The 113948-nt window shown below is 50.1% G+C and overlaps 3 protein-coding genes and 1 long non-coding RNA gene across 19 annotated transcripts in view; 2 read left to right on the top strand and 2 right to left on the bottom strand.

The window, feature by feature from the left end:
- The first annotated feature begins 11225 nt into the window (after positions 1-11225).
- On the top strand, positions 11226-80636 carry LOC123588318 (mediator of RNA polymerase II transcription subunit 15). 6 transcript variants are annotated; one of them, XM_045459133.1, is made up of 18 exons: positions 11226-11399; positions 34852-34939; positions 48561-48612; positions 50350-50379; positions 51878-52090; positions 60572-60819; positions 61929-62255; positions 63336-63461; positions 67539-67663; positions 75573-75725; positions 75823-75950; positions 76167-76301; positions 76394-76457; positions 77336-77402; positions 77925-78085; positions 78184-78350; positions 78814-78912; positions 79598-80636. In XM_045459133.1, exons 1-18 carry the CDS (start codon positions 11332-11334, stop codon positions 79732-79734), a joined length of 2388 nt encoding a protein of 795 aa, XP_045315089.1. In that variant the 5' UTR covers positions 11226-11331; the 3' UTR covers positions 79735-80636. The 6 variants fall into 6 exon arrangements, with proteins under 6 accessions (XP_045315089.1, XP_045315084.1, XP_045315086.1 ...); XM_045459128.1 differs by lacking the exon at positions 67539-67663 and having other exon boundaries at positions 75589-75725; XM_045459130.1 differs by lacking the exons at positions 63336-63461; positions 67539-67663 and having other exon boundaries at positions 11229-11399; positions 75589-75725.
- Positions 80637-81347: 711 nt separating this feature from the next.
- On the bottom strand, positions 81348-87199 carry LOC123588319 (coiled-coil domain-containing protein 74B-like). The gene is made up of 9 exons (XM_045459134.1): positions 86830-87199; positions 85584-85625; positions 84408-84466; position 84376; positions 83252-83414; positions 82245-82422; positions 82088-82170; positions 81935-82006; positions 81348-81781 (listed from the first exon to the last, which is right to left on the bottom strand). Exons 1-9 carry the CDS (start codon positions 87077-87079, stop codon positions 81643-81645), a joined length of 987 nt encoding a protein of 328 aa, XP_045315090.1. The 5' UTR covers positions 87080-87199; the 3' UTR covers positions 81348-81642.
- Positions 87200-87215: 16 nt separating this feature from the next.
- On the top strand, positions 87216-93886 carry LOC123588321. The gene is made up of 2 exons (XR_006707806.1): positions 87216-87323; positions 93535-93886. It is a non-coding gene; the product is annotated as an uncharacterized LOC123588321 (long non-coding RNA).
- A 9175-nt stretch (positions 93887-103061) lies between these two features.
- Positions 103062-113948, bottom strand: part of LOC123588452 (sphingomyelin phosphodiesterase 4) — a 22824-nt gene continuing 11937 nt past the window's right edge. For 6 of the 11 annotated variants that reach the window (XM_045459449.1, XM_045459446.1, XM_045459447.1 and 3 more), the window contains 10 exons: positions 111952-112038; positions 109239-109384; positions 108361-108451; positions 107619-107719; positions 106859-107022; positions 106157-106362; positions 105328-105561; positions 104974-105105; positions 104649-104777; positions 103062-104534 (listed from right to left, as the gene is read on the bottom strand). In XM_045459449.1, the coding sequence (XP_045315405.1) occupies positions 104205-104534; positions 104649-104777; positions 104974-105105; positions 105328-105561; positions 106157-106362; positions 106859-107022; positions 107619-107719; positions 108361-108451; positions 109239-109384; positions 111952-112038 (1620 nt within the window). In that variant the 3' untranslated portion in view covers positions 103062-104204. Of the gene's footprint in view, positions 104535-104648; positions 104884-104973; positions 105106-105327; positions 105562-106156; positions 106363-106858; positions 107023-107618; positions 107720-108360; positions 108452-109238; positions 109385-111951; positions 112039-113948 lie in introns of those variants that run through there. The other 5 variants (XM_045459448.1, XM_045459453.1, XM_045459454.1 and 2 more) reach the window with 2 other exon arrangements.

The raw sequence follows: 113948 nt of genomic DNA, 5'->3' as shown, positions 1-113948 counted from the left end.
AATAAATAGAGCAATGCTTTTTGGGGAGGGTCGCGCCCGTAAATCTATTTCCTCCTTTCTTCTCTTGTTTCATCTCTCCTTCGCTCTCACTTATTCATCCCTCACTCACTCATTCCTTCGATCCCTTCCCTCCTTTATTCCTTTTCTCCTCATTATCTCTCTCACTCATTCTCATTCATTCCATCTCTCACTCATTGCTTCCTTCCCTCCTGGTCCCTTTAGGCCACAGTGCCCCTGTTGATCGCCTGCCCTCTGCTGGATCTTGGAGAGAAAAGATGAACACGGTCAGAGTGAACAGGTATTTTCCTGTTTACTAAGATTCTGGAGTAAGTCCAATTCCCATTCCAAAGACCCCAGCAGTCTGCCAGGAGGCTCTTGGCGTTCATTTTTCCACACCTCACCTGCAAGAGGATCTTGTCCTCCGAGGCTCGTTTGTAATTGCCCTGTCCAGAGGTTCCAGCCAGCAGAGCCTCCTGATAGATAAAGTTGGGGTGTTCCACACCGCTGTTGATGAGAGGTGTTATGGAGGGTGGTGGAGCTGTGGTGGAAGGATGTGGCTAGGGATGGCTCCTGGTTAAAAAGAAAGGGGTAGAGGAATGTAGAAGAGGAAGAGAGGCACTGTCCTGGCTGAGCCCACACAGCTGCCCAAGAATCTAGACAAGGGTCAGGAGAGTAGGACCAGACTCCAGGACCAGAGGTTCCCAATAGGAGTGGACTTCTGGGAAGGCTTTCTGGAGGAGGTGACCCCCTAGCTACACAACAAATTAGAATTTGGGGGGAGTGGGAAAAGCATTCCAGAATGAGGAATGTCAGCAGAGGCACGAAGATGAGATCCAGAGGAATGAATGGTCCAGAGGCCACCAGGAGTTTCTGACCCTGAAGGTAAGACGAAAGCAGACACTACCTCTGGAGGTGCAGGTGGATGTGGCCGGGAGGGCAGCCTTCAGCTAAGGATGGCAGATGCCAAGGTGGGTTGCAGACTCTGGACTACAGGATGGGAGGAGGCCAAGTATAAGGGCAGCAGTGAAGCTATAGCCTCAGATGGGCAGGGAGTGCAGACAGGTTGGCGCTGGCTGGAAACCCGGGAAGGACACAAGTTCTCCACTGCACATGAATGATGTGGGAGGAAGAGTGAGCCCAAGAGATGGTGCAGAACAATGAGGCTACCCACATCACAAGGATATTGGAGCAAGAGCAGGTTTGGGGGAAGACTAGGCTCACTTTGGCCCCAGGCAGGGTAAGGAAACTACACATGTCCAGCTAAGGACCTTTCAGCCTAGAGGTAAAGTAATGGACATCATGCACTTTAGCCAGAGGTGATACACCGAACTAGTACATGTGTGATGAAAGGAGAGTGAGTTGAAGACAGAGCATGAGGCACATTGATGTTCCAGGGGACACCCAGAAAGCAGGAACCCATAGAGGAGACAGGGGAAGAGTAATCTCAAAGGTCCAGGTGTGAGGGTGGCCCCAGAGGGGACAGGAGGCAAAGCCCCTGGATCTGCTATGGGGAGGCCTTTGGTGTGTTTACAGGAGCCCTTCCCTTGGAGTGGCAGAAGCCAGCCTTCAGTGACTGAGGTGTGAAAGGAGGAGAGGACAGGGGACGGGGAAGACCGGAAGATGGCAGGGATGGGTCTGGCCTCCGACATGAGGACAGATGGGACTACAGCTTGAGAAGAGACTGAAGACAGCACCTTCAGGATGGAGGGAGGAGCTGGAGGGTAGAGAGAATGAGAATGAGTGAAGGGGAGCAGGCCAAGAGCAAAGTGGGATGCTGGCCAGGACTGAGAAGAGAGGACATTCCCAAGTCTTCTCAGAGCTAGAGCGACCATCATCTCAAAATGTACTCAGATCAGGGACTCCTGGATGGCTCAGTTGCTTAAGTGTCCAGCTCTTAATTTTGGCTCAGGTCATGATCTTGTGGTTCATGAGTTCAAGCCCCACATCGGGTACTCCACTGACAGTATGGAGCCTGCTTGGGATTCTTTCTCTCTCCCTCTCTCTGCCCCTTCCGCACTCTCTCTCTCTGTCAAAATAAATAAATAAAACTTAAAAGTTAAAAACAAAAAGATATTAGGAATTTCCAGTTAAGTGGAAATGGACATGAATGGAGAATACTCAAAAGAGGATAAACAAATCATTTAATGCCTGAGAGAATCATCAACATCAGTGAAAGAAAAAACAAAAACACAAATGATACAATAAATATATCAGTGAATGTTTTTTGCAACATATATAACAGACAAAAGATTATTATCCAGAATAAATAAGGAACTTCTAAAAATTGAGAATGAGAAAGTCAACCAGCCAGAAAAATAGTAAAAGATATTTACTAGAAACTCACAGAAAAAGAAGTCCCAGTGGCTGTAAACAAAGGAAGTCAAGTTCAATTTCATTAATAATCAGGAAGTGCAAACAATACACCACGTTTTCATACATTGTTAATGAAAAAATTAATCTGACAGTTGTTAAAACAGTAAGGAAGACTATTCAGGAAGGCTATTGTAATAGGGGTATGTCAATAGGGAAAGAGATCAGGCTCCACCCTGAATACAGCAAAGAGAGCTGGGGATTTATAGCCAAAGAGCAGACTGAGAGGATCAGTAGATGTAAGAGTACTAAAATCAGACATCAAGATAGGGAGATTCTTGCTAAACTGGCCCACCAGGGTTATCAGAGCTGGGGGATGAAGAACTTGACTAGATATCAAAGGTGGGGGATGCTCCCTAAACTGACTTAGTAGAATTCTTTGCTAAGGCTGAGCTAGGTAGGCCAAGGGGGCCAAGGCTGAGGCCTGGTTGAGAAGAGGGCTCAGAGAAGCCTGACTAAAGTTCGGTCAAGGAGAGTCTCTTTGTCAACATCAGCAAGGCAAATATAAAATAGGATGAGATCCAGTGTTGGTTGGTGTGGGTAAGAATACATACATTGCTGATAAGAACGTAAATCAGAATGACAAGTTTGGAGCACACGGTGTTTTTAAAATATATCTGCAAATTCTTTGACTCTCCTCCCTTCAAAAAGTAAAGCCTAATCTTCCTCTCCTTGAATATGGGCGGTACTTAGTGACTGCCTTCCAAGGAATGGAATGAGGCAGAAGAAAAAGCCTGTGGTTTTCAAGGCCAGGTCATATAAGGTTTTGCAGCTTCTGTCTTGTTGAGTCTGCAGCAAGTGAGCCACCATGTCCTGAAGTCACTCAAGCAGCCCTAAGAAGAGGCCTCCACAGAACGAACCCCTCTGTCAAAGCCAGCCACTAGCTTGCTGGCCATGAGTGAACTGTATTGGAGGTCGATCCTCCAGTCTCTCTGCCAGACTATAGTCTTCTGAAGTCCCGCATCTACCTGGAACTTCAAGGGAGACTGAGCCAGGACCTGGCTAACCTTCCCCAGAACTCCCGACCCCTAAAAACTGTGAAAAATAGGAGGGGGACCTGCGTGGCTCAGTCAGTTAAGCGTCTGACTTCGGCTCAGGTCATGATCTCACGGTTTGTGAGTTTGAGCCCTGTGTTGGGCTCTATACTGGGAGCTTAGAGCCTGGATCCTGCTTTGGATTCTGAAGCTCCCCCTCTCTCTGCCCCTCCCCCACTCACTTGCGCTCCATCTCTCTCTCTCAAAAATAAATAAATGTTAAAAAAAAAAAAAACTGTGAAGGGCGCCTAGGTGGCTCAATTAGTTGAGTGTCCAACTTCAGCTCAGGTCATGAACTCGTGGTTTGTGAGTTCGAGCCCCACATGGGGCTCTGTGCTGACAGCTCAGAGCCTGGAGCCTGCTTCGGATTCTGTGTCTCCCTCTTTCTCTGCCCCTCCCCTGCTCATGCTCTGTCTCTGTCTCTCAAAAATAAATAAATGTTAAATTTAAAAAAAAAAAACCTGTGAAAGATAGTAAATGTTTATCACTGCTGTCATAAGCTGCTTGGCTGTGGAGTAATTTTTTATGCAGTAGCATTAGATAACTAATACCCTAAAACAATTGGCAGCAGCTATTACCATTTAAATAAAATGTAAAGTGGCTCTCTGCAACCAATGATTCCACTTCTGGGTGACTGTATTGGAGAAATATCCCCAGAAGGATGTAAGACAGCATGGCAGAGGATGTTTTGAATTGTGAAAAGGCAGAATCAAAGTGAATGTCCATCAATAAACTATGGTGCATTGGCACTGTGGAATGACCTATAGCAGGCGATCTAGAGGTGGTGATGTAGCAATAACTTTCAGTAAGTGACAAGGACAAATTGTGAAAAGATTCATATCCTAACATTTGTGCAGAAAACAACAAGAGCTTTGAGGATTAAAGCCATCCTAAACTTTAGCTCCTTGTCTCCATCAAGATGACTTCTTATTGGGGCGCCTGGGTGGCGCAGTCGGTTAAGCGTCCGACTTCAGCCAGGTCACGATCTCGCGGCCCTTGAGTTCGAGCCCCGCGTCAGGCTCTGGGCTGATGGCTCAGAGCCTGGAGCCTGTTTCCGATTCTGTGTCTCCCTCTCTCTCTGCCCCTCCCCCGTTCATGCTCTGTCTCTCTCTGTCCCAAAAAATAAATAAACGTTGAAAAAAAAAAATTAAAAAAAAAAATAAATAAAAAAAAAAAAAAGATGACTTCTTATTATGCCACATTGGGTGAACAGGACTTCATTCAGAAGGATGAGGTTGCAAATAACTGTATTGTTTCTTTCAGGAACTTCCTGAGAATCTATTTATCTGAACAATAGGCTATTCAACTAGCCCTAGCCACCATCAGAAGGAATAGTCCCATGTCAGTACAGCAGATAGCTCAATGTGTAGCAGATAGCTCAAGACAGGGTGCCTTCAAGACTTTTTACTCCTCAGGGTTGTTTCCAAACCCTCCTCTAGCTGTGCCCATCACCCCCAAACTATTATATATCAGGAGTTCTGCCCAATTCTACTCTGGCTCCAACACTGAAAGACCTGCCCCCACCAAGCCTTATAAATTCAGTTGACCTTGAAACAACTTGGATTGGAACTGCACAGGTCCACTTACACATGGACTTTTTAGAGTAGAGTACTGTAAATGTACTTTCCTTTATGATTTTCTTTTTAATAAATAAATAAATAAATAAATAAATAAATAAATAAATAAATTATTTAAGTAGACTCCATGTCCAACGTGGGGCTTGAACTCACGACACATGCTCTACTAACTGAGGCAGCCAGGTGCCCCCTCTTACAATTTTCTTAATAATAGTTTCTTTTCTCTAGTCTACTTTGTTGTAAGAATACAGCATATAATAAGTATATAAAATAGGTGTTAACTGGCCATGTTATCAGTAAGAGTCCCAGTCAATAGTAGGCTATTAGTAGTTAAGTTTGGAGGACTTAGAAACGATTTGCAGATTTTCAGCTTCGCAGGAGTTGGCAACACTAACGGCTGAGTAGCTCAAGGCTCTGCTGTGTAAACATCCTGCCTTTGACCTCTTCCACCCACACAATTCCACTCTCTCACACACAAAATTAACAATAATTTCTTAATATCACCAAGTAGTCAAGGGATCACATTTCCCTATTATCCTATACACGTTCTTCTTTGTTGCTTTTTGAAGTTTATTTGAATCAAGATCCAAACGAGGATCTCATACTCATAGTTCATATAGTTGGGATACCTCGAAAGTCTCCTTTAATCTTTGAGTTCCCTTTCATGTTGTATTTTTCTTCTTGTTGAAGAAACCGGGTCCTTTGATCTGTAGTTTCACCCAGACTGAATTTTGTAGTCTACAATGTGACAACCGCTGGTGGGCATGCAAAGTGCTTTCTTCTTGGAAAAAAGTAGAAAATTGTAAAAATTATGTGATAGGCACTTAAGGAAAATTCATGCTTCAAGGGGTACTGTGCATTGTGTAGAATACACCCTTCTCATCTATTGGATTCTAGTCTTTCCTTACCCTAGCTGATTTACTACTCTGTCCAATGTAGATAATAGCAATGCAAAATAATTCTTGTCCGTAGACATGCAAATCATATCAGGTGGAGATTCAAATGGTTTCTCTCGCCCACTGCAGAAGAGGCCAGTTTTATCTCATTTACATATTCAGTGCAATATTCTCAAATACTAAAAAGCTGGTAATATATTACCAGCTTCCTCTTTCTTTCTTTCTTTCTTTCTTTCTTTCTTCCCTTCCTTCCTTCTTCCTTCCTTCCTTTCTTTCTTTCTTTCTTTCTTTCTTTCTTTCTTTCTTTCTTGTAGCCACCACACCCAACATGGGGCTTGAACTCAGGACCCTGATCAAAAGTTGTACGCTTGGGCAGCTTAGGTGGCTCAGTCTGTTGAGAGTCCGACTCCGGCTCAGGTCATGACCTCATGGCTTGTGGGTTTGAGCCCTGCATCGGGCTCTCTGCACTCATCCAAGAGTCTGCTTCAGATCCTCTGTCTCCCTCTCTCCCTCTCTCTCAAAAATGAATAAACATTAAAAAAAAACAAACAAGGGGCGCCTGGGTGGCGCAGTCGGTTAAGCGTCCGACTTCAGCCAGGTCACGATCTCGCGGTCTGTGAGTTCGAGCCCCGCGTCGGGCTCTGGGCTGATGGCTCAGAGCCTGGAGCCTGTTTCCGATTCTGTGTCTCCCTCTCTCTCTGCCCCTCCCCCGTTCATGCTCTGTCTCTCTCTGTCCCAAAAATAAATAAACGTTGAAAAAAAAAATTAAAAAAAAAAACAAAAAAAAACAAAAAAAAAGACTTGCATGCTCTACCAACTGAGCCCGCCAGGTGCCCCTAACAGCTTTCTCTTCAATAAGTTAATATCTGCTTGAAAATTATGATTTTACCTATTTTAAAAAATTATTCTATCATATGTTTAATGCATGAATTTAGAGCTTACAAATGTATGTCCCCAGGACCCAGGACTCAGGTCTGGGCTGCGGAAATTTTCTGAAACACTAACAGAGATCTGTGCACAAAGATGTTTGTCACACATTATCTGTAATAGGAAATGAAACATCCACAATCTAAAGGTCCAAGAACAGGGGAATGACTAAGATGACAGATTTCATAGTCAGTATATGATACTGTTACTAAAATTGTATTTTACACCGGTTACAGTTGATTGTTTATAGGTTTTCCCATGATGTAGTTTTATAATCTAAATTATAATTAGGGACGCCTGGGTGGGTCAGTTGGTTGACCCTGGGTGGGTCAGTTGGTTGGGTCCAGCTTTGGCTCAGGTCATGATCTCATGGTTCATGGGTTTGAGCCCCACGTCGGGCTCTGTGCTGGCAGAACAGAACCTGGAGCCTGCTTCAGATTCTGTATCTCCCTCTTTCTCTGCCCCTCCCCCACTTGCACTCTGTCTCTGTCTTTGTATCTCTCTCTCTCCCAAAAGTAAATAAACTTAAAAAAATCTTTTTAAAGAAAAAAACAATAAATAAATAATAATTAAAATTCCAATTGCTAAGTATTTGTTAATCCTTGGGAGATGCTTATTCTACAATGTTAGGTTTATAGCACAGGATCAAATGGCAGCTACACCATGATTTGTTGTATTTTTTAAACTAATAGAGGGAGAGAGAAAGAGAGAAAAGGAAAATTTATCAAAATATAAATAATGGCTGCCTTTGATAGATGGGATTTATGTTTGGTCCTTTCTAAAGTTTTCATGTATTGTTTGTAGAAGCAATAATCACCGCCACCGCCCCCCACCCCCATCCACACACAAAGAGGTGATTGGAGGCTCCAGGTTAACACAGTAGAGGGTGCTAGGGTGGAAAGAGGGGCAGCTGAGTACCTTCCATGGATTGAGCACCAAAACAAGGTGGGGAATCAGAGGGGTCCTCACATGAGGCTGAAGGGAGACAGAGACAAATGCTCAAAGATCATGTGCAAGGCTCCCTACAGGGAAGTTTCATCTGCCCCAGAAGCTTCCAGCTCCCAGTTCCTGCAGGGCCCAGGATCATATTCATAAAATGTGTGGCCAGTGACAGGATCCAGCAATGGCAAGGTAGCCTGCAGGAACCAGGAGGGCAGAGACTTTACCTTCAAGTGGTGTGGGATATTGGTCAAGCCTGGGAATGGCTTCAGCTTCCTCCATCATTTCCTTTTCAGGGTCTAAACTACCCACTTTCACACTGAAGTCCCCAGGGGGGTCTGCAGGTGCTGAGAGAGTACAGGTCCATTTCAGCATCCACCTTCCCATGGACTTCCTGTCTCCCTGAGGCTAGGAAGTCTATGGTTGTCTCTACCTCCTCTCCTTCCCTGGCCACCCATCCAGATTCTAACCAAAGACCACTGCCCTAGGAGTTACCACCTCTGGGCCGCAAAGGGACAAGTAGAAATAGAGCTCTGGAGCAAGCAGCAAAAGGGGTAGCACTTAATTTTATCCCAGTGACAAACTCTTGACAAGCTCCCAGTCTCTGTCTGTCTGTGAATCTCTGTGTCTATCAGCCTTCCCAAAACAGAGTGCAGAAGGGGGAGAAATGTCAATGCTCATTTTGGTTAAACATGATAGGAAGTTCACTCTCTACTTTCAGAACCCTAGAAAGTCTCAGTCTCATTTGCCCAAGGATTTGACAGTGAGGACTGGCTTTACCAATGAGGTTATGAGGCCAATGTTTTCCATAAATTGATGAATGGAATGTGCAGGTCCAAGGACATGAAGAACAAATGCAGGGGTGGTTGAGGCACCTGGGTGGCTCAGTCGGTTGAGTGTCCCACTCTTGATTTTGGCTCAGGTCATGATCTCACAGTTTGTGGGATTGAGCCCTACATTGGGCTCTGCACTGACAGTGTGGAGCCTACTTGGGATTCTCTTCCTCCCTCTCTCTCTCTCTCTCTGCCCCTCCCCTGCTCTCTCTCTCAAAATAAATAAATAAAATACAGAGGTGCTTGGGTGGTTCAGTTAGTTAAGTGTCCACCTCTTTTTTTTTTTTAATTTTTAATGTTTATTTTTGAGAGAGAGACAGACAGACAGAGTGTGAGCAGGGGAGGGGCAGAGAGAGACACACAAACACAGAATTCAAAGCAGGCTGCAGGCTGTGAACTGTCAGCATGCGGGGCTCGAACTTGTGAACTGTGAGATCATGACCTGAGCTGAAGTCGGATGCTTAACTGATTGAGCCACCCAGGTGCCCCAAGTCCAACTCTTGTTCTAAGCTTAGGTCTTGATCTTGGGGTCATGAGTTCAAGCCTTATGTTGGGTTCTGCACTGGGCATGAAACATACTTAAAAAAAAAAAAAAAAGGGGCGCCTGGGTGGCGCAGTTGGTTAAGCGTCCGACTTCAGCCAGGTCACGATCTCGCGGTCCGGGAGTTCGAGTCCCGCGTCAGGCTCTGGGCTGATGGCTCAGAGCCTGGAGCCTGTTTCCGATTCTGTGTCTCCCTCTCTCTCTGCCCCTACCCCATTCATGCTCTGTCTCTCTCTGTCCCCAAAATAAATAAACATTGAAAAAAATAATTAAAAAAAAAAAAAAAGAAAAAAATGCATTTGGAGCCCATATACAATATAGGATACACTGCAGTCATACCTTTCCAGTGATGCACAGAAAAGTATTTAAATGTCAACTTAAAAATATGCAAGAGTGGGGTACCTGGCTGGCTCAAACGGTAGAGCATGTGACTCTTGATTTCAGGGTCCTAAGTTTAAGCCCTATGCTGTGTGAAGCCTACTTAAAAAAATTAATATGTGTAAGAGAGTGGCGATGGTTGTCCAACCTCATGAATGTGTGAATAATACTGAAAAACACTGAATTATACACTTTAAAATGGTGAATTATATGGTATGTGAATTATGTCTCAATTTTTAAAAAGTGCTCATTTATTTTTGAGAGAGAGAGAGAGAGAGAGAGCACATGCGTGCACACAAGTGGGGGAGGGGCAGAGAGCGAGAGGGAGACAGAATCCTAAGCAGGCTCCAGGCTCTGAGCTGTCAGCACGGAGCCTCACGCGGGGCCTAAACCCACAAACTGTGAGATCATGACCTGTGCCAAAGTCGGATGCTTAACCAACTGAGCCACCCAGGTGTTTTTTAAAAATGTGCAAGAGGAAAACAAATGTGCAAGAGGGATATAGATAGGGTCATCAACTATGCCAGTTGGCCTAGATTCAGGGAGTTGCAGAGATGCAGGAATCTCAGAACTAAAGTCCACAGAGTCCTAGAGAAACCAGAACAAATTGATCATCCTAAATACAGAGTTTTAAAACTTATTTTCAGGAGAATGAGCAAAAAAAGCTTGAAGATGTGAAAAGCTTTCAAACCCTGTAGGCAAGAGGAGCCTTTCTGGGAAAACTGTCACGATTTCCTCTCTCAATTTCCACCCCACCCTAAGCTCCTGCCTGGGACACCCAGACAGGGGGTGTACCCAGCCTAGCCTGGGCCTGGCACTCAACAGGCAACAGTAGGTGCCAGCTCATACTCTCTGAGGCTCATGTTGGTGATTGTCCACTTGGCACTTGTGGACCATTTTGGCTCAGAATTTTTGCCACTTATCCTCCCTTCCCTTTGGCACTGACAAGGGCCACATATATCCTACCCAGCAGAACTTTTATCCTTCTAAAAGCATCCTCAGGCCCTCTCACTCCCTTGCATCCTACCTCCAGCTCACTTGCCTCCACCCAGCAAGTCTGTGTGGTATCTGGCCACCAGCGAGGATCTGGGCTGTGTTCTCCATGAACAGGACATGGCTCTTGGGCCAAGCAAGATTTCCCATGTCTAAAACTCAATAAACGTGATTTAGTTTAGGCTCCTTACATCCCCACCCCTTACAAAATACAGTGGGATATGAGATTCTGCAAGTCTAACAGAAGCAGTAACAAAAGTCTATCTGGTCACGCTTTGCATGTGGCGCTGCAAGGTAGTGGCAGGAAAGCAGAACCTGGACCATGTTGGCACAGTACTCGGCTCACAGTAGGTGCTGATAAATATTTGACAGATAAACAATCTTTTCATTTCATCTGTAGACTGCTAGCAGCTCTGCCCAAACGTGCGGATCTCATTGATTTGGTGAGACTAGCACGCAGTAGGGTCGCAAGAAATGCAGGTGGCCAGCGTGGGCCTGCTAAGGGCAGTATCAGGACTACTATGCAGCCATGTTTCCCGCACACCGGCTCTCGTCAGCCCAGAGCATGTGGGCTCAATGTCCCGCGCGACGGCCGCGCTGGGAGAGAGGCCAGCGATTTGGGGTACGCGGGAGGGGGCGGGCGCCGAGAAGTCACCCCGCTGGGCCTTGAAACTCCATTTCCCATAGGCCCTCGCGCGCGACTCCATTTCCCACAATCCCCGCTCGGCTTCCGGCGCGGCGGAGGCGCCTCCAACGGCTTCCGGGTTTAGGCCTGGCGCTGCGGTAGAGGCGGCGGCAGCGGCGGCAGAGCGGGACGCGGGCGGTGGGAGCGGAGGGACCGGCATGGACGTTTCGGGGCAAGAGACCGACTGGCGGAGCGCCGCCTTCCGGCAGAAGTTGGTCAGTCAAATGTGAGTAGGGGCCGGTCTAGAGGCCGAGATCCCCGGACCTTTCCCCCCTCAGCCCCCCTGCGCGCGGAGGGCGAGGCCAGGCCGGACCCGTGGGAGACCTAGGGCGGCCGGACCCGCGGGGGCTTGGGGGTGCCGGGAGGCCGAAGGCGCCAGGGACTCGCGTGAGTTACAGGGCGCGGCCGAGCCTTCGGCTGTCCCTTCCGTTCTTCGCTGATACGGACTGTTCGTTAGCTTTCCTGGGGCCGAACTCTGCAAACCAGCGAGCCCTGGGTTATGAGTCATCGTCCTGAGCTTTCTCATTCGTCATTTGTGTGCTTTGGTTGCAGACTTTCCCCTGCTTTGAATCACACTGAATTCGAAAAAGGAAAGGGGCAGCCCGTGGCGGCTTTAGCAGATCTGGATGTTTTGTGATTCCTCTTTAAAGAAAAGCGCATCAGAATGAGAGAAAGAAATTGGAGGAGGATGAGGTTCGGAGGCTAGGTGCTTGGGGCTGAGGGCGGTAGGGGATGGAGAATCTAGGGGTAACCTGCCTCCGCCGCCCCCCCCCCCCCAGTCCCGCCCCAGTGTGGATTTCTCGAGGGGTGGCAGGAAGAGGTTGTCAGGAAGCGACCTTTGGTTGGGAGGACGGAATGATGAGCTGGGGTTAGTGCCTTGTCCCCAGTTTCAGCTGCTGAACCGTTCCATGCTGCCAGTGCGCCCTAGGCTTCACCACCGACTACTTGTTTCGTTTAGCAGTCTTTTACTGAGCTTACTGGTGTGGTGATAGCCACAAATTTACCTGAGACAGCTTCTGCCCTCGGGGAACGCGCTACCACAAAGGAGTAGTTACAGTGCCTTCTTTCTTCTGGGAGGAATTGTCAGTTTGCTTGAGCAGACCAAGAGCAGTCTGTGGAGTAGGTAACGAATAAACTGAGCCCTAAAAAAACAAGTAGGAGTGTGAAAGGCCATCGTTCCAGGCTGAAGAGTGGAGAAGTGTGAATGCTCACTGCATGGAGGACATTGCTGTAGGCTGGTTTCTGGAGTTTGAGGAGTAAGGAGGTTCAGGAGATGGTAATGGAATGAGGGTGAGCAGGTGCTGACATGTTAGTGGTGGGAGTGCTGTGCTAAGGAGTTGAGCCTGTATTTGGCATGTGGCCTGCTTTGAGGTAGTGAAATGCCAAAGTTGGGAAGATTCCCTGAGTCCCTGGAGATGGATCAAGAACAGAGGAGAGAGAGAGAGAGAGGCCAATTAGGCCATTATGAGTTTTGAACTCTTGGGGTTTGGGGACCTTTCATTTTTCATCCCTATATTCTTACTGCTAGATCACTGCCTGTCACGTTGCTCCATAAAATGGTTGTGGAATGACCTAGTCGGCAGGAGATTATAAAGGTCTGCAGTAGACAGTGGTGGAAACTGAAAGAGGAAGACCATTCCAGAGATAGGGGAGAGCAAGCATAGACAGTTCTTGATGACTAACTGGAGGGGGTGGAATGCAGCAGTGTGGAAGGAAGGAAGTGGGATGGAATGCTGGGAAGCCTCTTAGTACAGTGGAAGGCATAGGGACTGTAGAGTTAGTGGCTCTGGGCACTGCCATGGAATAGTCTGGGGACAATTCTGCAGATATTGCAGAATCTGATAATATTGGGGTTTTCTGTTTTTTGGCTTTTGGGGTTTTTTGGATGCCCTGGAGTTGTCTATAGCTGAAATCTTGATGGATGGTCCACTTCAGAGCTCCTGCAAGAAGAGCCCCCAGGGCAGTGATTTCTCTTTGGGGAGACCAAAGAACCAGAAGGATGAGTTGTCATCAAAGGAAATTGGGGAGGGTGGGGGGAGAGTCAGATGTTAAGGAGGGCGACTGAAGAGTCTCTGGGTGTCAAGGACTGACTGTATACTTCATAATTCAACTTCCTTCTGCTTCTAGGGAAGTTGGATTCTTTCTTTTCTTTTCCTTTCCTCCCTTCCCTTCGCTTCCCTCGCTTCCCTTCGCTTCCCTCCGCTTTGCTCCCCTCCCTTCCCCTCCCCTCCCCTCCCCTCCCTTTCCTTTCCTTTCTGCCAGATAGCTGCTTGTGTGTTAGTTTTTCCCTAGTTGCCGTAACAAAATACCACAAATACAGTGGCTTAAAACAACACAAATTTATTACCTGGCAGTTTCTGTAGATCCGAGATCTAGGTGGACTCAGCTGAGTCTTCTGCTTAGGGTCTTACAGAGCTGAAATCAAGATGTTGGTTAGGTGTGCATTTTTTCCCCCAGAGGCTCTGCAGTAGAATTTGCTTTTCAGGCTCATTCAGGTTGTTGGTCAGATTCAGTCTATGTAGTTGTAGGACTGAGGTGTTCTTGTGCCTTACTATTTGTTAGCCAGTGGTCAGTCTTTGTTCCTGGAAGCAGCCTGTATTCAGTCTCACACTTTGTATTTTGGCCCCCTCCATTAGGTGTGGGTTCTTCTACTGCATCTTTCTGACTTCAGCCAAGAAAATTCTCTAGTAAAGACTCAGATTAGATTGGAGCCGCTCAGATAATCCAGGGTGATGTTCCTATTTTAAAGTGCATAACTTTAATTATCTTTGTAAATATAACGTAGCGTGTTCATGGATTCCCATGGACACCTTTGGGAGCCCTTCTGCTACCACTGCTGGGATGAGCAGTTTCAGAGGTTGTCTGCCTAACATGATGTGGTGTTCTGAGTTCGCAGATTTGTCTGTTTTATCTCTATGGTTCACTTTGAAAATCATGATTCTTGGTACCTTGATTTGTTGTGTTCATGGGTTTAATTCTGACTTCCTCTGGTGTTCATGCTGTTGGTTGAAGGTGGATATCTTGGGAAATGTTTTGAACCCGAGTAGTTTATAGATGAGTGAGGGAGTAAAGAAAGCATAGTGAAGAGCTGGGGAGTTTCAACAGAAGGAGAAGCATCTGATAGCTCGTTCACTCTCTCCATCTTGCTCTTGAGTATCTACCAAGAGAACAGTGTTTCAGATCACAGGCCCAATAATCTAGTCTCTTGTCCATCATGAGAAAAAGCAGTTTTGAGTTGGCGCTGGTTAGGAGAGCCCTTGCAGGGACTCTCTAGTATAGCCTCTTCTTAGCCCTCCACCGCCTCTACCTCATTTGGGCCCATTCTGGACTGCACCTCCCCTTGCTCTCTGCTGCCCTGCTGAAAACCTTCTGTGACTTCTCTTAGCATTAATAAGATTCCAGGTGGCCTGGCCTAGTCACCTCTTCTCAAACCCCCCAGCTTGCTCCATTCTCTCTGGTTTTTCAGCTTCTTGAACACTCTAAGTTTTTTTTTCTCTCTTTTTAAACAAGTTATTACCAAGTATTTAGGGTATTTGACAATGGGTAGACTCCCCCCCCCTCCCCCACTTATGACCAGTTTCTCTTCCTTTCCTTTAAATGTCTGCTTAAATAACAAATACTCCAGATCCTTCCCTGCCTACCTGGCCAAAGTGGGTCACCTCCTTCGATGTGTTGGATCTCAGCCCCTTGTAGTTTCTGGTGGGACCCCAGTCCTATGAAACATGGCACCTGGCAAATAAAACACTTGTTGAGATGTGCAAGAGTAAGTGTTTTCCTAGAGGCTGTGTGCACCGCTCTCTCTACAGTGGTCTTCTTTACCTGTGCCAGCGTGCATTGTGAAGCTCTGGAAACCCCATTTTCTCTACTTGTTAGCTCAAGTGACCATGTGCAGGATACTTAACCTTTCTGGATCATCATCTTTATCTATGAAATGACTGGAGTCCAGTCTGTCTTAACAGGGAAGGTGGAGGGAAAAGAAAAAGACCTCCACCTGAGCCCTAGCAGATGCCTCCTCCTTAGGCTCTTGCAGGAGTAGGAGCCCTGGAAGGTGAAGGTGAAACCCCCAAGGCTGGTTATGGGAGTTGATGACACTTAAAGGAGCTCGTGGGGAGGGTAGTTGTGATGTTGTTGGTGAGTTCAGATCATTTCTTCATTGAACATCTACTGTCCCCGCAGCACTCCAGGAGAAGCCCCCCTTAGAGTTCTCAAGCTGGCCTTTGTGGGCCTTGGGCCTTCCTGGGGGAATTGTTGGATTAGTGTTGACCATGGGTCTGGTCTGTAGGATCCCAGAGAACAAGCATGTATTTGTAGTTGCCAGCACTGTGCCTGGAATGGAGTAGGTAAGCAGTGAATGAATGAAAGGACTTCGTCAATCACTTCTTCCGGTTCTTCTAAATTTTTCTTCCATCTTATTCTTGAGACTTTTTATGCCTCCCACTTCTTAGTACAGCATGTTGCACATATAGACATGAAATAAATAAATGTCTCTTGGGTTGAACAGATTGCAGAGGGGAGGAGATACGGGTGGTGGGGGAAGGGCAGCGTGTATCAGGGCTCTCTACTCAAGTGCCAGGAGATTAGGGAGCATGAAGCAGACTCAGGGCAGACAAGTCAGCCTCTGAAAGAGATTTGAGCTCCAAGTTGGGACCTAGGAGATGGAGAGCTTTCTGCCTGTACCATAAGGAGAAAGTTGAGTGCCACTTAGCCAGAAACGTAATAAAACAAAGCAAAACAAAACATAAGGAACAAAGAACAAACAACTGAATAGCAACTTCCAAGGTCCTGGAGAGGCCTTAGGGAAGAAGGATGGGGAGTGCCCTGAAACTTGCATGTCTAGATTCTGCCTGTGGGTTATGTTTTATCCTCCAAGCAGAAGTGAGCGAGTCTTGGGTGAGCTTTTTCTGTGGCTTATCATGTTCAGGCATCCCAACAGCCTGGTACCCTCCTGGTGCGATTCTGGCCCTTGTTTTCCAGTGGGGAAGTTCCTGAGCTCCTCTGCTTTCTTGATAGCCTGGTCCGTATCTCAACAACTGGGCTGGTTTGCAGGCTTCTGTGTATAAGCCACCACTAAAATGTTCATTCCCTGAGGCCAGGGGCCCATCTGTCTGACCACCTTAAGCCTTGCTGCCCCTGACAGCAATCAGGAAGTGATCGTGGAGCCATTGACTTCAAGAGTCTTGACTCTTGGCCCTACTGCCTCTAGACCGGGAGTGACAGTAACCTGAAGGGATGTGAGCCCTCATCTGCTCAGGGGTCCAGGGCTTCCTCAGCAGCAGCAACACAGCAGCTGACATGAACCCCCGCTGCAGGAGGTGACCTATGTTAGCCCATTGACTTCATGCCTGCAGGGTCATTCGATGCACTTGTTACTCCTGTTTTTAAGGGGAAGAAACTGAGGTGTAGAGGAGAAGTCACTGCTGCTTATAGTTATGCTCTGCATATTACAAATGAATGTTTGCTGAACCATGGCAGGACAGGAGAGGCAAACTGCCTTATAATCTGAAAGAGGTCATGCCTTTTTTAGGGGTAGAGGGGAGATGGCAGCTCTGGAAATTAACCCAAGCCAAGTGCCAGTGGGCATCTGTTTTAGCAACTCCCTGTGAGTCAGTGCGACCCAAACAGTGGCAGAAGGGCCAGCCAGCAAGCCTCTGATGATCTTTGGCCTCCACACAGGCTGTAGCCAGCCTCCCAGCCTCACCAGCTCCCTTTTGTAAGAGATCCCACCCACCTGCCACACCTGCAGCCCTTAACATCCATTCCTGACCAGAAGTCTTCCAACTCTTACTACCATTTGTGACAAGGTAGGTGGTTAGCCCAGGCTCCATGTTTGGCATTCCCGGTGGTCACATGATCATCATACCACTGTCATGCAGGGCAGGGGAGTACCCTTTAAAGCATTCCTGGGGCGCCTGGGTGGCGCAGTCGGTTAAGTGTCCGACTTCAGCCAGGTCACGATCTCGCGGTCCGTGAGTTCGAGCCCCATGTCGGGCTCTGGGCTGATGGCTCAGAGCCTGGAGCCTGTTTCCGATTCTGTGTCTCCCTCTCTCTCTGCCCCTTCCCCGTTCATGCTCTGTCTCTCTCTGTCCCAAAAATAAAATTAAAAAAAAAAAAAAACGTTAAAGCATTCCTCAGGGCAATAATGTTGGTTCCATACTAGAGGGCACATTTTTAAAGGAATTCTAATGAATTTTTAAGAATTCAAAATGGAATGTTTAAATCCAGAAACCAAGTAGTATAAAGACCCCATGCCCACGTACCCACATTCAGCTTCAGGCTCAGTCGGTTGAATGTTGACTCTTGAATTTGGCTCAGATCATGATCCCAGGGTGATGGGATAGAGCCCCACATCGGGCTCTGCGCTGAGCATGGAGCCTGCTTAAGGTTCTCTGTCTCCTCCTCTACCCCCTCCCCGGCTTGTGTGCTCTCTCTCTCAAAAATAAATTAAAAAACAAAACCAAACCCTGAGATCAAGAGTCACATGCTCTGCCCATTGAGCCAGCCAGGTGCCCCAAGTTGGAGAAAGTGAACCATGAACAGGAAGACGCAGACAAACCGACATTCCTCACAAGCTGCTGCTGGAGGCACATAAATGAGGCCATTTTTCTGGAAGGCCATTTGGCAATACCGTTTATTCCCGTAAGCTTCAAATGTCTACTTCCTTAGGCGTTTCCTCCAAGGCTATAGGCAGGAGAGTATTCAAAATCTGTTGGCAGTGAGGATGCTCATGTCCACATCAAGTCAGGAGTGGGACAGGGGAGATTAGCCAGCAGTGGAGCTAGATTAGATTTGTTGTGGGATCTGGAGATGGCAGGTTCAGTGCTGCTGTTAAAAATGACATGGGAAGGGCACCTGAGTGGCTCAGGCAGTTAAGCTCCGACTTGGGCTTAGGTCACGATCTCACCGCATGTGGGTTTGAGGCCCGTGTAGGGCTCTGTGCTGACGCCTCAGAGCCTGGAGCCTGCTTCAGATTCTGTCTCCTGCTCTCTGCTCCTTCACCACTCATGCTCTGTTTCTCTCTCTCTCTCTCTCTCTCTCAAAAATAAATAAACATGAAAACAATTTAAAAAAAATGACATGGGAGAGGGTGTCTGGGTGGCTCAGTTAAGTGTCAACTTTGGCTCAGGTCATGATCTCATGGTTTATGGGTTCGAGCCTCTGCTGTCAGCACAGAGCCTACTTCGGATCCTCTGTCCCCCTCTCTTCACCTTTCCTCCACTTGTGCGCTTGCGCTCTCTCTCAAAAATAAATAAACATTAAAATTGCTTAAAAAAAATGATATGAGACGGGGCGCCTGGGTGGCTCAGTTGGTTGAGTATCCGACTTCAGCTTAGGTCATGATCTCACAGTTTGAATTTGAGCTCTGCCTCGAGCTCTCTGCTGTAAGTGCAGAGGCCACTTTGGATCCTCTGTCCGCTCTCTCTCTCTGTCCCTCTCCTGCTCATTCATTTTCTCTATTTCTCTCCCTCTTCCGGTCACTCCCTCCCTCTCCCCACCAATGAATAAACTTTATTAAAAAAAAAAAAAAGATATGGGAGGGGCACCTGGCTGGCTCAGTCGGTAGAACATGTGACTCTTGATCTTGGGGTTGTAAGTTTGAGTCACACTTTGGGGTGTAGAGATTACTTAAAAATCTTTTAAAAAAATGACACGAGAGATGTTCATAACCCAATGATACTGAGAACAGGTTAGCAAGCAGAACATGTGGTCCAGATGAAGTGCCCTGTGTGCACATGAGGAAGATGGAGCCATGGTCACAGATAGCTACCATAAGGTGAAAAGTCTCATGTGTTCTGCCTTCAGTGTGGATGTCCTCCCTCATCTGGGCCCTGAGTGCCACCACAGCCTTCCTACGATGATTCTTTCCACCCCTTTTAAGAAGCATTCTCCTTTCAGTCTGAAACTATCCTTCCAGATGGCTTTCCCACCATGCTGGTATGAGAGGCCCAGCCAGATGCTCCCTCCTCCATGCCAGACCCTCTGGTTTCATACTTCTCTGTTCTTTCTCTTCCCTATTGGAGGTTTGGCTTTGGCATCATCCCCTTCTCATGAGCCCTGATGGCTCAGACCATGGCAATTCTTACTTCCTCTTGAGTTTGTAGGGCCCGCACTGGGTGCACCCTGGCATGTACTAAACAGATTAACTCTTTTTTGCTATTTTTACACTCATCATTATTTTTTTGCCTTGCCAACAGTATTATGAATTCCTAGAGTGTAGGATCTGGTCTTATACCTCTGCATCTCATTGAGCTCCTGGCATGATGCCTTGGCTTAGATAAGAGGTGCATAATAATCACAGGTAGGATGGTGGAAAGCAGTGCTGGCTTCTCTTCTGATCGCCTTCCAGGGCTTTCTCTCCATCAGTGCTACCTAAACATTGAACGACTTCGCATTCTGAGCCTTTTTTTTTTTTAAATCAAGACATTTATTTAAAGATGGAGAGTTCAGGGGCGCCTGGGTGGCTCAGTTGGTTAAGCATCTGACTTTGGCTCAGGTCATGATCTCCTGGTTTGTGGGTTCAGGCCCTGCGTCGGGCTCTGTGCTGACAGCTCAGAGCCTGGAGCCTGCTTCAGATTCTGTGTCTCCCCCTTTCTCTGCCCCTCTTATGCTCATGCTCTGTCTGTCTCTGTCTCTCAATAATAAACGTTAAAAAAAAAAAAAAAATTTAAAGATGGAGAGTCCAGGCAGTTAGTAGGTGGTTCTGTTTAACAGATAAACAAATGAGTATCCAATCCTGGAGAACAAAGAAGATACGTTAGAAGCCCAGGCATAATAATCTTGAAACCTATACTGTGATGGAGATGCTCCCTTCCATTTTAATAACAAATCACTTGCTAACATGGTGAGGGTTAATAAAGATCACTGATTGAATGAGTTAAGTATCTTGAGGTGGCATAGCTGTTACTTAGAGCAGTGAGCCTTTGGAGAAGACATTTGACCTCTTGAAGTCCCTGTTCTCCTTACTTTGAGCTTTTTATTTTGAGAGTGTTTCAAACCTGCAGAATTGTAAGGATAGTATAGAGTGCTTGGGTATACCCTTCCCTCAGGTTTACCCATTTTCTCATTTATACACATCTTGGAGCTCATGCTTGGTGAATGACAGCCAAGTTCCATCTTGCTCCCTCCTCCTTCTGGACCCTGTTTTCTCTTTGCCCATGGCCCCACAGTCTTCTCTAAGTTCCCCACCTGGGAATCTGCTGGGGGGGGGGGGCGGGGTAGGGGTGGGTAGGGAATAGGAGTGACCCAGCTGCCTTTGAGCTGACCCACTCACATCCAGTCCAGGAGAGGGACAGGCAGGTGGGCACATCCAGACTAAGGGGCCTGGACCAGAACTCCCCCCTCTCCACACCTCCAGAGGCTCATCCTCCTTTTCTGCCCCCTCTCCCCTTTCTGACTCCCTCTCAATCCTCATCAGAGGTGATGTTTTATTGAGTGATCTGGCCACTGTGTGTGGCATGGAGCACCTGTTACAAAGAATGCCAGATTTGCTCTGAGAAGCCCTGATGGAACACTCTGTGCCCTCCAAAAGCCATGGGTCTGCTCTGATTCATGCTGGAGGGATTCAGGCCTGTGAAAATGCAGAGCAAATCCTCACCAGGTGCTGTGTACTAGGAACTCAGGCTCAAGGCCAATCCAGTCCAACCTGGGGAATGGGGTCAGGGCTTAGGAGCTCTGGTTGTCTCACATGGTGCCTCTCTATATTGAAGTATAACAAACCTACTTCAGTGAATGACAAAAGGACACATCTTCAGCATGACACTACCAGATGAATGTTCACACATGAAAACACCCCCTTAGCCACAGCCCAGGCCTGCCATCTGGAACAGGCCCAGCACCCAGCAGGCTCCCCCCTGTGCTTCAGCCAATGTGCCCCCACTCTTCTGGCTTCCCAGGCCAGGGACACGTTTGTTCCTAAACTTCCCTGTCATTGGAGTCACACCATGTCTGGCTTCTTTCACTCAGCAGCTTCTTTCAATTAGCATGTCTGTGATGGGTGATCAACCTTTTAGGTAGCCATTCTTACTTATGCCATGTGTCATCCATTGTGCAACTCTACCCCAGATCACTTTTCTGTTCTGTTCTACACTTGATGGACGTTGGGGTGCAGTCTGCCAGACAGTTTTCCCAGGTGGTGTGTATCCATTTACTTTTCCCACCAGCCACGTGGGGTGTTCCCCTTGTCAGACATCCTTACCAACATCTGACATTGTCAAGGAACCTGCCTTTATAATAAGCATCCTTGTTGATTTTGAATGCATACTCAAATTTGAGACCCACTAGGTGCCACGACAGTGGGAATGGAGAGGATGATTTAGGAGGGAGAGATCCTATATGTAAGGAAGCTTTGAAATTCGGCAACTGTGTGTACGTGCAGGAGGAAGGGGAGGAGAAAGACACAGATATGCACCCCTGAGGGAGATGGGCCCTGATTCTGTGCTGCTTCTGACAGGTGGGGTACAAGGTGATGGTGTATAGGGACGCCTGGGTGGCTCAGTCAATTAAGTGTCCAACTTCAGCTCAGGTCATAATCTCTCTGTTCATGGGTTCGAGCCCTGTGTCAGGCTCTGTGCTGACAGCTTAGAGCCTGGAGCCTGCTTGGGATTCTGTGTCTCCCTCTCTCTCTGCCTCTTCCCTGCTCGTGCTCTGTCTGTCTCTCTCTCAAAAATAAATAAACATTAAATAAATGAAAAAATTTAAGGTGATGGTGTGTGGAGTGTGTGGGGTGTCAGCCCTTCCAAGGAGAGAGTCCAGTGGCCAGTGGGTGATGCAAGGAACAAACTTGGAAGAGCAGTTAGCTGCAGTTGTGAAGTGGGTGGGAGTGGCAGAGGAGGCCAGGCAGAAGTCTCTGGCAGTGGGTGTGGTGGGCAGAGGAGATGTGCGGAGAGACTGGGGTGGGGCGGTGTGGGCATGGGAAGCCAGTCCCAGCAGCTTGGGCCTGCCTCTGTCTCCTGTTTTGGTCATTGTGTTCAGGACTGATGGGTGCAGTACTTAATTCCCTTTCAGATAACATTGTAGAGGATTTCAAAACAGGAAGATGTTTTCCATACTCTCTCTACCCAGAGATGGCTATTGCTGACAGTTTAATTTTTTCTCTTCAGTCCTGCTTCTGTGGGTGTATGCTTTGATATATATGTATTTTACTTATTTTTAAAATGTATTTATTTTTTAATTTTTTTAAATTTACATCCAAGTTAGCATATAGTGCAACAATGATTTCAGGAGTAGATCCCTTAATGCCCCTTACCCATTTAGCCCATTCCCCCTCCCACAACACCTCCAGTAACCCTGTTTGTTCTCCATATTTAAGGGTCTCTTATGTTTTGTCCCCCTCCCTGTTTTTATATTATTTATGTTTCCCTTCCTTTATGTTCATCTTTTTTGTATTTTAGTATATGTGCTGCCGAAGCGAGCACGCATCTTTTTTGTATTTTAAAGCCCTCCTGTGAGTGAAGTCATATGATATTTGTCTTTCTCTGACTGACTCATTTCACTTAACATAATACCCTCCAGTTCCATCCACGTAGTTGCAAATGGCAAGATTTCATTCTTTTTGATTGCCGAGTAATACTCCATTGTATATAGATACCACATCTTCTTTATCCATTCATCCATCGATGGACATTTGGGCTCTTTCCATACTTGGGCTATTGTTAACAGATAGTGCTACTATAAACACTGGGGAGCGTGTGTCTCTTTGAAACAGCATACTTGTATCCTTTGGATAAATACCTAGTAGTGCAATTGCTGGGTCGTAGGGTAGTTCTAGTTTTAGTTTTTTTGAGAAACCTCCATACTGTTTTCCAGAGTGGTTGCACCAGCTTGCATTCCCACCAACAATGCAAAAGAGGTCATCTTTCTCTGCATCCTCGCCAACATCTGTTGTTGCCTGAGTTGTTAATGTGAGCCATTCTGACAGGTGTGAGGTTGTATCTCATTGTGGTTTTGATTTGTATTTCCCTGACGATGAGTGATGTTGAGCCTTTTTTCATGTGTCGGTTGGCCATCTGGATGTCTTCTTTGGAGAAGTGTCTATGCATGTCTTTTGCCCATTTCTTCACTGGATTATTTGTTTTTTGGGTGTGGAATTTGGTAAGTTCTTTATAGACTTTGGATACTGACTCTACCTGATACGTCGTTTGCAAATATCTTCTCCCATTCTGTCGGTTGCCTTTTAGTTTTGCTGATTGTTTCCTTTGCTGTGCAGAAGCTTTTTATTTTGACGAGGTCCGAATAGTTCCTTTGCTTTTGTTTCCCTTGCCTCTGGATATATGTTGAATAAGAAGTTGCTGCAGCCGAGGTCAAAGAGGTTTTTGCCTGCTTTCTCCTTGAGGATTTTGATGGCTTTCTGTCTTAGGTCTTTCATCCATTTTGAGTTTATTTTTGTGTATGGTGTGAGAAAGTGGTCCAGGTTCATTTTTCTGCATGTCGCTGTCCAGTTTTCCCAGCACCGCTTGCTGAAGAGACTGTCTTTATTCCATCAGATATTCTTTCATGCTTTGTCAAAGATTAGTTGGCCATACATTTGTGGGTCCATTTCTATCTGGTTCTCTATTCTGTTCCATTGATCTGAGGGTCTGTTTTTGTGCCAAGATATGTATGTATTTTAAATATGTGAATATATATGTGTGTGTATACACACACAAACACACACACACACACACACACACCTGTTTGTTTATTTATACCTGTATATTTTTATACTTGAACTCTTTTTTTTTAACTTTAATTTTTTAAAATTTATACTTGAACTCTTGAGTTCAGTTTGAGTTTTGGCTTTTTCACAGCTCAGATTGTGTTCATCTCCTGGGGGTGACTCTGGCTGGGACCTGTGTGCCTATGGCCCCGGTTTATATGAGGCATGGACACAGCAAAGCTTCTGGCCAATGGGACTCTTCCCGTGGTTGGGTTGTGAGGAACTGGACTGACCTGTGGTGTGGGAGCAGATTTCTTAAGACATTTATTGGTTGCTGCCTTCCAGAGGGCCATGCTTCCCTAGGCTGAGGGGGACTGTGCAGCCAGGGTGACTCAGAGTGCATGGTCACTCCCTGTGTGACAGCCAAGATGGCCTCACAGTGAGGCAGTCTTGGGAGTAAGCCTTCTCCAAGCTCCTCTGCACAGTCATCCTGCATGCTTGACACAAGCTTTTTATTTACTATCTTGTTAAAAGTTCCATTATGGCCTTTTCCAAATATTTGCAGAAGTAGAGATAGAAGAATGTTCTCTCAGGTACTTGGAGAGTTAGCAACATATGGCCAGTTTCACCCATCCCTCTCCACCCACTCCTGGACTATTTTCAATCACATTCCAGACACCATATGATGTCAACTGCTAGTCCTTGAGTGCAGATCTGTAGACGATAGGGCTTTACTCTCCAAATACCACAAAATCATGTGAGATAAGCATTTTATTTATTTATTTATTAAAAAAAATTTTTTTTTTAACGTTTATTTATTTTTGAGACAGAGAGAGACAGAGCAAGAACGGGGGAGGGGCAGAGAGAGAGGGAGACACAGAATCGGAAGCAGGCTCCAGGCTCTGAGCCATCAGCCCAGAGCCTGACGCGGGGCTCGAACTCACGGACCGTGAGATCGTGACCTGAGCTGAAGTCGGAGGCTTAACCGACTGAGCCACCCAGGCGCCCCAGCATTTTAATAAATTATTGGCTTGGCAGAGAGAATCCTCAGCACGTGGTTGCAGGCCTGGAGCCCAGAGGCCAGTGCCTGAACAGGGATCTCGAGGATTCTCCTGGACCTGTTGAGGCCAAACCAGCAGATTGGAGTAAATGACAAAGTTTGTAAGTCTTCTGAACTAGCTCAAATAACAACATGCTCTTTTCAGGGCAATGATATTCTCTCTAGGAGTAGTTCTTCTGTTGATCCAGTTCGTTGGGGATTGAGAAATCTTGAGGGCAGAATTTGGAGAGCTTGATCAAACAAACCAAGAGGAATGTGAGAAGAAAGTGCTTTCAGTCTCTTGTGTTTGTATGATTAAGAAATTTCTTTCTGCAAGACTAAAATATTCTTTCCTTACATGTAGGTGGCTGGCTAAATTCTGAAATACGGATTTTTATCTAGTTAGAAAACACTTTATATTTCTTCAAAAAGTCAGAGAACCGGAATGCAGAAGGATGGCAACAAAGAAAAGGAAGCAGTTGTATTCTGCTAACGGCTACCTGTGAGGTCAAGAAGGCCCACTCCCTGTTGAGGCCAGGTGCTTGCATTGGTTACTATTGGTGATTGAACAATTGGTGTCTAGTCATTGCCTGCCTCTTAGATGAAACCACCTGGGGCAGTAAACCGCTGCCACGGAACTGAGAGGAGAGGAGACCAAGAGAGGCACGGGAGGCTGCTCTGGAGCTTCCTAAGGACTTGGTAAAGGTCGAAGACCCAACTGAACAGTCCTGCGCTTTGGGGGGTGGGATGGACAGGAAGGGGCTTTTTCAGCTGGATGGGAGGATGCAGGGGACTGCTTTGCTCAGGACTTCTCTGACTGAGGGGCTGTGGAATGTGTGGTAGGCTTTTCAGGATGCTCCTGGGGTCAAAATTGGCAATGAAGTGTGAGCATCATGTCTCCATGTTGTCTGAGTCTGGAAGGATTAGAAAGGTGAAGGAGGGATGCCTGGGTGGCTCAGTTGGTTAAGTGTCCAACTCTTGATTTTCAGCTCAGGTCATGATTTCACAGTTCGTGTGTTCGAGCCCTGTGTTGCTACAATGTCAGCACACAGTTTGCTAGGGATTCTGTCACTCTGCCCCTCCTGAACGCTCATGCTCTCTCTCAAAATAAATAAATGATAATAAAAAAAAGAAAGGTGGAGACCCCTCCCCCCTTTTTTTTAAGTAATCTCTATGCCCCACATGGAGCTTGAACTCAAGAGTCACATGCTCTACCTACTGAGCCAAGCAGGTGGCCCGAGGAGACCCTTATTAACAGCTGGTGTTCACTAAGTATTTCTTTGTGGCAGAGTCTGTGGCACACTCTTTATGTGGATTTTGTCATTGAACTTTCAATTCTTATTTTATCAAAGTAATATATGCACATTCAGTTTTAAAAGTCAAGGAGTGGTAAAAGACAAGAAACCGTAGTGTGTCCCCACTCACTGAGTACTCCCCTGTGACTCTCTGCTCTTCCTTCTGGCATGTGCCTGTGATTCCGTGTAACGTGCATGTGCCTCTATCTCAGGTCATCACGTTTATGAGTTTCATAAATTATCTATTGACTTTCTCTGTAGCTCCCTTTACACAGCCATTAACTGTGCTTCTCCCTCGTTCTGCCAGTATTTTACCTTCTGGGTAAATCCGTAAGGAATACTTACGTTTTATGCCTATACAAATGATATCCTACAGATGACCATTATTTTTTTTCTCCAGAATTAAATTGCCTTCTTAAAAATGTGCCCAGTTTTCTGTGTACCTGTGGCTGACTTTTCCTGTATCTTCCAGTCACCGCTCAGTACGGTCATCCCCACGCTCAGTGCTGCCAGGCTGTCTGTCAGCTCTGGCTTTTTCCCTGGACTTCCCTCTGGAGCTCTCATGGGCACAGGCCAGAGGCAGTGCTAGTCTCTTGAGCTGCACAGCTCCATTGTTGGGTTTCTTGTTTCCTGTATCCTGTGGTGTGTTCTTTTTGGTTCACTCCCTCATCCCACTAGCTTCTAGAGAAAGAACTCAATTTCTGGAGGCCATGTCCATTTGGGTGCACATGGGCTTCTGGTTTGGAAATACTAACTCAAGGATTGAGAAGTGCATCCTGCTGTTTTCTTGTTTCTCGTGCTGCTGCTTGTGCGGGCCCAGCACTTCTCCCAGTGAGCTTCGAGGCGACTTGTCTCATTGCCACAACTCCTGTCTGGTGCTTCAGGGAAAGTTCCTCCAAATCATGTCGTGTCACGTTCCTTCTGCTCCCTGTGTTCCCTCTGCCCCCCTGTGTCTGAATGTTGGCCCTTTGGTCCTCTTGTAATTTATCTTTTATCTTCTATATCCATCTCTTTGTCCTTTTGCTGTGTTCTGTGGGAGATTTCAGTTTTATCTCTGACTTTTCATTGCCAACATGCTTTTAATTCTAAGAACTCTTTGCTTTGCTTTTTGTAACCTGACTTCCTGTTTTGTAGACTCCTGTTCTTGTTAAATGGATGCAACGTCTTATCTTTGGATAGTAAAGATAGTTTCTTGGCATTTTTTCTCATGGGGTCTTCATCTGCCACGTAAGGGTGTCTTGGGAATCCCTTGGTTGGTGGCTCACCTCAAGAGGACAGGGGTACCAGGAAGGCAGGCGGATGCTTTTAGCACAAGGGGCTTGTCCACAGGGAGCTTCCCCAGAGGTTCATGTAGCTTTAGGCTCTGTGTCTTTCCTCCAAAACATGGTCTTCTAAACACTGGGCTGTAGAGTGAAGGCCTGGGTGCTACATTGGAGGAAGCCACAGGTGGGCAGAAGGGAGACAGGTGGGCTTCAACAGTTAGTGTGGATCTAGACACTCAGTGGCCACATAGTTCACTTTTTTCATTATCCTCCCCTTGCCCTCTCACCTGGGTGGGTTGACCCCTCCCAGTGCAGTGACTCTTCTCCAGAGAATAAATCTCTGGTATCTGCTGGTGTGGGAATGGTTACCCAGCAGTGTGAAGTGGAGGAGGGGATGCGGGGAAGGCTTTCACACAGGAATCTTTCCATTTACCCTTGATTCCTGAGTGCCTGGCACACCCTGTCCTGAGCTTTGCCAAGATCCGGAGCTGTCACTGGGTTGGCCCTCAGCCCTCCTCACTGTCACTTACTTAGGACTCTGCTTTCTTAGCTTGCCGTGTCTATCACCACTGGACCATCAGCTTTCTAGATTCTAAAATCCTGTTGTTGGAGCCATTACTCCTGTCCTTCCTGGCTTTGTGAGTTTGTGTTAAAGAAAAGCAAAATCCCCCTTTATCGGTAGTTTTAGTGGGGTTTTAAGACGGAACAAAATTAGACGTGCAGGTTCAGTTCCTTATGCCAGCCTGGAGGTTCATATTTAATTTTATTTTTAAATGAAATTATTGCAGGGAACATATTTATTTGCACTGTGGCTTAAGCTAGCTTAATTTAAGTCAAAACTGTGTTTCCTGCTCAGGACCAGTGTAGTGATTTGGTTTCCTTCTGTCTTCACTTCCTGGCCCTTCTAGGGGTGGGCTCATAGGATTCCTCCTCTGGGGCAGGGCAGAAAGTTTGGGATAGGCCTCAGCCATGGGCAATGCTTAGACCCAGCCGGCATTTAGAGAGGGTGGGACAGCTCTCTGTTGTGCTGGCCTGAGCTCTGCTTTACCAAACAGAGCATTCCTGGGCTGTGCCACAAGTGCTGGGAGCTTACCCCCATACATACACGACAATTGCACAGGCATGGGGTGAGGGTGGGGTGGGTGCTGTCCTGAGCACCTGATAGGGAAGCAGGGATGCCAGAGCCTTGCTTCTCTGGTATCAGCGGTGGACTTGAAGTGCCCAGGGTCTGGAATATCAGGGGCACCTTTTCCTTATCTCTTTGGTAGATGGTTGGTAAAATTGTGGTAGGATTCTTTTTTAACTTGGCAAGATCTTTTTCCCTATATGGTGTCTGCTTTTGATGGTGTGCTTAGGAAAGCCTTCCTCATCCCAGTGTTATGTAAGTATTCTCCTGTTATCTTGAGCTTCATAAGATTGGGGCTTTTACACAAACAGGGTGAAGAGTCACCTTGTAAACTGCAAGGTCCTAGGTAGTTGAACAGACTCTTTGCACATGCAGGTGCCACTTCATCTGGAGGCTTCTCTTGTAGGGTGGGGAGAGGCGGGGCTGGCAAAATTCCTGCCCTGTGAGAGGTCAGTTGCTTGATGGTTGTGTGGTTCTCAAATGAGGAGAGGTTTCCTCGGGGCAGAACAGAAGCCTCACACAGATAGATGGGCATCCTGTCCATCTGAAGCTAGCAGGGTGAGTCTGTGACCCAGAGAGGAAAGAACCTTTCTGCTTTAGACAGCAGCAGGAGACCAGACGGGCTCGCTCTTCTGTGAATGTGAGCACACGTTCAGCAATGGCAGAGGTGGTTGAGTCTGGAGAAGCGTGTGGCATTGAAGAGGGTGCCGTCAGGAGAGGTGGAAAGACCCTTGGGTGTGAACCAGGGCCCTTTGGAATGGAGCATGATGGGAGGGTCAGGCAGCCGGAGAGCAGGGAAGGCCGCTTAATGTTTCTCATCAGCATACCCACTCAAAGCCCCTTCCTGAGAAGTGTGCAGCCGCTGGGGCACACTTCCAGGTGGCTCGGCTTCAGTAGGAGAGCAGCTCTGCCTGAGGGAGACTGCTGTCATCTGCTAGGAAGGGAGCGACACCAGCATCATCGAACGTTGGAGGTATTTTGGGATGCAGTCTTACTGCGCAGTTAGGCAGACTGCTTTCTGATTTCTGTAACACACCCTAGTGCTTCCTGTGTGCCAAGTGCCTGACATCATTACTGTAATCCTCAGACCAGCCCCATGAGGTAAGGACACACCGCGTCTGTATCCAGATGCTGTATCCAGGGTCACCGGCTGGGGGGTGGAGTCGCAAGGGGCAGGCTGGGAGCATTAGCACACTTGGAGCTTACATCCATGCATACCTTCCCAGGACACAGTTTGCTAGTTTTTTTTGCCTTATCCTGCACTGATTTGTGTTACAAAGAATATGAACCAACTCCAGTTGACAAATTGAGTTTCCCAATTTGGGGACAGAAAAAAGTGTAGGCCGGATGCTGGACAGGAGCTGTGCAGGCTGTGCCAAGGCTGGACCTGTCCTCACACCCTGACTCTTCTGTGCACCTGCCTTCATTCTAACCACAGCCCTTTCAGAGAGCTTCTTTATGAGGAGCATGTGTGTGTATGTGTGGGGGGGAGATGGAGTGCCTCTGCCAAGACCCAGAGCTGGCCAGTGGCCAGGCTGGAATTTGAGCCCCAGTATGTGTGATTTCTGGGTGATTCTGGAGCCCAGGCCCTTCTTCCTCTGTCTGTTTCCTGCAGGTCCAGTGCCCAGCACTTCCACCCATCTTGGCACATACCTTTCCTGTCACCCTGGCTTCTGCTGCCTGGGTGTGCTTATTCGAGGATTGATTTCTCCTGTATCTGCCACACTGATTCTCGATTCTGTATATTGTGACCTGTCAAAATGCATGGCATTACCACTCCTTGTGTTAAAAATAGGCAGTTATGTGGTACTGATTACTGCCTGCTGCATACCAATCTCTGCTTTCAAGGTGTTCATAGGACAAGCAGGGCTGACCGACAGGGAGCTGACAGTTCCCACAGGAGCTGCCTCGGGTGTGGCCAGGGTGACCATGAGGTTTCTCTGAGGCAATGAGTGGGGGTGCCTCGGTAGGAGCATGGTTGGAGGGCCCAACAGGCAGGGCTGGGGGGATGGTTGGGCAGTATACTTGGCAGCAGGGCTCTGGGGGGCTGAGGGAGTGGGCTCCACAGCTGTCTGCCTTGCTGGTAAGGAGCGAGGCCCTTGAGGCAGGTGGGGACAGAGCCTGGGTCACTTCCCACTCCCACTGGCAGTCATGTGGCTTGGGAAGCTGGCAGAGGTGGTAGGAGTGGGACCGGGAGACAGAAGCCTATGAAGAAGGACCACCAAAGGTACAGTGAGAGATGGGGTGAGGACTTGGATTTTAAGGAACAGAAGTCAGAATTAGGAAGTGAAGAGGGGGTTCCCAGGTTTCCAGTGTGGGCAATTGGTGGACATAGAGCTGAGGTTACAGGGTTTTTTTTGTTTTGTTTTTTTGTTTTTTGGTGTGTCACTGTCCTCTGCTCAGGCAGGGTCTGGACAGGAAGGGCCTCCTCTGACCTCCTGGGAGGGGAGTTCACAGGGCCTGTGGGGTAGATCAGGTCCTCCCCCAGGAAACTCTGGTCTAAACCAGATACCAGTTGAACCCTGACCAGGCCGACTGGTGTAGCCATGGCAAACAGGAGGAAGCTATACCAGGGGAGCTGTGGAGCCCAGCTTGAAAGGGAGGACTGCTTGCTCCTGAGCCAGTGTCAGTCCTCCATCCATCTCAGAGGCCTGGGCATGCCCAGGCAGTGGCCACCAGACAGGCCCCTCTGTTAATGGTGCTGCCACCTTCCTGTCAGCCTCAGGGTTAGGAACGGCTGCCTTGGTATCGGAACTGGGGCAGGACCACCGATTCGGGTCCACCCTTGTGAGCTGATCCTAGTTTTGCTCCCTGACCTCCCCCAGCTGGGCAGGCCCTTGGCTTCCCCTCACTGACCTCAGGCTTGCTCGTGTGTGGGTGGAGCTCACTAAGACTTGTTTGTTCTTCTAAGTTGTTTTCTCTGAGGCTGTAACCACCACTCTGTCTTTAGATCTATTTTCTTGTGTGCTAGTTTGACTTTGTTGAGTGACAGTTGCTGGAAGGGGTATGTTTTCTGGAGACAGAGGCTGAGGAGTGGCCATCCAGGTTCAGCTGCTTCTGTAGGCATCGTGGGGACAGAGCACAGGGGGCTGTGGAGAGTAGCTGGTCCTGCATCTGCTTGGGGGCTGCCCTGAATGTGGGGCTGGGACCCACAGCAGCCTCATGCAGTGAGCACGTTGGTCTTTGGTACAGAAGGAGGAAGGGACACCACCCTTAACCACTGATGTGAGAAACTGTTCCCTGTGCAGTTAGAACCAGATAATGGACGGCAAGATGCTGAGCTGGCTGAAAAGGAAAGGACAGGGCCTCCTTGGGGAAAGCGTGGGGTGGTAACAGAGAGCAGAACTGCCTGGTTTCTTTTTTGCCTCATCTTCTATTCTGTGGAGCGTGATCTGCAGACTAGAAACAGGAGCAAAAACATTTTTAAAAAATATGGTTTGCAGAACTGAAAATAGTGCTCAGGGCCCTCTTCACTCTTTAGCCAACAAACATGCAGGGCCTGTTTGGACAGGTGTTGTGTGCAGCAGTGGAAAGGACACGTACGTGACATGGGCCCAGTGCTGCCTCGCAGAGCCCTGGCTCCCGGCTGAAGAGTGGCCTTCCTCCTTGGCTCCATAGCTGCTCAGCCCCTTTGGTGGACGTTTATTCTAGTTCTGTTTGCTCTTGTTAAGGTGTGTGTTCTAGCTTGTCAAGAGAGGCCTGTTTCTGGCCTCCTGTCTTGATGATGCTCCTCAGGTTCTTTGAGTCACAGCCAATGACCACACTGTCCGTGTCCTCAGTGGTGTCGCCCTGACCAGGATGGGGCAGGGCTCCTCCCTCCGCACATCTGGGATCTGGTGCCTTCGGACCTGGCAAGGTCCCCCCCCCCCCCCCCCGCTTCAAAGCTATTAAGCTGTTGTCTGTGTCTTGTCTCTGTGGATGGTGCCAGGTGTCTTTGCTGCGGTCAGAGTGCACGGAGTTTTTTGTGGGGCCTGTGAGTCTGCTGACTCCATTAAAAGTGGCCAGCCAGCAGCTTGGGAGAATTGCTTTCAGCCAGCCAGGAGCCTGCCTAAGCCCTTGGAGATTGCTTGTCTTGGGCACAGAGCCCATCTGCGTAATCGAGTCCCCCTCTCAGAGCCCTCAGCCCTTCCTCTGCCTTTTTGTGCTTCACACCTTGGTTTCTGGCTCCACCTTCTATCCATGGCCTCTCCACTTCTTCTCAGCCAGCCTTCAGCATGTTCCACTGACCAGCAAGTACCCTCTTGCTGTGTCTACTTCTCTCCCCTCACCTCCTGCGGCTCTGTGGCCCTCAGCCCTGGCAAGTCTCCATGGCAAGGTTTGCCTCACACTGCTATTGGAAGGTGGGGAAGGGAACAGGTATGGCCTTGGGGGCTTGGGGGCACAGGTGAGTTGTCCTTCTGAAAGCGGGTTTGCTCAGTCAGTTCTCTTGTCAGAAATGCTCAGTGACTTAGAGCCTAACTGGGTGACGACTCTTTTTTTTTTTTTTTAAATTTTTTTTAACGTTTATTTATTTTTGAGACAGAGAGAGACAGAGCATGAACAGGGGAGGGGCAGAGAGAGAGGGAAACACAGAATCTGAAACAGGCTCCAGGCTCTGAGCTGTCAGCACAGAGCCCGACGCGGGGCTTGAACTCACGGACCGTGAGATCATGACCTGAGCCGAAGTCAGACATTTAACCGACGAAGCCACCCAGGCGCCCCTGGGTGACGACTCTTGATCTCCACATATGGATGCCTGCCTCATGCTGGCTCAGTCCTCTGAGCCTGCCACCCTCACTTCCCCACGAGGTTGATCTCGTGTTGTCCTTCTGCATTGTTCCTTTTACTCCATTCTTGTGGCCCTGATCACATTGCCCCTCGTGCGTGTGTCTGCTCCATCCTGACTGCCTTGTTAACAGGAACATGTTGTTGCTTCTTTGCCTCGGTGGAAGTTGGGGAAGCAGATGGGGGTAGGGACTCTGAACCCATGTGTTTAATGAGTTACCCAACAGTGTAATGGGTCAGTGTCATTTTATGCTTCTTTTACACATTAATACAGATTTGTCCAAGTCTTAGAATCTAGCCTCCTTTCTGAATTTAAGGATCACAAACATGATCCTGCAGCCCCATTTGCATACTCTTCCAGTACCCTGGGGTTTGCTTGTTTGTGTGGAGCAGTCAGTAGGCTTTCTAGCACCACTGGACCGGGCGTGTTTATTTTTATTTTTATTATTTTTTTAATGTTTCATTTATTTTTGAGAGAGAGAGGGAAAGTGCACGAGGGTGAGTGGGGGAGGGGAAGAGAGAGGGAGACACAGAATCTGAAGCAGGCTCCAGGCTCTGAGCTATCCGCGCAGAGCCTGATGCGGGGCTCAAACTCATGAACCTTGAGATTATGACCTGGGCTGAAGTCGGATGCTTAACCGACTGAGCCACTCAGGTGCTCTGGATCAGGCTTTTTTTAATTCTCCTGTGGTGAGGCAGCAGCTCCCTGACGTGCTCGTTCATGTGTTTATCAGCATGCCCAGCGCTGGGAAAGAGGGCAGGCTCTGAGCAGATGGGCCAGTCCCTGGGACCCAAGCCTAACATGCCCCTTCCTTTCTGACACACACAAATGTTCTTCTTAGCTTTGTGTGTGTTCGGCAGGGTGTGTGCTGCCATTCCCAGGGAGCTCAAGCTTAGCTGGTGTAGGTGGCTCTATCCTAGCAGAGCATTAGCCGGTGAAAACCTATGATAGCATTCTGTCTGTGATTGGGCATGTTTTGGCAAATGTGTTTTTAAGTGTTTGCCACATTTGTGGGGTTTATTTCCTTTGTCCAACCCAGAGAACCTGCACGTCCCACGTACTTTGGGAGGGACTAAGAGTTGACTTTGTGTGCCTCCTTTGTTTTACAGAGGAGGAGACTGGAGCCAGGGCCCCACGGTTCTTAATGCCAGAGTTGAGTGGGGACCCAGGCCACTCAGAGGGTAGGAAATCGAGGGTGCTGTCTACTCAGCCATCTGAATACACTTGATTTTGTGTGGGTTGTGAGTGACTCCTAGGGCCTAGATCCTCTGGTTCTTTGTGCTGGAGGTAGCTGCTTTGCTTTGTGGTGTCTGCCTTTACTGTTTTTTCCTTCTCATGGCTCTGCCCTCTTACTCCCTTGCTCAGCTTCTTGCCTTTTATCGCTGTGCTGAGAGTCCCTCCCTTGATGCCTCTCCTGGACCTTAGCTAGGCTGGTATGCCATGGGACAGTGCCTCTTCCATCCAGGGGCAGTTGCTGTGCAGGGCCTGCTGGCCTGGAACCCTGCAGGAGCAGACTTATAGGCACATGTCAATATCTCTTCTTCTTCTTCTGTGTTACAGTGAGGATGCCATGAGAAAAGCTGGTGTGGCCCACAGTAAATCCAGCAAGGATATGGAGAGCCATGTGTTCCTGAAGGCCAAGACCCGGGTAAGGCCTTGGTGGGTGCAGTCACCCTCCCTGGCAGCGAGGCTTAGGAAGGGGAGGGTGCAGGGCAGAATCTGGAAGCTATCTGCCTATGGAGTGGGGGCGGGGTGGCTGCTCACTGATTGACCATGGGCACTGTCACCTTTACCGTCAATATGCTGTCAGTCTTCCCACGTGTCCGTGGTATACGGGCGGGAGGGTGGGGGGAGACATGCAGGATGTAGGCCTGGCCTGTGACTACAACCCCATTGCCAGCACCATCCATTCATGGTGGGCAGAGCCCAGCTCTTGTAGGGTGTTCAATGGGGTCCAGCTGTTCCTCTGAGTAAGAGTGCTCCCCATGGTGCTCACTGAAGCTCCACAGGGCTCTGACACGTGGGCCCAGAAGAGTTCTTGTCATCTTTTGTTTAGTGCTAAAGGTGATGCTTGTGGAAGTTGAGGCCTTGAGCTAGGATCCAGGCCGAGGAATGTTACAGGTGGAGTAGTTGGGGAGGATTTCCAATGTATGAGCTCTCGTCCTGGGCCAGGTGCCATGGGCTTCATGTGACTACCTCCTTTCAATAGAGTGTTCTCCCCAGGGCAGAGCTGTTTTTGTAGAAATGAAGCAGAACAGGAACAAGGAAGCCAGCGGCTTGTCTAGTGTTACCCAGCTTATGCGAGAAGGGGCTGATGCCCAGCCAGGGCTTTTGTTGCACCATTGCACCTGCCCTGCCTCCCTCTCAAATCCTGACTGTGCAGACCCTCAGCTGCACTGGGTCTGCGTTGAGCACTTTGTTCCTTAGTGTGGTATTGGGAGTTCTAGAACATCGTTTCATGTCAAGAATTAAAAGCAGATGCTGTTAGGGGGGCCTGGGTGGCTCAGTCGGTTGAGCGTCCAACTTTGGCTCAGGTCAGGATCTCGCAATTTGTGAGTTCGAGCCCCATGTCAGGCTCTGTGCTGACGGCTCAGAGCCTGGGGCCTATTTCAGATTCTGTGTCTCCCTCTCTCTGCCGCTTCCCCGCTCATGCTCTGTCTCTCATTGTCTCTCAAAAATGAATAAACGTTAAAAAAATTAAAAAAAAAAAAAAAAGCAGATGCTATTTGTGGCCCTCAGTGGGATACTGGTTTGGATAAAACAACTTTTTTTTTTTTAATTTTTTTTAATTTTTTTTTTTTTAAACCAACTTTTAAGACATATAGAGGTCAGTTCAGGAAATTTGGACATGGTCTGTGTGTTTAGATGAGGTGAACATTTTTCGAAATGGAAAGATCAAGATTATCGGCTGGAGAAAGCAATTTCCAGAAGAGAAACCACCTGTATGATGTGTTTGTGACCACATGTAAGTGTAAGAAAGAGCGCTGAGCACTGAGATGTGAAGGGGTCTGCACTCTGGATATACGTAATAAACATTTTCTTGGGACACCTGGGTGGCTCAGTTGGTTAAGCATCTGACTTTGGCACCTTTCGTGAGTTCGAGCCTCACATCAGGCTCTGTGCTGACAGCTCAGAGCCTGGAGCCTGCTTCAGATTCTGTGTCTCCCTCTCTCTCTGCCTGTTTGCCCGTGCATGCGCGTGTGCGATCTCTCTCTCTCTCTCTCTCTCTCTCTCTCTCTCTCTCAATAACTAAACATTTAGAAAAGTGTTTTTAAATAAATAAAAAATAAATAAAATCTTTAGAAAAAAACACACACATTTGTGTAGAAGCTTTCCTGTTGACATACCATTTTCATTTCTCTTGGGTAGATACTGAGGAGTAGAATTGCTGAATCATATGGTAATACTGCCAGGCTGTGGGTTTTGTTTTTTGTTTTTTTAAATAAAGGTTTTATTTTGGGGGCACCTGGTTGTCTCAGTCAGTTTGTTAGGTGTCTGACTTCGGCTCAGGTCATGATCTCATGGTTCGTGGGTTTGGGCCCCATGTCAGGCTCTGTGCTGACAGTTCAAAGCCTGGAGCCTGCTTTGGATTCTGGTCTCCCTCTCTCTCTGCCCCTTCCCCACACATTCTCTGTCTCTGTCTCTCAAAAATAAATAAATATTAAAATAAATTTTTAAATTTATTTTTAAGTAATCTCTGTACCCAATGTGGGGCTCAAACCCACAACCCTGAGATCAGGAATTTCATGCTCCACCTACTGAGCCAGCAAGGCGCCCCGCCAGACTTTTTGAAAGCAGTTGTGTCATTTTGCGTTCCCATCAACAGGGTATGAGATTCCAATATCTCCACTCCTTATCAACACTTGTTATTGTTTGTCTTTTTTTTTATTATTATTATAGCTGTCATAATGAGTGTGAAGCAGTATCTCACAAAAATTGTGGTTTTGATTTGCATTTCCTGGTGACTAATGATATTGAGCATCTTTTCATGTGCTTGTTGGCCGTTTGTATATACTCTTAGGAAAATTGTTTATACAGATCCTTTGCTGATTTTATTTTTTTAATTAAAAAAAAATTTTTTTTAACATTTATTTATTATTGAGAGAGAGAGAGAGAGAGCATGAGCACAGGAGGGGCAGAGAGAGGAGGAGACACAGAATCCGAAGCAGGCTCCAGGCTCTAAGCTGTCAGCACAGAGCCCAACGTGGGGCTCGAATTCACAAACCGTGAGATCATGACCTGAGTCAAAGTCAGATGCTTAACTGTTTGAGCCACCCAGGTGCCCCATCCTTTGCCCGTTTTAAAATTGACTTCTGGTTTTTTTTTTTAATTGATTGTTAGAGTTTTTATGTATTTTGGATCTAAGTTTCTTATTAGATGTAGAATTTGCAAATATTTGGGGGGATGGGGTGTTATTACTGGTCTTGTTTGTATTTTCTTAGCATTAAAAGATATTGATTAGGGCTTGTTGAACTATTTCAGCTTTTGAAATGCACAACTTGTTGGTTCAGTATTGTTTGTTATCTATTGTTTGATAAGGAACTACCCAAAAGCTTAATGATCTAAGCAGTGAGTTATTTCTCCTGATTCTGTGGGTCAGCAGTCAGGGCAATTGGAATTGCCTGGCTGACCATTCTGTGGGTCTCCTGTGTGACCTCTCATACAGCTGTATTCAGCAGGCAGCTGTGCTGACCTGGAAGGTCCATAAAGGCTTTACTCACATTATCTGCACATTCGTTTTCCTGACATGGCCTCCACATGGTGTCTCCAGCAGTATGGCCTGGACTTCCTTACTGTGTGGCAGCTAGCTTCTGAGGAGGAGGCAGTAGAAGCTGCCAGTCCTCACAAGTCCTAGAACCTCACTCAGATACAGGAGATCCTGAGGCCGGTGCCAATTCAGGGCAGTGGGAATTGCCTCTGTCTTTTGAAGTGAGCAGTGGCCTGTTTGTACAGGGAAGCCGGGATTGTTGGTGGCCCTCTTGGAGATTGGCTGTCACAGATATTCTCTGATCATCTGAGGAATAAGCTTTCCGTCCCAAAGGGGGTACCTGGCAGCACAACAGCCCCCTCACCTTCTTAGCCTCTGCCTCACTGCAGCCCACACTCTGGATCTTAACAACAGCAGTCCATTTCCTTTGACCAAGCTTGTCCTAAATCCCTAACTCCAAGAGGAGGCCCCAGCTATTTGGAAGAGGTTTTTTGTTGTTGTTGTTTTTGTTTTTTTAACAGGTGTTGGAAATTTCCTGTCTTTTTTACAGAGACAGACCTGCTCCTTAGGCACTGTTGTCGAGTGGCCAGTTTTTTACTACTGCTTAGGCTCCTCATAGAGCCGGAGCCAGTCAGTGCAGTGAGGCCCTTCTTTGAGGACTGGTCAGATGGCAGCCGGGGCACTCTTGTTACCTGCACCTCTGACCTGAGATTCCATTAGAACAACTGTGAAAGAATTGAAAAAGTGGAACCCCAGAGCAGAGAGAAAGATGAAGGAGAGTAATTTCTGTTTCTGGATTCTAGGAAGGGCTGGGAGGTGGAAGAGGCCACAGAGAAGGGACTGACCTTCCCTGGGAATCCTGACAAGCTGGCCGGTCCAGAGGTGTCCACCCTGAAGGGAACTGGGGCACTAAATGGGCACCTCAGGTTGCCTAGTGTATCTCTCAAGGCAAGGAAAATCTTGAGTGCTCTCATTTAGAAGAAGTTACCAGAGACCCTCGGCTGGCTCAGTCGGAGGAGTGTGTGACTCTTGATCTCCGGGTTGTGAATTTGAGCCCCACGTTGGGTGTAGAGATGACTTACATAAATAAATACTTTAAAAAAATAAAAAGAATACACCAAATTGCCTGGCACGGGCTCGTGCTTCTAGTGTGGATGTTAGCACCCCAAGTTAAAGCCCTGCCCATTCTATCATTGGCTGGATCCAGGTTTAATGGCCAGACTCCCATTTGTTCCCTGTAAAGTGGTGTCCCCTTGCAAGGTTCACGTGTGAGCTCATGTGATCCCACATCAGCTCTATGATGCAAATATAGTACCACTGTCCCCAGTTTCAGAGAAGGAGTCTCTGGCATACAGATGCTAGCTAACTTATCTAGGAGCTCACAGATCTAGGTGGGGTAGAGCCAGGAATGGAGCCAGATGGTCTGGTGTCACCACACTCTTAGCCACTTCTCTTACTGCCTCCCATCCGTTAAGGCGAAAGATACCCAAACAGCCACTTTAATTCCTTAACACCTTTAATTCTTACAGATGGGACTACTCTCTGCCTAAAGGAGGCTGATGGAAGCAAAAATAATTGTACCCGGGGATGGTGGGTTATTGTGGTAGTTTCATCTCCAAACACTTGAACCAGCCTCTGAAGGTTTGGGAAGATTGGCATCCACTGGATGAGAGCACAGTCAGGGGTCTGGGGACCTCTGTGTCGACACCTACAGCAGCAGCATGTAGAGATGCTTACTACGGCTGGGTGCAGTTCTGAACACTTGCTTGTTACTTGGTTGTTTTTAAATTAGTGTAGAAGTTAAACACTCATTTACTTACTTGCATTTAATATAGTCTTATGCAAAAGTAGTCCGTGTTTCTGGTTTACAGTGTAGAAAGGACTAGTACAGAACTAAACCCCCACCGGGAGGCCAAAGTGAAATGCGGGGACCAGGGAAGCTGTGAGCATCAGAAGTGGGAAGCTACCTTAGGAGTAATCAAAGAGGAGGGCCTGAGCTGAACAGCCAACCAGCTGGAATAAATAGGGATGAGCACAGCCTGGGAAATAGAGTCAGGCCCAGTCACACTCCCAGCAAGAGAAGAGGAGGATGCCTATGTACATCTGATAAAAGGAGATGCTTTCCTACCTTTAGCCTTTTTTTTTTAATTTTTTTTTTTCAACGTTTATTTATTTTTGGGACAGAGAGAGACACAGCATGAACGGGGGAGGGGCAGAGAGAGAGGGAGACACAGAATCGGAAACAGGCTCCAGGCTCCGAGCCATCAGCCCAGAGCCTGACGCGGGGCTCGAACTCACGGACCGCGAGATCGGGACCTGGCTGAAGTCGGACCTACCTTTAGCCTTTTTGAGGGACCTCACAAGCCCAGAGTCTGGCTTTGACTGAATCTGAATATACCTTCTGCTGTCCATGGGCACCTGTTGGACTGCCCAAGAATTCAGGCATTAGAAGCGCTGCATCTTAGAGCTAAGAAAAGCACAATTGTGTACATTGAAAAATGTGAACACATGAAAAGACTAGCATTTTCTTCCTTCTTTCCCCCTTTTCCTCCTACCTTTCTTCCCTTCCCCTCTTGCTTCCTCTTTTCCCTCCTCCCTCCCCTCCTTTTCCCCTCCCTTCCCCCCCAGGCTCTACACCCAATGTGGAGCCTGAACTCATGACCCTGGGATCAAGAGTCGCATGCTCTACCAAGTAAACCAGCCAGGTGCCCCAAGATAAGCATTTTCTTAACAGCCACTGAGATCTGCTAGGAAAGCCTAGCTGGGTGTAGCTGTTTCATGAGGACGGTCCTGTAGGCAGTGCTCCTTTACTCCATTCTGTCTAAATGCATGATAGTCAGGATTCCTGCACCATCCTTAGTAAACATATTTGTTCAGAAGCTTAACTGTCAATTTTGATTGTTTGATTTTCACGAGATATGTCTGCAGTAGCATGTATTGAGGCACTGAGAGAAGTATTCTCTTGGTCTAGTCCGTGTGACATTTTTCTCCAGTTCACCTGTGAAGAAACTGAGATGTAGGGTGAGTCAGTGGTAGCATGGAGGGCTAGCTCATTTGCTTACTTGCTTTTTTTCTGTCTTATTTTTATTTTTTGGTCTGTCTGTATTTATTTTTTAAAGTAGTCTCCACACCCAACGTGGGGCTTGAGCTCACGACCCTAAAAGTGTTTATTTTTGAGAGGGAGAGAGAAATAGAGCGAGTGAGCACACATGTGAGCAGGGGAGGGGCATAGAGGGGGTTGGTACAGAGGCTCCGGAACAGGCTCCATGCTGACAATAGAGAGCCCAACACGGGGCTCAAACTCACAAACCATGAACCGTGAGATCATGACTTGAGCCAAAGTCGGATGCTCAACCAACAAAGCCACCCAGGCACCCTTATGTATGTATGTATGTATGTATGTATGTATGTAGCAGGGGAGGGGCAGAATGAGAGGGAGAGAGAGAATCCCAAGCAGGGCTCAGTTTCAGGAACTGCAAGATCATGACCTGAGCTGAATGAAACCAGGAGTTAGACACTTAACCAACTGAACCACCCAGGTATCCCCTGTGTCTTATTTTTAAATTTAAGCTAGGTAAGGAGACCACTGGCATTTGTTTAATTTTTCACTTTTTGTACGTCTAAAATATTTCAGAATGTATAAAAATAAAATGTTAAAATATATGACTCACAATGCAGTACTTATCAAAGGCTTCCTGTTGCCAAGAACACTGGCTCTGGAGCACCTGCTCTGGGATTTGATACACTTCTCAGTATCTGAGGAAAACTTTCAGACAGACATTGTAGAAGTGGACAGACTGATCCTGTGGAAACTCAAGGGATTCAGAATACCCAAAACAATTCTGGAAAAGAACACAGAAGACTCATACTTCTGAATTTAATTTAATTTAATTTAATTTTTAAAGTTTATTTATTTATTTGGGGGGGGTGTGCACATGCGAGCGAGGGAGGGGAGGGGGGGAAGAGAGAGGGAGAGAGAATCCCAAGTGGACTCCATGTTTGTTGTCAGTGCAGAGCCCGACATGGGGCTCAACCCCATGGAATGGGAGATAATGACCAGAGCCAAAACCAAGAGTCAGACACTCAACTAACTGAGCCACCCAGGCACCCCAATACTTCCAGATTTTAAAATGTACTACAAAGCTATAGTAATCAAGACCATGTCATACTAGCATAAGGATAAACTTACAAATCAATGAGGTAGAATTGAGAATCTGTAAGTCTTTCTGTTTACTCTTAATAAATTTTTTTTTTTTTTTTTTTTTTTTTAACGTGGGCACTGAAAGATTTCAGTGGGGAAAAACAGTCTTTTCAACAAATGGTGCTGGGACAACTAGATGACTGTATATGAAATATTGAGGTTGGGTCCCATCTTCACACCATACACAGAAATTAGAATGTGTGTGTGAAAGACTTAAATATAAGAGCTAAAACTATAAAACAGAAGAAAACTCAGGCATAAATCTTTGTGACCTTGGATTAGACCACAGTTCCTGACATGTGACACCAAAAGCACATGCAACAAAAGAAAATCTGTTAGTTTGACTCATCAAAATGAAAACTATTAGAAAAAAATTTAAAACTATTGTGCATCAAAGGACACCATCAAGGGAGTGAAAAGACAACACATGGAATGGGGGAAAATATTTGCAAATCATTTATCTGATAAGGGACTGGTATCCAGAGTATATAAAGAATTCCGTCAACTCTAACAAAAAAAACCTAATTCAAAGAAAAAAAAAGGTAAAGGACTTGAATAGACATTTCTCCAGAGAAGATACACAAATGGCCAAGAAGTACATGAAAAGCTCCTCAGCATCGTTAGTCAGAGGGAAATGGAAACCAAAACCACAGTGAGATACCACTTCACACTGATGATGACTGGAGACATTGGGACCTCCTGCGTTGCTGGATGGAATGTGAAGTGGTGCAGTCACTGTGGAAAACTGTGATGATTCCTCAAAAAGTTAAACAGTTACCAAATGTCGACAAAAGCTTGTACATAAGTATTCATAGCATTATTCATAATAGCCCAAAGTAGAAATAATCCAAATGTGTATCAGTTGATGGATGGATAGAGAAAAAGTGGTATCTCCATACAGTGAAATATTATTTGGCCATATAAAAAAATGAAATAACTGAAACATGCTATAACACAGATGAGCCTATAGAAAGAGTGTATTAGTTTCCTGTAGCTGCTGTAACTAATTACCAGACTTTGGAGACTCCAGTCTCTGGGCTGTTGGCTTTGGCCTCTTGGCCTAAAACTTTGCCCTTGTGGTCATCTTTCCTTTTCTTAAGGAATAGCACATGTTTGCAGCTGAGTGATTTTATCAGGCTGTTTTCTGCCTGTAGAATTTTGGGAGTCTGACACCCTTCTTTGATTTCTTCTAGTCTCTCTCCTTTTCAGGCCAACCTGGCACTGTTTTTGCTGGTGTAACACTCAAATGCCTTCGTGGGTCTCCTGTGTGTGTGACAGGATTCACCCCATTAGACCAGGGTCTTTCCTGTATGATTTCTTCCCTGGCCTTGGCTTCTGTGAGATAATTGAGGGGATTCGTGAATCCTGTGCCCAGTCTCCTTGGCACTAGCAAAATTTGTGTCAAGCCACACCCTTGGCCTTTTCTCCAGAGCACACCTTCCTAACAGTGAATCTCCTCATTTTAGCAATTTGGGTAGCCTAGGAGTTTCCCAAACCACCAAGTCCAGGTTCCATTTTGCTTGATAGTTCTTCCCTCAGTTTCTCTCTCTTCTCACATTTTGCTCTGAGCAGCAAGAAGAAAGCAGGCCAGACCTTCAACATTTTGCTTGGAAGTCTTCTCAGCCGAATATCCAAATTTGTTGCTTACAAGTTCTGCCTTCCCCACAAGTAGGATACAGCTAAACTTCCTGTCACTAGCTAACAAGGATTCTCTGTTTCTCATTTCCTCTGAGCCCTCCCCAGAAACATCCTTCACATTCATCTACCAACATACTATTTTTGATGATAACGTGTCTTCTCCAAGATGATACAGAGCTTTCTCTGCCAGGTTCCTCACTTCCTTGTGAATCCTAAGTGGCAGAGTCATTGGCGTGCGTGTTTGCCTGACTCACTCTTTTTTACCCCATATTTCTTATAAACGGAGTATTAGATGGAAAGAGCCCAGGGTGCAGTGATTTCATTAGCAAGAATATGTCCAAGGTGGTGCCATGTATTTGTATTTCCCCACAAGACGACAGCTGGTCAGGAGTTCAGAGAGTGACAGCCTGACTCTTCTCCTAAAAGTTCCCTATCCACTTATCACCTCATGTTCCACCATTTAATAGGGTATTGCAAAGTGGTAATTGTCCTTAATTCTGGCTTTCCTTACACATTTATTACAAGGAATTTTGCTGCAAAGAAGGGTTTTCTTTCATCAACCAGGGATCCTTCGTTGCTTGAAACACAGCCAATTCTGAACCCCCCAGGGATGCTTTCTAGTCCATTGTCCCTTTGTAACCCAAGGACTTGCTACCCTTGGTTTCCCCCCCACCCCCCCACCCCCCCCACCCCACCCTGCCAGGGGGGAGGTGATCAATAGGGCTTGGGAATGAGAATGAGGGTAGATTCTCTTCCTGTGACTATTAGGAGCTTGGGGCTGTGCATTTCGTGTATTTCAGTCCATTGCAGTGGTTCATTTTGATGCTTCTGTGTTCCCTTCCTCATGGAGGGGCAGCCCCCAAGCTCCCTCCTGTCCCTCTTAGGGCCCCTTATCATGACTTCTTTCATCTTTTGCAGCTTACTTGCGTCTTGGTCCCCGAATGGGCCGTTCCTCTATGGAGCCCTGGTTCCTTTTTGAGGCTGAAATGGTATTTAGAGCATGCCGTGTGGGCACTGGTGCTGATGGCTTCTGCACCTATTTGCGAAGAGAGCTAAGAAGTAATATATTTTTGTGATAACAGCGACAACCTCAAAAACCCCGTAATTTCACACTGATATTTCCCATTCCAGTTTAACCTTACAGGGTTTTACTTTCGTTTTAAACATGTATCTTTTCTCTTAATGTGAATATCTTGGCTTCTAATATTAGCATAATTACTTGCTTTACTCTAAAATACTTTTGGGGGTGCCTGGCTGGTTCAGTCGGAGGAGCATGCAACTCTTGATCTCGGGGTTGTGAGTTTGAGCCCCATGTTTGGGGTGTAGAGATTACTAAAAAAGTTTTAAAACTTCAAGATAAAATAAAATACCTTTGGAATAAACAGACTAATATTACCACTAATATTGGTAACATAATAACAAAATGTGGAATGAAGTTTAAGATTTCTTTGCAGCTCTGTTTGCCCTTAAAATGTATCCCTTACACTAAGGACATGCAGTTTTTTGTTTTGTTTGCTTTTTCTTTTTTAAAGTGACCTCTCAAAGGGTTCTTTTCACTGTATGATTTTGACACCATCTTGATAGTTAACTCATATGTTTCAGTTTATTTTGAATTTTTAGGAATTGTACTTTTTCTTTTGGTTTAGTATTATCTTGAATTTGATTTTTTTTTTTAAATGTACATGCTTCCAATGTGAAAACCATATAACAAGGTGTGAAGTCTCATTTCCAGCCCAATCCCTGATACCTCTGGGAGTAACTGTTAATCTTCGATTTTGGTTTATCCTTCCAACATTTCTTTTTGCAGATACAAGCATACATATGTATTCAGATTCCCCATGTCTTATACAAAAGGTAGTGTATAGTGTGTAGTGTGTGGTGTCTAGAATTTTATATGGAGCCTGTGTGTGTCCCTGCTCCTGCTGCTCCCTCCACATCCCTGTTGGGGAGACATCTTTTACCCTTGTCGTTTGGGCCTTCATGCTAGACTTACATGGGTCAAGCTGGGGTTTGAACTGTATAAAGCTTTTCTCCCCACATTTCTATCTTCTCATTGGCAAACCGGGCACCACGCACCTGCCTCAGTAGGTGGTTGGAAGAATTAAAAGCATTGATACATGTAAAGGTTTAGAGCTGTGCCTGGCACCACGTAAATGCCAGGGTATTAGCTGTTACTGCCTTGGTCTGGTAACACCCAACCTCACGTGCAGCCCTGACACTTAGATTTTTGATGTTGAGCGGGACAGATCATAAAGACTGAGCGAATGCAAGGGACATCACACGCTCTTCAGCCCTTTCTCTGTAACAGTCCTGGAGAGGTGGGGTGCTTTGGAGCAGAAGGGAGTAGTAGAATCTGAGAATTCGCACGCCAGGGAAGGTCAGTCAGCACCTATGACTTAGGAGCCATGGGAGTAAAATAGCCCACCCTGGGGGACGTGAGCGGTGCAGTCTCAGACCCCAGGGTCTACTGAGGGAGGAACACTGGCAGCAGATGTGCAGCGCTCCACTCCTAGTGGTTCCTGGGTGGCCTGGCTTTGCGAGAAATTTGGAGATGTATTTAACCTGCAAGAAAACCTCTTGGCAGCCGCGTGACTGCTTTCTGTGCCCATGTCTACTGTCAGGTGGCCAGATCTGCGCCCCAGGCCTTCTCAGGCTGGTCTAGTCTGGTCCCCAGAGCCTCCACTCTACTCACTTGGCAGTGGGGTGGCCTTAGCCAGGAGCAGACCACTCTGGCCATCCAGCTCTGGGCCAGGGACTGCAGTAGGGCTTTGAGTACCCAATCCTGGTTCTGTATTCAAGGCTTTGGGGACATGCTCCTGAGCCCCATTTTTATTGTATCTTGTGTCTGAGTAAAGTATCTAGTTGCTTTTTCAACCTGCTTCCTCATTTTATCTTTTCTTTTTTAATACTTATTTTTGAGAGAAAGAGTGAGAGTGCATACAGGTGGGGGAGGGGCGGGGAGAGAGGGGAGACAGGATCTGAAGTGGGCTCTGTGTGGGCAGCACTGACGGCAACGAGCCCAATGCAGGACTCGAACTCACAAACTGCGAGACCGTGACCAGAGCCAAAGTTGGACATTCAGCCGATTGAGCCACACGGTCACCCTTCGTTTTATCTTTTATGGAAATAGAAAAAACTCAGCAAGTTCTTTTAAGGTATCCCCAATTTAACAGATGGCCCAAGGCCCTAAAAAGATGTCAGACATTGACCTGGCAACCTCCCAATTTTTGTCCCCTTGTACTTGGCCGCCTTACTTCCTGAGCTTCCTTCAGGCCCGCCACCTCCTTGCTCCCTGCTCACCACACTGCTGTCCTTCAAGGACCGGGTGATCCATAGGCAGGAGTTCCCGGCTCTAGGGGGGCTCCCTTTACCCTCAGCATATTGTCTTTCCTACTGGAAATTGGTGGGAGGAGTTGGAAATTGGGAATGTTGACAACACCCGGTAAATGTCCCTATGCTCCAGGAGAGGCTCACTGTCCCTCTCTTTGTACCTGCCCCCCTTTGCAGGTTCTTATCCCAACTTTGCCTTTTCCCCAGGCCTTTTCCCCTCATGTTTGCCTCTGCTGATTCCCCTGGCCAAAAAAGAGTGGTGGGGTGAAGTTTGGGGGTGAGTGAGGAGTAATGAAGATTTAGAAAGTGTGCTTATATTTTTTCATTCACCTGAGACCACTTTTCCCCAAAGGTGTTCTTAAGACAGTGGGTTTACTCTTGTGCCTGAGTTCACTGGCATGTGTTCCCAGGGTAGTACCTCCACAGGTGCTGCACGCAGCTGGGTTCTGGGTTGTGTGGGTGTCATCCCATCAGCCTACTGTCTAGTGGCCTCTCTGTGTCACAGTGACTTAGGAGGGTCATGCAAGCAGGATGGAGAATGAAGGCTTTGCCTTATTGGGGCTGCCTTGCCAGAGGAACGGGCATTTCAAGGAGGGGAAGGATGGTACAGCTTCGCTGAAATAAGAATTTAACTCAGACATTCCTTTGTTGACCACAGGACAAACTCACAGTAGTGATTTCCCCAAAACACCTGGGAGCGAGTGTCCTTAGTCGCAAAGAGGTCAATCAGTAGAAGGCAGGCTCTGCTGTGCAGTTCCAGAAACCCGGCAGCTGGGAAAAAGCGGGCCCTCGGCAGTGGCCTTCACCTGCCACCCTTGAGTGGCACTGCGCCTTCTCCCTTGCCTGTGCAGTAAATTCAGATTAACACAGCTTCTCTGAAAAGTGCAGCCAGGGGCGCACAGCCAGATTTGCATGCAAGCACGTCAGCAGTGAAAGAGCAACAGGCCGGGTATTAAAAGCGAAAGTACTTGGATACAAATAGTGCAAAGACAAAAGCGGCCTGCCTATGTCGACTGCTGATGTGCCTTGTGACCTCAAGCTGGCCCCTCATCCCCTCTGGACTTGCTGTCCCCCCTGTGAGAGGAGGGGCGCCTGAGCTGGCTGGCCGTCCTCTCCGTTGAGCCTTTGCAGCAGAGTGGAAGGAGCAGCGGTTTGACGCCTCTCGGTATCCCTCTTGGCTTTTTCTTTGTGCTTTTTGTTGGCCTGCTATAGCTGAGCATTGTCAGCTCTTCTCTGAGAGATGGATTCCAGAGGAGGCCGAGCCAGGCGAGCCGGCAGCCTTTCAGGAAGAACCCTCAACTCAGTGACACAGCAGTGCAGGGGGTGGGAAGGGGTGTCACATGACTTCACTTCTTCACCTGGGATTAAACTGCTTCCTGTTTTTGCTTTTAGGACGAATACCTTTCTCTCGTGGCCAGGCTTATTATCCATTTTCGAGACATTCGTAAGTAAAATTTTACATTTCTGGGTGGTTTTGATTGCCAGGAGAGGCTGGCCCTTTCCTGGGGTGGTGGGGGCTTTCTTGGCCACAGTGCCTGAGGCAGAATGCCTGTGTAAAAAGCTCCTGCTTTCTGGGAAGTTCGACATTGCTTTGCATTTGATTCCGTCTCCCATCCTCTTCAGAGCTTCAACCTCAAAAATGCTGATTTTGGCATAATGGAAATGTTAGCCTCCAAGTGGTCTGGACTGCTATTTTTGCTTGTCCATTTAATCTTCTTTTTCAAAAGACTGTGGCTTTTGTCTCTAGGCAGTTCTTAAAGAAGCCAGGTTTACCCTGGAAAAGAAACTTCCTTCCCTAGGAGTTGGCTTTATTGGCCCATGGGGGTCTGACCCAAATGTGTGTTCCTGTCAGGCTGGAACTTCATAAGTCTTGCCTCTGGCTCCCTGCCCTGGTGAGGGTCGCCTGGTGCCTGCTGCCTTCCACCCGCTCTGCTTCCCAGGGTCCTGCTAGGGTCCTGTCAGCCCAGCCTGGCAGCAGCCATGGCTCTTTAAAAGTGTGTGTCCTTGCAGACTGGGCTCAGGGGTCTTGGTGGTCTTTTGTGTGTTATGCATAAGCATGGAGGACAGTTACTGTTCCTGGATGGTCACCGTATCTAAAGTCTCTAAAGGAAACCAGGCTGGTTCAGCGCTCTGAGGTTTCAGCCAGCAGCGCCTCCTACCTGCCTGCAGTTGTGTGACCACAGGAGATGGGCTCCTCTTGACACAGCTTGTCTTTGCAGCACACAGTTGGCGCGTCTAGTGGCTTCTCTTCGTGCTTGTAGAGGTGGCTATGGTGTTAGTGATCTCAGAAAAAAGGAGATGTTGTGAACCCCAGAGCCCCTGTGTGGCCCATAGATTTTGCTTCTTTCCACACTTTTTCCCAGAATGGCCGGCCAGATGAACTTCACTTGATTCCACTTTCTTTGCTGTGTTTGGGAAGGCCCTATGTTGTTTAGAACAAGCTGTTGGAACCAGAAGCCTGGGGAATGAGCAGTCTGGATGAGATGCCTTGGTCTGTCCTGGCAAGTGGCTCTGCTTGTCGGGACTGGGCTGGCCTGGCCTGTTTGGGAGGCAGCCTGGCATAGCAGCACACAGCCCTGGGGCCAGGCGTGTCCCTGGCCCGCTCGCCGGCTCCTGCCTCACCCAGAGAGGGTAGCCCTGTTGCAGTGCTTGCCCCCTGGTGCTAGGGCCAGCTAGGTGGGGCTTTTAGCCAGCCTTGGCCAGACGCAGTTTCCTCATAGTAGAGAGTGGAGATGCTGCCTCCTCATCAGGGCAGACTGAAAAAGGTGTTGTGGAGGTCTGGACACCATTCTGGGCCCATTGTGGATCCCTACAGTTCTTGTGTTTGTTCAGGGCCCCAGCTGAGACCCTGATCCCGGGAAGGATGGAGGGCCAGAGTAGGCCCAGGGCAAGCTTCTACTGGGGGCAGGGGGGAGGGTGGAGGACAGTTCTCTGAGGCCCCAGGTTGACCATGGGCAGTTCTGTACCTTCTTCCCTCAGACACCCTTGAGTGTCAGCTCTGCCTGGAGTGGATACAGACATGCACACGCAAACACACGTGTGCTCTGAGGTATCTTATCTTCTGTTTAGTTTCAGCAAATGACCTCTGGGCAAATGCCTACAAAGCTGGCTTACTGTGGAAATATGTGGTTATGTAAAATTTTGTTTACTTTGTTTTTTGTTTTTGTTTTCTTAAATACAGATAACAAAAAATCTCAAGCTTCCGTCAGTGGTAAGAGTTTTTTCTGTTTGAATTAAAGTTTTATCCCAACCTTGGGTTTGGGGGAGCAAGAATGCAGTTGTGGATGCTGCGTGGGTCTGGGTTAAGCTGTTATGAGAGGAGAAAATTCACAGAAAGAACTCTGGCTGGCCGTGAGAACTTTGAGCCACGCCCGCCCCTCCTCCATGCTTCCTCTTCCTGGCAGACTGCAGTCAGATGAGACCTCCCCATCCCATGTCACTCAAATACTGTTTTTGTCCAGCAAAAAGATGTTTAAAAACTCACACAATAATGGACACAGTATCTAAAATGTTGAGCTCTCTGTAAGAAAACTATTATGGTATATCTAGTATAATAATCGGTAGTATATTTTTTAGAGAATAGCTATGAATTCACTTCCTTAAGTTACAAAGTTTCATGGGAACTGTATTGCTTCAGCCCTGGTCTTGCCGACTGAGCTGCCAGTGAAGGGGTTTAGCGAATCCTTGATGGCCGACGGAGCATTGATCTGTCACAAAGGGAGCCAGCCTGGCATGCTATTTGTCTTACTGCAGGCAGTACAGCTGTAAATGCTGGGTGCCCATGCTTGCCTCAGCCAAGCTGGCTGCACCTGTCTGTGTGGGCCCTGTTTCCCTGCTGGGCTACCCCTCCTGGCATGTGCAGTGATTCTCAGCCACCCAGGGCTAGATGGGATGAAGAGCGTGTGGCCAGGAGAATGTCTAAGTTCTTGGCATCAGAGCATAGGGTTCTTTAGCATTCAGTTCCGCGCAGGCTGACCTGGCTGGGGCATACCTGTCTGTAGGTAGTTGTTTGCTGTGAGTCTATATTGTTCTGACAAGAGCCCTGGGCTCCTTGTTCCAGGTCATAGCATTGCTCACTGAGCTGAGTCCCCTGCCTACTGGCAAGCATCACTGTGCCTGGTGGCACTCTGTGGATTCTTTCTGCACGCCTCCCTCACACCTTAGCTTGTTTTAGTGTGGTGTCCTGAGAACTCCTTAGTGGGGTTTCTGCACAGACTTAGTAGAGGTGGGCTTCTGGTGTGCAAGGAGACTTGTAATCTCCCTGGGAGAACATCTGTCTGTGCCCCCCCTCAGTTCTCTGGCCCCCAGGCTTGCTCTTACTGTGAAGAAGGGCCTGCTGTCCTTTGCTGTCTTTGGAGTTCCCAGCTGTGTCTCACCCAGCGTAGGGGTATACAGCCAGGAGGGGTGGAGACTGCTATATACCTTAAGGGGCTTGTTTATACCTCAACAATAGGACCCTGGCACAAGCCAGGCTAGGGTTTGAGATGTGCTCCCTGTTCAAGAGCAGTGACAGAGATACTGACATTTTGGCCCCTCCGCGGTTGGAGGCCTAGAGGCTCCCAGGACTCTGACCTTTCACTGCTTGGGGCTTTGAGGGAGTTGTGCCTGGAGGTGGGAGGAAGTGTGTGCTCTGTGAGGCCTCATAACCTTCGGAGACTTGCGTTTCAGCAGGCACTTGGCTGAGACGCTGTGCCCTTGTGTTCCCACAGACCCTATGAATGCACTACAGAGCCTGACTGGTGGGCCTGCTGCAGGAGCAGCTGGAATCGGCATGCCTTCTCGGGGCCCAGGACAATCCCTGGGCGGGATGGGTGGCCTTGGCACCATGGGGCAGCCGATGCCCCTCTCAGGGCAGCCGCCCCCTGGCACCTCGGGGATGGCCCCCCACGGCATGGCTGTTGTGTCTACAGCAGCTCCACAGAGTGAGTACTGTGCTTCTCAGAGAATCTGCCACCTTCTTTGCAGGCGATGTACATTTTTATCCCTTTGCTTAGGATGGTATTGAGGAAAGCGTGGAGAAACTCCCCAAGTAGCTCTGTCTTTTTATCTTTGTTGTGTATGGAGAGAAAAAGTTCCAAAACTTTTTCAGACTATCAAAAGGGTTAAGTGACACTGAGGCCCTCCTCCTACCCCTGGGCAGGAGTGGAGGACTCAGAAGAGGTCGGGGTGGTCTGGGACTCCATCCGGGGGGATTGTGTTTTGTAGCTGAAATAGACACAGTTATGTCTCAGGCTGTTCTCAGCCACAAAGTGGTGCTTTCGGCACCCCACAACCCCCAGAAGACCTCCATCTCAAGAGCCATCCCTTCCAGTGTTGCCCTTGCCCTCCTTCCCTGAAGGATGTGCCTTGCCCTCCTGGCGCTTCTCTACAGAACACAGCCCCTTGTCCCCTCCATGCAGCTACTCCAGCTGGGAATGGGTGCGTAGCGCGGGTCTCCCTCCTCTTTCCAGGGCCTGTCTTGTTGGATGTTTGATTTTCATAACCAGTAATTCAGTATGCAGAGTGTACTTCAGTACTGCAAAGTGCTTTGTTAATTTTTTCCTTTTTTATTTTTGAAATAGTCTAAGAGTCATAGGAAGTTGCAGAATGACACAGAGAGTGCCTGTGTGCCCTTCACCCAGCTTCCCCAATGCTGACCTCTTAGTACATTGTCAAAACCGAGAAATGAATCTTGGGACAATGCTGCTAACTCAGGTGGCCTTTTTTCTGACATCTCCAGTTTTTACATGCATTCTTGCCCACGAGCTTACGTGCGTGTAGTTCTATGAGACTTTATCATGTGTGATATCACTAGCAGGGTCAGCATGCAAGGCTGTTCCATCACCAGTAGCAAGCTGTTGTGTTATCTCTTAATAATCACACCCTTCCTCCAACTTCAAGCCCTGGCAACCGCTGATCTGTTCCCTATCTCTATAGTTATGTCACTTTGCAAGTGTTACATCGATGGAATCGCACAATGTTTGACATTTTGAGACTGACTTTTTTCCCCTCAGCATAATGCCTTTGAGATTCTCCCAAGTTGCCTCAGTAAGTCGTTCCTGTTCATTGCTGAATTGTATTCCATGGACTGGGTGTACCACGGGTTGCTTATCCATTCACCCTTGAAGGGTGTTCAGGTTGTTTCCAGGATTGGCTGTTGCAAATAAAGCTTCTGTGACCCTGATTCATGTACAGGTTGTGATGTGTCGATGTATTTTTCTCATGCATCACTCATAGTAACCCTCAAAGAAGGCAGTGTCCCTGCTTCTGCTTTGCCCACTAGAGCTGGGGTCGAGCCCAGGCTGCCTGACCCGAGCACCCCCATTCTTTGTTCAAGTTTCCTGTACGAGCATCACTTTGCTCTTCACAGATGCCACGTGGAGGCTCATTCTGCCCACTCTTGGACTGGAACCTTCCATCCCCAGACATCCCCTTCTTTCTTGGATCATTGTTCTGTTCCCCTTATTGACACCTTGCCACCTGACTCTTAGCTCTTTGCTTGATTCTTCTCCAGCTTCCGTGTCCCCTCTTGTCTTGTCAGCATATCTGGTACATACATGGGGCGGCTTATGGAAGGATGCTCAGGAGAAGTACTGGTTCTGACTCCTTTTTATGTTACAGAGTGGTTGATTTCTTTTTATCACAGCTTACATTTTATAATAAAAAGTCATTTTTAAAGTGTAGGAGTTTAGAATGCTACCATTATTTGCCTTGCAGTTTCACTCCTAAGACTTTGTCAGTTCACTGGCAAAGTTTGGGTATCCTGCCCACACCCTCCCCAGTCTGACCTTGGCCCACATCCTGTTTTCAGCTTCAGAGGGACCTGGTCTTTCATGTGGGTTGATGTGATGTGAGTTCTCTACTTTCATGTCCTGCTGCTGCCTGTCAGCATCCCTCTCTCTCTGCCTTGGACCTCTTGTCTGCCTGGTCTACGCGAAATAGGTGTTGTGGCCCAATGGACGTTTGTTAATTCCTTTCTCACAGTTTCTCCAAATGGCACTGTGTGGTTAAGGCAGCTTCAGGACAGGGCCTGGGTCAGAGATTTTGCAAGGATTCTCAAAGGATAGTCCAGAACACGCTGTGATAGTCTCCACGTGACCTGAATTAGTCATGGAAACAAACTGCTGACTGTAGGTGAGGCCGGGGGCTTGAGTAAGCATTAGAAGGGAGACAGACTTTTCACTGTGTACATTTTTGTTCCTCAGTGAATTTTATATCATATACCTGTAAAACCAGCTTTAAAAATGAGTCCTATTTCTGTCTGTTTGACAGACTGGATGCTGAGGAACCCTCGTCCTTCTAGACAACTAGATCCTAGATGCATTTTGGATTGTTGGGCCAGCAGAAGGTAGGGGAAGTTCTTTGCCCAGCCATGTCTTGGCCCACTGCAAGATTGGGGAAAGCAAGCCTCGCATCCCTCTGAGTAGTGGGATTTGTGCCGGAGCCCTTGGCATCCCTAGTTCCCCCAGGAGCAAGGGCAGATTGGAGAATGCTCCCAGTTTAGGCCTGTGGCAATTGCAGATCAAGCATTGAGCACCACAAATAAAGACCAGCAGGCCTGAAAGGAAGAAGAGATACTATGAGGAGGAACAGAAACAATAAACAGATGTGGAGATGCTCAGGGACCACACACATAATAATTGTTAACTATGGGCTTGGCCTGATTACAGAAATAAAGGATGGAATTCCAACTGAACAAGCACGGGATACCTGGTGGAGTGATGAGGCAGCTTTGAAAAGGAACCAAGTAGGGGTGCCTGGGTGGCTCAGTCGGTTAAGTGTCTGACTTCGGCTCAGGTCATGATTTTGTGGCTTGTGAGTTTGAGCCCTGGGTTGGGCTCTGTGCTGGCAGCTCAGAGCCTGGAGCCTGCTTTGGATTCGGTGTCTCCCTCTCTCTGCCTCTTCCCCGGCTCACACACACACTCTCTCTCTCAAAAATAAATAAACATTAAAAAAATTTTTTGAAAAGGAACCAAGTAGAACTTGTAGAAACAAAAGTAAAATTATTGAGAGGCGCCTGGGTGGCTTAGTTGGTTAGGCGCCTGACTTAGGCCCAGGTCATGATCTCGTGGTTCGTGAGTTCAAGCCCTGCATTGGAACCTGCTTCGGATTCTGTGTTTCCCTCTCTCTCTGCTCCTCCCCCACTTGCTCTCTGTATCTCTCTTTCTCTCTCAAAAATAAATAAAAACATTTTAAAAATTAAAAAATGAAATTATTGAAATGAGAAGATAGAGATGAATGAATAGCAGATTTTTTTTAAAGTTTGTGTGTGTGTGTGTATGTATGTATGTATTTATTTTGAGAGAGAGAGGGAGAGAGGGAGTGCACACATGTGCAGGGGAGGGACACAAAGAGAGAATCCCAAGCAGGCTCTGTTTTGTGTGGGGCTTGATCCCACGAACTGAACCATGAGATCATGACCTGAGCTGAAATCAAGAGTCAGATGCTTAACAGACTGAGCCACCCAGGTGCTCCTGAGCAGCAGATTAGATACAACTGAAGAAAGAATTTGTGAACTAGACACAACATTTGAAGAAATTACCTAGAATATAGCCCAGAGAGGAGGAAATAGAAAATAGGAGGGTAATGGGGCGTCTGGGTGGCTCAGTTGGTTGAGTGTCTAACTTAAGCTCAACCCATGATCTCACAGTTCATAAGTTCGAGCCCCACATCAGGCTCACTGCTGTCAATGCAGAGGTTGCTTTGGGTCCTCTGTGCCCCCCCTCTGCCCCCTTCCCCCCACTCACATGTACTTTCTCTCTCTCTCTCTCTCTCTCTCTCTCTCAAAAATGGATAAGCATTTATTTAAATAAAAGAAAGAAAGAAAATAGGATGGTGTGGGGCACCTGGGTTCCTCAGTCGGTTGAGTGCCTGACTTCAGCCACTTCAGATCCTCTGTCTCCTCTCTCTTTCTATCTTAAAAATAAATAAACATTTAAAAAGTACTAAGAAAATAGGAGGGTAAGAAATGCAGAGGATAAAATCAGAGTTTAACAACTAATAAAAGGACCAGATGGAGAGAGAACAGAAGCCAACCAGTATATGAGGAGAGATGGTAGCTGGAAAAGTCCTGCAGTCCTATGCAGGTTAAATAAGGCATCCATGCCTTAACCTGCTTGGGGAAAGCCACAAACACCATAGGCCAGAAGAGTATGTTAGAAATAGCCAGTTTCTAGAAAGGAGCAAGACGTAGACTCAGAGCACTTGGTGATCGTGTCATGAAGAAAGTAGGAAGTTGTTAGAGCCCTGGGGATAGAGCTGCTGACCACAGTTGTATGCCAGCAAAACTCCCAATGACTGGGGGGGAAGCAGACATTTTAGATAAACAAAGCTCAGGAGACCTTCACTGAAAGGTTTTTTATTTGTTCACCATTTCCTCTTAACTCTCATACCATCTTTCTTGTGATGCCAGGTGTAAAATGGGAGAACAGACTTTTTTTTCATATAAGGTAGCAAGCGTGTGTGAATCTAAACCAGTGATTCTCATCCGTTTTGTACCCTGGAGGCTATTTGGCAATGTTTGGAGACATTTTGGATGTCACAACTGCAGGCGCACTCCTACCATGTAGCATAGAGGCTACAAATGCTGTTAAACCTCTCGTGCGGAGGACAGCCCCCCACAACATAGAATTGTCTATCCCAAAATGTCGGGAGGAACAAGGTTGAGAATCCTTGGTGTAAACAAAAATCACCTCTCTAAAATAATAATGCTTCCAGCTAACTCCATACAGACTTGCTGCATTCCAAGCACTGTTTTGAGGGTTTTACCTAGAACAGATTTTTAATTCTTCGTTCAGTGTAGGTACTATTATTGTCTCTTTTCCACAGCTAAGGAAACTGAGGCACAGAGCAGTGACAGAGTTGGTATTTGAGTCCAGGCAGTCCGGCTCAGAGACTGTACCTCTTGTCATTATTCTGGCCTGCCTCCCCCTGCCCCCCTTTTTTAAAGTAGGCTTCACGTCCAGCATAGAGCCCAACACAGGGTTTAAACTCACAACCCTAAGATCAAGATCTGAGCTGAGATCCAGAGTCAAATGTTTAACTGACTAAGCCACCCAGGCACCCCTGTTCTGCTTCTTAATAGAAGTGTGCTGTGTGGGTGTAAAAAGATAAACAAGGACCATACTAAATGGAAGTCAGGAGGTGTATTGAGGATAAATACCAGGTCTATCAGTACCTGTGAAACCTACTTTTATTTTACTTTTGAGAAAGAGAGCGCGCGCGTGAGAGAGCGCTCACGAGTAGGGGAGAGGGGCAGAGGGAGAGAGAATTTTGTTTTGTTTTTGAGAGAGAGAAAGAGCTTGTGTTGCATGCAGGGGAGGTGGGGAGGGAGAGAGAGGGAGAAAGAGAAAATCCCAAGCAGGGTTCTAAGGTTCTTGTATTTGGGAAAGAAGTTAAAAATATGGACAAAGTTTAAGTTTGGAGTTAAGTATGGTAAGTTAAGTATGCCTGATGAAATTGAAAAAATAATTGCTTGAAAAAAAGGAAAAAGAGGGGCACCACAGTGGCTCTGTTGGTTTAGCATCCAGCTCTTGATTTCAGCTCAGGTCATGATCTCATAGTTCATGAGATCAAGCCCCGCATCAGACTCTGTGCTGACAGCATGGAGCCTGCTTGGGATTCTCTCTCTCCCTTTCTCTATGCCTCTTCCCCACACTCTCTGTCTCAAAATAAATAAACTTTTTTTAAAAAAGAAAAAAAAAGGAATTGCTGAAACAGTATACATAGTTTGTACATTCCAAACCAGTGGGAAAAAATTGAGTAAGAAAAAAGTAAAAATCCAAACAACATGTAAAATTCAGCTCCAACCATCCAACAAAAATATACTTCAGGGACTGCCTGGCTGGCTCAGTTGGTGGAGCATGTGACTCTTAATCTTGGGATTGTGGGTTCAAGCCCAGCGTTGGGTGCAGAGATTACTTAAAAATAAAATCTTTGAGGGGCGCCTGGGTGGCTCAGTCGGTTAAGCGGCCGACTTCGGCTCAGGTCATGATCTCACGGTCCGTGAGTTCGAGCCCCGCGTCGGGCTCTGTGCTGACAGCTCAGAGCATGGAGCCTGTTTCAGATTCTGTGTCTCCCTCTCTCTGACCCTCCCCCGTTCATGCTCTGTCTCTCTCTGTCTCAAAAATAAATAAACGTTAAAAAAAAAAAATCTTTGAAAATGTATATATTTCAGAAAAGGAAAAAAACTTTGTCAGTTATACTTCAGTAAATCTGGAAAACAAAAATAGAGGGAAAGAAGCTTAAAAAAGGGAAGACAGACACAAATAAGTTGAGAAATACAAGTGATCACAATAAATGTGAATGGACAAAACTTTCCTGCTGAAAGATAGGAAATGTGCGATTGAATGTAAATGAAAGGCAGTGGTACAGCTGTAAGAATAAACCATAAAGCAAGCCTCACTCTACACTCCCACAGCATTGCTGGATATACATCAAACCAAAAAGAATTGGACATCTGTGGGGGCACCCGGCTAGCTCAGTCAGTGTAGCATGCAACTCTTGATCTCAGGGTCATGAGTTTGAGTCCCACCGTTGGACTGAGACATTACTTAAATACATCTTAAAAAAAAAAAAGTTATAACAAGAAGATTAAAAAAATTGTATACCAGTAAAATGGCTAAAATAACACTCTGAAATGCTGGCAAGGATGAGAAGAAACTGGATCACTCATACATTGCTAGTGGGGATGTAAAATGATATAGCTTCTTTAAAAGTTAAATGTACAGGGGTGCCTTAGGTGGCTCAGTCGGTTGAGCGTCTGACTCTTGGTTTCAGCTCAGGTCGTGATCTCACAATTCGGGAGACTGAGCCCTGCGTCGGGCCCCATACTGGCAGGGTGGAGCCTGCTTGGGATTCTCTCTCCCTCACTCTCTGCCTCTCCCCCACTCTTTCTTTCAAAATAGGTAAATAAACTTAAAAAGATTAATAATAAAAATTAAACATACAACTCTGCAGTCACGCTCTTGAGCATCTATCCCAGAGACGTGAAAACTTACCTTCCTGCAAAAACCTGTACACAAATGTACATGGTAGCAGTCACTCCCAAATGTCCTTTATGGTATGAATGGTTGAACAGAGATAGGTATACCATGGAATACGACTTGGCAGTAAAAAGGAAAGCAGTAATGATATTTGTTACATCCAGGATGATCTTCGGGGAATTATGTTGAATGAAAAAGCCAGTTATCCTGTATAGCCCCCACTTACATAACATTTTTGAAATGACAGAATATTAGAAATAGAGGACACCTTAGTGGTTGCCAGGGGTGCTGAAGGGGGTGGCATCACAAGGGATCCCTGTGGTGTTGGAACTGTTCAGTATCTTGACTTCGATGGTGACTGACTCTATCCTGGTGAGGAAATTGTGTAGAATTTAATGTACACACCCACACAAATGAAAATGCATCCTGATTGTGTTATGTTATAATTTTCCAAAATGGTACCATCAGGGAAACTGGGCAAAGCATACAAAGGGTCTCTCTGGATTATATCTATTTATTTATTTTTTAAATAACAACTTCATTGGGGTGCCTGGGTGGCTCAGTCGGTTAAGCATCCAACTTCAGCTTGGGTCATGAACTCACCTTTTGTAGTTCAAGCCCTGCATCGGGCTCTCTGCTTTTAGTGCAGAGCCTGCGTCAGATCCTCTGTCTCCTTCTTTCTGCCACTACCCCGCCTGCACTGCACTGTCTCTCAAAAATAAACATTAAAAAAAAAAAAAAGAAAACTTCATTGATATATAATTCACGTATTTATGGTTCACCCATCTAAAGTGCAATATTCAGTGATCCTTAAGTATATTCACAGAGTTGTGCAACCATCACCACAGTCCATTTTAGAACATTTTCATCTCCCTAAAAGAAACTGCACCACAGAAAATCTTGTAGATGTTTGTTCATATCAGCATGACTCATAACCACCAAAAGGCAGAAGCAATGCCTATCAGCTGGTGGATAAACAACATGTAGGAAATCCATACCATGGAATACTATTTGGCAATAAAAAGAAATGAAACACTCATGCAACATGGGTGAACCTTGTAAATATTACCCTCAACAAAAGAATCCAGTCACAAAAGATCACATACTGTGAGATTCCATTGATAAGAAATGTCCAGAATAGGCACCTCCATAGAGACAGAAAGTAGCTCAGTGGTTGCCAGAGGCTGGGCTTGTTGGCCCTTTTCTTTCCTCTATTATTGTACAGAAATTCCTAAGAAGGTCCGTAATCAACACAAATGCTGCCCGTCACATCTGTCTGTCTTTCCCAAATGGAGTGTTCAGCTCCAGCGGCTGTGGGCGCTGCGGGCCGTCTCCCCGCCCTCCCTGTCCGCAGAGCTGTGACAACAGCGGCCTCTGCTCTGGCCTCCCCCGCCCTGGCCTCCCCCGCGTGCCCCGCCTGATTCACCACTCTGCCTCCAGCCCAGCTGCAGCTCCAGCAGGTGGCGCTGCAGCAGCAGCAGCAGCAGTTCCAGCAGCAGCAGGTGGCGCTGCAGCAGCAGCAGCAACAGCAGCAGCAGCAGCAGCAGCAACAGCAACAGCAGCAGTTCCAGGCCCAGCAGAATGCCATGCAGCAGCAGTTCCAGGCGGTGGTACAGCAGCAGCAGCAGCAGCTCCAGCAGCAGCAGCAGCAACACCTGATTAAACTGCATCATCAAAACCAGCAGCAGGTACTAGGTGCCCGTGCTCAGCCTCTTCCCGTGGTCCTTGAGCCCTGGATGTGCGCCAGCCACAGTGCTGGGTGCGGGGGCCCAGAGGCAGCTGCAGATCCTTCTGATGCCTGGTGCCCGGGCTTCCTCCTCTGTCTGGGGGCTCCCCGCAGGGCCTGGAGCAGGGAGGAGGGATAGGCCCCAACTTGTTAGGAGGGTGCTGGGATCGCACAAGGAGGTCCTCTCTGTTGGGCTTGGCCTCTGGCCGCGGGCCTACTGCGTGCCGGGGGTGGAGGGCTAGATCTGTGGAGGCTTCTGGGTGCAAGCGATTCATGTAAGAGTTAACTGAAGCAAGAAGTGAGAAGAACACTCCACAATGCAGGAATGCCTGAGCCGTTCTGTGAGCGTGTTTCTTTTGAGTACTTGCATGCCTCCTGTTTTGTCTCTTGAGTGTTTTGGTGCCTGGACGCAGCTCTAATCGAGCTTCATTTCTCTGCGGGGGGGGGGGGGGTGGCAGTGTCACATTAGAAGCCCTGCTTATAAAGAAACTGTTTTCTTCCTCCCGTTGTTGGCAGGCAGCATCTAGACGTATTAAGCATCTAACGTCAGGTCTGCTCTTGGTTGAGGGAGGGAAGGCCTGAGCGGATCTCTCCACTTTCCCACCCTCCCCAGGCCTTGGCTTGCTGCCTCCATTTCCCAGTGGCCACCCTCCTGGGTCTTGGAGGCCCCCTTCCCCGGAGCCAACTTTTCCCTCAGCCTCACTTTTTCTCCTCATCCTGAAAAGCATACACTGGCCATCTTCCCAAGGCTTGTACAGTTTCCCACTCTAGTGACCAGACAAGCATCACTGGAGAGGCCTGAGGGATTTGCAGCCACCCGAGCATTTATCCCAGCTTCGATGGGGCCACACCTCTGTTACCCTTCCTAAACCCTCTGGATACTTCCCTTGAACCTTCATTCTCTTAGGCTCAGGTGCAGCTGGTGTCTGGTGACCAGGGCACAGGCACAAACTTGGGTGTGTCCTCGGTGTCCTGTGAGAGCAGCCCAGGCAGGCTTCCTGGGGGCAAGGCTGACACAGGGCCCAGAGGCAGATGGGATAACCGACCGAGTACTGCTTATTCTGCCCATAGATACAGCAGCAGCAGCAGCTACAGCGGATGGCACAGCTGCAGCTGCAGCAGCAGCAACAGCAGCAGCAGCAGCAAGCTTTGCAGGCCCAGCCGCCACTACAGCAGCCACCGATGCAGCAGCCCCAGCCTCCCCCTTCCCAGACCCTGCCCCAGCAGCTGCAGCCGATGCACCACCCACAGCACCACCAGCCGCCACAGCCCCAGCAGCCACCAGTTGCTCAGAACCAGCCATCGCAGCTCCAGGCGCAGTCACAGACCCAGCCTTTGGTGTCACAGGCTCCGGCCCTCCCTGGACAGATGCTGTATGCCCAGCCACAGCTGAAACTTGTGAGTACCCGTGGCCTTTGGTGGGCGTGTGGCCGGCAGCTGTTTCTGGGGCTTCTTTGGACATAGGTGGGGAAGGCCCCATGCTGGCTCCCGCATCCAGCTTGGCAAGGGGGGAGTGCATTCCAAGAGCTGCTGTACCCTGCACGGAGGCACTGCCTCTGCTGGGCGAGAGTTTTCTTCCAAGTAGCATGGCTGATTTCACAGTGGCCATGGCATTCTAAGACTGGGTGATCAGGTGGACAGCAGCACGCATATTCTCACTGTGCGAGAGGGTGTGCGGCCTCATTGAGCATTCACTGTGGGTTTGCTAACTGCTTAGAATTACGTTTTGAGCGAAGATCCCTGTCATTACCAGATTTTTGAGGAAGGGGATTAATAGGAAATCATGTAATTGTCAGTCTTATTGTGCATCTCTGTACAAAGCATATCTAGTTGGTGACATTGACATGGAGGACACAGTATTATCATCAAGTCAGGCGGAGCTGTGTCAAGGGGCCATTTTAATAGTTTTTTTTTTTTTTTGCTTACTTGTTCATGGCCTTTTCTGTTTTTCACTTATTGAGTGGAAAGGGATGGGCCATGTTGAACTGAGTGGCGGGCAGATAGGAGACCCACAGGGCCAAGCTGGAAGCTGGGGAGGATCTTGAGGAACAAAGTATGGTCACACTTGTCACCTGGGGACTAGCCCCTGGTTTCATAGGTGGGGCTCTTGTAGACCATCAGCATGCTTGGCCCAGAAGTCAAGCAGGCTGGGCTGTGCACTTGGCCTTGGGAGTCATCGCTTTGCTTGCAGCAGTAAATGGTAGTGGTGGCTGTATGGTGACATCCCAGTCGGAGGGCCATGGTTCTCATCATAGTCAGAGGAGGTGGGGCTTGGCTCAGAGCCAGACTGGTGTGGGACATTTCTAATCAGCTATGGGATAAGGTAAAGCCAGTGAGGTGATACCACAGCCAGTGAAGTCGTGACAATCCCATCCCTTCTCATGATAAGCTGCAAGATTCAAAGCTCCCACCAACGTAGTAGGTGCTCCACCACGTGCCCCGGATGGCTCCAAATCGCATTCTCCCTTCCTCCCTCAGGTCCGCGCTCCAATGGTGGTGCAGCAGCCGCAGGTGCAACAGGTGCAGCAGGTGCAGCCCCAGGTGCAGCAGCAGACAGCGGTGCCAACAGCTCAGGCTTCCCAGATAGTGGGTTCCGGAGTGCAGGTGAGGGCTTTTGGAACCCAGGTGAGGGCCTTTGGGGCCAAGGGCTTCTGTAGGCACTGGCAGGTACATGTCCACCTGTGCATGGAGCTGGATTTCAGGCACTCTACAGTGAGGGTCCTGGTTGTTTGGATCATGGGCAGTCTAGGAGCCAGCCCACAGGGTCTTCAAGGTGGCCAGCCTGGCTTGGTGTTACCGGATTCTCCCCACCTCTCTTCAGACACCCTTCATCTTCCCCCTTCCCTCCTCCTCTGAGAACACACGTTGGAGAGGGTAGCATTGTGGCCTCAACCTCTCCTCAGCTTGGAGTGCAGGGCTGGTGGCAGGTGTGCACTAGCATTCTGGACACGGAAGAGCACAAGTATGGTGGCGCCTGGCTCTAGTGGACTGTGTGGGCTTGTGCTGCAGCCCCTTGCCCAGCACTTTCCCAGTGCTTACCCCCTGCGCTGAGAAGTGTAGCTGAGGCCCTTTATGCCCACCTTCTGTGTTTTGGATGTTGATGGGATGGAATAGGCCTTGCCCAGCCTTTCCTGGTAGAGGCCAGATTCTTAATGGTGTTTGGGGTTGGAGATTGGGCCTCATGATTTTCCACAGATCCCCCATCCTGCTGGTGCCAGGGAGAAGAGGCATCTAGTCTGGGGCTTTGGTTCTGTCTCCACCTGGCAGTGGGAACACTGGCTCAGAAGAGAGTACTGGCTTTAGATAGAACAGACCTGCTAGGTGAAGTGCCACCTGCCCAGGTGCTGCCCTGAGCTGGGGTGCCACGCCGCTGCCCCTGCTGTGCTCCTATCCTGCTCATTACCAGCAAGTCAGCCAAGGTCCCTGTCAGGTGCACAGCACCACATGTTGAGCACTTCTGGGATGCTGCGTGTTCTGTCAGTGTCTGATGACATCTCACTGTGAGGGAGGCTCAAACTGGGTCCTGTCTGGTCTCAGCCATGTTGCTCCAGTCCATGGGAAGCTGCCTGAGAAGTGTGCGAGTGGAGGGACCTGAGGTGTTTGCACGGAGCTAAGACCTAAAGCAGATGTGTTCTCTGCACTCAATACCCTGCACTGAGCCCGTGTATAGGGCTGTTCTTCTGGTGGTTACTCTCCTCTCTGCTTCTGCTTGGGGAGGACCCAGCCCAGCCAGCGTGGGAGCTTGACTGTGGGCTCAGTCACCCATAGAGTAACCTTGATACTTAACTTTCTTTCCCCCTCATTGGAGTGCAGAGGGCTGCTAAGGCACAACTAAAGTAGGCCCAGGACTCTTCTTTTTCAGTGGGGACACTGGGAAGATTGTGACACTGATAGCTGGGGAGGAGGAAGGGGTCATTGCTTGAGTGTTTATGGGTGGGTTTGCTTTTAGGAGGCACGTGCCTTCAAATTTATCAGGAGTGGTGTCCACCTCCCTCCCACGCATCACAGATCAGATCTTCCCCACTTGCTCTCTCTCTCTCTCTCTCAAAAAAAAAAAAAAAAAAAAATCCTCAGTTAATGTTATTTTATGCTGTGTGATGTATATGTGTACGTACATACATGAATGCTTATTATAAACATATCCTGCTGTCCTTAATTGCCATCTTGTTTTTGGACCTTGAGATTATTTCCAGTTTTTTGCTGTTACTGATAATGTGTGTCCTGATGTGTGGTTCTGTGAAAGAAGTGCTGGCTTTGGGAGCCTGAGCACACAGTCCTCCATTCCTGTCTCTCAAGTCCGCCCTCTCAGAGCAGAAAAGAGATGTCCTGTGGCGCTCACCAGTGCTGTGGCCCTGATGGATGGCTGAGACTCTTAACTTGGGGCGAAGTGTGGTAGTTGGTGTTTCAGGAAAATTGGTAAGCCCTGAGCCTTATACATCAGGTTCGGTTTTTTCTGACATTACTTGTGTAAATGAAAGGTGATGTCATTGTCACCCATAGTGGGATTTATTAACTTCCCTTTCTCCCCTAACCTTTTTCTGTGACTGTACGTAAATCCAGAACAGAATGTGTCTCCCACTTCTAAAAATCCTAGGCTTTTGTCTTTTAACCTTGTGTTTTTATTTTATTTATTTTTTTAATGTTTTTATTTACTTTTTAATTTTTATTTATTTTTTTCAGATTTTTTTAAATGTTAATTTATTTTTGAGAGAGAGAGAGAGAGAGAGAGAGACAGCACACGAGCAGGGGAGGGGCAAAGAAAGAGGGAGACACAGAATCCAAAGCAGGCCCCAGGCTCTGAACTGTCAGCCCAGAGCCCGAGGCGAGTCTTGAACTCAGGAACCACGAGATCATGACCTGAACCAAAGTCGGAAGCTTAACTGACTGAGCCACCCAGGCACCCCAGTATACAGAAATTTAACTACAGTTCTCAGGTTGCAAAGAATTGTCCTCAAAGGCACACTTCCTGGATGTGCGTGCATGTAACCCTGCTGCTGTACGATGATCTCACACTGAGCCTTATTGAACTGCTTGGACCTGTCTCCTCTTTCCAGGCCCTACTGCCCAGTGACCCTGGAGGGGAGCAGGCCTATAGTTTGCGTGGAGTTTGAATTCCTTTCTGGGTAGATATGTGTCAGGAGATAATGAACGTACTTGCTCACAGGAATGGGAGGAGTTGCTGGTAAACACTTCCAATGTGTTTTCCACTGGGATTTGTGGTTAAAAGAAAACGAACTTTCCCTCTCAGGAGTTCTCAGTCACAAAAAAAACAGTAGCAGATTAGATTTAGGCTTTTCATTCCTTATCACTTGTTTCTTCCTGAAAAAAAGTTTCCACCTCTCTCGTACCACCGGACTTCTCAAGGCCTTTCTTCCTCTTCCCTCACCCTGTGAGTGCACGCACACCCTGCCAGTGTCCCACTTTGTGTCTGATGGACTGGTGGGCTCTTTGGGACTCTGTCCAAGTTTTGGCAGACTCTGGGAGAGTGGCTTCCTGGCCTCCTACCCTGGTGAGTTCTTTGTCATATGGCTGTAGGAGCATCTGCTCCCTAGCCCAGCAGGTTCGTATCTGCCACTGCTTGGGTCATGCCTGCTGCATGGTGACCAGTGGGTGTGAGTGTGGGACACACATGTGATGCCAGAGGCGTCTTGGAAGAGCAGACCTTCCTCCAGCTTCAGAGCCCCATCCCTGCCATACCTGTCGTAGGGATTGAATGGCTGGCCATCCATGCTGCCCTGATCTCAGGGACCAGCTCACAAGCCTGCAGAAGAGGTTTTGGTTGTTCATGGATCAGTTCTGCTACCTTTCTGAATGTGGTCGTGCTGTTTTAGTTTGGTTTCATCTTAACACTTGTGAGTGCATGCAGGCTCTGCTCCCCAGGGACCAAGAGCGAGGGTGGCCAGGACTCAGGAGAACACCGGGTTCCCATCGGCACAAGCCGGGCCCAGACCCACAGCAGTTCTCAGCCTGCCTTCTTTATGCTTCCAGAAGTATATGTGAATGAGGAGAGCAGTCCCAGAGCATGCTGGAAGCTCTGGAGTCTGCAGTCATCTTGTATGTTTAGGACAGACCTGACCTGCATCACTGTAGAGGTGTATCCGAGAGTTGTGGAGTGCCAGGCTTCCCTTGCCCACCTCGCTGTGAGTGTAGTTACAGAAGGAAACCAGTTCCCAGAAGCTTCCCAGAGGCTTGAGGAGAGGAGGGTGATTTGAGCTTAGGCCTTCAGAGGCATTGTGATCAGGCAACATGCTCCTAAGAAGGAAAGGTGCTGTGAGCTGGCTTATATGGACTCTTCTGTTTTAATGACAGTTGACTTCTCCTCATAGCAATTTTGCTGGAGTGTCCCCTTCAAAGTCTGTCCCTGAAACCTGGTCTCCCAGAACCACCACCCTGTCCAAGAGGTCTGGCCTTGAGGGCTCTGCAGGCCCGTCAGCAGATCAAAAGTTGTTGAAGGAGTATGGCCAACAAGACAGAGAGGTGTGGAGGCAGCATTCATGGAGGTTCCCTGGATTCGCGATGCCAACACAGGCCTCCATGCTGTGAGCTTGAACACGTAGGCCAGGCTGCCCTCAACCCCCACAGCCCAGTGGGCACTCCTGTCTCAGGCTGCACGCCCCTTTCCACCCACCCATGCACTGTGTTTGTTGCAATCACCTTGTCTGTTATCCCTCTGACCTCAAGATGATCACTGCAGCCTTGGCCCAAGGTGTGAGGGAAGTAAGAGCCCAGTTCCCGTTCACCACCACCGCCTCAGCTGCCGTCCATTCAAGTTCTACCGCTTTGGGTGGACAGCCCTCTCAGCACGGGTATTTATGGGGCAGTGCCCAGGGCCCCCGGAAAGCTCAGGGCCCTGTGAGTACCTTTGTGAGGCACATTGTAATCGTCAGTGACTTCTTTTGCTGTGGTCCTGGAAGTGCCTAACCAAGCTCACATGAACCAAGCCCAGCTTCTGTTTCTTGAGGGCATAGGAGTAAACACCTGTGTTTATTTGCATTTCAATACTTTGGGTAGCTCTGGTATTTTCATTTGGTGGAGAAGATGGGAGCTAATTTTCTTACGTTAAAGTTTAAGGTTTTAGGGGTGCCCTGCTGGCTCAGTCAGTGGAGCATGTGACTCTTGATCTCAGGATCGTGAATTCGAGCCCCACATTGGGGATAGAGTTTACTTAACAAAAAAGAAATGAAGAAATTTAGTGTTTTAGATAGTTATGGTAGTGCCTCTTTTTGTGGTAACATAAAACTGAAGCTAAGCAGATAGTTTTGCTTTCTTGAGCTGTGCGGATAGTCACCAGCCATATGTACGTATTTACATTTAAACTAATAAAAATTACATTAAAGTAAAACTTTACATTTACATAAGTAAATGTACATAAAGTAAAAATTTACATAAAGTAAAAATGACATTAAAGTAAAACTCCAGTTCCTTAAGTTGAAATTCAATTACATATCAAGTGCCTGGTGGCACCATGGGGAAGCCAGTGGCTATTATACTGGACAGCACAGATTGTAGATCAAGTCAAGCTTGTGGAAAGTTCTGTAGGACTGTGCTGTTCTAGAATTTCCTGTGTGGAGTGTAGAATTTACTACACACATTCCTTTCTAGGTATATAAAGACTTCTGTGTACATCACACGTTTTCAGAGATATGAATTCCTGGCTCTCCATTACTGTATGACATCTGGAATTCTTCCATGGTGTATTTGTTTGTTTAACAAATTGTCGCGATGTGCATTCCGTGGGCCAGGCCCTGTTCTGAGATTCTGAGAATAAAATGGTAAGGAGGTTCCCTTAGTGGGTTTGCTGTGAAAACTTCAGACTTGCCAAAACTGTAAGATTCCGTTTCTGTCGTAAGGCAGATAGATGCATCTCTAATCCTAGCAGACAATCCTGCCCTTCCCTGACGGCGCGTGTGCAGACACTGCCATTGCTGCAAGTGAGGGAGGTAGTCTGTGCAGGGCACTGCCATCGTCTGTCTGGCCCTAGGCCCTGTACCATACTGCCACATGCCACAGAAACAATGGCACGAGCTTTCCTGAGACCATGGCCTTGCCATTTGGCAGCATGGTCTATCGTCGCTCTTCCTGCCTCCTGACCCCTATGAGTCACCCCAGGTGTGCCAGTAGCAATTGCTCATTGACGAGTGTGAGTTCTTTGGCATCGGCCTCCCATTTGGTAGTTGTTGCATAACAGGAGGCAGAAGTAGCTAGAATCTGCTGGTAAAAAGGCCTTATGACAGAGCTTGCTAGAGGAACAGAAGTTGTGGGGCAGGAAAGTAGGCCTGTAACCTAGGTGGCATGGAGGGCTGGGCAGGGCAGAGCCCGGGCACAGCTCCTCGCGACCCAACGCTGCATAGGGTCCTCCACATGACTCTTGGCTCGGGGCTCCATCCCTTGGAGCATCAGGCATCTGCAGCCCCCAAGCCCTAGTACCTGCCCACATGCCACTATTGAGTGTCTCCCATCCTGGTTCCTTTGATTCTCAGCTCTTTGACCTAGAGCTGCTTGTTTTCCTTTCCCGCAGCCTCTCAGTCTCCATTGGGTTGACAGGTTGGGTTGTTGGGTGTGGGGAAATGACCTTGGCATCAACATGCAGGGCTGACTTTTGTAAGACCAATAAAATCCCTAGCATTTTGAGTATGTGGTATATGCCAGGCCTTGAATTACTTCTGTGTATGGACTTGTTCGTTCTCACTGCAGTGGGTCTCAGTTCACGCATTTAGGAGAAGTCCTTGTAGTCACCCCTTCAGCAGTGGTAGGTGTCCAATTCTGTCTGGCCCTCTAACAGTGCTTGAAGCTGGAGGAGCCACTGCCACCTGCAAAACAGACCCAAGACGCTCAAATTAAATCCTCAGCCCAGGCTCCGCATCCTTCCCTCTTCCCACCCTGGCCTCTCAGCAGGGTCCTGGCTTGCAGGCTCAAACCCACTCCCCCAGCCTCCTTCTTCCAACCCTGCAACAGTGGCAGACACACCGTGGGCATTTGGCCTGCCACAGACCTGGCTCCAGAATTGATGTGCAGCTGTTTTTGTGTCTGTGCCCTCCCAATCTAGTCCCTCCTGAGAAAAGCTAGTTTATTCCAGAAATGCATCATTACAATGTAGCCAGAAGCCAACCCTGCCATCCAGCAGGCGCCCCAACTGAGCCCTCAGCAGCCACCAGCACCTTCAGACCTTGAAGACCAGGCACCTGCAGCCCCCAAGCCCTAGTACCTGCCCACATGCCACTGGACCTTCAGTGTCTGGACCTTCAGACCAGACAATGTGCACAGTGCCTATCTGGTTTATTCTTTCCTTGCGGCAACAAATTGGGTTCAGGAAAACAGGCAGAATAGAAAGTCTGTTCTTCTGTCAGCCCTTCAGGAGACAGGCCTCTCTCATCTCAGCCTCTTCTTTGCCCCCCAACCCTGCACTGTGTCCCTTGACTGCATCTTCATATTGTAGGGGAGCACTTCATGATCCTGACAACAATGACAAAGCTGGATTCTGTGCTGGACACATGCTGGACGACGTGCCCAGCACAGGAGTCCAGGGGGTACTTGGGGTCCCTGGCAATGTAAGCAGATGGCGCCATGGTGGAGTCCATATTCCTCTTTACCCTGTAGAGTGACTCCCGGGGATATGTCATGTACAGGGGCCAGGAGTATGGGGCAGTTCCAGGGATGTCCGGTGGGCAGGGGTGGTCCCAGGAGGGTTAGAGTATATGGTGCCACCAGCCTCTCCACAGGTTATTTCATAGCACATAGCTCCCCAAACCAGTCTTTCTGCCCTGCAGCCCAGCAGCCTGGCCCTGCCGCCCACCTGTGCTCTGGCTGTGTCCCCTCTGCTTGAACCCAGCCTTCCCTTTCTACTCCCTTTGGGACATTGTGCAGGGTCCCTTCCCAGATACTTTTCCTTGCTCCCTAGGAAAGTAGATGATGCTGAGATGCCTGGACTCCTCCACTAGTCATGTGACCTTGAGCAAGTCACTTCCCTCTGAACTCTCACTTACCATGTGTGACATGCATGTGACAGCAGGCAGGCACTCAGAGCTCCCTCCCCGAGCAGGTGCAGCACTAGTGTCCAATGGCGTGTGCTAGCTGCTGTGACAGACATACCTGTGCCTCTTGCAGAACGTGCCTAGGGAGGGAAGACACAGAGCTGGGTCAGCAGTTTTCCCTTCTGGAGGACTTGATACGTCATTAATGGGACACAGCCATCTTGCTCCCCTCTGCCCAGAAGCTGGCTAGACCAGATGTAAACCTGAAGACCGGGGGGTTCTATCTCATTAGCCACCTTGCTAGGCCGTTTCTTTCCTTCCTTCCTCCCTCCCTCCCTCCCTCCCTCCCTTCCTTCTTTCCTTCCTTCCTTCCTTCCTTCCTTCCTTCCTTCCTTCCTTCCTCTCTCTCTCTTTCTTTCTTAAAATTTTTTTTTAACATTTATTCATTTTTGAGAGAGAGACAGAGCGCAAGTAGGGGGAGGGGCAGAGAGAAGGAGACACAGAATCGAAGTAGGCTCCAGGCTCTGAGCTGTCAGTATAGAGCCCAACATGGGGCTCAAACTCACGGACTGTGAGATCATACCTGACTGAAGTCAGATACCTGACTGAGCCACCCAGGCGCCCTGCTAGGCCATTTCTTTCTTGATGGAGGCCTTTGCATAGCCCCTCATCCTGGGTGTGTCCGGGGGATTTAGGAGGCCTGGGAGCCTTGGGCTAACCTGGAAGGCCTAAAGGCCTGGGAAGGGGAATATGCTGCCAACTGAATTGGGTATTTTTCCAGAGGAGTTGTCAGATGCAAAGAGATCTGGATTGGATATAGGGAGCCTAGGGGTTTCCTGTGGCAGCCTGGAGTGTGGATGCGGGGAGCCTGAAGCTGGACACAGAGGCAGGCGCAGGAGAGGAAACAGAAGCACTGAGCTTGTGCCCCGGGCCTGGGCAGGCCTCTCTTCCCTGTGTCTTGTGGACTGTAATGCCCAGGGGAGCTGTGTGCAGTCAGTGGCTCCATGGAACCCAGAAGCAAACGGTGTGGGGAAAGTGTGACCTGTTTCCCCATGGTATGAGTGCTGAGGGTACCTTTTATTTTTTCAAACAACTTTTGAAAAATGTTTTTTTTTATTTAATTTATTTTTTTAATTTACATCCAAGTTAGTTAGCATATAGTGCAACAGTGATTTCAGGAGTAGATTCCTTAATGCCCCTTACCCATTTAGCCCATCCCCCCTCACACAACCACTCCAGTAACCCTCTGTTCTCCACATCTAAGAGTCTCTTAAATTTGTCCCCCTCCCTGTTGTTATATTACTTTTGCTTCCCTTCCCTTAAGTTCATCTGTTTTGTATCTTAAAGTCCTCTATGAGTGAAGTTATATGATATTTGTCTTTCTCTAATTTCGCTTAGCATAATACCCTCTAGTTCCATCCACGTAGTTGCAAATGGCAAGATTTCATTCTTTTTGATTGCCGGGTAATACTCCATTTGTGTGTGTGTGTGTGTGTGTGTGTACACATATGTACATATGTGTACACACACACACACACACACACACACACACACACCACATCTTTATCCATTCATCCATTGATGGACATTTGGGCTCTTTCCATACTTTGGCTATTGTTGATAGTGCTGCTGTAAACAAAAAGAGACCCTCTTTCTCTGCATCCTCACCAACATCTGTTGTTGCCTGCGTTGTTAATGTTAGCCATTCTGACAGGTGTGAGGTGGTGTCTCGTGGTTTTGATTTGTATTTCCCTGATGATGAGTGATGTTGAGCATTTTTTCATGTGTCGGTTGGCCATCTGAATGTCTTCTTTGGCGAAGTGTCTATTCATGTCTTTTGCCCATTTCTTCACTGGATTATTTGTTTTTTGGGTGTTGAGTTTTATAAGTTCTTTATAGATTTTGGATACTAACCCTTTAAATGATATGTCATTTGCAAATATCTTCTCCCATTCTGTCAGTTGCCTTTTAGTTTTGCTGATTGTTTCATTTGCTGTGCAGAAGCTTTTTATTTTGATGAGGTCCCAATAGTTCATTTTTGCTTTTGTTTCCCTCACCTCCGGAGACGTGTTGAGTAAGAAGTTGCTGCAGCAATGTTTATTTATTTTTGAGAGAAAGAGCACAAGCAGGGGAGGGGCAGAGAGAGAGAGAGAGAGTGAGACACAGAATCTGAAGCCCGCTGTAAGCTCTGAGATGTCAGCATAGAGCCTAATGTGGGGCTCAAACCCACAAACCATGAGATCATGTCGTGAGCCAAATCAGATGCTTAACTGACTGAGCTACCCAGGCATCCCTATTTTTCTTTTAATGTTTTATTTATTTTTGAGAGAGAGCAAGAGTGAGCATGAGCACAAGCAGGGGAGGGGCAGAGAGAGAGGGAGAGAGGATCTGAAAAGGCAGAGACACCATCGAAGGGCTCAGCCTCATGAACCATGAGATCATGACCTGAGCCAAAGTCAGACATTTAACTGACTGAGCTGCCCAGGTGCCTTTTAAAATACAGTTTCAGGGGCATCTGGGTGGCTCAGTCGGTTGGGCGTCCTACTTCAGCTCAGGTCATGATCTCACGTCTCATGGGTTTGAGCCCCGTGTCCAGCTCTGTGCTGACAGCTCAGAGCCTGGAGCCTGCTAAGGATTCTGTGGCTCCCTCTCTCTCTGCCCCTTCCCCATTCATGCTCTGTCTCTCTCTCTTTCTCTCAAAAATAAGCAAACATTAAAAAATTTTTTTTTTAAATATAGTTTCATACATTTAGGTGGGAAGTGAACTAGGCAGTGCCCTTCTCGTTGCGGTGGTTTTGCGCCAGCCGTGACACCCTGCAGATGCCTCATTTTCCTTCAGAGAAGCACCAGCTTTAAACTAAAGACAAGAGCCATATACCTTCTAGAAGGGACATGTGCTGGAGCAGAAGCTAAGGCTAAGGCTCCTCCCTGGGGCAGGTGGGGGCAGGAGAGGCCAGGGGAGTTTGAACTACAGGCTGGAAGAGGGCATATGGCAAGAGGCAGTTTCAGGGAGTGCAGGGCAGTGTGTGGCAGTAGGTCCGGATGAGGAAAAGAGGAGGTGACAGCAGGGGCTTTGCAGGAAACCACTACAAGGAGAGTTCCCATACCTAGCAGGCCGGGCCCAGGGCCTTCTTCCTCTTGGCACCATCCATTTCTCTACCTGGGCTCTTCCAAAATGGCCTGTTCACCTTCCTAGTCCTGGGAGTGTGTTGGCACCCGAGTGGATTCTAGAGCCTGTTTTCCACCACTGGGCAGGGGCCATGCTGCCTGCCATGGGATTCAGTGTATCCCAGCACTGTGAAGGCGAGTCCTGCCTAGGAGAAATCTGCTGCATTTGGTTCAGCTCAGCACACTAAGCTGCCCTAGGCCCCGTTTCTGATGTTGCTGACATCAGTGTAAATCACCTGGGACCATTTTGCTTCACTTGGCAGAGCAGCTGGGCCCAGCAGCTGGAGGCCTGAGCTTGTGTGTTCCTGTCCCTCTGCTCCCAGGCCTGGGGCCTAGTCACAAGTGGTGGGACAGCTCATTCTGTTTGCAGATGTGCTGGTGGGCCAGTCGCTTGGGTTTGGTGCCACTCTGACCCAGCTGCATTAGAAGTGTGATAATGTAGCTTCCGGGTCCCCCACCATGCCAGCGTCCCATGTAGCTTCTCTGGCCTATACACCCTGTGGGAGGAGAACGATGTTTGACTCTAGGAGCTTTGTCTGGTATACTAGAAGAAAGGTCAGGGCCCCTTGCCTAGCCAGGAGAATGGGCAGGCAAGGAGGGCGGGCATCCTGTCTTCCTGGTAGGATCTGGGTTCTTCTAAATGCTTTTTCTTATTCCCTGATTCAAGGACCAAGAGACTAGCAACCCTCAGAGTGATCCCCACCCAGTCCCCCTAGCACTGTGGCAGAGGAGTGTGTGGGAGGGAGGGGTGGAGCTGTGGCCCCAGATGACACCAGTGTCTGGAGTGCCCTGGGAGAAGTGCCAGATTTCATCTGCAGAACTGGATGGTCCAAGAGTTAGGGTTGGGGGTTGTGGGCTGGGCTACAGGAAGCAGGCTCTCAGGGGATGCTCAGGGGCTTGACTAGGGTGTGGAAGAAGCCACCACCTCCAACCCTTGGAAGCTCTGAAACTGGCAGGGCCTTTGGATTGGTCCTGGGCGAGGCAGCTCTCTGTGGGACTCACTCAAACGTCAGACTGAGGATCCTCAGGCCACCTGTGCTGGCAAGGGCTGACACAGGGGCCACTTTGCTCCCATTAAACCTGAGACACAGCCTCCCACTGTGGCCTGATGGCTGAGGGGGTTCATGGAAGCATGTAGGAAGACAGTCCCATTTGTCACAGAGCACATTCCTCACAGGCACACAGATGAGAGAATCACAGGCTGGGGAGGCCAGGCAGCACCATCCAAGGCCATAAGCTTCTCTGGCTCCCACACCTGTGAGGTAGAGACATAGGAATGTCCTGTCCCAGCTTAGAAGCCTGTAGACTTTATGGTCTCCCTGCCAAGGAGCAAGGGCTACCCAGCATGGCCTTTCGGCCAGCACTTCAGTGATCATGGACTTGTGTCCATCCTTGGGGTGGGGAGCTGTACCTATGTTTGTATTCACAGGGTAGGGCATCTGAAAGAAGGTGTGCGGGTGAAGCTGAGAGGGAGAGGGGGCTTGTTTGTGCAGATGGAATCTGTGGGCCTGGGGTGGGGGGAGGGAGCAAGGGTGCAGCAGGAGTGAGAGTGTGTGGCAGGCGAGAGCAGGCTGAGCCCCCTCCACTTCCAGGTCAGCCAGAACAGCCTCACCATGCTGTCCTCACCATCGCCGGGCCAGCAGGTGCAGACCCCGCAGTCGATGCCCCCTCCCCCCCAGCCGTCCCCGCAGCCTGGCCAGCCCAGCTCGCAGCCCAACTCCAACGTCAGGTAGGCCTGGCCGGGGTGGCCCTCCCTGCCTGGCTCCCAGGGCGGGCCCCACCTCCTGCCCCAGCTCACAGATGCATCTGCTTTTGCTTTGCTGCAGCTCCGGCCCTGCCCCTTCCCCCAGTAGCTTCCTGCCCAGCCCCTCACCGCAGCCCTCCCAGAGTCCAGTGACGGCACGCACCCCGCAGAACTTCAGTGTTCCCTCCCCGGGACCTTTAAACACCCCTGGTAAGTCAGGCCTGGGGTGGGTGTGATCCAGGGACCAGAGCCCATCGTGTAACCCACACACAGCCCTGTGGGTTGAGGTGCTGAGATTCACCCCCTTACCCTCTGGAGGCCTCAGCTTGTAATGGGGTGGGTAAGCCCTAGATCCCCCACCTTGAGGGTTTGCAGAGAGCCCGGGCTTGTGGGCTGAAGCCGCATTAACCACATTGTGTTCTGCAGTGAATCCCAGCTCGGTCATGAGCCCAGCTGGTTCCAGCCAGGCTGAGGAGCAGCAGTACCTGGACAAGCTGAAGCAGCTGTCCAAGTACATCGAGCCCCTACGCCGTATGATCAACAAGATCGATAAGAATGAAGGTGCGGCTGGTCCAGGGCAGGGGTGCAGTGGAGGGGGCGGGGGGGATGCAAGTACCCCTGGCACGTGTCTTAGTAGCCCCTCTCTGTCCCAGACAGAAAAAAGGATCTGAGTAAGATGAAGAGCCTTCTGGACATTCTGACAGATCCCTCTAAGCGGTGAGTTTTGCCCCTGATCCTGGGGGCAGGACAGTGGTGTGCCCATGTCTGGCAGCTTGGTTAGCCCAGCCTTGGACGGGCGTTTGGTGGTGAGACGGAGTTTAGAGAAGGGGCCTCGGGCCTCCACAGGTGCCTCCAAGCCCTTGGCCCCGTGTCTTTGCCAGTATCCAGCCCCTGCCCTGCCCCTGACTTCCCAGTGGCGTTGGGCAAATGACTGCATCTCATTTACTCTGTTGCAAAAGGAGTGACTATGGCTCACCCGGGTTGGCTGTGAAAATGAAACAAGACATCGCCTTGAGAAGCACTTGTAAGACATTGGAGCCCTGGTTCACAACATGGCACACGTGCCCTGCCCCCACCTGCCAGCTGTGCTGCTCTGAACGCCAGAGACGGGCCAGCTCTGCAGAACTGTGCACATGGACTGGCCTTTGGGTTCTGTCCCTATTTCTGCATCAGTTTGGCTATGCTCCCTTCTAGAAGATCTTCTCTGTTCTATTTACCGTGCAAAATGCTAGAAACTGCAGAACTAGATGTATTGGAGCTGGGCAGCACTCAAGCCTCTAGGCTCAATCCCTCTTTGGGACTCTAGGGCTTGGGGCAGGGACCTGGCCTCTGTCTCTCCCCCTGACCCCATCACCTTTATGCTCTCTTCTGATGAGCAGGACCGGATAGCTCCTGGACGTGGGACCATCTTGCCTTATACTCTGGGTCTAGGAATAGTTCAATGACTGGGGCTCCTGTGGAGGGTTCTGGTGGCCAAGGCTGGTTCCATGCACACCAGGACGAGCTAGGCAGGGAGCGGTTGGGATGAGTGCTCAAGAGCCTCTGACACCTCATCCTTGAGCACCCAGAATCAGTCACATCCCCTCTCCCCATAGGTGCCCCCTGAAAACACTCCAGAAGTGTGAGATTGCCCTGGAGAAGCTCAAGAATGACATGGCAGTGGTGAGTGGGGCACCATGGCCTGGTGGTGTTCAAAGGGCCACAGGCATCTGTGGGGAGAATTCAGAACCACAAGCTGAGAGAAGCCTTCACAGTCAGGAGTGGGCAGAGGGGCCATGCTGCTCAGCCTGGGGACCTTGCCCAGGAGTCTTTTGCCAGGTCCGGTCTGCTGTGCGGAAGGAGAGTATATGTGGGAACATGGGAGAAGTCACCCTGTGGCTGTGGTCCTGGGGTGCTTTCTGCAGCCCCCAGGTGCATGGGCTTTCTTGTATGCCCATCTCCACCATCAGGCCTCCAGCCAGCCCTGCCCAGCCCCAGTCCAAGCCCTGGGGGAAGGGAACTCTGGGGAAGGTCAAGGCTGCAGAAGGCAGGAGAATGTATCCAGGATCAGCCGTATTTGTCTCCAGGGGGGCAGAGGTTGTGGGGAAGCCACAGAAGTCTGGCTGTGAAGGATAAGGACTTCAGGGTCTGGAAAGCCTCCCCAAGAGTGGGCTGCTGACATCCCCACTGCCCATCCTGTCACAGCCCACGCCCCCACCACCCCCGGTGCCGCCAACCAAGCAGCAGTACCTGTGCCAGCCACTCCTGGATGCCGTCCTGGCCAATATCCGCTCACCTGTCTTCAACCATTCCCTGTACCGTACATTCGTGCCAGCCATGACGGCTATCCACGGCCCACCCATTACGTACGTACAGTCCAGGGTTCAGCCTCGCAGTGGGTGGTGGGCCGTGGGCCACGGGCCACAGCCTAGTGTGGTGTGGTGACCATGGTGGTCTCTTCCAGGGCCCCGGTGGTATGCACTCGGAAGCGTAGGTTTGAAGACGATGAACGGCAGAGCATTCCTAACGTGCTCCAGGGGGAGGTGGCCAGATTAGACCCTAAGTTCTTGGTGAACTTGGACCCATCTCACTGCAGTAACAACGGCACCGTCCACCTGATATGCAAGTTGGGTGCGTACAGGGGAGGGCGGGCGGGGCTGGTGCTATGGGAGAGTGAGTCCTGAACTACAGCCCAAGGCCCTAGAGCAGGCCCAGCACAGGCCCGCATGATCCATGTGGACAGGCACTTGGCCTCCCACAAACAGGCATGCTCACACCACACGCTGAAGCCCACCATCCCTGTGTCCTCCTGGATCCTCACACATACCTGGCCCAGGAGGTGCTCTGAGGGCAGAGCCCTGAGCCCACAGACTCTTACCTCTCACCGGCCTGCCAGGGAAGCCCCTCCCTCCCAACCAGATATGGCTGTGCTTGCCTGAGGCCTTAGGGAGATGTGGAAGTGGGAATCAGAGTGACCTCCAGACTGCAGCAAGCCTCACCAGAACCTTTTGGGATATGAAGAGCCCTGTTTAGAGCAGGCCTATGAGGCAGGGCAGCCTGGGCCAGGTCACAGGCATAGACACATGTGTTGCAGATGACAAGGATCTCCCAAGCGTGCCGCCGCTGGAGCTCAGTGTGCCTGCCGACTACCCCGCCCAGAGCCCACTGTGGATTGACAGGCAGTGGCAGTACGGTGAGCCAAGAGGACAGCCTTGGGGAGGCCTCACGGCTGCCGTCTAGGGACCCTAGTAGGGGGCATCAGCTCAGGGCAACCGAGGTTTGCTCTGTGCCCCGCAGCTGAGGCCCCTCCTCCCCTTTCTCTGCTGCCCCTTTGTGGGCAGGAGTGGGTTGCCCAGAAGTCACTTGGGAAGAAAGGGGCCCATCCTGTGTCTGCAGGGCGGTCACCTATAGTGAGAGAGAGGCGAGCAGGTCCAACCGCCTTTGTGGGCCTCTGCAAGGCTGTTACGGGAGTACAGAAGGAGCTTGGGCTTATGGAGACCCACCTGGGTGACATGGCTTCAAACCAGAGGCCCGGAGAGGCCCCTGTTGATGGTGGCCAGTCCCCCTGCAGTGCAGAGCTGGTGCATAGGGCTGGGATCCCAAGGCTGTCCCTGAGAGAAAGCCCTGGGCTCCAGACCTGTTCACATTCCAGTTCTCCACTGACGCATGGGCCTGGGAGGGGACCGTGTTGGCCACCCCACTGTGTGCGGGAGATGGCATCCTGGTCATGTTGACTGGCTTTGATGCCCCAGACGCCAGCCCTGTGTCTGTGGGGCGGCCTTTCATAAAGAGTTGCTTGTGCAGCCCAGGGTCAGGCCCAGCACTGGCTGTCCCGGCGGAGGTCACAGCGGCACTCATGGCCCATTGCTCTGTTGCAGACGCCAACCCCTTCCTGCAGTCGGTGCACCGGTGCATGACCTCGAGGCTGCTGCAGCTCCCGGACAAGCACTCGGTCACAGCCCTGCTCAACACCTGGGCGCAGAGCATCCACCAGGCCTGCCTCTCCGCCGCCTAGCCACCCACCCACTGGGGACCACGGGGATAGCCGGCAACCTTGTCAGGGCCACAGCGGACATGCACCTCACGTTGGACATTTCTAGGTGTTGGCTCCCTTAGAGAACCTGGGCTTAGATTAGCTTTCCTGCTTTTATCTTCTGCCTTGGGGACCTGCCAAACATTTTCCCATACTTGTACGTGACTGGGGCAGGTGGCTGTGGAGCTGGCTGCTTCGTGGTGGGGTTGGGACTCCCCCCACCTCCACTCCCCCCCGGGAGTCAGACATGCCTCAGCCCTGTGTGCTCCTCCTTGGGCTGCTGTCCCCTTGGCTTCTCCAGGGCCCATGTCCTTCCTCAGCAGCCTGGGGGAGAACTCCAGGTCTCGTTAGAGCCTCTTGTGTGTGTGCCAGAAAACTTTTTGTTTCTGTAGGGGAACATGGAGAGCATAGGAAACCCTGAAAACACACACAGAATTCTCTGGTCACGGTATTGGGTTCAGACGCTTCCACCGTTGCCGTGGGGGGCACGCCACTGGGAAGCTCCTGGATCCAAGGGCCGCTGGCTGCGTCTCAGAAGGAAAGTCGGCCAGCAGGCAGTTGCGAATCCCCTGCCATCACCTGGGACTCATACCTCATGGCATTCTCCCTTTAAGCCATGGGGGTCTGCTCAGCACTGTGGGGGTGCCTAGGGAACAGGGACACCTGAGTGGATCCTGTACCTGGCACCGTGCCCACTCACTGGGCACTTGGGCCTGTTCTTGGGTCAGGGCAGCATCCTCAGGACCTGGCGTCATCAGAGCTGCTCCGGAGAGTGAAAGCTCCCTGACAGGGCATCAGCCCTCTGGCAATGAGAGGCTTCCCCTTTTGTATGTGCACTACCGTGTCATCTGTGGTTCTTATAATAAATTTATTATTCCTGTGTTTGTCATGAGTTTGTCACTGTGTCCCCTCCCACAAGTCTGGGACCACTATCCAGTGAGGTATGCTTTCAGGGCTGAGCCAGATTCCTCACCTTGGAGATGGCGGTGGATGCCCAGACCTTAGTTCACCCTTTTTTGACAGTATCAGTGCCTCATCCTGGTTTACCCCGAGGTTTCTGGCAAAGCTCCTGCTGCCCAAAGAAGAGGCAGAGATCAGCACTGAGGAAATGGCCAGTGGGGCCAGTAGCCCTGTCCTGCCAGGGGAGGGTCGACACTAAACTGACCACACCCATGAGACTAGGAAGCTCCGGTTCTGGTGAGTAAAGGGGTGGTGAGGCTCTTGGGTGGGAATCTCAGGGTGGGACCCTAGCGCCCTGGAGAGGACCATTCTCCCATGGCCGTGGCCCTCCACAGCAGAAGGCAGCTCGGTAGGATGGCTCGTTAGCTGGGATTGTCAGTGTGGAGGCTGGACGGCGCTGTGGCAGGGGGGACGGGACTTGCCCTTGTGCCTGGAAGGCAGTCCCAGCCCAGCCAAGGGCCAGGAAACCCCCTGCACTCAAAGAAGGGTGCATGCTGTGCCTGCCCGTGGCGCAGGGCACCCACCAGGCCCTGGACAAGTCCTGGTGACTGCCCCAGTGGGCCCCTCCCACCGCAGGGAGCAGAGCTGGGGGCACGGGGCAGGGCAGCCATGTGAGATAGCGGTGAGGGATGAGGTTCACAAGTGGAGAAACGAGCTTTATTTCCAGTCTTCAACAGGTAGGGTAATACTTATTTAATGTGTTTTTGTGTAAATGCAGAATAGCAAAATACCGAGCAAGAAAATAGTGTCTCGGTTCTGAGAGCAACCAAGTACTTTATCTGCCATGAACTCTGCTTATCTGGAATTTCGCGCGGCCTAAACGTGTTCGAATTCTTTTGAAGTGCTATCTAGAGAGGGTTAGCGTCTCCAGCTGTAGGGCATTGGCCTGGCCCTGACCTGGCATGCAGACGCCGACACGTGCCGCCCGCCTCAAAGGACAGAGCGGTGCAGCCGCCGGCGCTGCACCACCTGCAGCCTTTTCTGCCGCTCGGCAAAGTTACTCTTCAAGGTCTGCTTCAGCGCGGGCAGGATGGGGCGCTCTGCCACGGGCATAGGGCTCAGAATCAGGCTGGTAGGGCAGAGGGAGGTCACTACAGGTGCCCCCGGGAGCAGGAGCGGAGACTTGGCTGGCAGCAGGGCCCCAGGCAAGGCACTGAGCTGTCCCTGCCCCTTATGTACTGGGCTCAGGCCACCCCACCCTCCCCCTGCCGGTGGGACTCACCATTTCTTGGGGATGCCCTTGGTGGGGACCTTGGGGAGCTGCATGGCTCCCTGGTGAAGGGCCTCCTGGTCCCTGGTGAAAGAGGAGTCGGTAGTGAGCCCCAAAAGAGCAGACCTCACTGGGATGCGGTGGGGACCACGCCGAATCACTCACTTGGGAGAGCTGGGGCCAGCCTCCTCAGATGCAGCCTTGGGCCTCCTCAGGTTCCCTTCCAGGAGGGCCTTGAGGTGCTGCAGCTGGAAGGCAGGGAGAAGAGGGGCAGTGGGCGGGGTCTGCGGAGGCACTGGGGTCCCCGCTGCCTGAGCCTCACCTCTTGGGCCTGCAGGAGGTTGGCGTTCCACAGCTGGCGGATGACCACTTCGCATTGCTGAAGCGTGGTGGGCTTGCGCAGGTGCAGGGGCAGACTCATCACGGGGGGCTGCTTGCCCTTGTGCTGGCTGCCTGCCACCCAGGGGGCTGCTGAACTGGACGTCTCCACTTCTTCATCTCTGGAACAGGCACTACAGCAGCCCAGAGCTAGCCTGCCAGGATTGGTCTAACCACCCACCACCTCTCTTGAGGGCGGCATCCACACCAGTGTGCGGCTGGTGTGGGGAAGAAGGGTGTGTCTACACAGCCTCCTCAGGGTCTGGTTCCCTTCTGCTGGCCAGGGTGCTCCAGACACCAGGTGGCGGGGGTGGGGGGCCATCTCTGGTGCCAGCTGTGACCTGGGCGTATCCCTTCCTCTCCCCTCAAGGTGCACTGAGGGTCAGATGTGGTTCAAGCTGTGTGACTGCCCTCAGTCCTGACCCCACACCTGTGGGGCTGGTTGAGAGGGACTCTTAAGTAAGGACCGTGCAGAGAAGCAGGACCCCGTCCTGCTGGCTGAACTACCCAGGGGACAACAGGGTCTCTTCGGATGCAAAGTCCAGGTTCACTGCTGCTTTCCAGGAAGTCCCAGAAACAGGTGTCAACCCTGGTCTTGCTCTGGCCTGCTGGCTCTGTGCCTTGCGGAGGCCAAGCCCATTTCCCAGGGTGAGCCCAGGAACCCAACTTACTGTTGTTCTTTTGCTTGTTGTCTTGGTGAAAAGCAAACTAATGTGAAGGCCAAGTTACTTTGTTTCATTTCTGTGAGAAATTAGTTTCTGGGCTGCTGTTGGCACCCTCGTGTGGGCTCAGGTCAGCACAGGGCATTGCCCGCCAGATGGGCCTGCCTGGAGTGAGTCTGCTTTCACCCTGGAGACTGACCCATTTGGAAGGGCAAGGCAGCTGGCTGGTTCCAGAATGTGAACCTACTAAATGCAACGCTGGGCCCACAGGGTACAGGTGAGCCCTTACTTGGCCTGCCCCTGCACCCCTGGGGCTTTGTCCCGCTTGCTGTTGTGAAACAGGGCAGCAGCTGGGGTCTTCTCTTCCAGGTCCGTCTTCAGAGGAATGTCAGTTTTTGAGTCTTGCTTCTTGGAGAAGCTGGGCCGGGGCCTGGCCTTTCCTTGAGAGTTGGCTGTAGATCAGACCCAGACAGGGCAGTCACTGTGGGTGGGCATCAAGAGCCAGGGCCCACGTCCTCCAGGATTGGCTGTGAGTGCCCACGGAGCGCCTGCCCTCTGCCTCGGTTTCCTCCTTGTAAAGGAGAGATGGTAACAGAGTCCCCATTGGGGGGGCTGCCAGGTGACCCAAAAAGGGGGTCTGTGGGTGGTGCCTGCTGAACGCCCTAAAACTACTGCTGCTGTAGAAGCTGGCCTCCCCCTACTTGTACTGGGTCAGTCTCCCATGTCTCGGGGAAGTCCAGGGGTCAGGGTGGCCCCGCAGCTGTTCCCTGACTCTGAGGCAGCACCCCATTTTGGGCAAAATGAAACTGTATGAGAGTTCTGGGACCCGGCCTGCACAGACTTCCTTTCCACGGACAAGGCCCACGGCCTGCCTAGGCCCTGCATGGAAGGGGCAAGGGCCACTCCCGGGGAGGATGCCTGGCCTCTCAGGGAGGCCGAGTGCAGAGAAGGGGCTATTAGCTCCCCTCACTCTGCAGAGGACACCACAAGCCCAGAACGCTAGGCAGGGCTGTCCCACCTGTATCTACCTGCTTGCAGGAAACACAACAAGCAGGGCTTCTGCCAGGCTGCCCTTGGAAGACCACTTAGGAAGGCTCAGGGGCTCCTCTCTTTGTATGCAGGCAGGGTGTGCCTGCCACGGGAACTTGTGCCCCACGTTGATCTGACGTTCACTTCCTTTGTAGCCAAGGAAGCTTTCGTTTTCGTAGTCTCCCTCTGGCCAACTCATGGTCCTGTCACACCCCGCCTCGGCTCCTTCCTGCTGGTGTCAGCTGGCGGCCACCCTTTCTGGCTCCCTTCAGCTACTCCTTAACCCTTAAGTCCACAGAGCTTGGCAAAGGTGCAATCTGGTCAGCACCCCACACTGGCCATCGGGGCCCAGGGCCCCAGTGGGGCATGTGCCCCTCCCCTGACCCTGAGTTCACAGAGGGTGCTGGCATGCCAACTGACAAGGTCGAATTTGAGACGGACTTGATGGACTGAAAGCTGGAATTGGAAGTGCTGCCTGTGGGAAATGCACACGGTTAGTCTGAGATGGTGGCAGCACCACCTTGGTCCCAGCTTTCCCGGACACTTCTGTGCCCCGCTGGTGGGAGGGGCCAGGCCACCCGTGCCTTCCTCCTGGCCCTGCAGGCCTGTGTGTTTGTGTTTGTGTTTGTGTTTGTGTTTGTGTTTGTGTTTGTGCAGAGCCCTCCCCCCTGCTCTGGTGAGGCAGAACCAAGGCCAAGGGGAAGGTGATTTCTGGAAGGGCCATCCAGAAAGCAGCGGGCTTGGGCCCGAAGAAGCAGGCCCTGAATGGGAGGATGGCCTCTTCTGATATCCCACTGGGGACCCCCGACCCTGCAGGACTGGGACCATTAACAGGCCCTGCCACTTGCCCAGGATAGCTCACTGGAACTGCTCTGCTCCGCTCGAGGAGGGCCCACCACCACTGTTCCCATATTCCATGTCCCCTAGGAAGGGAGCCCCGGGACATCCCCAGACTGGGGCATACCAGGCTAACACCTCTCAGACCACCTCTTGATGTCAGACTTGGCCCCAAAGGTATGTGGGGGGAACAGGCCCAACACAGCCTGAGTCTCCCTGGGCTGGGCTGGAGGACAGGCAAAGAGAAAGGGGCTGTCACGATGAGGAAGGGCCTTAGACGAGTGACTGCAGGTCTCTCTGTCTCTACACTTGGTCACAGCAGACATGGCAGGGAGGATCCCAGAAGGACTGTGCCCAGAGCCGTCTGTGCCAGAGGCACAGGGCTGGGGGCTGCCATAGCAGCAACCCAAGTAAAAGAATCCCGCAGAGCAGCAAGGCTGGGGGCCCGGGGGCGGGGCGGTGGTGGCAGGGGTGGGGTCTCGGCAGCCCCACCCCAAGCTGCTCTTCCTGCTTCCTTACTGCAGACTTCAGGCCTTGGGATCCCCGAGAGCCCCACCTGCTGTGCTTGGGTGCACAGTCACCCACACCATGGCGGGGGGTGGGGGGCAGTGGTGTCTGTCCAGGTCCCCCAGGATTCCTCCCCACTGGGATAGTACATGGGCCAGTGCAGCTAGCTGGGTAGACACAAGCACTCTGGAGGGGCTATTCCTGACAGAAGTAATTTCCCATCAGGCACCCAAGGGCCTCAGTCTTACCTTCCTTTGGCTTCTGATTCATTATTAGCTTGTAATGGAGATCTGAAAGCAAGCATGTGCTCTGGTCATTTTTGAAACTGCAGCCATTTTGGGAGGAGAGGTTTTGGCTTGCCCTGTGCACTCCCCGCTGAACCCCTGAGAGACCTCACACACTGCCCCATGGGCCAAGCCTTTACCCTGGGTGTCTTAGGGCCAGCAATGCCTCTAGCTGTTCCCTGAGCCAGAGCCCTTGGGTGAGAGCCTCGCCAGGAGTCCATTCCTCTGCCCATGACATCTATAGGGCACCCTCTGCTAGGTGGAGCCCCAAGCTCCAGGGGAACAGAGGTGAGTGAGTCAGGATGACCCAGTCCTCCAGGAGCCCCTAGTCATGGATGAGCAAATGTGGTCAGAGCAATGATCAAGCGACACCCAGAACGTGGGCTGGCCACATCCAGCCTGGGCATCAGGGAGGGACAGGGGTGAGACTCAAGACTCCCTATGTCAGGAGGAGGGAGTCCTGACATCATGGTGATCCCTTGATCTAATAGCCCTTCAGGTAAAGGCAACAGGAGAAAGGTGGGGAGAAACTGAGACAGGGCTAAGAATGTGGGGGGAGGAGTTCCAACTACAGCATAAGGGAGAAGAGAGAGGACAGCAGTGTCCCACCGTGATAGGCCTTAAGTTCTGCTTCAGGCCTGGCCCACGGCGGTGAGGAGCCACCAGCGGGGCAAAGTTAGGAAGGACCTGCCCTGAGGAGACGCGGGGGCAGGGGGAGGTGTCCAAGGAGGGGCTGGATGGGAATGGCAAGTCGGCTCTCGATCTGTGTTTAGTCTGTGAAAATCACTGAGCTGTACACTCGCACTTTTTACTTCCATAAAAGTTTTTTTAGAACAGGCGGGCCCGACTTGCCTAGAGAGGAGACTGCGACCCGGCTTACTGTGGGAAACGCTACACAGCCAGACCACCCCACCAGATGGTGGGGCGGCCCCGTCGACCCCGCCCACGAAGACCCAGGTTTGGGGCCCAGGGTGCGGAGGAGGCAGGGGGTGCGGAGGGGGCAGGGAGTCCGAGACCCACGTAGCAGGACCCGGGGTGGGGCTTGCTGCCCTGTGTCCTCCTTATACCCTGTTTAAGGGTTTCTAAACCTTGTGTTCTAGAGTCCACGAGCGTTTCGGTACTGGAGGCACCCGGGAGCGGCAGGTCTGCCTCTCCCTCGGGCCCCGGCCGCGGAAGACGCCTCACTCGCGGCCGCGGCGCCCCGACTCACCCTTGTTCTCCCGCTTGAGGTGCTCGATCTCCTCGTGGAGCTTGACCAGTGTCTCCGAGTGCTGCTGCTGCAGGAACTGCAGGCTCTTCTCCAGGTCCACGACCCGCTTCTGCGCCTCGATGAGCCCAACCTGCGTGCTGTGCTGCGCGGGCTGGAGGATGGCGGGCGGGCGCAGGCGCGACGTGCCCCGGGAGCCCGGGATCCCCGAGCTGGGGGGCCGCTGCCCGGCCGCCGCCACCCCCGCCCTCATGTCGCCGCTGCCGCCGCCTCTGCCGCCGCCTCTGCCGTCGCTGCACTCCCACTTGGTGGCTCCACTGCCCCGGCCTGGTGCCGCGTCGCCATGGAAACGGGCGCGAGCGGGCGAGGGGGGCGGGGCGTGCGGCGGGGCGTCCTCTGTGATGCCCGAGAGACCACGCTGCTGGTGGGGGTGGGGCCTGCGTCAAGTTTGCCTGAGCTTGTACACCCTGACTTTGAAAGGCATCCTCTGAATTAAGGTCAGGTAATCGTCCGCCTTTACAGTAGGTCTTACGCTCCAATTATCTATGCTTGTTTATTTTAATAGTTCGCTTCTGGAATAGATGATATGGATTACATATTCAAAAATCCAAAGGTAGAGGACTTTCTGCTTTATGAAATGTGGACAGAATATATGAAACAGCCACCTGGAAACAACGGAGAAGAACAGAAAGCAAAGTGGACGAAGGCAGCTCTTGAAAGAAGAGCTGCTTGGGGCGCCTGGGTGGTTCAGTTGGTTAAGTACCCAACTCTTGAGTCTGGCTCAAGTCACAACTGTGAGATGGAGACCCGTGTCAAGCTCTGCGCTGAGAGCAAGGAGCCTGATTGGGTCTCTCTCTCTCCCTGTCTCTCTCTCTCTCCCTGTCTCTCTCTCTCCCTCTCTCCTCTCTCTCTGCTCCTCCTCCGCTTACATGCTCTCTTTCTCTCAAAGTAAATCAATAAAACTATTTTTAAAAAGAAGAGCTGCTTTTTCCCTGAGCTCTCTCTTCTGGTCAGCCGGACCTCAAACAGGAAGCCACAGTCCTATTGGCTGCAGAAGGCAGAGGATGGAGTTTGGGAAGGACAGTGCAGCTGGAAACTGAGGGGGCAACACAGTGAAGTTTGGAGCCTCTGCAAGTGAGGAGTTGAAAGCAATAAACTTCAAACATGTGGCTGGCCTGAACTGCCCACAGCATTCCAGGCATTCCAGGGAAAGAGAAAGAGCTGGAAGGCCAAAAGCTGAGAAGAGATTCATTTGCTGCTAGCTCCAGGGGAGACAGAATTTGGAGTCTGACAGAGGAGCTTGGTAAACGCTTCAGTTTTTCTTTTAACCCCCAAAAGGATCACACCTTGGTAATAAAGACTATGTTCTAGAAATAAGAGATTTGCCTTAGAACTAAGGGCAAAATCAGAAAATACCCACCCTCGTAAAACTTAGAAGCCCAGCCTCCACAAAGTTTTGGTGATGTTCCAATAATTCAACCCCCTGGAGAACAAAACTCAACACTCTTCAGAGAATTATAACAGAACCCAGAGTCTCTGTGTCCTGTCATCCATGATGTCTGATATACAATAAAAAATACCAGACATGCCAAGAAACAGACAAATGTGACTGAGTCACGAGAAAAAAAATCCAGATTCAGTCAATGGAAATAGATCTGCAAATAATACTAGATAAGAAAAGTTACAGAAAAGTATTTTATAATGAATATGATTAAAACCTACAGAAAAAGATGGCCATAGTGAGTGGAATCATAGAAAAAATTTTAAATGATTGATAAAGCGTTAAAAATGAAAGGAAAAAAAAAAAAAAGGAAATCCTACAACTACAAATGTACCCGGATTTCTGGTTTCCTGGTCCAGCCTTGGCAATCGTCACTGCCATCCGCACAAAAGAGAAAGTCGCTGACAAGCTGAAAAATCAATGAACTCTTCTTAGATCCATCAGAGAACTGAGATCACAGGACAAACGGCTGCCCCCAAATTGGAGAGACAGAGAATCACAACCCACTGGAGCATCAATCTCTGTCTGAACCACTACCAGGGGAGGAAAAGCTAAACTGTAATTGATGAATTGCTGGTGTGGCCAGTGTAGACAAGGGTTAAAGAGTTCAGGGGGCAGAGGTCCAATCTTAAGGGGCCCCGCACCTTTGTGAGTTTAACCTCCAGGAGCCCTACCAGATTCTCATGAGGAAGAAAGATGGAAAAAATCCCCCTGTGGTCCCAACAGGAAGAGGGTGAAGCAGCCATTTTGAAGTATTGCCCAGAGCTTTCTGTTCTTCAGGGATTTCCCTCAAAACAAACTAAGACAGCCCCAAATGCCAAACCGGCTGGGATTTTAATAGAGCCTAACAGACCTGGAGGAAAAGAAATACCTAACTCTAGCTGCTTCTAGCCTTCCCCTCTCTCCACACCTTTCCACCACATCAGTGGGGGCCTGTGTAAAAATGGGATACAAGCGAAGGAATTGCCCATCTCAGAACTAATTTAAGAAGTGTCTAGGGGCATCTGTGTGGCTAAGTTGGTTAAGCATCTGACTCTTGATCTCAGCTTAGGTCTTGATCTCAGGTTCGTGAGTTCAAGCCCTACATTGGGTCCCATGCTGGGCATGAAGTCTACTTTAAAAATAATAATAAATTGGGGCGCCTGGGTGGCGCAGTCGGTTAAGCGTCCGACTTCAGCCAGGTCACGATCTCGCGGTCCGTGAGTTCTAGCCCCGCGTCGGGCTCTGGGCTGATGGCTCAGAGCCTGGAGCCTGTTTCCGTTTCTGTGTCTCCCTCTCTCTCTGCCCCTCCCCCGTTCATGCTCTGTCTCTCTCTGTCCCAAAAATAAATAAACGTTGAAAAAAAATTAAAAATAATAATAATAATAATGATAATAATCATAATAAGTTTCTAGGAAAACCCAAAGACAACAAGGAAGACAAAATAAGGGCACCGGAGGAATATTTTGCCTCTGACACCTATGGCTGCAACAAACAATAAACATGGACTAAACCCTGGCAAGATAAACAAAATCTCATGCTACAGGCCTGTTTACCTCAGTTGCTTCTACACAACACATCATATCCAAATTTCAACAAAAAATTACAAGGCATACTATGAGGTGCCTGGGTGGCTCAGCCAGTCAAGTGTCCAACTTCGGCTCAAGCCATGATCTCACAGTCCATGAGTTCAAGCCCCACATTGGGCTCTCTGCTGTCAGCGCAGAGCCTCCTATGGATCCTCTATCTCCCTCTCTCTCTCTGCGCCTCCCCAGCTGGCTCGCTCTCTCTCAAAATAAATAAACCTAAAAAAAATTACAAGATATACTAGAAGACAAAAAAAAAAAAAAAAAAAAACCAAAAAAAAAAAAAAACCACATAGTTTGAAGAGACAGAACAAGCATCAGAGCTAGACTTGGATCTGGAGAGATGTTGGAATTATTGAATTGAAATTTTTATTTTTTCACATCTTATTTTATTTTATTTTTTATTTTAAAGAGAGAAAGAGATGCAAGCAGGGGAGAGGGGCAGAAGGAGAAAGAGAGGATCTTAACCAGGCTCCATGCTTAGCGAGGAGCCTGACACAGGGCTTGATCCCATGACCCTGGAATCATGACCTGAGCTGTAATCAACAGTCAGACTTCAACTGACTGAGCCACCCAGGCGCCCCATCAGATTGGGAATTTTAAACAACTATGATGACTATGCTAATGGCTCTAATGGAAAAAGTGGACAATATGAAAGAATGGAGGGATAATGTAAGCAAAGAGATGTAAACTCTGAGAAGGTAAAGGAAATGTGTGAAATCAAGAACGCTGTAACACAAGTGAAGAATGCCTTTGATGGGCTTATCAGCCGACTGGGCAAGGCCAAGGAAAGAATCAATGAGCTTGAAGTTACGTCAAGAGAAACTTCCAAAACTGAAATATGAAGAGAAGGGTGAATGAAAATGACAGAACACAATATCCACAAATCCTGTGACTGTTTCAAAAGGTGTAACATATGTAGAGTGAGAAGACCGGAAGGAGAAGAGAGAAAGGAACAAAAAATATTTACAGCAATAACGACTGATAATTTCAAAAATTAACGAAAGACAACAAATCACAGATCCAGGAAGCTCAGGGAACACCAGGCAGGAGAAACACACACAAAAAATCTCCTCCTGGGCATATCACATTCTCACTGGAGAAAATTAAAGACAAAGAGAAAATCTGGAAAGAAACCAGAGGAGGAAAAAAGAAAAAGAGCTTTCATAGTAAGAAGTAAAGATAGAATCACATCGGATTTCTCCTCAGAAACCACGCAAGCAAGAGAGTGAAGAAAGATATTCGTGTTGAAAGAAAAAAGCCACAAACTTAGAGTACTGTATCTAGCTACATTTCCTTCAAAAGTAAAGAAGAAATAATAAAGACCTTCTCAGACAAACAAAAATTGAGGAACTTCGTTGCCAGTAGCCCTGCTTTGTGAGAAATGTTAAAAGAAATTCTTCAGAAAGAAGAAAAATGACATAGGTCAGACACTAAGATCTACATTAAGAAGAGAGCATTAGAGAAGGAATAAATGACGATAAAAAAAAATTGCTGTTTCACATTCTTAAAACTTAAAAAAAATTGTGGGGCTCGAACTCACAACCCCAAGATAAAGAGTCACATGCTCCACCGACTGAATCAGCCAGGCACCCCTTCTTTTTCATATTCTTGTTTTTCAGTTTATTTATCTATTTTGAGAGAGAGGGAGAGAAAAGTGCAGGAGGGGCAGAGAGAGGGGGAGAGAGAGAATCCCAAGCAGGTTCTGCACTGTCAGCGCAGAGCCCCATGTGGGGCTCAAACTCACAAACCGTGAGATCATGACCTGAGCCAAAATCCAGAGTTGGATGTTTAACCGACTAAGCCACCCAGGCGCCCCGTCATATTCTTAATTAATCTTACAGATAACAGTTTGTTTAAAATAACCATAGCAAAAAATAATCATCATCATAGCAACAATGCATTTGGTAATTATAGCTTATCAATAAGTGAATGACAGCAATGTTATCAGAGATGGGAGGGAGAAATCAGAAATATTCTAAGGTCTTGCACTCCCGTGAGGTGCTATGCTGTTATTCTAAAGAGAACTTGGATTCACTGTAAGTGTATACTCAAGGGCAAGCACTTAAAATAATTTTAAATCAAAAGTATAATTGATATGCTAAGAGAAGAGAGAAATGGGATAATATAAAAGGTTCAGTTAAAGGGGTGCCTGGCTGGCTCAGTCAGAAGAGCATGCAACTCCTAATCTTGTTGGGATTGGGAGCTCAAGCCCCACATAGAGATTACTTACAAATAAACAAACTTAAAAAAAAAAAAGAAAAAGTCTGAGTTAAAGCCAGACAAGGTGGGAAAAGAGTGGAAGACAAAAAGAGAAACAAAGAGCAATGAATAGAAAACAGTAACAGGGGCGCCTGGGTGGCTCAGTCAGTTGAGCATCCGACTTCGGCTCAGGTCACGGTCTTGCAGTTCGTGAGTTCGAGCCCCGCGTCGGGCTCTGTGCTGACAGCTCAGAGCCTGGAGCCTGCTTCAGAATCTGTGTCTCCCTCTCTCTCTGCCCCTCCCCTGCTCATGCTCTCAAAAATGAATAAATGTAAAAGAAAAAAAAAATGGTGTCAGGAACCTGAGAAAAATCACTTCTTACTGAAGCAACATCACAGTTGACTGCTTAACATTACAGTTTTTTGACAATTAAGGCAAAAGGAAAAGTCATTGTGGAATAGAGTTTTCATTCTCTCGCAAAGGAAATATGTACATTCTTCAGAAACAAATTTCTTTGGGACCCATATGGAGGGATTGAGCATTTTGGTGGCTTGGATACGAAACATTGAGTAGAATGGATGATGTTTTCGAGAATACTTTCCCATAGTGCCTGGGTGGCTCAGTCGGTTAAGTGTCTGATGACTCTTGATCTCAGTTCAGGTCATGATCTTGCAGTTAGTGAGTGTGAGCCCCACATGGGGCTCTGTGCTGATGGAGTGGAGCCTACTTGGGATTCTGTGTCTCCTTCTCTCTGCCCCTCCCCCACTGGTGCTTGCGTGCTCTCTCTCTCAAAATAAACATTAAAAAATGTAAAAATAATAGGAGAAGAATACTTTCCTTAAGAGACAGGCAAGTCAGATGGATATTCATTTTATCATTTTTCCTTTTAAATGTATATATTCCTTTAATAAAATTAAGAGATAATGAAGATCTTTTAAAATCTACTGTTACAGGAAGATTTCAGTCTTCACTGCCACTATTCACAACGCCCCAGACATGAATACTACGTATCTGGGGCTCTTTTTTCCAGTAGTTACCTCCATAGCTCTCGGTGATGTGCTTTTGCTACGATTTTTTTAAGTTTATTTATTTTGAGAGAGAGAGAGAGAGAGAGAGAGAGACAGAATCCTAAGCAGGCTCTATGCTGTCAGCACAGAGCCCAATGTGGGGCTCGACCTCATGAACTGTGAGATCATGACCTGAGCTGATTCAAGAGTCAGCCACTTAACCGACTGAGCCACCCAGGCACCTTTACTATTTCTTGATTTACCAAAATGAGCCACACCCACCGGCTTCCTTTCCTGTTCTAATGAGTGAGGGTTTAACTCACTTCTATCACCAATCCCACATTCTAATACAGTCCCATTATTATTCTTAGCTCCTCTCTTATTTATATTTGTAATCCTACATCTTTAGTTTTGGTTTTACCTCATTTTACAGCAAACGAAGTGTGGCCGTGGGCTCGCGAAAGCATGATGTTGTCAGTGCCTCTGTCTGGAACTCACCGGTCCTGCTGTATTTCCCATCACCCTGAAGGATGGCGGAATGCACTTTTGAAGATTTGCTTCTGGTGTCAGCTGGGTGAAATCACTTGGTGGAGCTAGCGAAATGTCCCTAATGTCCCGGGAGATGCAGGCCGTGCTTTGAAGCAGCCACTAACGTGTAGTGAAGTTTCTTTCCCCGAGGCAAAGATATCCAAAGACTTCAGGAATCAAGGGGTAGAAGTGGGAGGAGCTTGTTTCACTGTTACTATTCTAATGACCTACCAGTAAAGTTTCAACTTCCCACCCCCACAGCTTCGGGTTCTGCTGGCTTAGAGGTCTTGCTTGGTTGCCACAGGTGGCAAGGGACACGCTGGTTCCACTGAACAGGAAGCTGAGACTGCCACCTGGTGACTTTGTCAGGCAAAAAGGGGGTTGCTGTACTGGTTGGGTGGCTGGGCTTGATTATCAAGCGTAAATCGGTTTGCTACTCCAGAATGGGGGCAAGGAGGAACACCTGGAACCCAGGAGATTCTCTTGGTAATCTTACGTAGGGCTCCCGCATGCTGTGGTAAAAATGACGGAAAACTATAGCAACCTAAAACAGGCAGGACTAAGGGGCGACTGGGTGGCTCAGTCGGTTAAGCGTCCGATTCTTGGTTTTGGCTCAGGTCATGATCTTTCGGTTCAGGGGTTCTAGTCCCTCATTGGGCTCTGCGCTGGGAGCCTGCACACTCTCTCTCGCGCGCGCAAAATAAATAAGCACTGCTAGGAATTTACCCAAGGGATACAGGAGTGCTGATGCATAGGGGCACTTGTACCCCAGTGTTTATAGCCGCACTTTCAACAATACCCAAATTACGGAAAGAGCCCAAATGTCCATCAACTGACGAATGGATAAAGAAGATGTAGTTTATATATACAACGGAATATTACTTGGCAATGAGAAAGAATGAAATCTGGCCATTTGTAGCAACATGGATGTAACTGGAGAGTGTTATGCTAACTGAAATAAGTCATACAGAGAAACACAGATACCGTATGTTTTCACTCATATGTGGATCCCGAGAAACTTAACAGAAGACAGTGGGGAGGGGAAGGGGGAAAAAAAAGGTTGCAGAGAGGGAAGGAGGCAAACCATAAGAGACTTAAAAACTGAGAACAGCGGCGCCTGGGTGGCTCAGTCAGTTAAGTGTCAGACTTGGGCTCAGGTCATGATCTCGTGGTTTGTGAGTTCGAGCCCCACGTCGGGCTCTGTGCTGACAGCTTGGAGCCTGAAGCCTGCTTCGGATTCTGTGTCTCCGTCTCTCTCTGCCCGTCCCCCACTTGTGCATTGTCTATCAAAAATAAATACAATGTAAAAAAAATTTAAAAACAGCAACAACAAACTGAGGGTTGATGGGGGTGGAGGAGAGGGGAAAGTGGGTGATGGGCATTGAGGAGGGCACCTGTTGGGATGAGCACTGGGTGTTGTATGGAAACCAATTTGACAATAAATTATATATTTTAAAAAAGTATATTTCAGAAAACACTGAATTTATAAAAACAAATAAATAATAAAACAGGCAGAACCATTTAAAGCACAAAAACTTCCAGAATTAAGGGGCACCTGGGTGGTTCAGTGGGTTGAGCATCTAACTTCGGTTCAGGTCATGTTCTCGTGGCTCGTGAGTTCGAGCCCCACATCGGGCTCTCAGGCTCTCGGGCTCTCTGCTGTCAGCGCAGAGTCACTTTGGATCCTCTGTCCTCCTCTCGGTGCCCCTCCCCCGCTGAGCGCATGTGCGCTTTCTCCCGCGCTCTCTCTCCCCAAAACAAATCAACATTAAAAAAATTTTTTTTCAAGGATAAAGATCTAGGTCACCCCACAAAAATCCCCCCCCCCAAATATGACTGGCTGAGGTGCTTGCTGGGGACAAAGAGAAAGGGTGGTGGAAGAACACTCATCTTGTCATGTGACCAATCACAGCCGCGAGCACAGTTGTGGCCAAAGATGTCCTGTGTCTTACTTTGATATGGACTTTTGTACCTCATACTTGTCTTTTTCTCCTCTCTCATTCTCATGCTACCAGGAAGTATTAATGTATAAATCATGGCTATTTCTGTAACTCAATATTAGGCTACAGGATAGCAGAATCCGAATCAGGAAACAAAGGCACATTTATTCAGAGATGGGTAAGGGGGAACTTTGGGTTTCTTCTTTCGATTCGGCTGTCGGAAGGATAGCTGAATCATACAATGTGAAAGCACGGTGCTCCGAATACCTTTACTTGGAAGTTAAATGTTGAAAAGGAGGTGTTTGGATGCAAAGCTGAGCTGACCAAGGGGTAGATTGTGCTGGGCTGGTTGTGGTTAACCCGGAGCCACCACCATTCATTTTTAAGGCTGAGAACTCTGTTTTCCAGAATCCCCTTTCCCTTAGGGTTTTGGGATAGCGCCAGCCAGAGAGAGAAAGTCGTAGGAGGTTTGGAAGATGGAGGTGAATCAGTCACAGTCAAGTATGTGGGTAAACAAGAGATCCACACTGGCTTCCTGGAGCACGACCCCCTTCATCACTGAATTCTGAGATGGTCTGCACAAGCTTCTTGGAGAATCTTGAGACCCACCCACCTTGGTGCTTCAGGCTGAGGTCTTTAGCATGAGCTTCTTTGCTCTTGCATCTGCAAGAGCTTCCATTACCTCTGTTCTTTTGGCTCTTCCCACACTCACGGAAGTCCCTGATTCTTTTTTTTTTTTTTTTTTCTTAAGTTTATTTACTTATTGAGAGAGAGAGAGAGGGAGGGAGGGAGGGAGAGAATCCCAAGCAGGCTCCGCGCTGACACTGCAATGCAGGGCTTGATCCCATGAACCACGAGATCATGACCTGAGCTGAAATTAAGAGTCGGATGCTCAGCCAACCGAGTCACCCAGGTGCCCCTGATTGTAACAGTTTTTTACACAACTTTTTTAGTTTTTAAGTAATCTCCACACCTGATATGGGGCTCAAATCCATGACCCCAAGATCAAGAGTCAAACACTCTTTCAGCTGAGCCACCCAGGTACCCCTACAAGGTAATTTTAGAACTTTTTTGTTCTTTTAAAAGAAACCCTGTACCCATTAATGGTCACTCCTCATTGCCTCTCTTGGCCCCAGTCCTAAGCAACCAGTAATCTACTTTCTGTCTCCATAGGTCTGCCTGTTCTGGAGATTTCGTAGCAATAGAATTCACAATATGTGATCTTTTGCAAATGGCTTCTTTCACTTAATATAACGTTCTCAAGATTTACTCTTGGGCACCTGGCTGGCTCAGTCGGTAGAACATGTGACTCTTAATCTCGAGTGTGTGAGTTCAAGCCCCATTCTGGGCATAGAGTTTCCTAAATAAACAAGCAACCCAGTAAATAAATAGCTTTTAAAAAGATTTACTCATATTGTAAATATGAGTAATTGTAATTTACTCATATTGTAAATACTTCATTCCTTTTTATGGCCAAATAGTATTCCATTGCATGGGCATACAGCATTTGGTTTATCCCTTCATCACGTGGCGGACATTTGGGTTATTTCTACTTTGGGGCTATTGCCAATAATGCTGCCATGAACATTTGTGTATCTGTTTTTGTGTGGGCCTATGTTTTCAAAATTAAAAAATATTTTGTACTGAAAAACGACACTTTCCAAATGAAAAGACAATCTACAGAATGGGAGAAAATATTTCCAAGTCACATATTTGATAAAGTGCTTACATCTAGAATATGCAAAGAGTTCTTACAATTCAATAATAAAAAAGTTAATAATCCAAATTAAAAATGGGTGAAAGCCAGGGCACCTTGGTGGCTCAGTCGGTTAAGCACCCGACTTTGGCTCAGGTCATGATCTCGCAGCTTGTGAGTTCAAGCCCTGCATCAGGCTGTCTGCTATCAACACAGAGACTTCTTGGAATTCTCTGTCCCCCTCTCTCTGCCCCTCCTCCTCTCATGCTCTCTCTCTCTCTCTCTCTCAAAAATAAACATTTTTAAAAAATAAAAATGGATGAATGGATAAAGAAGTTGTGGTTTATATACACAATGGAATACTGCTTGGCAATGAGAAAGAATGAAATATGGCCATTTGCAGCAACGTGGATGGAACTGGAGAGTGTGATGCTAAGTGAAATAAGTCAGGCAGAGAAAGACAGATACCATATGTTTTCACTCTTATGCGGATCCTGAGAAACTTAACAGAAGACCAGGGGGGAGTGGCAGGGGGAAGCAGAAGTTACAGAGAGAGAAGGAGGCAGACCATAATAGACTCTTAAACACTGAGAAGAAACTGAGGGTTGATGGGGGCTGGGAGGGAGGGGAAAGGGGGTGATGGGCATTGAGGAGGGCACCTGTTGGGATGAGCACTGGGTGTTGTATGGAAACCAATCTGACAATAAATTTCATATTCAAAAAATAATAAAAAAACAAAAAATAATAAAAATAAAAATGGGTGAAGGATTTCAACAGACATTTCTCCAAAGAAGATACACAAATGACCAATAAGCACGAGAAAAGATACTCAGCACCTGTTAGTAATCAGGGAAATGCAAACCAAAACCACAATAAGACACCGTTTCACAGTCACCAGGATAGCTGTCGCCAAAAAGACAAACACTAATAAGAGTTCGTGATATGAGACAGAGCTGGAACCCTCACACGTTGCTGGTGAGAATGTAAAATGTTACAACAGTGTTTGGCAATTCCTCAAAAAGTAAAGGGAAGGCTCAGCAATTCTGCTCCTAGGTACATAACCCAAGAGAATTGAAAATATAGGTTCTAGGGGAGCCTGGGAGGCTCAGTTAAGGGTCCAGCTCTTGATTTTGGCTCAGGTCATGATCTCACAGTTCGTGGGTTCGAGTCCCACATCGGGCTCTGTGCTGACAGGGCAGAGCCTGCTTGGGATTCTCTCTCTCCTTCTCTCTCTGCCCCTCCCCCTGACTCTCTCTCTCTCTCACACACAAAATAAACAAACATTAAAAAAAGAAATAAATGGGGCACCTAGGTGGCCCAGTCAATTACGCGTTTTACTTTGACTCAGGTCATGTGGTTCGTGGGTTCAAGCCCCACATCGGGCTCTCTGCTGTCAGCATGGAGCCCGCTTCGGATCCTCCGTCCCCTTCTCTCTGCCTGCCCCCCCCCCCCCGCTCTCTCTCTCTCTCTCTCTCAACAATAAATAAAAAACATAGTTCCATACAAAACGGATACATAAATGTTCATGGCAGCATTATTCACAATAAATAGCCCCAAAGGAGAAATAACCCAAGTGTCCACCAAGTGGTGAATGGATAAATAAAATGTAGTATATCCACACAATGGAATATTATTTGGCCATAAAAAGGAACGAAGCACTCATATACACCGCGATATGAGTAAATCCACTCTCCCTATTTTTTCTTTTGGCATTTGTACTTTGGGTGTCATACCTAAAACACTATTAACTAATGCAAAGTTATAAAGATTATTCCTCTGTTTTCTCCTAACAGGTTTTTTTTTTTTTTTTTTTTTTTTGAGAGAGGGTACAAGTGAGTGAGGGACAAAGAGAGAGGGAGAGAGAGAATCCCACGAGGAACACAGAAAGAGAGAGAGAAGCAGGGCTCACCCAAAGCGGGGCTCAAACTGACGACCTAAGAGATCATGACCTGAGCCACAGTCCGGTCGATGTTTAACTGACTGAGCCACCCAGGCGCCGCTCTCCTCTTTTATAATTTCAGCTCCTCTATCTGGGTCTTTGATCCTCTCTCCGGGTCTAAGTTTTTGGACAGGACCCTTCCAGTGCAGTGATCGTGTTTTTCCCCCAGTGATTTTTGTTCAACCTTAGGCTGAAAAGCCCCTTCCCTGACCTCAATCCTTTCTACTCATGTACAAATTAACTTATCCAAGGCATTCATATTGTGATTCTTGAGGTGTTAGGGGCTGGATGTGTATATAATAGGTACAGTATTTGTCAAACAATCGTATTTATTGGGCAGCTGCTGTGTGCTTGCATGATGCCGGAGTTAGAAAGTTAGAAAGGTGAGTAAAATATGATAGTTGTCCTCAAGGAGCAAACACACAAGCTGGAGATTCATTCAGAAGTATTTATTTATTCAGTACTTTGTTTTATTTTAAGTAGGCTCCATGTCCAATGTGGGACTTGAACTCAGGACCCTGAGATCAAGAATCACATGCTCAGGGCACCTGGGTGGCTCAGTCGGTTAAGGACCTGACTTGGGCTCAGGACATGATCTCGTGGTCCGTGAGTTCAAGCCCCACATCGGGCTCCGTGCTGACAGCTCAGAGCCTGGAGCCTGCTTCCGATTCTGTGTCTCCCTCTCTCTCTGCCCCTCCCCCGCTTACACTCTGTCTCTCTCTCAAAAATAAACAAAAAGATAAAAGTCATGTGCTCTACCGACTGAGCCAGCCAGGAGCCTCTGTTCAGCACCTTGAAGTGCCCAGCACCAAGCAAATAAGACATCCCTCTTTACTTTTATTTGCTGAATGGTGGCAACGAGTGCACAGGAGGGCACTAAACCCAGTCCAGGAGGAGGGGAAGTGGAGGAGGCAAGGTCTCTTAGAGGAAGTGATGACTGGCGGTCTTCCAGGATGGGTGGCAGTCGGCTGCTGAGGAAGGAAGGAGGCTAAGCCGACCTTCAGAGACGTGGCCTGAGGAGCAGAATGTACACTTCCTCAGTGGGCACCAGGCTGTGCGCGGGGAAAACAGCGCTCCTTCCACCCAGAGAGGGAGGGTGGAGGAAGCAAGTTCCGGGCCGTCTGAAGCCATCCCAGGCAGAAGGCTCGCTTCACCCACTTTACTGCATTGCCTAGAACATGGACCCTTAAATAATAAGACGTCAGATGCACAAACTCAGAGCCCCCCGGATGGTGTTCTGTACAACAGAAGATGCAGACGTTCATTGTGGGAAGTCCACCGTTCTCCAGATGGTTTGGGGAGCTTTTCACCTGAGCATCACAAGAAATACATTGAGTGCATGCCGGGAAATGCCATGTCTGCTGCACTCAGGCGGTGGGGGTGCTGCGTGGCAGGTCCTATAGGTCCAATTCTCCCTGAAGCGGCTGCTCTCCAGAAGCTGAACACAGCTAAAGGCAGGCTAAGGGAGGTGGCTGCAGATGTATAATGGTGCGAAGACCCAAAAGGGACGGTGAAAGCAGTTGAACGGCTGACGACTTCACCTTCCCCTACCGCCTGGTGCAGTAAGCGCTTGGCGCCCCCAAGGGCCCACCTTACTCTGTGGCTGGAAGGCATTTGCTCCCTCCTCTGGCTTCTTTGCATTTTTCTGACCTCTTGGGGCAGCAGTGACCCACATGGATGTTAAAGTCAGTGGCTGTTCTCACAGCTGGAATATTGGTTGAGAGGGAGTAGGACTTCTTGATGGGGAGAGGAGAGGTTGGGAAACAATTTGATCTATTTCGGTCATTAGATGTTTGAGAAACTTATGCTAGGAATTCTGGTTTGCAGAGTCCAAAAAAAAAAAAAAAAAAAAAGCTAGCGAAGTTTTTAAAGTGAAAGCTACCCGAGTCACGTATCATCTGAGGGCTGCTCATGCAGAAGGTCTGATCTCTTCGACATCAGAGGGGAAGTACAGGTTCCTCCCAATTCCAGAGCCTCTGTCCTACGTCACCTATACTGAGCAATCAGAGCCTGAGTGAACCACCTGGGGTCAGCGGTGGGGCCGGGTGAAGCCTCGGTGTCTGATGGATTTGGTCTCGAAAGGCAGTGGGGCCAGCATGGGCTCCTGGGAACAATGTCACCTGAGGGGTTGGCAAGTCTGAGGCGCGGGAGGCAGAGCAGAGCCTCCAGAGATCGTGCACCTGTGCTTCCTGTGCTGAATGCCACCAGAAGGGGTCGTGAGCTCTGAGGTGTCTGGATTTGGCCCTTTGGCAGCATTTGGGGTGGTGGTGGCTGGTGGTGGAGGCGTGAGGAATTGGAGGGCCAGGCCAGTTAGCAGGATGGGAAGCTCCAGGAGGCGGGAATGAATGGGCGGCAGGAAGCCCGTCTGAGCCCGAGCCAGGCCCTGCAGCCTCTGCCCTTGGATGTCACCTACCCTTTCAGTGTGCTGTGGACAGAACTGCTGCGGGCACTGCCCACCCGCGGTCCCCATTCCCCCAACTGTGACTCCAGGGCTCCTCCGCCTGTACCTCTACCTCTGCTCTCGTCCCACGGCCCTTTCTCAACGCTGCAGCTCAGAGCTCTTTGCAAAGTAGCTCGGGGTCACAGGGAGGGTAAGGTCCCCGTTGCCCTCACCTGGAGCAGCAGCCACGCCGGACCCCCTCTGCTCCTGCTCCTGAGACGGGAGCCACCGAACGCTGTGGGCTGTCTGACCACGTGCCGCTGCTCCCCCAGACCCCGACCATTGGAACCATTCCCTTCCTTGACCTCACTGTTCTTCGTTATGACTTCTGGACTCTGCATCTACTAAGTCCCAGGGAATCGGAGGGTCCTGTCTGTTCTCTCTGGGGAACACAGCGCCCACCCAGCACAGCGCGGGGTATACACAGCAGGTGGCTGTTTTACAGCTCATGGGTGAACGGGTGGAGTGTCTTGTTTTCGCATTTTAGGGTGTTAGAGAATGTTTTCAGGTGAAAAAAGGGCACAAGAGAAATGTGGATGAGGGAAGCCATGGGAAAGTGAAGGGTCACGGGGACACCCATCCTTGTGGGCAGGGTGGACACCGTCAGGGGGAGCTATGAGGGAGGTGTGCCGGGGAAACGGCGCCACTGAGATCTGACCCCACACCATCATCTCCGTGTGTTCGTATCGCTTTCCTTGACTGAATGAGTCTGGGAACAAAAGTCACTCCCTCATCTGTTCACGTCCAACTTGTAGAAATACTATCTTACTTCCATCGAATTTGACAAAAGTAACAATCCTGCCCAGGGACAGGAGGACATTAACACTCACGCCTGGCCAAGCACCCCAGAGACACTCATGTGGGGCCGGAAGGTGCACGGTTCGGTTCCCAGCTGCACACACAACCCTCGGAGCTTCCGGGAGTCACAGGAAGTTTGACTCACATCCTGGGGTTGCCAGCTTTTTGTATTAAGGCCACCCCTGACGTGCTGAGTAGAAGGCAGAATTCTCCCAGCATAGGGGCCCCTGCGTGGCTCAGTTAAGTGACCCACTCTTGATTTTGGCTCAGGTCATGATCTCGTGGTTCGTGGGTTTGAGCCCCACGTGGGGCTCTGTGCTGACAGCGTGGAGCCTGTTTGGGATTCTACTAAGTAAAAACTTAAAAATAATTCTCCCAGCTTAGATACAGTTCAGGGCCCATGCTGGCTGAGGCCAACTCTGGGCCTGGTTCCCAGAGCTCTCGGAGGCCTGCCCTCTCCCATCATGGCCACTTAGGGGTTTATGGCTGCCTTGGTCTGTTGCTGCTGTAAACAAACCCACCGTCCCCCTGGGAAGGACAATGGTGCCCTCAGTGGTCTCTGCCAACCCCAGCTGTTTGGGAGACCTGTGCTGGAGGCTGAGCCCTGGGACCACAAGACTCGGGAGCAAAAACAGCTTTATTCAGATCTGTGGTCAGTTACAAACTTGGTTTGTTTTTTGGTCACAGGCCCCAGAATGCCATTATTCTGAGTCCACATCAAAATACAAAGCTCAACATTTAGTTTGGAAACTTAAAAAAACCCAAAACACCCAAAACAAAGGTTTGGTTTAAAATCGTCGTTGAGATGTTCTCTCTGGTGCGTCCCCTGTAAGATGAATGCACGTGCTTGAGACCCTGTGGGGATGACTTTCGACAGAGAACATGAAATTGTTGTGTAGTATGAACATTCACATGTCATCAAAAAGTTAGTGTCTTTGCACTCGATTTTACTGAAGGTACAAACAATGCCTTTGACCATCTTTGGTTGCAGCACCAGACGATGCCCAACTCCCATGGCCCAGCCCATGGGACAAGCGAGCCTGTCCCGGATGAGGCAGTGACGCTGGGCTGCCACCAAGCAACGCGCTTAATGGCTTGGGGGCCAGGAGAGAGCCAGAGGTGAAGCACTGTCCCACTGAGCATCTGTGCTCCTGGAGGATCTTTTCTTCTAGAAAGTGGAGCTGTAGGGCCCAGCCCCAGAATTGCTGGCAATGCGTGAAGAATGACCCTCACTTTGCCAAAGGCGATGGCAAAATCTAGGTTTAAAGTTAGGAATCAGAGAACCATCCTCTAACTTTCTCAGGAACCTCTAGGGTTTTGGAATCTTCTCTGGAACCAGACACTGAGGGACCGTCCTGCTGTCGGCAGGGAGAGGAGAGGCACGCCACCTTGCCAACCTTAAGGATGGCGAGGCCCCTCCTGGGCAGCACTGCCTCCCAGGCCTCACACAGCTAGACCCTGGGGCGTCAGGTTGGAGAAAGGCCTGGAGGCCCATTTCACTGCAGGGCCTGTGGCTGAGGGAAGCAGGGAGGACCGAGTGGCTGGGTCCGGCACCGTCCTGTGACGCTAACAGGCCCTTTGATGTCACTCCCTTCCTTGCCAAGCCTGGACCACACCCTTCCGGTTTCATCTCCTCTTACGCGTGGCATGGCTCAGTGGCTGCAGGAAAGCGGCCCCCTAGCTCGGAGGTGGCCTCTCAGGCTCGAGCGAGAGGCTGTGTGGGCCTCTTGCTGGCGGCCCTGCATCGGCACCCGGCCTGAGGTCAGAGATGGTGCAGCTTGCTGCGCTCGGTGAGCAGCGTCATGGCCACAGCGTAGAGGAGGTAGCCCAGCACGAGGAGCAGGGCGCAAGGGAGGGGCCCAATACAGAACAGGGAGGCCACGAAGAAGGCCAGAAGCAGCGAGAGCAGCGTCCGGTAGCTGCCCAGGAAGCGCAGGCTGAGCCTAGGGCCCCGGGGACGGCGGGCCGCACACCCTCGTGCCACCGGGCTCAGCAGGTGCCTGTCTGCCAGCCCAGGCTCCGTGAGGTGGTACCGACAAAAGCTGCCGAGGAAGTCGGCACGGGAACACAGGGCTGCCATCGGGCCTGCAAACTGGGCAGAGACAGAGGCACGGGGAGTGGGCGCGGGCAGGGCCGCACGCTGCCCCGGCCTCTCCCCGAGGGTGGCAGGACCAGAGGCGGGGGCGGCCCTCCCGCGTGCACTCACCCTGCGGTTGATGGCGGAGGACAGCCGGAAGAGCACGCGGACCAGGCTGGCGATCTCATAGCTCCGGATGGGCTGCAGCTCTGAGTCACCCTGGTACTCGATGTCAAACCTTCGCAGCCCATTGATGATCTAGAAGCAGCAAAGGAGGCGAGCCCCGGGTGAAACCTGGGCCGTGCGAGCAGCCCTGCGAACACACCTCTGCGACGCCTCACAAGTGCGGTCTCCGCTGCCGGGCCTGCCGGGACAACAGGGCTCGGAGGCTCGGCCAGCGGGAGCCACGGCCACGCCGCCAGGAGAGCGGAGCCCTCTGGGGTGTGGCCCTTACCTGGTACCGGCCCAGGGGCGTGAGGATGAGCCCGTCCTCCCCCACGACGCAGTCTGGGAGCTGCTTCTTCCCATTCTCATCTTGAGTTGTCCCCAAGGCAAGCGTGAGCTGGGTGAGCTGAGCCTCGCTGAGCTGTGAGGGAGGAAGCCCCGTGAGGAGGCAGTGCCGCTTCCTGCTACCTGCCTTCACTCTCGGGGTGAAGGGAGGAGACTGGCCCCCCTGGGCCTCTAACGGCGACAGCAAGGGGGCCCAGACGTGACATCGTGGGCACGGGCTGTATCTCCCACGGGCTGGGCAGGGGATGAGGGCCGCGGGACCGAACGCCAGGAAGGGGACAGCTCCCCCGGCTCGTACTCGGAACATCTGGCACAGGTACTCCAGGGCCTTCTCCAGGTACTCGTCTGTCTTGCGGACACTGTCCTGCCCCATCTCGTCCAGGTCGTTGGCTGCGTAGGAGCCGTTCGTGTCTGTGGAGCAGAAGCCCAGCCACGACAGAAAGGGGCGGCCGGCCGTGCTCTCCCCGCACTGGTCAGAGATGGACTTGGCAGTCTGCTTGGCCTGCGTGATGAGCTGAGCCAGGCGCAAGACCTGCGGGGCATGGGGGCAGGTCAGCCAGCTCGGGTGGTGCCACCGCACGCCACCCAGCCACCGACAGGCTGGCAGGCGGACCTGGGGGCCCCCAGCAGGCCAGGAGGAGGCCAGGGTCTTTCAAGACTAAGACGTGCATATTCTACGTGTGTGTGTGTGTGTGTGTGTGTGTGTGTGTGTGTGTGTATTTCCTTTGGAGAGACACAGAGGCAGACTGAGCAGGGGAGGGGCAGAGAGAGAGGGAGACACAGAATCCAAAGCAGGCTCCAGGCTCCAGTTGTCAGCACAGAGCCCGATGTGGGGCTCGAACTCAGGAGCCCTGAGATCATGACCTGAACCAAAGTCAGACACTTAACTCACTGAGCCACCAGGCGCCCCCAAGACGCCCATATTCTAAATGTGAAAACTTTCTAGCAAGTGCTGCCTTTATCATCAGAAAAAACGTAGACCGCACTGAAAAAAGAAAAAAGCCAAGGTACAGCAGCGTCCACCAACACCCAACCTTCCTCCTTCCGTACAACACGTGTGCTCTCCCTGGCCCTGCTGTTGCCACGGCTTCGGGACGGCCGTGTGGCCTGGGGGAGCCCCAACTCACCAGCGTCCGGACCTCGGGCCCAAACATTGGGGTGTACTTGCAGTCCTGGCCCTCCAGGCTGTAAACGTGGCTCTTCACCTTGAAGGAGGCGTCTGTGACGGCTGGGGGCCACGAGGACAGGAAGCTGCCGGTGAAAGTGGGAGCTGTGAAGAGTCGGTGCTGGCGGTGTGGGATGACGAGTTCTGGCTCCAGGAACAGCTGTTCCCCTGGAAAGCAGAACCCGACTCTGGCTTCAGCTTCCATGGCACCAAACAGCCAGTAGCCGCTGGCTGGCTTCCTGGGTGCCGCTGAGGCTTCCGAGGGATAGGGACCGAGTGGCACAGGGGCCCAACTCCTAATGTTCCTGGAGCCCCCACCAGTCTCAACAGGAAGGCCGACATGCACAAAAGAAAACCAGAGAAGCTAACACCCGATAAAGCCATCTAAGACACGACACGGGCCAAGACTGCTTTCTCATGCCACCAAGAGTCACCAGGGAGACACAGCTCTGAGCTCTGCTTCCCCCGCCCAGCACCCCCGCAGCTCCTGCCTGGCACGCGTGCCACAGGGAAGGCAGGATGCCGCTAGGCTCCGACGTCCACCCCGCCACCGTGCACCAGGAGTCCCCGTGGCACCTCTGCCAGCCCACCGCGAGCCCGTGAGGCACATGCAGGGTCCGTGGGTCCCTCTCTAAGTGCTGCTTCCCTCTGGCTGAGGGCTTACCTTTCTGGATCATTTCAGCCAGGTTGGGCTGGGCAAAGACTTTGGCCACTCGGAATACCATGAGCGCGTTCTTGGGGCTGACCAGGTCGGTGCGGAGCGCGCGGCTCAGGAAGCCCACAAAAAGCTTGGTGTACATCAGCAGATTCTCCTGCACAAAGGGTGCCCTGGGGACCAGGCAGTGCATCAGGGCCCAGAACTCCCACTGGAGGCAGGACTACACCAGTCTATGCCCCCGCTTCACTAGCGCTCTCTTCCTTGGGTTCCAGGTTCTCCCCTGCCACGACCTCATCGTGGCTGAGGGACCAGGGCTGGGGGCAAGGGAGGAGGCACAAGGGAGGCAGGGAAGACCTAGGCCTCCTATAGACGGCGCAATCCGCTGTAGGATGCGGCCCTTCCCGAGAGGGCCAAAGCCTCCGCAGCAGAGGCTGGCCCGGGCACCAGAAGGAGCACAAGGAAGGCAGTCGTGGAGAGGAGGCGCTGGCGGAGGCTGGGGGGTTGGCCGTGAGGGCGGGAGGGGAGGCGGTGGTGGCTGCTATGCAGAACGCTAGTGAAGACGGGTCGAGGGGTGCTTGGGGGCGAGTGCAAACATACATCTGAGGGGAGACAGTCAACGGCAAGGGGACAGCACAGAGGAGTCACCAGCTGTTTCTGTGGGAGATCAAGCCCAGGGCCCAGACAACAAAGCACAGTCAAGGAGGGAGGGGCCTGTGCCCCACCTGGAAGCAGGTCCCCCTAGGGAGGACAACGGGCCGGGGCTCACCATCTCTCCGACACACACCGGGCCTGGCAGTCGCTGCTCTGAGCCTGCTTCTCAGGTGCATACCTCCAGGGCTGTAGGTAGCTCAGCCACATCTCCAGGACCTGGTGGGACACGTGTGCCCTGAGGGCCTGGAGGCTGGCATTCTGCTGGGCTGTGGGGCTGGGGCTTTGGTCCAGATCCTTGGGTGGCCTGGAGCTCGGCTCCCGGCAGGCAGCTCAGGTAAGGAGGGGGTGATCCTAACCGTGGGGCTTCGGTTCTCCTGGAGGTGTTACCACGTTCTCTTCCCACCCGCCACTCCGAGAGGGAGCAGGAGGGAACTCCGCATCCCCTATGATGTTTCTTTTTTCATCTTTAATTAAAATGATTTTTTTAACCTGCAGATAGCTGACACACAACGTTACATTAGTTTTAACCCTTAGGATATGTAACCCTCGTGCCAGCCCTTCGGAAGCGAGTGTGGAACGTGTGGAACACAGGAGTGCTTTCCCCAGCTGAGGGAGCCTGTGAGGCTCAGTGGGGCTGGGAACCCACCCAGCGTGGACCCACTGGGTTCCAGGTCAGGGCAGACAGCTTTTCTGTACCTGGGGGTTGGCTCTGAAAACTCAAATGAGCAGAACAACGTGACCCACCAATGTGACCCTCAGCAGCAATAGCTGATTCCTTCCTGCATCCGCCCCACGGGACCTCCCTCATCAGGCACAGAGGGCAAAGACAAAGAAAGCAAGATGGGGCTGACACTCACGGCTCTGAAGGACGCATCCAGGGGCCAGTGGCCAAAGCAGTGCTGCAGGAAAAGGTAGAGTTTCTGCTGGACAAACCTCGGGACGGCGGCCCTGCAGGGGAGGGGAGGCGAGGAGAGGGTCCCCTCATAGGTGAGCCAAGTGGCTCCCGGTTCCGAGGGCCAGCTCTGCCGGGGTGAACACTGGGCACCCCTGAAGGTAACGCCTCCTATTTTGGGCCCCATTTTTCACAAAGAAACCAAAGTTCAGAGAGATTAGGGAATGTCCCAAGGACACACAGCACACAAGCGGTTGACCTAGTATGGCTCCTGTGACCACCTCTGCTTGGGTCACCACACACAAGTCACCTGCTCTGCTGGCCCCAGTTGGCCTAGGAGTCAGGCCACCGTCCTGGCCCTTTTGACAGAAGGACTGGGGGAGCAGAGGGGAAGAGGAGGGGGAGGGTGCAGCACAGAGCTCAGTCTCCCATGACAAATGAGCCACTTTGCAGTGAAGGCACTCCCAGCCCATCGGCTTTCCTGGGCATTCTGAGTGCGGTCAATGTAGATCTTCCACTCTGCCCACACTGGGGAGGAGGGGACAAGACAGGGCAACAAGATGGGGCCTCTTTCTGGCCAGCCTGGCTCTTTCTACTGAAGACGGCAGGCCTGGAAGGAAAGGCCGTGGCAGCCAGGCAGCCCCCACCCGCCTGTGGAGCCAGAGGAGGCGTCGGGAAACAGACCCAGGAGGGGTCAAGGTGATTTCCCACCTGCCCCACCCTGCAGACGCCTCACAGGCCGACCCCATGCCCTAAGGATAGGTTACTGTGGGCAACAAGTATGTGCAGTAGGAGGCAGTGGCAGCCAGGGACACGGGAGGCCTGTGCATGCCCTGTACCCACCGTTTGAACTCCTCCAGGGGACTGGTGGCGTGAGAGTGGGTGGAGGGAGAGACCTGCTCAGGCTTCAGGCTGTTGGAAAAGGCGTGCAGATGCTTTAGCAGCAGGCGCACCACCAACACGTGCTCCTCCGTGGGTGTGAACGACTCCTGAGGTTGAGGGGGAGCTGTGTCAGGACCCAGACTGGTCCCAGGGTGGGGCCCCCAGGCCTGGCCATGTATGTCCCGCCCAGGACCACTTCTCCCCGACAGGATGTGTGGGCCACCCACCCACAGGGCCCTCCCTGGGCCTGGCACGCAGCAGACAGACCTCGCATGCCAGCTCTGAGACCCGCTAAGAGCACGCAAGGCAGGGCGGGACGGGACGGCTTTGCTAAAGCAGACCTGAATGCTTCCCTGTGTGCTTCCAACCCCTTCTTGCACCCTCTGTGGTTGACTCGGGTCATTGCTGCCCGGCCAAGTCCTCGGGGGTCCCCCCCAACCCCTGGCCAGCCAGAGGAGGAGCAGGGGGCAAGGCAGGCCAGTATCCCACCCTGGATCCGGACTCAGGGTCTCCTGCCTGCCTCCCAGGTATATGAAGACAGCTCGCTGGGGCCCATGGCTTCCTTTTTCAGGGAGAAACACTCCCAAATTCCTTCTCCTGCTGTAACCCTCACCCTTCCATCCACTTCCTGTCCTGGACACAGCCAGCTGGGGCTTGGCGCAGGGTGGCCCTTCCTCTATTGCTAACAGCCCTGCCGTCAGCACAAGACAAGAGTGCTTTCTATCTTGTCAGGTGAAATTCTCGTTCACAAGGTTCAAGTAGGATCTTTAAGACCCAGCCCCGAGAGGAAAGCCTGTCTGCTGGCTCTTCTGTGACGGAATACAGGATGGAGTCTCCAGAGTGGCAGAGGACGGCACCGGCAGGATACGCTGCCTCCGGCTCCCAGCTCTGGGGTGCCCGGACGCGCTCCTCTCCCCACACTCACCCCCCAGGCCTCTGGGACCCCCACAACCTCGATAGAGCTTTCGGCAGCCTAGTCCAAATCCTGAGCAATGTTGAGGCTGGCACAAGCCGTGCCTCCTGGCACAGCCCGGGCACCCAGTCACAGCCCCACCACTGCCCGCGGCACTGCCTTCTCCGCTCTCCTTGCCATGGATCTGTCTCCACAGGCCTAGGCAACACACCACACGACTCGATATGACTGCGGGGGAAGCTACGGGGCTTCAGGAGGAGATTTTCTTCTGCTTATCTGTAAGCTTAAGCGATGAACTTGCATCATTTGAACAACAAAAAAAACGTAAGATATTTTCACAGTAACGGAGGATCAGAGGGCACTGTTGCCAGGCTGTGACTCCCCCCAGGAGCCTCCCCCTTTCTCATTCCTGGCCCCTCGCCGACCCACCCACCATCTCCCTAGCAGAGGACAGAGCATTTGCACTGAACCGGGAAGCTCCTTGGGCTATCTTCCCTCTGGACAGAAGCCAAACCTTTCTTCTCATCCCCCCCCCCCCCCCCCCCCCCCTGCCGAGAGCCAAATCCCCACAGGAATCCAGCCACCGCTGCTGTAAGTGGGCCTCCTCCACCCGCATGGCCGCTAGGGACACTTTCCCAAAGCCAGTGGCATTTCTCACTGGGCCCAGCCCTTCTCAGCTCAGCAACCCTTCCCATGGTGGGTGGGGGGAGGGCTCTTACCCCTCCTGCTGTGCACTTTTCTCCAGGGATGCTGCTCTTGGCCAAGTGAGCCCTTCCCCAACACATGCTGGAGTGGTACCACTTCTGTGCTAAACCCGCCCCCGCTGGTCCTTCTGGATCATTCTCTTCCCTCTTCCCTGTGGCTGCTGCTTCTGAGTGGGAACCCTGTGCGCACTCACCACCCCATCCCAGCAAACGTGATTTCTTATCTTGTGCTCAAATAGCAGGTTAAATGTGGTGTGCTCCCACTGAGGGGGAACTGGACAGACCCCTGGCCTCGAGCATGGGATCTAGATGCATGCTTTCTGCCCAAACTTCCTGACATTCATCTCATGAATCCATGAACTACGAGACTCCATCTGCCCTGAAACAGCCTGTAGTCCTGCACTCCATCTACCGACCTCAAGACTTCAAACCCGTCCACACTGGTCATCTCTGCCTAAAGCAGACCAGTCTCCGTGAGGCCCTCTCTCGCTCTCGCCTACCTCTGTGGGAGCACAAAAGTCCACAAGAGGCCAGGCCCCAGCATGCTCAAGGACCAACAGCCTCTCCAGGCTAGGGGACGAAGCCCTTGTCCTCCCTGCCCCTTGGCCTCACACAGGCTTGGGATTGACAGACCATGCCACCATGAGCCTTGGGGCTTCCCTGGGCTCAGTCAGTTCCTAGGTACCAGGCCCGCAAAGCCAGGCAGGCCACTGCGAAGGCCACACTGTTTCCGCTCCCTCAACCCAGGGCCAAGCACAGAAGTCACCAACTCCCAAGAGCCTACCACATTCCAACTGGCTTGGGGCTTGGCCAGGCAGATCTGGTGGCCCCACACCCCAAACCCGGGCTAGTCTACCAAGCTGAGGGCTGAGCCAGGCTAAAGACGGATGCCTGCCACCATCCCCAACACACACTGGCCTCACTCTGCTTGGAACTGGCCTGAATCACCCCAGTTGGCCCCCGGCCGGACCCTCGCTTTACCACTGCACTGCCATGCGCTCCATGGCTCACACCACAGGGCAGGGGTGAAACAAAACAATATGAGAGCGGCCAGTACTTGGTAGGCGTGGAGGGCCTGGAGGCTGGGTTGGGCAGGGCTGTGGAGGGCGCTGGAGACACTGAGTCGGTAGTGCAGAACCTCCAGCTGAGAGACAACAAAACAGAGAAGCCAAGAACAGGCAGGGAGGGCAGAGGACAGGGCAGGGGACAGGAGGGGAGAGACCGGGGAGGGGACAGCAGGGAGAGAAAGACAAAAATGAGCCCAGAAGTAAGGAGAGAAAACAAAAAAAAACAAAAACAAAAACAAAAACAAAAGCACGTCAGTGACAATCCAAACAATCACAGCCCAGCAGCCTCAGACCAATGGACACCACCCTCTCAGCCGCCCAGACGGAGCCCTTCCTGGTGGGCAGACTAGAGCCAGGCCCAAGGGGTGCTCTTCCACCTGCCAGGCAGAGGGACAGACAGACCCTCAAGGTCACTTGGGCAGCCTCCTTCATGTCTCTGGGGCCTGAAGTTCTCTCCAGCTCCCTGAGGTCAGCCTGACTCACTTTCCTTCCAGAGGGTCCTGCCCTCCCCCAACCCCGAATGCTCTGTGTGCAGCGTGTGCACACTGGAGCCCACCAGGATCCCAGGAGTCTTGCTGGGACACACTGATGGCCACCAAGGCCCTGAAGGCCCCGAGGCTCCGAAGAGAAAGTTTTGAGGAGCTAGTTCCAGATGGAGACCTCTTTGCTCAAGAAAGAAAAATTTGTAACTTATTGGACTTCCCTGTGTTGTCCCAAGAAGAAATTTACCAAACTGATATATGATGAGATCAGTTCCTAGGTGTCAAAGATCCAATCAGCGACCCCTCCTGAATGGGGCTGATTCCCAGGGTGGCACAGAGGCAAGCAAGGTTTAGCTCACCAGGCCTGACACCTTCCACACCCCACGTTCCCGAAATCGTTAAAGGTAACGTGGACACTCATGGGTTCGAATCCTGGGAGACCCACCTCTCGTACCTCACCAGGACTCCCCAACTCCAGACACACAGAGCCCTCCATCAGTCCCGACGGGCCCCAAGAATCTGGTCATGGCCACACACACCCAGAGGCAGCTGGAACCCTGAGGCTGGGACAGCCTGGGCCATGGGGGATGACAGCAGAGCTGGCTTAAGCTGTCCACCCCTACCCCACCTCTGCCCTGCCCCGCTGCAGCGACAAGGCCTGCTAAAGCAGTCCCCCTTAGCCAAGCACAACCCAGAGCCGGCCCTGGCACACATCCTGCCCTGGGAGGGCCATGCCTCCCACCGCGTACCATGCTTCACACGGGAGAGGTCAGAATGCATGTGCCAGACCTCGAGGAGACAGGCACAGCCACAGACGCGCAGAGCAGGGGCAGGAAGCAGCACAGCAAGGAGGTGTCTGCCCTTCATGGCCTTCCTCTGGGCCAGACCCGGGCTCAGCGACAGCTCTCAGTGAGGAATCAGGGAGCACACGGTTCCCCTGTTGGGGGTCTGCCCAGCCTGCAGGAACACAGTGCAGGCCCCACAGTGTCCTGCAGGAATATGCGGTCTTTACCGACCATCTGACTCTCCTGAAGCCCTCCCTGCCCAGTAAGCTGAGGCAGAGCAGAGGCCCGGGCTGTAAGGAGCGAGCATACGCTCCGGACCCAGGCTAGGCATGGAAGCACCATGGGACCTCTCAGAGCTGCGTTTCCTTCATCTTTCACATCAGGAAAACTGACCCCAAGGCTAGGATTTCCAAACGGCACAGCACAGGCCTGGGTAAATGGTAAGGAGCCTCAGGTGAAGCAGACCTCCATGGCTGTCCTTCTCCCCTTCCCACACACCAGGTTTTCTTAGGTTTTGCTTTCAGCCTCAATAGGAGGCAAAGACAAATAGGAAACAAAACAAAACAAAACAAAACACAACTAAACACCTCAATGGGTACCTGGTGGGGGCTTCCCAGTCGCCCCCTGACTACCAGTCATTCTGAGCAGCTCTCCCCTGCCCTGTGGTCTGGCCAAGAGGAAGCAAACGTGAGGAAGAAGGGGAAGGCTCCCCTGCTCTGG

The sequence above is a fragment of the Leopardus geoffroyi genome, chromosome D3, assembly GCF_018350155.1.
Source record: "Leopardus geoffroyi isolate Oge1 chromosome D3, O.geoffroyi_Oge1_pat1.0, whole genome shotgun sequence".
In the NCBI taxonomy this organism is placed as follows: domain Eukaryota; kingdom Metazoa; phylum Chordata; class Mammalia; order Carnivora; family Felidae; genus Leopardus; species Leopardus geoffroyi.
This window is presented reverse-complemented; position numbering and strand designations above follow the sequence as displayed.

Coding starts and splice junctions, on each gene's coding strand:
- LOC123588318 (XM_045459133.1), top strand. CDS start 11,332: ATGGACGTTTCGGGGCAAGAGACCGACTGGCGGAGCGCCGCCTTCCGG. Junction 60,820..61,928: donor ATCATCAAAACCAGCAGCAG/GTACTAGGTGCC, acceptor TTCTGCCCATAG/ATACAGCAGCAGCAGCAGCT. Junction 77,403..77,924: donor TCAAGAATGACATGGCAGTG/GTGAGTGGGGCA, acceptor ATCCTGTCACAG/CCCACGCCCCCACCACCCCC.
- LOC123588319 (XM_045459134.1), bottom strand. CDS start 87,079: ATGAGGGCGGGGGTGGCGGCGGCCGGGCAGCGGCCCCCCAGCTCGGGG. Junction 82,423..83,251: donor GGGGTGCAGGGGCAGGCCAA/GTAAGGGCTCAC, acceptor TGCCTGTTCCAG/AGATGAAGAAGTGGAGACGT. Junction 82,007..82,087: donor GCTGGCCCCAGCTCTCCCAA/GTGAGTGATTCG, acceptor CTCTTTCACCAG/GGACCAGGAGGCCCTTCACC.